This window comes from Cololabis saira, chromosome 22 (assembly GCF_033807715.1).
Source record: "Cololabis saira isolate AMF1-May2022 chromosome 22, fColSai1.1, whole genome shotgun sequence".
Classification (NCBI taxonomy): domain Eukaryota; kingdom Metazoa; phylum Chordata; class Actinopteri; order Beloniformes; family Belonidae; genus Cololabis; species Cololabis saira.
The window spans coordinates 3,687,545-3,806,763 of record NC_084608.1 but is presented as its reverse complement, the minus strand read 5'-3'; the positions used below and the strand labels follow the sequence as shown (position 1 = coordinate 3,806,763).

The following is a 119,219-nucleotide window of genomic DNA, read 5'->3' as shown; positions in this document are numbered from 1 at the left end:
TAGTGATCCCATCCAGCATGGACAGGTAACTCAGGTAAACTCGGTAAATGTCATGGATGCAAACTGGGATCCAGCAGCTGAATATCTGGGGTGCAGAGATGCTCCTTCACAGTCACATGACCATCCACCATTGATGGTGGGCAAGATTCCAGTGAGGCAACAAGGACAAGCTCGTAGCGGATGGGAGACGGCAGGAATATTGTGTTTTTGGAACTGTGGCTACAAGAGGACAAGAGGACCTTCTATTAGCGCTTCTACACTAGTACCTACTCAGCCCGACTCCCTGAAGCTGCTGTGACGTATTTGATTGTGTATCTAAATGAAGAAGACAACAACACCAAAGATGTAGAACCTGGAGGAGATGATAGATGTGCTGCTGCTGTGGCTTGTGTTGGATATCAAGTTAAAAAATGAGAGTGAAAGAAACTTCAATCGCCGACACTTTTTAATTTTTGTTTGTCTCTGCGCCAATGGCTCTCACATTCTTTTTAAGTGGTGAATCACTCCTCAAATGCCCCTATATTGCAACACTTACGGTAAAAAGACATTTAAATCATTCCCGCCTATTAGGTAAAACAAATAAGGCAAACATACAACAGGAAGAATGTTTACATTTTAATCCAATCAAAGAGCACCTCCGTCGGTTGAAAACTTTCCTTGTCTCAACAATGTCTGAGCGACGCCTAAATCCCCTCCTCTTCCTCCACATCCACAAAGACTTGACCGATGGCCTGGACCTCCAGAAAGTTCTCCACAGCTTCTGCTTTTCCAGTGAGCGAAGGGAGGTTTACTTTGGCAAAGTCTGAGGGGAAGATGAATAAACTTTATTAGTAACAGCTCAGCGTTTTCTTTCTTCACCATCTTCTTCATGAGAGGACCAGCTGACGTGCTGTGGCAACTTCATTTCTGAGTAGTGGTGTACTGGCCATCGGGCATATGGTCAAAAACCCGTTTTTACCGGCCCTCTCTCTCTGTGTGCTTGCCATTTGGGGGTAATGAGAGCATGTGTGTGCCGACCAATCACAAACCTACCGGGGCCTTTACACTCCTGTTTCTAGCTAGAGCAGACCCGGCGGGAGAAAGACATTCGTAAACATAAGAAAAATCATAATTCAGTAAAAAGCCATTCGTTTTTACTTTTTTGTTAGTGAAATTTCCTTACTTTACTAAGGATTTTTTTTAATAATAAAGGTTTATTATTATTTTATGCCCATTATTATTATTTAATTCCTTGTCAGTTCAGAAAATTGTTTTGCAAATATCTCGTTTAAATAGATTCATTTATTTGCAAAGCAAAATGCCTTAATGTTAATGAGGGTTTTGGTAACTAGCCTACTCTAAATGTTGTGTACTTTATTGTAAAGTGTTACCAGGGTTTCTCTGCAACAAGGTTCCCGTTCAGCACTGTTGCAGCACGGCGCTGTCCGCGGTGCTGAACTGGACGACGGCGGAGAGAAGACTGAAAAGTCATTAAGATCTGTTATACCGCCACCCCTGTGGTGCAAACAATCTATAGTTACTTCACAGAAGTTAAGTGAGGTCTATCTACCGACACACACACACACACACACACACACACACACACACACACACACACACACACACACACACACACACACACACACACACACACACACACACACACACACTTACACACTTTTGGCCCCCGCACTTATGAAATGATGGCCCTGCTCTGTGCTGGTGAAAAGTCATCTGGAGCCGTGAGCAGCTATGAAGAGACAGATCTCCTGGTGGATCTGATCGTTCCTTATCTCCGTCTAGATCCCTTTTTAATTCTCTCCTCAGCACCAGGTTTATGAACATCTGCACCTCAGAGTTGGATCACCAAACAGACTTCTGCTGTCGTTGCTGTTGAATAAAATGAACAAGAAGCCGTCAGAGTCTGATTTCCTCCTCCTGACTCAGACGTCTGACTCCAACCCCCCGACCAATTGGTGGTCTGTAGTGTGATGATGTCAGATACAGCCGACTCAGCAGCTTAGAACCTCGGCAGAATAGTTACAGAAAAGTATCTACCCGGCACGTTAGACCCCTAGTGGGAAAGAACCAAACCGAGTCGAGTCGGGCTGAGTAGGTACTAGTGGAAAATTGCCATATTTGGGTTTGGATGATGCAACAGACCACATCGGCAGTTCTGCAGAACTTATTAATATCAGATGGGCCAGCATGTGACAGCAGTTCTGCACCCCACATGTTCAAATGTTGGACGTAGGTGCTAGTCTGTGCTGTTTGCTGAGAGTTCACCTGAGTTACCTGTTAATGCATGACATGATGTCGTCCCTACAGATGTTGCCAAGAAACAAACACAACATCCAGTGAATTCTCTGGAGGTTTTAACACAGACTTAAACCTCTGGAGGTTGGGCCGAGTTTCTCCCTACGTTGTAGCCGCTATTCTTTAGCAGCTTGTTTTCTATGCCTGCTCAGTCGTGTGCAGTCCTGTAAACCACCATGCTGTGATGTTAAATGTCTTTTTTACTTTATCATACTTTTTCTAAGCAATTTACACTGCATCATACGGAAGAGTATTAGGGCCAGGCAGGAGAAAAATAAAAATAATATTTTAGAGGAGGAAGATTTTTTTTTTCATTATGCACTTCGAGAAAAAAAGTCGAAATGTCAAGAAAAAAGTTGAAATGTCGAGATTAATGTTGAAGTACAATTTCAAGAAAGAAGTCGAAATGTTGAGAAAAAAGTTGAAATTTCGTGAATAAAGTTGAAATTTCGACTTTATTCACAAAATTTCGACTTTATTCACAAAATTTATTTCAACATTAATCTCAGTATTTTACTAGTCTGTAATCTAGTCACATTACAGACTAGATTACTGTAATGTGTTATTAGCAGGATGTCCAAGTAATTTGCTGAATAGGCTCCAGCTGATCCAAAATGCAGCAGCACGAGTGCTGATAGGAATCAGCACGCGAGACCACGTCTCTCCAGTGTTAGCGTCGCTCCATTGGCTACCTGTAAAATTCAGAATTCAATTAAAAATTTTATTACTTGTGTATAAAGCCCAAAACGGCTTAGCTCCGCATTATTTGCTAGACCTGATAGTGCCTTATGTTCCTGGCAGAGCTCTCCGTTCTCGGAGTGCAGGTTTACTCGTAGTTCCTAAAGTATCCAAATGTAAATTTGGAGGGCGGGCGTTCTGCTATCAGGTACCATTACTTTGGAACCAACTTCAAATTTAGGTTAAGGAGGCTGACACCACCTCCACCTTTAAAACCAAACTTAAAACCTTTCTGTTTAGTAAAGCCTATAGTTATTTTGATTTGATTTGTTTATTTGCACAACATAAAAAACGGTACAAAAGTTTAAATAAACATAAAAAAACATGAAAATATGTGCAGGTGAGAAAGGAAGCCCTAAATGGGCTTATTCAAAGTTCTCACCAGGAAAAATAGATTGTATTGAACTAATAGCAAGAACAAAAAAACAAACAAAAAAAAAAAAAACAGCATTCAAAAAAGATGGATATAAACAGACAATTTCTCGGTGTGCACGTGCAGAAGTGAGTCCACATTAAGTGGAAGCACTTCTAGATGCTTGGTCAATAAGGCTAACTAACAATAAGTTAGTGTTTAGTAAACCTCTAGTTAGTGTTGGTAAATCTCTAATTAGTGTAAACTCTAGTGTGTTAGAGTCGCTCCTGTAGTTTCTTGTGCTGGCCCTTCTTTTCTTTTCTTTTTTTCTCTTTTGTACATGGTGCAGCATCCTCTGCCGGTGGCGAAGAGCATCTCTGAATGCACAACACCGGAACCTGCAGCGTGGGAGTGAGAGGGGCAGGGTAACGGCCCGGTTAGGCGGGGGAGAGGTTTGTCCGTCAAGACTCCTCTCCCTGGCCCTGCCCCTTCTCAACCTTCCCCGACCCTGAACCTAACCTGGGGCTTGCTGATTGGGCCGGAGCTTCGGGAGCTGCGTGCTGGCCTGCTGTCCCCACCCCCGGTCATCCCGTTGCTGCTTCCACCTGCCTTTTTCTCCTGCATAGCCCTAATACTCTTCCGCAGCATCAACATAATTTCCTTTCAGAAATTCATAAAGCTGACGAACGAAAGAAAGAATAACGAGAATAAATTAAAGCTGCAAGCAGCAATGAACGGGCCCTCGCGCATGCAATTTGCACCAATTGAGGTCAAGGACTCAAAACTAAGTCACTCTTTATGTCAAACCATTCAAAAGTTATGCCAGAAAATAGGGACTACTGACGGTTTCCTGTACTTGTGTTGCTGTGATGGACTGGTGGCCGGTCCAGGTGTAGAACCTGAACCTGGATTGAGCTGGTCTGGACTCCAGCCGACCCCCAGGACCATCACAGGACTCAACAGGTAGAGAAAATGGATGGATGGAATTCATCAAGTATCTTTCAGTCCATCCCACCTCCCACCGTCCTGACATAACATGATGACTGAGACAAAAAGATGGTCAACATCTTTTCTTTCCTGCTCTCCATCTTTGACCTCTCTTCAACGCGTCCTTATCTGAGAACTTTTTCTGATCATTAGCTGGTCAGTTTGTCTTTTGTACCATATCAATATATCCGTGTCCTTACTCTCTCTGTTCTTCATTCTCTCTGTCTGTTCTCTCTTTTCCTGCTCTGTCCAGCTGGTCTCCAGCAGGAGGATCCCCCCTTATGATCCAGGTCCTGGTCCAGGTTTCTACCCCCTTATGATCCAGGTCCTGGTCCAGGTTTCTACCCCCTTATGATCCAGGTCCTGGTCCAGGTTTCTACCCCCCTTATGATCCAGGTCCTGGTCCAGGTTTCTACCCCCTTATGATCCAGGTCCTGGTCCAGGTTTCTACCCCCCTTATGATCCAGGTCCTGGTCCAGGTTTCTTCCCTCCTAAAGGGGAGTTTTTCCTTGCCACTGTTTGGATTAAAGTGTTTTTCCCACTAGAAGATTTTTTTCCTTGCCAGTGTTAATGTAATAATTGATTGGGGGTCATATTCTTTGGAAAGAATCTAGAGACAAATTCTATTATAATAACGCTATATAAATAAAATAAAATTGAACTGAATTTAATTAGCAGGTTTCGCTGATCATTAGCAGGGCTTTCTGGTCAATACATGGTTATTCTGATCATTAGCAGATCTTTGGAAAGTTTAGTCTGCTGCTTCCACCTACAAACAACGTTCTGTTTCCATGGACACTCGTCCTATCCTTGAGAAAATCTCCACATTTGAAATATCAAAGTGTAAAACAATAAAAGGTAGTATATATAGACCACCCTCTTCTCCAGTGGACTCTTTCAAAAATTTGATTTCAACTATTACATCCATATCTGCCATGAATGAACTAATTTTACTGGGTGATTTCAATAGAAATTGGCTAGATAAGTCATCCGACACAATTAAAAGGAAATTCATTGGCATAAATCTTACCCAGCTAATAAATGAACCAACACGGGTCACCAAAAAAACAAATTCTCTACTGGACTGGATATTGGTCTCACATCCTGACAGGATTATTAAATCTGGAGTTATGTCAGACTGCTTTAGCGATCACTCGATCATTTACTGTATATGGAAAATTAAGCTCCCCAAATCACCACCAAAGCTGATCAAGATCAGGCAACACAGGAAAATGGATCCAGAATTATTTTGTAACGATTTAATTAATATAAATTGGGACCGTTTTCAGTTGATACCCAACGTTCAGGATGCCTGGGACTATTTTTTCACTGAATATAACGAAGTGCTGGATAAACATGCTCCGTGGAAGATGATCAAGGTCAGAGGTCAACATCTTCCCTGGATTACCCCAGAACTTATTAGTCTCTTCAGGCAGAGAGACAAAGCATGGTCGGTTTATCGGAAATCGAGAAATAATGCTGACTGGGAAGTGTACAGACAACTTAGAAATCAGAGTAAAATTAAAACTCGTAATGCCAAGTCTAATTATTATAATGAATGTTTGAACTCTGAATTCAAAAATCCAAAACAATTTTGGCGGAAGATGAAATCAATTACAAATGATAAAGAAAAGCATATAAGTAACAAACTAAGAATTGATGGTAATATTTTGCATGATGCTTTATCCGTTGCCCAAGCATTTAATCAGCATTTTTCTTCTGTCTGTTCTACTCTTCTTCCTGTCTCGAAAACCAATGAATGGTTTGGCAGCACTTCACCTGCTGTCAGTTCATCTTTTTCATTCAGAAAAATCATGCCAACCGAAGTACTGAATGCTATTAAAGAATCCAATGGTAATAGTAGCGCTGGACTTGATGGACTAGAAAATAGATATATTAAATTAGCTGCCAATGTTCTTATGTATCCTCTCGCGGATCTGTTCAATCTTTCATTTTCATCAAATGAATTACCTATCATCTGGAAACTGGCACGAATCACACCGCTCCACAAAGCTGGTGATATTCTTGACTGTAATAATTATAGACCCATATCTATTATTTGTTCAATTGCAAAAATCTTTGAAAAACTGGTCCATTCTCAACTCACAGATTATCTCAAGATTAATAATATTCTATCACCTGCTCAATCTGGCTTCAGATCCAATCATTCAACAACCACTGCATTGCTGAAAATAACAAATGACATCTTCACTGCTGCAGGCAATGGTGAAGTCACTGGTGCAATATTTATTGACCTAACCAAAGCGTTTGATTTTGTTGACCGGTATTTGTTATTAGATAAACTGTACAATATAGGTCTATCTAAAAATGCAATTCTGTGGTTTAGTGCGTTTCTTCACAATAGAAAACAATGTGTTGTTTTAGATGGCAAATTTTCTGATTGTCTGATCCAGGAAAGAGGAGTGCCACAAGGTTCCACCTTGGGACCCCTTCTGTTTTCTATATATGTTAATGATTTACCATGCATCTTCAATAATTCTTCCGTACAACTGTATGCTGATGACACGGTCATCTATACATCAAAATCTGACCCACTGGAAGTGCAGGCCATTCTTCAATCTGACTTTAATAGACTTGAAGACTGGCTCTCGTGCAACAAATTACTTCTTAACAAAAATAAATCTGTCACTATGATCTTTGGTTCCAACTTGAAATTGAAATCTATATCAAGTTCAATGTCTATATTCTGTAAAGATGGCACATTTCTGCAGAAGGTCGATAAATTTAAATATCTTGGTGTATGGATGGATCCCACCTTGTCATTTAAATCACATATTGAAAGTATTGTACGGAAAGTGAATTGTCGAAGGAACATGTTACATAGATCCAGAAAATGTTTCACAAATCGTGTTAGAAAGAGACTGGTTGTGCAACTGATCCTTCCGATATTTGATTATTGTGATGTTGTTTACTTTTCCTCTTCTAAATGTGTTTTAGCTCCTCTTAACAAAGTGTACAATAGAATCTGCAGATTTATACTGGACTGTCCTTATCATACTCACCATTGTTCAATGTACCAGTCTCTTCACTTCCCCTCTCTTCATACTCGACGACAGACACACTGGTTTCAATTTATATTTAAATGTATTCATTATGATTACCCGCCTTATTTAAAACAGTATTTTTTACAACTTACATCTAATTATCAAACCAGGCAATCTATTTATCCTTACTTTGCAGTGCCTCACAATAGGAAATCAGTGGGTACAAAAGCATTCAAGTTCAAAGGCCCAAACGACTGGAACCATCTACCTGTAGTTATCAGATCATCGCAATCATTAATCTGTTTTAATCAAGTCCTATCCACCTACCTTGAAACACCCTGCTCCTGCTTTCATTAACTCTGTCACCATATTTCTTTTCATATTTTTTTTAAAATATTTTTTTTATATTTTTTATTTTTTCTTATTTAATATTTGTTCAAACTCTGGTTGCAATCTTGTCGAAGTGATTTTTGTATATGTCTGTCTTGTTTTTTTTTTTTTTTTTTTTTTGTTTTTGTTTTTTTTTTTTTGTTTTTTTTTTTTTTTTTGTTTTGTTTGATTGTTTGTTTTTGTTTTGTTTCCCTGTCTGTATTGTATTGTATTGTCTTGTCTCCTTTCACTGTATTGTGCTGAATTGTGTTATGTCTTGATGTTTTTTGTGTAGGACCCCCTCGTAAACGAGTTGTTACAACTCAAGGGGCTTATCCTACTAGAAATAAACAACTTCAACTACTAAAAGCTCAGTAAAAAATATTAAGCAGATACAAAAAATCCCATTCAGTTCAGTTTTATTTAAACAACATCTATTACAACACAAGTTATCTCTAGGATTTTCCAGAGACCAGAACATGACCCCCGATCAATGATTACATAAGCAGGACCTGGATCATAAGGGGGGACCCGCTGGGTAGAGCAGGAAATGAGAGATAGGAAAGAGATGATGAAGAACAGGGAGAGACACATATATTGTCAAAGGTCCAAAAGAGCAGATATATTAGTATTAATGATCCATTAATTGGAAAACTAAGGGCCCAATTTAAAGAGTACTAGTACCAAAATAAAGAGTACTAAATTGCGTGTGCACTGAAAAAGTTTGCACGTGCTGTTGTTGTGTGTTTTGCGGGTGATCAACTAAGATTGCGTGCGCAATTGATAACAGGTGCAATCCTCAGTATTTAAATGAGGTGTTGCGTGTCTTACGGTTTGCGAGCGCAAACTTTGCGCCATGGAGAGTGGATGGAAAGCAGGATAGTCGCAAGCGCAAAATGAAATTTGACGAGTTGGAGTTAGAGACAGGGTCGGCGCCAGAGCAAATATTCAGAGGGGGCACGAGGCTTATTAGGGCGGGCACAAAATCAGTCCTGTAGGACAGCATTTTAAGGAAAAAAGTGCATTCTCACTGCTTTCCTATTAATAATCTGTCTAAAACATGTGGAGAAATCAAATCACTTAGATGTAAATAATGCAAGGAAGCGCACATTTTACTTTGACTGAAAACGTTTTACTCGTAACACACAACGAGGTCACATACATGTTTTCAATATATCAAGTTGATCCGTTCATGCCCCGGCAGAGCGGGGGAACGGAAGGCAGCAGAGCCGGCTGTCAGAGCAGCCGGCTCTGCTGCGCCGGGTGGGGCGTCGGGCGAAGGGCAAAGTGGGGCGCAGGTTTTTGTGCAGAGCGAAGCGACCGGTGTACAGAGCGAGATGGCAGAGTCTGGAAGTCAGGCTCTGTTGAAGGGGCTGACTGGACAGACTGCCACCGGGATGGCTGGTTTACTAAACACTAACTAGAGGTTTACTAAACACTAACTAGAGGTTTACTAACACTAACTAGAGGTTTACTAAACACTAACTAGAGGTTTACTAAACACTAACTAGAGGTTTACTAAACACTAACTAGAGGTTTACTAACACTAACTAGAGGTTTACTAAACACTAACTAGAGGTTTATTAAACACTAACTAACTAACTAGAGGTTTACTAAACACTAACTAGAGGTTTACTAAACACTAACTAGAGGTTTACTAACACTAGCTAGAGGTTTACTAAACACTAACTAGAGGTTTACTACCCACTAACTAGAGGTTTACTAACACTAACTAGAGGTTTACTAAACACTAACTAGAGGTTTACTAACACTAACTAGAGGTTTACTAACACTAACTAGAGGTTTACTAAACACTAACTAGAGGTTTACTTAACACTAACTAGAGGTTTACTAAACACTAACTAGAGGTTTACTAACACTAACTAGAGGTTTACTAAACACTAACTAGAGGTTTATTAAACACTAACTAACTAACTAGAGGTTTACTAAACACTAACTAGAGGTTTACTAAACACTAACTAGAGGTTTACTAAACACTAACTAGATGTTTACTAAACACTAACTAGAGGTTTACTAAACACTAACTAGAGGTTTACTAAACACTAACTAGAGGTTTACTAAACACTAACTAGAGGTTTACTAACACTAACTAGAGGTTTAAACACTAACTAGAGGTTTACTAACACTAACTAGAGGTTTACTACCCACTAACTAGAGGTTTACTAAACACTAACTAGAGGTTTACTAAACACTAACTAGAGGTTTAAACACTAACTAGAGGTTTACTAACACTAACTAGAGGTTTACTAAACAGAAAGGTTTTAAGTTTAGTTTTAAAGGTGGAGGTGGTGTCAGCCTCCTTAACCCAGATTGAAAGTTGGTTCCAAAGTAACGGTTCCTGATAGCAGAACGCTCGTTCTCCAAAGTAACATTTGGATACTTTAGGAACTACGTGTAAAACTGTCTTTATGAATCAACCAAAGCCAATTTATGAGACGTCCAAAAGATAAGTGTCTTCACAGGAAAATTGAAGAGATTTTATGAAATGTCCAGTAGCTTAGTGTCTTCGACGTCTATCGGAGGTTACTTTGAGGCATCCAACATCTTAGTGTCAATACTAGGATCCAGGATCTGGTGGTCAGAAAAAGAACAATACTACAAGGTCCTGGATCTCGTGGTCAGTAAAGGAACTTTACTTTTGGATCCAGGATCTGGTAGTCAATAGAAGAACTGCAGATCTGGATCTCAATACCAGGGGTCAGTACAAGAACTGTACTGTAGGATCCAGGATTTAGTGGTCAGTAAAAGAACTGGGGCCTCATTTATCAAGCTTGCGTGCACACAAAACAGGGCTTGAAAGATGCGCACGCCACCTTCTACGCAAAGGTTGGGATTTAAAAAAAAAAAAACGAATGGGAAAATGTACATATCTTTACGCAAACTTTGATCCCAGCGCACGAACATTTTGAAGATATGGGCAACTGGCAACGCAGGCGGTGAGGTGGTGAAATGAAGACAGATTCATGTAGCGCTGATCGTGTCCCTCTGTGTTTGAAGCAGCGTCAGTCAGGACCAGTGTTGGTCAAGTTACTTTGAAAAAGTAATTAGTTACTGATTACTGAACCAAAAAAGTAATCCCGTTACTTTACTGATTACTTATTTTCAAAAGTAATTAGTTACATTACTAGTTACTTTACTTAGTTACTTTTCAAAAACATGATGCACAACCTGAATACACTTTACTGGAACAATATAAAACAATAGAACTTTCAGTTTAATTCTATTCTTTGTGCATATTCTACCATATAAAATTAAATGACGATAAGTAAATGAAACGGTCTATTTTTAAAGTTGTTTTTATTATTTTCAGTCTTAAATTTATGCACATTGCGTCGGGCAAAATACAGCTCTCTCTGACTTGAACTACAATATAACCTGCGACAAGCTTCTTTAATTCAGCTGCACTAAGTCCCGTTGGTCTTCCATCTAGTTTCACCTGTTTAGCAGCAGAGGGGCCACCGGCAGTTCTCCCGCTGGAGTCTGATGAGGCAGCCGGCGCTGCAGCCCCAGTGGGGGAGGAGGAATCCGGGGGTCTCGCAACGAGCTTTCCTCCCACACAGACTTTACAGCGGACGAGAATGTTTTTATCACTTTTGACCGTGTCAAACTCAAAATAATGTCTGTAATTCCAGGCGTTAAACGCCGCAATGACGTGCTGCCACTCACTCGGTTTCTTTTTGTTAGTGATGCCACTACTGTGACCACCAAATAATGTGGTTTTCCTGGCCTTCACCTCATCCACAACATCTCGATCTCGTGAAATTTAGTGGCACGGGTGCTCGACACGTCTCATTCATCCTGACGCGCAGCAGAAACAGACTGCAGGTGGCGCTGCGCATGCTCAGCAGGCCCATTTATATGCAAATGCAGTCATCAAGTAGTTTGCTTTGCCCATTCATGGTATGAAGTGGGCGTATAGAGGGCAGGGTATGAGGCGAATTCACCTGCACAGCCTTCCAGCTGGAATGTCATTTATAAAGAGAACATTGCGTGCAAGTCAGGATGGTTTTCAGCACATGATTTTATAAATCCAGATTTTTTTTTGCGCCCGCCATTTTCGGCTTTTGGGTTTACGTGCACTTTTAGTATGAATCCTACACACTCTTTTATAAATGAGGCCCCTGGGCATTGCCATCCTCTACCAACCCCGGGAGTTCCTGCACTGAGCTCAGGTCTCCTCCTTAACCTGAGGAGTGAGCAGCTTCTTTTCACCAGACAGGGTGGGGTTTCTCCGGCCGGACGTTATGCGTGGAAGGATCACGTTATTCCGGCCGGATCCTCCCCACCCCATCTGGCCCCGGTTGGCCAAAGGGGGCAGTATAGCCCAGGACTGTGTGCATGTAGCTCACATTGCTACCTAAGGGGACACAGGGAGAACATGCAAACTCCACACAGAAAGATCCTTTCTCCAACCCCACCCAGGGTGTGGGAGCTGAAGTCATGGGTGAACTAACACGCACTTCAGCGCCCACAGCGTCCCCCGGCGGGAATTGTGTTTAGTAGAGGAACTGCAGATCTGGATCCACACTCTGGTGGTCTGTAGAGGAATCAAAGGTTTGGTTCTAAACCATGGTGGTCAGTATAGAAATCACGGTCTGGATCTTGACATCAGGGGTCAGAAGAGTAACTGTGGGTCTGAATACAGACCTTTCTGTTTCGGAGAAAAACGGACAATCTGGATCCAAACTTTAATGGTCAATAAAGGGGCCACTGGTCTTGATCCGATGCCTAGTCTTGTGTGTGTGTGTGTGTGGGGGGGGGGGGGTTACTGGTGAGAACTGCAGATTATATGCAAGATCAGGGTTTCTTTGAGTGTCATTAGAGTGTCAGTGGGAGGAGCCTGTCCTCCTGTCTGTGTGTGGGCGGGGCCTCAGGGCTCACTGCAGAAAGAGAAACAGAGAGGGATGGAGCAGGAGACGAGTGGAGAGACACTGCAGTAGCAGAGGAGGGAAAAGAGAAGAACAGAGAGGAGGAACATGAAGCAGCAACTTCATCAGTGAGATACGTGTGTGTGTGTGTGTGTATGTGTGTGTGTGTGTGTGTGTGTGTGTGTGTGTGTGTGTGTGTGTGTGTGTGTGTGTGTGTGTGTGTGTGTGTGCGTGTTTGATTGATCCGTCTCAGCTCATATTCCACCGTAGTGATTGATGTATTTGATGGAAACAGCTTCAAGCTGATCAGTTCTGTTCTGTTGTCTATCTGTTGTTTCTGATCATTACTCTAAACATTATTGATTAATTCTGAGCTGCAGCGACTTAGATTCATATAAGTGGCAATCAATCTGTACCTGCATGAACACAAGTTGATTGATTAGTATTTTGGCTTCAGAATGGTATTGATCTGTGTGTTAGTGATGACATTAATGATGATCTGGTGTGTCACTTACCAACTGTATTGATCACGTATTGATAAACATGTGTAACAGGAGGCAGGAGTGACAGGAAAATAGTTGTCATTGATCAGTATTTGTTATTGGTTCTGATCAAAATGGACCAGGTGTGCTCTGAGTCCATCCAGACACAATAACCCCTCTGCTGTGGAGCAGCAGCAGTGCATCCTGGGAGATGTAGTTCCTGCCTGTCAATATCTTTGCAGAGACACCTGATTTGGTTCCAGCTGATGATGTCATTTCCTGTGTGCAAGTCAATTAAAAACGGTCAACCACAGACCAGAGAACGACATGAGAACCAAAACTGTGGCTCACCTTTCCAGATTTAAGGTTTGGACGAGTCTTTCATGGAACCTGAACAAGTTACAAATAAATCAGTAATCCAAAAAAAGAAAACCCAACAAAAATCTGAAGTAAAAAGACAGTATCCCTCCTCCCCTGACCGTCCATCTGTTCTAGGTTCCAGGGTCTTCTAGAATATGAGTTGAATAAAAATAAATAAAAAAAATGGGTATGTATACATAGATAATGTATATATATTAATAAAATTAATATATGTGACATACTTTATATCAAAAATGCAATGCAATGCAAAAAAAAAAAAAAAAAAAATAAATAAAAAAAAAAAAAAAAAAAATATATATATATATATATATATATATATATATATATATATATATATATATATATATATATATATATATATATATATATATATATATATATATATATATATATATGCTTTAGGTTCTTACCAGCATGGTATTAACCATTAATATATATGCAGGCAAGGGGGAAAAAAAATATATAGAATATGAGTTGAGCTGTCAATCAAATCAAATCAAATCAAATCAAAGTTTATTTAGACGGGACATGCATTAATAAACACTACATTAAGCAGTGTAAATACACCGGATTTTAGCAGAAATGCTAGTTTCCACCCGCAGTCCCCACAGAAAACATTTATTATTCAATTCAGTCAAACAACACAATCAAACGAGGGAACAAACATAAAACATACATAGTAGCAAAGTAGATTTAGCAGCATTTAAAAGCAGTATAGATTGTATCTAAAGTGAGTTTAAAGTGACTTGAGCAACAAAATGCATATTACAATAGTGAAATACCAGCGATGGTAATATTATGGTACTGAGAGGATCTAAGTTGTGTGACATACAAAGTTGCATTGCACATTGACCTAGTACGTACAAATTAACATTAAGACAAACTACCCAAGTTTAAACCTGGTTGTGATAACAGTAACATATTATAATATAATATAATATAATATAATATAATATAATATAATATAATATAATATAATATGTTATTATATATTATTATATTATATTATATTATATATATATATATAGGGGCAGCACGGTGGCTTAGTGGTTAGCACTGTTGCCTCACAGCAAGAAGGTCCCCGGTTCGACTCCCAGGCCCAGCAGGGGCCTTTCTGTGTGGAGTTTGCATGTTCTCCCCGTGCTTGCGTGGGTTTTCTCCGGGTACTCCGGCTTCCTCCCACAGTCCAAAAACATGCATGTTAGGTTAATTGATGATTCTAAATTGCCCGTAGGTGTGAGCGTGAGTGTGGTTGTGAGCATGGTTTGTGTGTCTATATGTGGCCCTGTGATGGACTGGTGACCTGTCCAGGGTGTAACTCCTGCCTCTCACCTAAAATGAGCTGGGATAGGCTCCAGCAGACCCCCGTGACCCCGCAAGGGATAAAGCGGGTAAGATAATGAATGAATGAATATTATATTATATTATAAATTATAAATATTTATAATATATTTATTTATATATATAATATATATTTTTCCACTTTATTTTGATCTGCTCCGGTGTCCTGATGAAGCCGCTTCTGCCATCTCTTTCGCGTTTCTTGTTTTGCGCCCATCCATACATTTTAAAATGTTTAGCTCTTGTATTTGATGGAGCATGAACCGGGTTTCCTCGTCTGTCCAAAAGTGAGTTGAACTTGCTGAAGCCATGTTGGTGTTTAAACAACTATTTAACACTATTTCACTTCCGGGTGAATGTCCCAGAGGAAATTCTCCAGCATGTGCAGACTGCAATATCCGATGTCTCCGTATACATGGCGTTAACATTCCGACTCTGAACGAATTATCTAGGCGTTGCTATCCGATTATTAAATGTCCGATATAGGTCTGAAGTAGATCGGATTAAGGTGTTTAAGTGCAGTTTAAAAGTCCGAACGATGTCTTATATGATCAGAAATCCGATTGAACTGCTGCATGTAAACGTACTGAGTGTTGTTCCTCCAATAGCCATGATTTAAAATGTTTGGTGAAAGAGGTCAGAGTGGGAAACATTCCAGGTGTGAGCGGCACCAACCCAAAAAGTGGCTCGACTAAAAGCACTTTTTCTAAAAGTATCAACGATCAAAAGAAAAAGCTTGGCCCAGATGGTGGAACCACCTTCTTCATGAACACGGATCTCTCACGTTAGGCTCCAGTTTGTGCTCCATACCTGTCCAGTACTCCCAGGATCCTTCACCACAGCTCCGCTGTCCACTTGTACAAGTAGCACAAACCTCAGCGCAAACTCAAACTTCATTTGCAAAGAACTTTTCATACAAGTTGTTTTAATAATTAACAATAAAAACAAATAAAAACAAACAGCCCTCCAAAGTTTGGCCACAAGAAGACATTAACATGATCACACACATAAATACACAAAGACACACCTGGACGTACAGTATCAATGACAAGATCAATAACAGAGCAGTGCCTCATTTAAAATGGACTGCGTAGGATTCATACTAAAAGTGCATGTAAACCCAAAAGCCGAAAATGCCGGGTGCAAAAAAAAATCTGGATCAATAAAACCATGTGCACGCACACTTGCACGCAATGTTCGCTTTATAAATAACAGTCCAGCTGGAAGGCTGCGCAGCTGAATCCGCCTCATATCCCGCCCTCTACACGCCCACTTTTTACCTTAAAAGCGTAATGCAAAGTAGTATTTGCATATGGATGAGCCTGCTGAGCATGCGCAGCAGCTTCCTGCAGCCTGTTTGGCGTCAGAATGAAAGAGACGCATGATGAGACAGTTTAAAAACTAACGGTAGGCTCAACCTGTAATTGCAAATCATCAACACACCCTGTGCGAAGGCGATGCGAGAACAGCCCGGCAGCCCGAACGCTCCTCCCTCCCATCTCCCCTCAGAGCTGCTCAGGGCGGGTTTATGGTTCTGCGTCACACCAACGTAGAGCCTACGGCGTAGGTGCGCGTCGCCGTGTACCCTACGCCGTAGGCTCTGCGTCGTTTTAACGCGGAACCATAATTTAGGCTTACCTAAATGTTTCACGCGCGCGTAAAACTCATTATATATATAAAAAAATCTGTCTCCTTTAGGGAAGAAATGAGGGGCTCCTTGGAGCCCCTAAACGCTCTACGAAGCCCCTCATTTGTTCTGTCCTAAAGCGGTGGGTGAAGAGGAGGTTCCCGGCGTGTCCTGCACCGCAGCAGCAGCAGCAGAGTCCTGACTGACTGAGCTTCAAACACGGAGGGACACGATCGGTGCTATTTTATTATAAGTCTGATATATGTTGTGATATGTGAATTGAATGTCAAGGACAGAACATTACACAATTCAACGAAAATAATAATAATGATAAATAAATAACTGAAAATTATTTGAAGTAATAATTAAGTATTAAAGCTACCAGTATACATTAAAAAATAGATGAATAAAAATAAAAAAATAAAAAGGAAGAAGAAAGAGAGGAAGAAGAAAGAGAGAAAAGAGAGAGGGGGGGGTCCGTGAATCGGGGCAGGGACTGGAGAGAGTGGAAGAATGTAAGAAAGGGAAGCCACTTATTATAAAATTTGTTACAGCTATCTTTCACTGAATATCTGATCTTTTCCAGCTTCAGAAAAGACATGGTGTCATTGAGCCACTGAGTTCTAGAGGAGTCTTAGTCGACTTCCAGTGGAGAAAAAGGTGGCGTCTCGCCAGTAAGGAAGTAAAAGCCAAAATATCTAGTTGAGTTGAAGTAAACCGGCTCTGGTTCCTCTGGGAGCCTGAATATGGCAACATGGGGGGAGACCTTTTATAATCACTGAAAGTATTTTTGACATGGTGTCAAAATAATTCAACCAAAAGCGAGAAAGTAGTGGGCAAGAGTAGAACATATGGGTTAAATTGCAGGATGAAGCATCAAATATTTTATTTGGCCTGCCGAAAAGTCATGTTACTGCTCGTAGCTGCCTTGTAAAAAAAAACATGGCTGTCTTTCTCAGTGGAAAATACATTATTTTAAGGTAGTTTTGACATATAAAAGCGTTCTGATCATATTTCTAGCGAGAAATATACATTGAAATTTCATAATACTCGTTCAGTTGCTGTATATGATCTTTGGTTTGTTAGTTATTACGATGAATCTTTCAGGTCTCGTTGCTATGCTGGTTGCTAAGTGCGCACCTATGTATAAAACTAAGTGGCCTGTATGCTGTTTGAATTATTCTTTACATTATGTAGTTATACGAGCTCTTAAGATATTTGTGTTATTTTGTGTAACTTTTGATGATATTATTACAATATAGAACAACATAAAACAGATTTTAGTGCCCAGGGGATTACACATTTATTCTTCTTTGAATTTCACACCCCCATATTTTTGTGAGACAACCCGGAAATTATTGATCGCTCCAAAAAAGCAAATTAATCAATTTGATGGTGCTTGCAGCGTAAATGTAACCTATAAAGTACTATCCATACATATATGTTGTGCATGAGCAAGGCTTTAACCCTTATTGCTCCTGACATTGTTTCTGTAGTGAAACAAAATGTCTCTATTAATCTGATGCCAACCACAGACCTCATTTAAAAAAAAAACCCATTCAGGTATGATTCAAGTCAAGCAGAGGACAAATAATAATCTTGTCCGGGTGGACGTACATATATATGTAAGGGATAATGCCCGACGAGGTGTATATTATCATAAATATATGGACAACGCCGTGGGGGTGTGAACCGTCCAACACGAAGCCTATAAACCTATAAAGTCTACACTTTATAGGTTGAGTTACTCCCTGCTGTTACATGTGCAATTATTTGTTGGTAATTTATTTTTTGTATCACCCTGTTTTGATCGCACTTAGAAGAAGGGGATATTTTTTGAGCCTTTTATTTTCCTGCATATGAGGTTAGACATAATTACATGGAAAATTGAACTGACCAATGCACTTCTTAACGTTAACAGTGCTTTCTCTTATTTATAATTGTATTCTTCTGTATTGCCCTTCTTGGCTGGGAATGTGAAGAAATAATCTTTGTAACATAAAATAAAACTATTAATTCCCTGAGGGAAATGTTGGTGTCATAGCAATCTGAATGAAAATCACAGGAAGTATACAGGTAAAGAGTAGGAGTACAGAAGACAAGACAATAAGAATAAAATAAAATGGTGAACCATGAGTGCTTGCACCAGATACAGGGGCGGGGTTTCAGGGGGGGACTGGGGGGGCCGTACTCCCCCGGCCCAGGGCCCAATGGGGCCCGGGGCATAGGCCCCGCCGCCCGCGAGATTTTTTTTTTTTTTTTTTTGTGGCACCACTTGGTTCATATTAGGTATAAAGGCATTGTATAATATGTTGTGCTGAGATTTTCACACTCACAGTTAACATTCAAACAACAATTGCAAGTGAATCTCCAAATGTATTTTGAGTAAAATGGTTGGTCATCAACAGCCGTCTATCAACGTCATCATGGATCACTTGTCAACAGAGCGCAGTAATCCTACAGCCTAAACATGAGCGGGAGTTAGAAACACAGACATGGAGCGATAAAACGCAAAAAAAGAAAAAAGGGAGCAAGAAAAAGCCAAATTGCCCAAGATAGACGTATATTTTGTTGGCCCTAATCCTCCTCCTGTGAACCTGACATTGTTAGCAGAGATTCAGCCCCCGGGCGAGTTCACGGAGCGCAAAGCTCGCTGAGTACCTTCCAGTAGTGGTGAGTAGGCCACAACACTTCAAATTGAATTAGAACTTGCATGTGAATTCATGGGCCGCCGTGCCAGTTTTACTACACTACTGTGATTAGTTGAAGTGGATGTCAGACGGTGATTTCAGAGATCTGGAGGATATCTGTGCTGCTGAACTCCTACAAATGTGTTGAATTTGTGTCTGAAATGTATTCGTTTTATTAGGCTATGTTTTTGTTCTTGTGGTTTGTTGGACTTTGTCATGTTATATCATTACATGAAGTGGGTTTCCGCTATCTGTGTTGAGGTTTGGTTTGCTAGGACCCAAGTGCAGGAGACAGAGGGAGGCTGGAGGCAGGAGTTTTCAAAAAACAAGGGTTTTAATCCAAAAAGGCAAAAACAAAGCGCTGCAGAGCAGGATTAACCAAAAACCAGGAACAGGGAAAAACGACGAGGAGACATGGAAGAACCAGTACGGACCGACAGGGAACCAAGGAATGACAAGACAAGATATACTGAGGGGATAACGAGACATGACGAGACACAGGTGCAGACACAATCAGGGCAGATGGGACACAGGCGGGGCAAGACAAAAACTGAAAGTCACAAACTGGGGGGGGAAGTGTCAAACCCTGACAGTGGTCGGTCCGTTCTGTTGAGGTTTGGTTTGCTAGGACCCAAATGCAGGAGAGAGAGGGAGGCCAGAGGCAGGAGTTCTCAAAAAACAAAGGATTTATTCCAACAAAAGGTAAAAACAAAGCGCTGCAGAGCAAGATAAAAAACACGAGGAACAGGGATCAAAAACTTGGAGCACATGGAGGAGGGAACAGTACGGACTGACAGGGGACCAAGGAATGACAAGACAAGATATACTGAAGGGATAACGAGACATGACGAGACACAGGTGCAGACACAATCAGGGCAGATGGGACACAGGCGGGGCAAGACAGAAACTGAAAGTTACAAACTGGGGGGAAGTGTCAAACCCTGACAATCTGTGGTGCTGATAAATACAATCAAACGCTTTGGATTGTGTGTCAAATACCCTGGTGGCTCCAAGTGGCTGCTGGCTCGTGTGGGATGAATAACTTGCTGGGATAGATGTATAAAGTCCGAAAAATATAATTTATTAAAAAAAAGGTCAACAAAGCAGGTTTCAAAATTCAAATTACCCTTTTTAGAAATGAAATCTTAAATATTTCACCTTTTCTCTTCTTTCAAACATTTTTTAAAGTGTGTTCCTGCAGCGAGAGACAACAGGTTCACACACCCGAGCCATAGGGGCGGACATTAAATTATATGTTACCCTGCTGCAAGTAAACATAATTATTCTGAAAAATTGTATTATTATTTTAACAAATTTGAGAATTATCTTTCACAATATCTGATAGGCTACGTTCTGCTCTTACATCTGGTAATGCTTGTAAGCCCCGTTGTTGGGCATGTGTAGGCTACAGTAGGTAAAATATGAATAAGTTAATTTTCACCTATTAAACAATTAGATATTTTAACTCTGAAAAACTCTGAACTCCGAACCAACTGAGTCCAAAAACGTCACAGTACTTAAAGGGACCGTAACACATTAAACACATAGACCAACACATAGTAACAACATAAAGTGCTTGATAACCTGAATAAATGCTGTATGGTAATGCTGTGACTAACATCTCTATGCAGGTGAATTATGTACACATCACTATGAATGATAAAGGCACTACAGTTGTTATTCAAAAAACAGTCTTAATTTCTGTCCATTCAACAATGGTCATTATGTGTATAAGATAAATAAAATAAAATAAAATAAAAAATCTATATCTTTAAATTTATATTTCAACAATGAACTAATAGAGTAGAGTGATTGATATTAGTCATTGATATAGCCCTTGGTTTCTAACATTCGTCCTGGCTGTGACTGGCATTAGTGTGGTGGATGGCAGAAGCCATGTAAGGCTCACCTGAAATCCTCCCACTAGTATTGTGCAAGGAATTAAACTGTTAACCTAGAAGTAGGCTAAATGACAAAAACTAATTTGATTTATTTACATAATTTATATCAAAGTGATTCAGTGCTTTGTCAATTTGGTTGTTAAAATCTTGGCTGTTTTGAATCCAAGGCTGATATTAACAAAAGTGTTCTTTATATTTTATTACAGTGGAAAGGCATGGCCTCTGCAGTGGGTGGAAAAGGAGAACACTAAGACAAAAAAGAAACACACACACACACACACACACACACACACACACACACACACACACATACACACACACACACACACACACACACACACACACACACACACACACACAATTAATGTAGCTATGGTGGGCATTGTTTGTCCCATCTCCGAAACCATCAACTGCCTTAGCAAAATACCAGTAGCAATGTTAGCGTATGACAACTTCTTCATAATGAAAAGTATTGTCAGCTTCATAGCTAAACGCCTCTTTGGCTGGGGAGAGCGATTGTAACCCAATCACAAATCAGGGAAAGGATTGTCCTTTGTTGGTTTTTTGTCAACAAAGTGATGCGAACAGACAAAAATGTTGCGGGGTGCTTTTTTTAGCTTCAATTCCTTCAGCCAGGTCCTTGATTCCGAGTCGGTATCAGGCTTGTGAATAAAAGTAAACAACGGAGTACATGGATATTGCCTCTTTGTAGCTGGTTTGTGGTCGTAGCACTCTCTATCTAACCACTCGTTCAGGTGCTTTCTCCAGTTCTTACAACCACCCACCGCACACGTCGTTCCCGAACCACTTTTCTTCTTTGAAATATCCATGTAGTTGCTATATCCTCTTTGTCAGTTCTATGTCGGCACTCGGCACAACGCCAGTGCTAGCTAGCAATACAGAACTAGTCTGCCAGAACGGAAGTGGATTGCATTGACGGGAGGACTTCAGGAAGTAAAGCGGAAACGGCTCAAAAACTTGTCTATATAAACAGGTGTAGACAGCAGACACTGAGGTGGCCAGAGATGGGGACTGCAGGGGAGGATGCTGCGCTGGAAGCTCTGGCAACTTTGACCTAGGAATATGTAAAAAGAGAAAAAGAGGAGGCAGACCAGCGCAACTACAAAAACAATGGAGCCCAATTCAATAATACATTACAGTAATCTAGTCCAGAAGATACAATCACTTGAATTAGTTTTTCCTCATCACTCTGGGAGAGGATGTTCTTTGATGATCTTTGTGATATTACGGAGATGGAAACTTGATGTCTTACAAACCTGATGCTGTTTAAATGACAAATCCTGATCAAAATAACTCCAAGGTTTCGCACACTTGCACTGGAGGCCATCACAACACCATCTAATCCCTTCCTAAGGATTAGATAGTGTTGTGTTTCCCCAAATCAAAAAAAGCTTGTCTGATCTGTGGAGAAGTGGAGACATTCCCTTCCTAAGGTGTTTGGAACCGAAAATAATAACCTCTGTTTTGTCAGAATTTAGAAGGAAAAGGTTAGATGACACCCAGTCCTTAATGTCCCTAAGACATGTCTGAAGTTTAGCTAATGGTTCTGTTTCATCTGGCTTTATAGACAAATACAGGTGCATATCATCAGCATAGCAATGAACATTGATGCCTTGGTTCTAGATAATACTTTCCAAGGGCTGGATCTATAAACTGATTGGCTGATAAACAAGATTAGCTCTCGCATTGAACCTGTTGGACACCGTAGCAGAAATCCAGCATTGGTTAGTTGTTCACTCTGGTGAACAGTTAGTGAAAGTTGGGTATATGTTGGAGCAGGATTGGACCAAGATTACTTGGCCTGAGTCAACAGCCAGGTCAGCAGTGAAAAAAACAAAGAAGAAATCAAAAAGGGTAAATTCCAGTAATTCCCAGGCTGGACCAGAGAGGAAGTCACCCTGTGACTTTAGCAGGAACCCTTTTAGCATTTTTCTAGATGTTTGAATTGTTATGAAAAGAGTTAAACATATGAGGCTTCCACACAGGGTTATAGGGATTTCATGCTATATAGAAAGAGGTATCTAACATGGTCCAGCTGTCGACGTCTGTGTGAAACCTGTCAACAAAGAATCTCAAACAACCCTCAACATATATAGTAGCTGCTCGGCATGCAAAGGAGAGATGAAGAAGAGCTTGATGGCATCACTGAAAGGCATATCATAATCTTACAGTTGTATTGTAGAACACTATTAGTCTGTCTGGGCTTCCCACTGGTGTTGGTTTTGCATAAACTACACAAAGCTAGATGTTAAAACCCCTCAATGTTTACCAAATGTCCATTATCCATGACATCGTAGAATCCTTACATGGGCTGGTGTTTTAGCTCCTCAGATCTGAGGTTCAGTTATTGAAAACTGGCTATGCATCCATGACAGCAGTCTTCACTCTCAGTGGCCTCTACGTCAGATCAATGCCTTTGGGACTTTAAAGTGCTGGGGATACCTTGCAGTACCTGATTGAAACAATTTTAGGAGAACTGCAGGGGAGAAGGATTTGTCTACACTGACTACGTTAACATGCAGTCAATAACCCTTTTCTAACCGGAATATTAGCAATAACCCGGTTGCGCACGGCCATGTAAACACCAATAACCCCTTTGAATAACCGGAATTTGCTCATATTGTTGGACCATTAAACCTCTTGAAGCAATAGGCAGTTGAGTAGTTGTTGAGAGAGGATTGTCAAAAAAAACAATCGGCACATACAGATGCCAGTGCCATGAAGTAAGAAGACTTAATAAGGCGAGAGTGTGATTGCCTTTGCCTCCAGATTACTTCATGGAGCAGAACACATTTCTCCAAATCAAAAAAGCTTGTCTGGGCTGTGGAGAAGTGGAGAGATTACATGGAAGGGAAGTCTGAAGTCTTCACTGACCATGGTGCCTTATCCTGGGCCTTCAACTGTCCTAAGACCAGATCCAGGCTGACCTGCTGGACACTCAGTATGTACTAATTCACCTCTGATGTCCAATATAGAAGGGCTGCATGAACACAGCACCAGCAGCTGAGTAAAACCAGTCATCAATAATGACTGGTTGTACTATGTCTCAGTCCACCCATCCACCTGCCCCTCTGATTTGCCTTCTTCTCTGGCATAAATTGCCCACGCCCAAATTCAAAAGAAAGAAGTTAGAGAGATGTAAGACAAACCAACTTCCACTGGTCAGCAAAGTCATTCAGAATTGAGAGGAGCCAGATGAGGATGTCCCCTGGACACCTCTCCGGTGAGGTTATCTTGGCCTGTCCCACTGGGATAGGAACCCGGGGAAGACCCAGGACATGCATAGGGACTATGTCTCGCTGCTGGCCTGGGAACAGATGAACTGGACAAAGTAGCTGGGGAGAGGAAAGTCTGGGTTACCCTGCTTAGGCTACTGCCTCCATGACCCAACCTCGGATAAGTGGAGGAAACTGGATGGATAGAAGACAACAGAATGAGCAGAGGTGCTTCATGGGAGGTCACCTAGCAGTCTAGGCCTATAGTAGCATCAGTAAGGGATGTTTCAGGTCACCTTAGCCATCCCTAACTATAGATTTTATCAATAAGGAAGGTTTGAAGTTTAACATTAAATGTAGAGAGGTTGTCTGCTTCCTGAACACAAACTGGCAGCTGGGTCCAGGAGAGGAACCTGATACCTGACAGGTGATCCGTTTCTTTGGTTCTTACAGAAGCCTGGTGACTCAGCCAGGGTGAGGTGTTGTTGGGCGGGATTTAATTCACTCACCAACTGTCTAATTGGTGGGGGGTGATGATTGCGACAGGCGGTTTGCTGAGGATCAATGCACGGCGCCAGGATTCGCTGAGGTCCAAACCACACAAGCCACATCCGCCAAAGAAGAAGAACAAAAGGTAACACACTCAGAAAGAACACGAACTAACCTACCAAACAGTGTCAGGGAGAATGTAGTGTATGACGACAGAATTATGTCACTTCCTGACATACTTCCTCACTTCCCCCAGACCAAGAGAGGTGGTGGTGGTGAAGGGGAAGTTGAAGCTGTGCTCAGTTCCGGGTTTCGTGGCCATACTCGGAATCTTGGTCCTGCTAGTGGGTGGTGTCATGGCTGCTTTGGGGTACTGGCCTCGTGACGGGCTTTTCCTCAGTGCTCTGCCACAGGGGGACACTGCTATGGCCTCAGTGTTGTCCAGCAGCTCCACACCAGCACTTGCTGATGCCCAGGTGAAACCACACCCACACCTGAGTAGAAGCCAACAGTCTGTAAAAGGAACATGTCTTAGGTCTGGTTCCTTGTCTGATTCTGCAGTTCTGAGTTGTTCTGTTGTGTCTTCCTCCAGCAAGAGTGGAGGGTGGAGGAGTCTAAAGGAGATGGAGGAAAAGGAGGTAGTAAAGGTTTTAACCAAACCAATACCATCAATGGGACAACGCCGAGGGCCCTGCCAGGCTTTTTGGAGGATTTTCTGGACAGGTAAATGAAACAGGACAGTCTAAATGGACCTTTAAAGCAGTTCCTTTTCGGGCTTCTGGAGGTCCTTCAGCAGGTTCTACTCAGAATGTTTGGGATCATGGTTATGTGTCCTGTTGGAGAACATAATGGTACAATAGATACATCAAATGGTATCCCCTTTTATTGTCCTTTCAGCAGTCCTGGTGGTCCCCTTGGTGGCTGTTCAGGAGGTAGTTCTTTTTGTAACAATTGTTGACTGGGCTCAAAAAACTTGACAAGGGGTGAGTAAAAGTGAAGGTTTTTATTAAAAGATGGACCAGCCTGATGAATGTGGTGTGGATTCAGTCAGTTGGAGAGTTCAGGTGCCAGGGGTTGATTCATACATATGCCTTCCAGAGGAATCTGAAGCAGGTTATGTTGGCTGAGATTCCAGGTACACTGAAATGGCAGTAAGGAATCTTGGGAAATGTAGTACTTGAATGAAAATCTGAAGAAACTTAAAGAAGAATCCACTTAACCAAAAATATTCTCATTGTTTGCAGACAGAATAAGGAATCCACATAATCTTGAACCAGCGCAGAATCTTCTTCCTGGAGAAGAATATACACACAGTGACCATCAGGCCAGCACGCAGCTCCCGAAGCTCCGGCCTGCAAACATGCACAAAAGAGAAAAAAGGGGGGCCGGCACAAGAAACTACAGGAATGATGAGCAAAAATTATGGCTAGGAGATACTTATAATGAATAAAAATGGAAAAGGAGAAGAGAGGAAGGGAAGAGGAGAGGAGAAGAAGGGTGAGAGGCACCGCCCAGCGGATCATGTCGGTGCCCCCTGCAGCATAGGCCTATAGCAGCATATCTACCACCAAGCTACTGTATGTTTGAGACTAACTATTATAGTCTTGTTCTATGCTATGACTACTGACTCTAACACACTAGAGTTAACACTAACTAGAGGTTTACTAAACACTAACTAGAGGTTTACTAAACACTATCTATAGGCTTTACTAAACAGAAAGGTTTTAACTTTAGTTTTAAAAGTGGAGGTGGTGTCAGCCTCCTTAACCCAGATTGGAAGTTGGTTCCATAGTAATGGTTCCTGATAGCAGAACACCCGCCCTCGAAATCTACATTTGGATACTCGAGGAACTACGAGTAAACCTGCACTCTGAGAAGACTTTTGGGGGGTCTGTTTTTTAACTAATACTTTTAAATATTTAAGGCACTTTGTACTACATTTTCATGTATTAAAAGTGATTTAGAAATATAGATTTATTATGGGCATGCCAGTAATGGCAAGCCCATATAAGCCTTTCCACTAGCCAAATAATAAGCCTTTCCACTAGCCAAGAACCTCCCTGAAAAAGAAAACGCCCCAAAAAACAACAAAAACCCAATTTTACAATGCAAAACCGTGTGGCACTAGCAAGCTAAAGTCGCAAAACTTTGGAAAAAAAAATCCTAAAAAAAAAAAATGCCTGAAAGAATAAGAAAAAAACAGTTTGCACAGGCGATATATTTGTGTACAGGATTGGCTTCCCTTTCCTTCTCCCACTTATTCCGCATCCTTTTTTGTATATGTGTCTCCTTCGTGCCTCAATGGTGTTTCCATGACAACGCGGAAAGGGGTAGGTAGCGGAAAAAGTGGGGAAAATTCAGACGCTTTTTGCCCGTCCATATTTCGGTTCGATGTGAACTACAACATAAAAAAATGTCATGAAGCTCTGATTTACAGAAAATGTATGTCAAAATGTCCGTCAAAATGGCGTTTCATAGGTCTGGTGTCGCTTACCATGGCGACACCAAACCTATTCATTCCTATGGGGGAACATATGAATGAATGCAATACAACCAGAACCACCTAAGACAGAACCAGAACAACCCTGAACACAACTGGAACCACACCCCCTGCTTCGTATGGGGTTGGATCATTAACAGCCTTACTCACACACAATACACTCAGAAATTTAATTTCTGAATGTATTGGAATTATTGGTACAAAACAATATTACTGAAAAATGTCCAACTCTGGCTCAAATAGCACAGTTGTTGTAGAAGTTGCTTCACTTCAGGCCGGTTACCATGTAAACACACCGCTCCAACTGCATTAACCAATGAGAGTACTGATCGTTGTCAAGGGGCTGTTGGCATTCGGACCAGAATGAAAACAACACTTATGATTGTGAAACCAAACTAACTGCATCAAGTAGTCAAGAGCAGCCCTTAAGCATCAAGACCGGCCCACGGAGCTCCAGTGCGTGTGAAAACAGCCTCAGATACAGACTGAGAAACATGGTTATCTGAAGACCCCACCTACTGAGTGACAACAGCAGACTACTGATCTGTTATTGGATGGCTGAATTGATACTGGTCATTTTTGAAAATACTTTTTAATGTCATTTATTTCATCAAGTAGAAACTAATAATGACAGTGATACATAGTATATTCTTCCTGCTCTCGGCGAAGGTGGATGTTTTTGTTCTCCCGCTCCCTCCCCATCTGCCCTGCTGCTGCTCTCTATCTTATGCTGTCTTGTCAATTTATTTTTGAGCCTTTCTTTTCATATCCTCCGAAACATTGTAAAATCATGGAATAGGTTAAGTGGTCTCTCAATGCAATTGACCAAATTTTCTCGACAGTCAGAGGGGAGACCTCTTGCCCCAATGGGACATTTGCTGCTGGACACACAATGGAGTCCTGGAAGACGTGGAGGGTCGTGTGTCTGTCCATACTGCCAGTCGGAAATGTCGAACATGTCTACATAATTGGATTTCTGATGACAGATTTCTGCTCTTTGGAGCTGGCGGTTACCTGGCATGTCGAGAAATTCGGTAAACGTCAATAGCTATTCTGGCCCTTTCATGGTTGCCTGGTGCGTCTGAAGAGATTAGCTGTGCGACCAACACTCAGACTGAAACGTTGTGTGAGCAAAATTGCCAACTGGATGTGATTCTTGAACAGAATCGCAGGCTAGCTGTGGTTTTTGAACTCATTGGCTGGATGGAAAAGACCTTGGAGAAGTTGGAAGCTCGGCTTGGCGGGAATTGACCACAAATTTGTCTGTTTGGAGTCGTCATGTAGATGAACCAGAGAGATTTAAAGGGGACCTATTATGGCATCCCTATTTTAAACAGGCCTTGAATGTCTTAAAAACAAGCTTTTGATCGTTTTTGCTGAATAAATTAGAAATTCAGCCTCTGAGTCATGTCTTTATCTTACCAGTTTCTAACCTTCTTCTCTATGGGGGATTCTGAGTGGGCGGGGCTATGATAATGAGGCACTGTGCTGATTGGCTGCCTGACGCAATGACGCGAATGACGCGATACACCGCTACGAAAAAATGGTGGAAGCTCCGGCCGGCGGAGTTACTGTGTCTTAACACCGTGTCATAACTGCAAAAGATGCGAGTGAACGTCAGCGACAAAATCAATTTCATTGCTTTATTTTCTATTGGACTGTCCTAACTGGCCGCAGCGACGCAGCACTGCGCAGCTCGACGCAGCACGCCGCTTTGAGCTGGCCGTTTCCTGCCGCTCGCGTTGAAAGCCGGTTGAAAGCGCTGTTGGAAACGGTCACGGATGAGGAATGGCTGATCCAGTTAGTTGAAATGAGAAGTTATCTCTATGATTCCTCCTCATTTCACTACAAAAACCTCAATAAAGTGGCAGCTGCTGGAGGGAGATGGACAGAGAGCGTCCGATGTCACGCAGTTACACGGTTTTATAGTTGTGGGCGTGGTTTGCATTTTGGTTACGTAACAAAAATGCACAAATCTCAACGGCTCGTAGAAGCCACATCAGACTGGACGGCTCTTCCGGGCGGCTGTACAGACACTGCAGAATTTGGTTGTTTCCTCCTTCTCTGAGTTGGCAGGCTGAGGGGAGACCACTTTATATATGTTAAAGCAAGAAAAAACCTGTTTTTCATAATAGGTCCCCTTTAAGGCAGACAGAAAATTACTGCAGATGGCCTGACCCAAATACAATTGATGATTCTACAACCTGACCTTGACACAGCAGCTTGGCAGGCCAGTCTGTTCACAATCTCCCTGGAGGAATGAAAACAAGACGCTCTGCTCCCACTAGCCAGGACACCTGTGGACCTGTATCAGAACTATACCGAGCTGATAACATCAAGGACAATGGGTGAGGAGTAGATCTGCGGTATAGTTCACAGAGTTACTTACTCACACAAACACACACACATGTACACAATGATAAATACACCTCCTCCATTATTCAACGCTTTCCCTGGCTCCCCCTGTATAACCCCTCCCAACACAGTAAACCAGGCTGAAACGCTGCGCCAGGAGGAAGTGGATATCACCCAGGTGACCTGTACTGGGGCCACCGTTGTGTGTTTTAGTGCAAATTAATTTTAGGTTCATATAATTATTAAATGTTTGTCTTAAGTGTTTTAACATCAGATATTTTATAATTGTATTTGTAAATGTATGATATATTGTGGATGATGTGATTGACTGTTTTATATTTTTGTTGTTGTTCTTTGTGGACCCCAGGAAGACTAGTTGGTTTCTACGGTACCAGCTAATGGGGATTCTTAATAAACTAATAAACTGTCAGGTCTGAGCTTCTCAAGAGTATCTGATGTACAGAAATGGTCCCTTCTGCTTCGTGGTTCTGGTGGTTCCATCCCTGACTTTTCCTTTTTGCAAGGGGGCAGAGTCTGTTGGGTTTCCTGTTTTTCTGGTGTTCTGATTGGTTGTCTCCCCTGTGTTTGCAGGTACCTGTACTCTGACAGGCTGAAGGTGTTTGGCCCGCTCGTCATGGGAATCGGGATCTTCCTTTTCATCTGTGCCAACGCTGTCCTGCACGAGAACCGTGACAGGAAGACGAAGGTGATCAACCTGCGGGACATCTATTCCACCGTCATCGACCACCACACCCACCAGAAACCTGCTTCCTCTGGCTCCACCCACTCCAACCCCCTTAATGGCCTTGTTAATTACGTCCAGTCAAAGAGCCTAGAGACCAAGACCAGGATGAACCTCCCCTCTCCCCTGACTCGGCAGGAGGCAGGGAGAGCTGCTGGGGCTGGAGATGGAGGAGGAGTCTTTAGTATCTACCAGGACCCGCTAGATGCTCTTCCTCCCTCGTCCTCCTATAGCCCGCCCAATATCTCCTGTTGGTTATCCCATCAGAAGGAGGTGCTTAGCTCCTTCACTTTACCCCTGCACCGGTCACGCCCCCTCAGTCCACCACGGAGGCACTCGATGTGGGGCGGGAGCAGGAGAGGCTGGGGTGGAGTCAATGGAGGAGAGGAGGAAGAGTGGAGGATGTGGGGAGATAGACAGGAGGAGAAAGTCTGTGTACGCCCACCACTTCCCGGTTGCAGCCCCATTCCACCCTCATGCAGACTCCTGCAGGAGCTGTCTTCAGGAGGCTCCCAAGCCCTGCTCCTCCTAAACCCTTCCCACCTGTCTCTCTCCTCCCTGTCCCACCTTCTCTCTTCCCCTTCCTCTCCACCAGCCCATCCACACAGAAGGCTGAGCCTTCCAACCTGCAGCACCAATGTAGGTTACAGCTCACTCAGTCCTAAGGAGGAGTCATGTGACTGGTCTTCCTCACTGGGCGGGGCTGGAATGTCACAGGCAGTGACATCCCAGGTGATAATCCCTGACTGGCAGGGCCTGCAGGTGAGGGGGGAGGAGGAGGAAGGCTGACAATGTGAAATGGGCAATCATGGCAGACTTCGAAAGCACAGATGTCATATAACTCAATGATGTATGTATGGAGGAAGTCATGTGACTTCTTGATCCACACTGATGATGATGAAGGACTGTAGCAACAGGGAGTCTTCCAGCAATGATCAATGTCCTGTTGCTGGTATCGATCAACCGTGAGCACACGTCTTATATTCATGAAACAAAAAGTGCGTAAGTGGAAAGGAATTGGTACACTTGTAAGTCTACAAACTCTTATCGTGAATGGAAAGATAGTCTAATACAGGGGTAGGCAATTCCGGTCCTCGAGGGCCGGTGTCCTGCATGTTTTAGATGTTTCCCTGCTTTAACACACCTGATTCTAATTAATCATCGTCATCAGCTTGTCATCCAGGGCTGCACAATTCTGTTAATGACACAGGTACTTTTATCACGGTGTGCTGAAGCAGGGTAACATCTAGGACACCGGCCCTCGAGGACCGGAATTGCCTACCCCTGGTCTAATAGTATATAAAAAAGACATTCCCAAAGCTAGAACAGTTTATTATTAATTGTTAATAGAGGATAACAAAAGTAACCCAAGTTTTCTGTTCAGCACTGTAGCCAGGCTGACAAAGAGTCACAACTCTGTGGAGCCGTGCATTCCTGCAGCTCTCAGTAGTGAGAACTTTATGAGCTTCTTTAACAGTAAAATCATCAGAATTAGAGAAGAAATCAACCAGCCGGTTGTGGGCGTTTCTTCAGCTTTAGCGACTTCCCTAGGCTCTGACTTATCTCTAGACTGTTTTGATCCTATAGACCTCCCTGAGCTGACCTCACTCGTTAATAGAGCTAAATCAACCTACTGTAAATCTATGTTAGACCCCATCCCGACTCCACTATTCAAACATGTTCTTTCTCTTATGGGCATGACAATACTGGACCAGGTAAACTTATCCCTAAACTTAGGATGTGTACCACAGGTTTTCAAAGTTGCAGTAATTAAACCTGTACTTGAAAAACCTTCTCTTAACCCAGACATTTGTGCCTAAATATAGACAAATTTCCAACCTTCCATTTTATGTGACCATTTGTATAGAAATGATCTATTTGAAGTTTTTCAGTCAGGATTCATAAAGCATCATAGCACAGAGACAGCGCTGGTTTGAGTCACAAATTCTTATGGCCTCAGATAAGGGATTAGTGTCCATACTGGTTCTACTGGACCTCAGATAAGGGATTAGTGTCCATACTGGTTCTACTGAACCTCAGATAAGGGATTAGTGTCCATACTGGTTCTACTGAACCTCAGATAAGGGATTAGTGTCCATACTGGTTCTACTGGACCTCAGATAAGGGATTAGTGTCCATATTGGTTCTACTGGACCTCAGATAAGGGATTAGTGTCCATACTGGTTCTACTGGACCTCAGTGCTGCTTTTCACACTGTAGATCAGCATTTTACTGCACAGGTTAGAGCATGTTGTTGGGATTAAAGGGACAGCTCTACATTGGTTTAAATCATATCTATCCAACCCCAAAAACTACAGAGCAAACATGCAGGTGAACAAGCCAGTGTGTATGTCTATGTGTGTGTATGCGTGTATGTATATGATCCTAACCAATCTAACCGATGGTTAGAACGCACTTTCCATTCGGAGAATCTCAAAGTGCTACAAGAGGAAAAAAAAAAAAAAAAAAGAAATCATTGATATGCTTTGTTAAAAAGGTGGGTTTTAAGCCCTCTCTTAAAAGAGTCAATTGTCTGTGGTTCTCTCAGGTGGGCGGGGAGGGCATTCCACAGTTTAGGGGCAACGGAGCAGAAGGCCCGGTCTCCCATTGTGACCAGTTTAGTTTTGATGGGTTTGAGGAGGTTGTTCTTGTTTGTTGAACGGGTGCAGGTGGGGGGCTGAGGATGAATCAGCTCCTTGAGGTAAGGGGGAGCGTTGCCGTGGTGATTGGTAGGTGAGTAGGGAGATCTTGTATTCAGTCCGGGAGGAGATGGGGAGCCAGTGCAGGGAGTGGAGGATGGGAGTGATGTTGTCATATTTGCGCACTCTCATCAGGATCCTAGCAGCACTGTTCTGGATGTATTGGAGCTTTTTAAGGCTCTTGCTTGGGATCCCGATGAGAAGTGCGTTGCAGTAATCGAGCCTGGAGGAGACGAAGGCGTGGACCAGTTTTTCGGCATCTTTCGGGGACAGGATGGGGCGGAGTTTGGCGATGTTTTTGAGGTGGAAGAAGGATGTTTGACAGAGGTGATTGATGTGATTGATTTTAATTTCCTGCTGACCTGAGACCATGACAGTGTGATTGGCTCATATTCAGCAGAGTGAAAAAGCCAGTGGAATTCGCATCCTTGATGACACCAAAATGTTTAATTCCAGCTGAGAAGTTACAGGATCAGGTGGTGAAGGTTATCATTTTCAGACAGAACATAAATATGATAAGAGGGGAGGGGGGTCTTGTTTTGAGGTAAATAACACCTCAGATGAACAACAATATAACCTTCTTAACTTTAGTATTGCCCTACTGCTTCAATAGTATTCAAGAGAGTAAAGAAGCAGCCAGGTCCTGCTAATCATTACCATTGAAGAGCTGATCACCATACCTCCAGGTGTTCAGACCTCTACAAAAGCAGATGTTTGGCAGTTTGCTGATCAGGACAATTCAGGTGTTTGTTATTACAATGCAAAGAGGGAAAGACAACAGTAGTGGTCTTAGAAGAGAAGCTGTTGCTGCTCACCAATCTGAAAAAAGTAAATAAGAAAAAAAAAACATTTCCAAACAATGTGGAGTACGTCATACAGTCAGAATCTTCTCAGTTTTCCCCCAAGATCAGAGCATGTTATACTCAAGACGTGTGTATTGGATACTTATATGTCAAACTTCATGACAGCACAAGTAGAAGAAGACAGAACCAGGACAGTTTGTTTGGAACAGTTTCCAGTAGAAAACCTCTTCTGTCTAACAAGAACATGGAAGCAGGACTGAGGTCCACAAACCTGCATCTGAAAAGACCAGGAGACGTCTGGAACAATGTCCTCTGACACATGAGACCAAAGTGGAGAGGTTTGGTCATGTACAGAACCATGGAGAAAACCAGCAGAGACACCTCAAACCCACTGTCAACCATGGTGGTGGAGGATGATGGACCTGGACACCTGTCAACTCTGCATACAGGACATCTGTCTGACAGCTAAAGCTCGGCTAAAACCGTGCTAGGGAATTATTACAAGCACAGCAGCAGATCTACATCAGGTATTATGTTTTTACATGCATGTACAAGTTTTGTCCGTAGCTGTGTGGAAAACCTTGTGAGCCTGTAGGACATGAACATGGCTCTACGAGCTGGTCATTGTTATAAAGAATAACTCCCAATGAAACCATTCCCAGCAGCAGGTCTACACTCACCTGCCACGTTATTAAGTACACCTGGCCAACTGCTCCTTAATGTAAATTTCTAATCAGCCAATCACATGGCAGCAACTCAATGCATGTAGGCATGTAGACGTGGTCAATACGACCTGCTGCAGTTCAAACCAGCATCAGAATGGGGAAGAAAGGTGATTTAAGTGACCTTGAACGTGGCATGGTTGTTGGTAACAGACTGGCTGGTCTATTTCAGAATCTGCCGATCTTCACACACAACCATCTCTAGGGTTTACAGAGAATGGTCGGAAAAAGAGAAAATATCCAGTAAGCAGCAGTTCTGTGGGCGCAAATGCCTTGTGGATGCCAGAGGTCAGAAGAGAATGGCCAGACTGGTTGTAGATAGAAAGGCAACAGTAACTCAAATAACCACTCGTTACAACCGAGGTATGCCGAAGAGCATCTCTGAATGCACAACACTGGAACGTTGAGGTGGATGGGCTACAGCAGCAGAACCACACTGGGTACCACTCCTGTCTAAGAACAGGAAACTGAGGCTACAATTCGCACAGGCTCAACAAAACTGGACAACAGAAGAAGGAAAAACGTTGCCTGGTCTGAGTCTCGATTTCTGCTGGGATATTCGGATGTTAGGGTCAGAATTTGGCGTCAACGACATGAAAGTTTGGATCCATCCTGCCTTGTACCAACGGTTCAGGCTGGTGGTGGTGGTGTCATGGTGTGGGGGGATATTTTCCTGGCACATTTTGGGCCCATCAATACCAATTTAGCATCATGCCAACTTCACAGCCAACCTGATTATTGTTGCTGACCATGTCCCTCCCTTTATGACCACGGTGTACCATTTTCTGATGCTACGTCCAGCAGGATAACGCGCCGTGTCATAAAGAATCATCTCAGACTGGTTTGTTGAACATGACAATGAGTTTACTGTCCTCAAATGGCCTCCACCGTCACAAGATATCCGTCCAATAGAGCACCTTTGAGATGTGGTGGGACGGGAGATTAGCATCATGGATGTGCAGCCGACAAATGTGCAGCAACTGCGTGATGCTGTCATGTAAATATGGACCAAACTCTCTGAGGAATGTTTCCAGTACCTTGTTGAATCTATGCCACAAAAGATTACGGCAGTTCTGAAGGCAAAAGGGGGTCCAACCCGGTACTAGTAGAATGTTCCTAATAAAGTGGCCGGTGAGTGTATGGTTCATGGTGTTTCTGTCCACACAGAAGACTAAAATCAACTGACATCTAAACTTAAAAACCAGAGGAATAGACAACAAACAAAGCAGGTCTTGCACGGCCGGAATAAAGTTTCGGCTTTCTGGAATGTGCTCCCATCGGCATGAATGAAATTGCTCCGACATGAATGTTGAACAGTTCGGTAGCTTCAGGATGTCTTCCACAGGAAAGTGAATGCTTTATTAAAACTGCACAAACCAGATAATGTTAACACGTTGATCACCAAACTTGAATAAAGCACATTCTTTTTCAGTTCATCTGTGTCTGAGTCTGACTGTCTGCGTCTTACTTTGTCTCACCACCTTACACTTTTTACCAGAGATTTCAGCGTTGCAGCCATGCTTCCACTGTTGAAGAGAACTATGAGTTCCAGTGCTGGTGAGATCTCAGGGGGCTGCTGTACAGTGATGAAATATCCTAAACAGTCTCTAGTCTGTTGGTCAACATGTGTTGTTCCATGATGCATTCAGTCTCAACAGCCAAATAACAAATAGTAGCACTGCTCTCACCTGTTGGTCTCACTTCCTGGTCTCTTGGTCTCTCTTTTTGTTGAACTCTGCTAAAAGCTAGATGGCTACCTCCATGCCCCCTGTAACTGACTTTCATGGAGCTTACCCACTGCTCAGGAAAGCAAATAAAACAATTACTGACCTGTTGAAGGGAAAATCGCCGGCTCTCCGATAAACTGAAGAGCAAAGAGGCTCTGCTGACCCAGTGCCTGGATGTGGCCCATGAGCAGGCGCTGCAGATCTCCTCCCTCTCTGCAGCCCTCCAGGACACGGCGCCTTGGGATCCTTCTGGACCGCGGCCGTCCTCCTGCTCAACTACGCACCACAGTAAAGCTGGATATATAAATAAATGAACCAAAAAAGGTGTAGACTGAACCCGTAGCTTATATAATGCCTACCATTTTTTACAATACATCACATCACAACAAATCAAAATAAAAAGTATTACAGAGATCAATTAAAACAAAAGCATGTGATATAGAGGATTTACAGGAGAAGCTGCTCTTGGTCATAGTTTATATTTATCAATTGCCCTAAGTTTAAACATTTTTTTGAAATTGCAGATAGAACTACACATTTTGAGCTCTAAAGTTTGTCCTTACCTTTATTTTTTTAAACATACAAGTTCCCCTGAGTTCATACCGACTTTCTCTGGTGAAAACATTTCCTGAATGCAGTAAGGAAGTAGGTTGTTGTGTGCCTTATACATTATAAGAGAAGTCCTTAGCTCAACTAGATCTACAATTTTTATTTTTTTATTTTTTTAAGGTATTCAATTCAATTCAATTCAATTTTATTTATATAGCGTCTAATACAACAAAAGTTGTCTCCAGACGCTTTCCAGAGATCCAGAACATGAACATAAACCCCCGAGCAATTATTACATAAACAATGGCAGGTAAAAACTCCCCTAGTGGGAGAAAAACCTTAAGCCAAACAGTGGCAAGAAAAACTCCCCTTTAGGAGGAAGAAACCTGGACCAGGACCTGGATCATAAGGGGGGACCCTCCTGCCGAGGGCCAGACTGGGGGTCGGGGACGTCAGCAGCACACAGCAGGCAGGTGGAAGCAGCAACTGGATGACCAGAGGGGAGGGGGGACCGCAGGCAGGTGGAAGCAGCAGCGGGATGACCGGGAAAGGTTGAGAAGGGGCAGGGCTAGGGAGAGGAGTCTTGACGGACAAATCTGTCCCCCGCCTGACCCGGCCGTTACCCTGCCCCTCTCACTCCCAATCAAGGTCTGAGGTGGTGGTCCGGGCCCGTACGAGGACCTCACTCGGAGTCTGAGCTGTCCCACCACCCCTCACGCTCTCCAACCGCTTCAAGGCTGGGCCAAAACCCAGCTGGTGAGGCTACTGTGGCCTCCTCCATGCTAGCGGCCAGTGGCAGGTCCGCAGCTACTACTCCGCTGTCGGACACTGAGGCGGCTGCGGCTCTCCACCCCGCCGGATCGATGTCCCCGGTGTCTCGGCGGGCCGCTCCACTGCGGCCTTGGACCAGCAGCTTCCATCCCAGACTACGACCTCTGCTTCACGTCAGAGGCTTCTGAAGGCGGTGGTGCTGAGGTGCTCTGGCGGTCTATACCCGACCGGGCTCAAGATCCCCCGCACAGAGCGGAGAACGCTCCCCGCTCCGGCAGTCCGCGCCACCCGGGACAAGCAGAGTTTCCGTCCTGCGGCGCGGATGCTGCTGGGAAGCCACGACGCCCGCCTCTGACACACACGTCGGAACCCGCTCTCTCCAACCATGGAGGCCCACGACCACTCTTCTCACCCTCCACTGTCATCATTGGTGACTCGTACACAGTACTGGAGTTGAGGGGGGATGAGGGGGATGGCATCCCCCCTGAAATAAAAACGGTCCAAATCATCCCCCCTGTAAAACTGCCATCCCTCCTTTCCATCCCTTATGTCATTTCATCAATGAATGTGGTTTTACTGCTATTTCAACATTTAGAGTCATCACCAGAAAAATAACACCAGAATAATAACTTATTTGACAATTTTCACCTGTTTCAAGTAAATTTTCACTTGAAATAAGTAGAAAAATCTGCCAGTGGGACAAGATTTATCTTCTTATTACAAGCAAAGAAATCTTGTTCCACTGGCAGATTTTTCTACTTATTTCAAGTGAAAATCTACTTGAAACAGGTGAAAATTGTTGTTTTTTCCAGTGATGAGTCTTGTTTTAAGTGTAATGAGATTTTTTTTACTAAAATGAGACATTTTAACTAGAAATAAGACAAATATTCTTGTTAAGATTGTGAGTTTTTGCAGTGATCCATTGTACTTATCCTGTGAAGGACAGAGTCATATTGATAAGTTTAGAAAAGTGTTTTTTATTGTTGTGTTTTGATGTATTTGATGTAAGCCCAGTGGATATTTAAAGCTTACAGAAGGCTGCATTTAACTGCTGCTATGTCATTCCTGCAGTATTTCTGCAGCTGTTTTTATAGGATTTTAATAGTCTTTTTAGTCTTTTAAAATATTTTAAAACAAAGTCCGTTTTTATCAGTGGCCCCCTCCCTGCACAGTCTCACGGAACTCAAAATCTTGAGTTTTTCACAAAACTTGGTCAGCCTGCCCCTCCTCCAACTACAAATCCCACAATCCCCTGCAGGGATCTGTCCAGCGGCCTCTGACTGACAGCTGTTTGGAGTGGGGGTGGAGGTTTAATCTGTGTGGGTGGAGCCTGATGTGACCGAGGAAAAAACAATAATCCATCAGAACAACAGACAGAGACAGAGGAGGAAAAGAGGACTGCACGGGAGCACTTTCACCATCACCATCTTCATCATCATCATCACTATCATCATCATCAGTGAGGCGTCTGAACACCTGCACAGGTAAATCACATGTCTACATCTGCTGGATGATGAATCCTCCATGTGTCTCAATCCCATCCTTCTGGTCTGACCTGCTAACATCACTCTCATCAACCAAACTGTTTGTACATGTATGTGTTTGTGTGTGTGTGTGTGTGTTTGTGGCCTAAAATCTCCCCCCCCCCCCCCCCCCCCCCACTCCAAACACACACACACACACACACACACACACGACTGGTCTCCAACCATGGTAACGGTTCTGACTCTAGTGGTTATGGTGATGACTTCAGCAGCTCAGAAGTGTTTTCTGCCTTACAGGACTGTCTCAGAAAATTAGAATACTGTTATTTTCTGTAATGCAATTACAAAAACAAAAATGTCATACATTCTGGATTCATTACAAATCAACTGAAATATTGCAAGCCTTTTATTATTTTAATATTGCTGATCATGGCTTACAGTTTAAGAAAACTCAAATATCCTATCTCAAAAAATTAGAATATTCTGGGAATCTTAATCTTAAACTGTAAGCCATGATCAGCAATATTAAAATAATAAAAGGCTTGCAATATTTCAGTTGATTTGTAATGAATCCAGAATGTATGACATTTTAGTTTTTTTAATTGCATTACAGAAAATAAAGAACTTTATCACAATATTCTAATTTCCTGAGACAGTCCTGTATATCAATTTACCTGGAACGTCAGCAGCAAACTATTTTTATTCCAAAAGAAGCAAGTGGAAACCCACGTGAAGTATTTGAATAAATGTACTTTTGTAAATGTAAAGGATGTGTTTCCAGTAAAAATATCCTTTATTTGTTTTTTCTACCATCTCATGGGGTGTGTACCTTCTAACAAACTGCGTCATTGTCATTTTCAGGAGTGGTTTATTCAGGTTTTGTAAGGTTTTGTTATGATAATATGAAGTCCTATAAACCTGTACTTGAACCAAGAGCCCAGAGCCTTAGCTGTTGTTTGCTGTCAGGGCCCTGAGCAGTACCCACTCATACCCCCTTTTCCACCAAACCGGTTCCAGAGCTGGTTCTGGTTCACACGGAGGTTTATAATCCAGGTGCCATAAAGTAAAAATCCAGTCCAGCCGTTGTTCCAACCATCACTAAACCAGCTCCTCTGCAGGTAGATGGTAGGTCTTTAGTGAAAACCCCTGTTCTAAATGTACAGGCTGATCCAGAAACATGGCAGGGTTTTTACTTTATGGCACCTGGATTATACACCTCTGGAATGTGCTTTAATGTTGTTGTTTTTTTACTAAATCAAAAATAGTTTTGAATCAATCTTAAATCAAGAACAATTTTGAAATGGGGTCAGTCTCAAAGCACCATTAGTCAAATAATTTTCTTTACATTAAGCTGATATTTGCTCATTAAAACATGTACCTGTGGATCAGCCAGTACATTTAAAACAGGTGTTTTCACTAACGACCATCTACCTGCAGAGGAGCTGTGTGGCAGGGTGGAGGAGCAGCAATCACTCAGGTGATGGGTCACAGCTGTGTCCCATCAACCTCTCCACCCTGCCGGCCTTGATAAGGCAGGGCTGCTCCGGGAGAGGGGGCTGCTTGTGCACGTGTGGCGGTGATTGCAAATAAAATGTTCTTGCACTGAAACTCCGTGTCCTCTCTATCCTGTCGGTCGGGCCCCCGTAGCTCTCGCCCTGTTACAAGCTGGTTTAGTGACCGGTTGGAACAACTTCTGGACTGGATTTTTACTTTATGGCACCTGGATTATACACCTCTGGATTCACAACTCGTTCAATTTGGGAACCAGCTGAGAACCGGTTTGTTTTTCCACAGCTCGGATGCTAAGGGGAGCCACGTCTTTACGTCGCTGCAAACATCAGTTACATCGCTGTGTTTGCATTTGGCCCGAAATCTGAAGCAACAACAACGTATTTGCTCTAATACGGCCTTGGTCCGCGTAGCACCTCCATGTGTGTGAAGCTGGGCCCCCACCCCACGCAAAACTCACTGAAAATATTCTCAATCGTTTGTGCTGAGTTAGTGCTGGTTTGTGCAGAAAGACATTTTCGTTGGTGCTGCTTTAGTTTTTAAGATATCACGTTATGTTTCAAAGGTCATTCTAAGTTCACGCAGCCCCCACGACTTTGTCCAAAACTCACGCAAGTTCCTGAACAGGTATTTTAAACTTGAGTTTAGAAACTTGATCATATTTTAACTACTGATTTTATCTATTGCACTTTGTTCTTTTTTCCTTTTTGTTTGAATTTTAAATCTGGCTTTTTATTTTCTGCTATGTAACGTTTTAATGTCTCTGTGAAGCACCTTGCCTTGCCTTACCGACCACTAGGGTCCGGATCCAACGGTGAGTTAAAGATCTAACAGAAAATAGTAGGAAACGGACATTTGATGTTGTGGTTTTATGAATGAACCACTGCCTGGCTGTGAAATATTAGCTCAGTAACAGCTGCTTGGCCAGAAACCTTTCCTCACTGGCTGATTGTTGTGTCCAAGCTTTCCTTCTCAGGTCAGTAACGGATACTTTCTCATTTCTCTTTGCATGGATCCTCCCTGTTTGCTCTGGTGAGTAACACACACACACACACACACACACACACACCTACACACACGCTCTAAAAAAAGCGGCTTCAATATTTGTACTTCATGGTTTTGTTTTGATCAGACAATTTGAGGTTTTAGAAAAGATGTTATGGCTGTGAACTCCAACTTTTTTCAAACCGTTGTAGTCGATATCTGCTAGTCTTGTAGTCGATATCTGATAATCTTGTGGTCGATATCTGATAATCTTGTGGTCGATATCTGATAATCTTGTGGTCGATATCTGATAATCTTGTGGTCGATATCTGATAATCTTGTGGTCGATATCTGATAATCTTGTGGTCGATATCTGATAATCTTGTGGTCGATATCTGATAATCTTGTAGTCGATATCTGATAATCTTGTGGTCGATATCTGCTAGTCTTGTAGTCGATATCTGATAATCTTGTAGTCGATATCTGATAGTCTTGGCAGCATTAGCAATGGCTTCAACAGTCCATGTTTTTACTGGGTCTGGGGCTTTTATAGCTGAGCTTTGCTCAACTTCATGTAAATGAGGGCGTCAACGTGAGGCACTCATACAATTAAAGTAGACGTCACTCTCTCCGTCATTGAAATGAGAAATTTCAGGGGTCCGTGGAACGTGAATGGGGGAGGGTATTTTCAGTCAACATTTTCTGTAACAGCTGTAAATGATATGATCAATAACAGAGAGGCATGTATCTAGTTAGGCAGCCCCCCCTCCCTCACTTCCCTCCTCTCTGCCATTCCCACACACACACTTAGGGTCGCCAACCGTCCCTTGAAAAACGGAATCGTCCTGTATTTATAAACTAAAGTTCGTCCTGTATGGAGCTGAAAAGGGACGCACTTTGTATTACTGTGAGAGTCAAAAAATAGTCATAAAATACCAATGGCATTGAGCTGTTGAGTTTATAAGTTATTTTCTGTTTTATTACAACTGTAGCTACAGTCATGGCCTTTGAGGCACAAATATGTTTACACGTTTTCTACAGACTTTCTGTTTGCACTTTTGTTATTGCACTAAAAATGTGCACTATTACAGGATGGATGCTCTTTCTTTCAATTGTTTTATATTAATTTATACAAGTTTAAGTTAAGCAGGACAGGTTTCTGTTTAAGAAAGATACTTATTTTATTCAGTTCATTTTGTTATTTTGTATTAAAGTGAATTGCTGGATAATAATTTGTTTTCCATGTGTTCATGACATTCAAAAATATGCATCTAATTCAATTCAAGTTCGAGTCAAATAGTTAAAAAATGGTTTCACTCACAAAAAAAGGGGCTAAAGAAAATCACCACGCCAGGAAGGGTGAAGGCACACACACACACACACACACACACACACACACACACACACACACACACACACACACACACACACACACACACACACACACACACACACACACACACATTCATTTTGAATCGTGTTGTTTAATGACAGACGGGGATTAGAGATGGAGCGGCAGAAACATCGCCCTCAGACCAGTTTATCTGTCAGAATAATCACTCAGCTGCACATTACTGACACAGACGGGGCGGCTTTTGGGATTCTGGATGAGTGTGAGGTTCGGGGGTACTGATCTTTTTTTTTTTTATTACTTTATTTAGCACAAAGAATGTACAGATCAAGGCAGGGTGAAAAATGGATCAAATTAGGAAATAATTACAGCAACAGGGACAAAAGCACAGGGACAGCAAGGTACAATAAAATCAAAAGAGCAAGGACTGAGTTATGGATGATACAGTTTCTTGGCAACCCCTTTCATATTATCAATCTTTTTCCATAGATTTAAAGTAGTTGGTAGTTGGTGGGGGTACTGGTCATTCTCCTTTCCGTTTTCACTTCAAACCAACTTGTAACTTTTTTTTCTTTTCTTTCAATTCTTTTATTTGTGTCAAAGGTTCATTATAAAACAAACATGGCAAATATACATTCCATATAAATACATTTGTAATCGAAACGAGGTTGATAAAGGGAACAGTAGATTGGACACTGTATGTAAACTTCAGAATAAAGTGTGTAGAGATTGAATGTCCCATGACAATTATACAGTATTATAATATGAAAATAAGGTACAAATAATAATAAATAAATTAAATACATGACATTTAAGTAAAATAACACAACAAGGTCCATCATACAAGGGGTAAGTAATGATATCAGTCTTCTAAACCAGTGGGAAAATATCTTAACACTTCATGCATATTTTGGGCTTTTGTTTCAGTTAATAGTTTTAAAGATTTTAAATATAATGCAAATTCATTTTAAAAAACAACACATTTGGGGGATGACTTTAAATATCTATTTTTACAAATAAAGAATGTGGCTAAACAGCTATACATTACAACAGAGCTGATTTCCTTTGTTTTGTAATAAGCACCACACCACACGAAAAAAAAATATGGTCCGTAGTCTCTGTGTCATTTTCACAGAATGAACAAATATTATCATCAAAACCAAAACCAAATCAAAACTTGGAACATCGCACAGCTCTAAAGGTTGATTTATGGTTCCGCGTTACACCAACGCAGGCCCTACGGCGTAGATTTAACGCAGAACCATAAATCAGGCTTAAAGGAGCTTGAGGCAGGATTGAGGCAGGATTTATGAAAAAAAATTGTATACGTTTTAAGTTTTCTAGTAATAATGTCAGATGAAGCGTTCCAAACCAAAAAGAATGATCCCTCTAGTGTATCTCTCCGTTGCCTTGAACAGGCTGTGTGCTGCAAAATGTGCTGCAATTCGGAGTCCGAATTTCCCGCGCTGTCCTGTGGATGTGACGTCACATGACGCTGCATGCACGTTCTCCCCGTTCTCCCGTGCCGGCTTCACTGTTGGCTGCAGTACCCCCAACGGCCGTCGTGGTGAAGGGTGACGCTAGAGAGTCTCATTTCTTAAAAGGAGCCTCATGCTCCTTTAAAGAGAACGTGCACGTCGACGCGCCAAATGAACGCAGGATACGCGTGACGTCATCGATGCGTACGCGCTCTGAACTGCAAGTATAACTGAGCCCTTAGGGCTCAGTTATACTTGCAATAACTGAAACAAAAGCACAAAATATGCATGAAGTGTTAAGACATTTTCCCACTGGTTTAGAAGACTGATATCATTACTTACCCCTTGTATGATGGACCTTGTTGTATTATTTTACTTAAATGTCATGTATTTATTTTATTTATTATTGTTTGTACCTTATTTTCATATTATATTACTGTATAATTGTCATGGGACATGACAATTGTCAATCTCTACACACTTTATTCTCAAGTTTACATACAGTGTCCAATCTACTGTTCCCTTTATCAACCTCGTTTCAATTACAAATAAAGCGTAAATAAATAAAGCGAAGGATTTTATCCTTCCCAACTTCAATTTCTAGAGATAATACAGGACTGTCTCAGAAAATTAGAATATTGTGATAAAGTCCTTTATTTTCTGTAATGCAAAAATGTCATACATTCTGGATTCATTACAAATCAACTGAAATGTTGCAAGCCTTTTATTATTTTAATATTGCTGATCATGGCTTACAGCTTAAGAAAACTCAAATATCCTATCTCAAAAAATTAGAATATTCTGGGAATCTTAATCTTAAACTGTAAACCATAATCAGCAATATTAAAATAATAAAAGGCTTGCAATATTTCAGTTGATTTGTAATGAATCCAGAATGTATAACATTTTTGTTTTTTGAATTGCATTACAGAAAATAAAGAACTTTATCACAATATTCTAATTTTCTGAGACAGTCCTGTGTAACATCTGGCATGTTTTTACAAAACAAAGGAAATCAGCTCTGTTGTAATGTATAGCTGTATAGCCACATTCTATATTTGTAAAAATAGATATTTAATGTCATCCCCCAAATGTGTTGTTTTTTTAAATGAATTTGCATTATATTTAAAATCTTTAAAACTAATAACTGAAACAAAAGCCTAAAATATGCATGAAGTGTTAAGATATTTTCCCACTGGTTTAGAAGACTGATATCATTACTTACCCCTTGTATGATGGACCTTGTTGTGTTATTTTACTTAAATGTCATGTATTTAATTTATTTATTATTGTTTGTACCTTATTTTCATATTATAATACTGTATAATTGTCATGGGACATTCAATCTCTACACACTTTATTCTCAAGTTTACATACAGTGTCCAATCTACTGTTCCCTTTATCAACCTTGTTTCGATTACAAATATATTTGTATGGAATGTATATTTGCCATGTTTGTTTTATAATGAACCTTTGACACAAATAAAAGAATTGAAAGAAAAGAAAAAAAAGTTACAAGTTGGTTTGAAATGAAAACGGAAAGGAGAATGACCAGTACCCCCTTCAAACATGATCAACCTGGTGATTATTTGGGGTAAATCTCATATTCACACTTGTAAGTGGAGTGGAAATACTCCCTCCTTTACTATATTCTTTTTTTTACCAACTACTTTAAATCTATGAAAATGCAACAGCTCCGACGCAGCGTGCGTCATGACGTCACCAACGCTGCCCCGCATTTTAGAAAGGAAAAGAGGAGGAGAGCCGACCGACCGACCGGCACCGGGACACTGGGACACTGGGAGACTGAGCGTCCTCCGCGAGGACAGGTAAGATGCAGATCTGCTCCTGATGGAGTTATCGATACCTGATCCCTGATCAGCTCGCTGATCACACCGGAACTATTGATCAGAGCATCATTGATCCCTGCAGCTCTGAGCGCGTGTGTTTGCGCGCGTCCTCCGCACACACAGGACACTCCCGACTGCAGTCCCGAGTCCCTGCGCGCGCGCGCGGGCGCGTGCATGTGTGTGATGGACCATCTCAGGCTCACGTGCGCGCGGACGTACTGTAGAAAGCCTGCGCGCGCGCGTGATCCCCGTCCGTTCCCGATGATGCTGAGTCAGCTGTTCAGGTGATGGAGGAGAGGAAGAGCAGCATCCTCTCCATCACCCCCACCCAGGGGCGCGGCCGCAGCTTCCGGCCCGGCCTGCGTCTGACCTGGGCACCACGTGACCTGAGCACCACGTGACCCGAGCAGGAGCAGGAGCCTCCTCATCACCTTCAGAGCTGCAGAATGCAGACCCATAGACATAATATACCTGTATGTCTGTGTGCAGACCTCCATCATGGACTGCACTGATCTGGCCCCTACAGAAGAGTATTAGGGCCAGGCAGGAGAAAAATAAAAAATAATGTTTTAGGGGAGGAAGATTTTTTTTTCATTATGCACTTTGAGAAAAAAGTCGAAATGTCGAGAAAAAATTTGAAATGTCGAGATTAATGTTGAAGTACAATTTCAAGAAAAAAGTCGAGATGTTGAGAAAAAAGTCGAAATGTCGAGATTAATGTTGAAGTACAATTTCAAGAAAAAAAACGAAATGTTGAGAAAAAAGTCAAAATTTTGTGAATAAAGTTGAAATGTTGAGAAAAAAGGCGAAATTTCGACTTTATAGGGCTTGGTCACCAAGGTGCATTCTTGGACGTGTTGGCAGCCTCGTAAGTGTAAACAAACCGCAGTGTAGTAGCAGTGTGGTAGCACCAAGTGAACAGACAGGACGCAAAAAAAGATGTTAAAATGCCGGAAAGCAACTGGAATTTACCGGGATACCTTAAACAAGGAAGCCAGGGAGCGGTATATGGAGAAAATAATGATTATTAACGGTCTGGATCCATATGAAATCCCTATCAAAGGAGCTCCGACGAGGACTTACTGCTGCAGTTCTGCACAACCGACGTCTTAGGCTAGTTTGTTTAGGAGTGTTTGGCAGTTGCTTTGGTAAATGTTTGACTCGCCATGTGTTTCAATAAATTAGTATAATAGTACAACATACAGTACATGTTTTGTATTACTCTTACTTCTCTTTTCTTTTTTTTTGACTGCTATATGATGCTGAAGAGGCTCCGAGGCGTGAGCAATATTCTTGTTTTCCTCGTGAGATTATTTTTTCCTCTGCAGCTACAAATAGACTTAATATCTTTTCCTCAACAAACTAGTTTTATCTGAAGATTGTGGTTAATCGCACCGCAGAGAGCTGGCCAGCGACTGCGTTTAGCTGGAGAAGTGGGAATAAAACCCGTGTTTTGATCCGACCCGGTCTGTGAGTGTTTGTTTGTGGTTTACTGTGGACGGTTATGTTTGGTCGTCTTACAGCCGTGATCCAACCGAGCCGATGACTCTTTTACTCTGTTATCTCAGATACTCGGCCTCCGTGGTTCTGCCTCCGAGCAGGAAAGCGGTGAAAAGTTAAACCATTAGCGAGCTTTTCCCCACATCTGTTACGTGTGGAGCTGCTGCAGCCACAACACAGCAACGGGTTACCATGGTTACAGAATAACGGAAAGTAACGATTACAAGTACCGGTAGGCTAGATAAAAAGAAGAGGGAGCACGTCTGTAAACAGTGCTCAGTGGTCCGAAGAGCAGCTCAGGTAGCTTCCAACAGGGCGGCTCCGCCAAGTGATGACGTCAAGACGACCAAGCCCTATTCACGAAATTTCTACTTTATTCCTGAAATTGTATTTCAACATTAAAGGGGACCTATTATGAAAAACAGGGTTTTGTTGCTTTAACATATATAAAGTGTCTCCCCTCACCCTGCCAACTCAGAGAAGGAGGAAAGCAACCAAATTCTGTAGTGTCTGTACAGCCGCCCGGATGAGCCGTCCAGTGTGATGTGACTTCTACGAGCCAATAAGATTCTGCTCAAGTCCTGAGTCACGACAGGAGCAGAGTTTGGCCTCCAATGCGTGAAACCACGGCCACAACTATAAAACCGTGTAACTGCATGAGCGTCCAACTATCGCGTAGCACTGCGTGACATCAGACGCTCTCTGTCCATCTCCCTCCAGCAGCTGCCACTTTATTGAGGTTTTTGTAGTGAAATGAGGAGGAATCATAGAGATAACTTCTCATTTCAACTAACTGGATCAGCCGTTCCTCATCCAGGACCGTTTCCTACAGCGCTTTCAACCGGCTTTCAACGCGAGCGGCAGGAAGAAAATGGAAGCAGGGCATCCGACAAATGTTCAGCTCAAAACACTGCGTCGCTGCGGCCAGTTAGGACAGTCCAATAGAAAATAAAGCAATGGAATTGATTTTGTCGCTGACGCTCGCTCGCATCGCATGCAGTTAGGACACGGTGTAAAGGCTGATTTATGGTTCCACGTTACACCAACGCAGAGCCTACGGCGTAGGGTACGCGTAAATTTAACGCAGAACCGTAATTCAGGCTTAATTGCGCCGGTCGGAGCTTCCGCCATTTTTTCATAGTGGTGTATGGTGTCTTTCAGGCAGCCAATCAGCACAGAGCCTCATTATCATAGCCCCGCCCACTCAGAACCACAGACATTCAAGGCCTGTTTAAAATAAACATTAAATGCCATAATAGGTCCCCTTTAATCTCGACATTTTGACTTTTTTCTCGAAGTGCACAATAAAAAAATCTTTCCCTCTCAAATATTTTTTCTCCTGCATGGCCCTAATACTCTTCCCCTGATGTTCATATGTGGATGATACGTTTAAAACTGTTAAAATGATCAGCTGTGTCAAAGAAACAGAACTGCAGTGTTCTGCTGTTACTGTACACTAAAGAAGTTGGTGTTCTACCACCTGCATATAAAATAACTGTAAACATGACTGAGCCGCATAGTTAACGTTACTAGAAATAAAGATGCACCTGTTTTGTAAATAGCAATAATACTACATTTACAGGGAGCATGTTCTTACTAAGAGATAATTGTGTCTCAATGTAGGGATCCGGGCCCTCATGTGTATATACACACACACATATTTATGTGTATATATATATATATATATATATATATATATATATATATATATATATATATATATATATATATATACACACACACAATTCTAGCTAATCACCAAGGACCAAAAGGTATAGACTGGCCTTCGGCAGGAGGTCCCCCCTTATGATCCTGGTCCAGGTTTCTTCCTCCTAAAGGGGAGTTTTTCTTGCCACTGTTTGGCTTAAGGCTTTTCTCCCACTAGGGGAGTTTTTTACCTGCCATTGTTTATGTAATAACTGCTCGGGGGTCATGTTTATGTTCATGTTCTGGATCTCTGGAAAGCGTCTAGAGACAACATCTGTTGTATTAGACGCTATATAAATAAAATTGAATTGAATTGAATAGACTGAAGCCTAAGCTTATGACGCCTACCCTTTTTACAATTTTTTTTTTTAGCTTTTATAAACTAGTACAGTGTCATTAATAAATATCATTCCATACAGTATTTGTATAATGTATATGTACAAAGATTGCGTGGATTTCATTGTAAATCCATGCATGGAAATCTTGCTTACGCAAAAGACAAGTTCACAAGTTCAAAACTGCGTACGCCCAAATCCACGAACATTTCTTTGAACATCACAACCAACGTGAAATTGAAAATAGATGCGGGAGCAAGACTCTCCTCCCTGACCCTCAAGTAGATCAATTTGAATATAATGGTGAGGATAAATATCCACGAAAAACCGCTCATCTTAACAAATAACTTGCAAAAAAAGGTGAAAAAATGAACTAAACATTGATATGCTCCTGTCAGAAGTTGAGGCTGGAAAATAATTTATTTGGGGGCATTTCCTCCGATATAAAATGTAAAAGAAAACAAGAGTAGCGTGCTGTAGTTGTGTTGACCGCATTGCATTATGGGTATCGTTGTTCCTTGCTTTGTGTTTGTGTTGTGGGTTTATTATGTTTGAACAGGTTTGGGAATTATTTATATTCACCGTTAGTGCATCATTACACTCTTTTTTTTTTCTTGTTTGTATTTAAGAATCGACACCAGAACTTAAGTTGGTAGACGAAAAACGTCTCCTTGTTCCATGTGATTTAGCTCAACGTATGTGTGTTTTGAGTCTTACAACTGGCAGAATACGTGTCCACGATCACCCCTCATACTGTAAGTAGAACGATGTGAACAGCATGAATTCATGTTTAATCCTTGAATTCAATTCAATTCAATTTTATTTATATAGTGTCTAATACAACAAAAGTTGTCTCTAGACGCTTTCCAGAGACCCGGAACATAAACCCCCAAGCAATTATTACATAAACAATGGCAGGTAAAAACTCCCCTAGTGGGAGAAAAACCTTAAGCCAAACAGTGGCAAGGAAAAACTCCCCTTTAGGAGGGAAGAAACCTTGAGCAGGACCTGGATCATAAGGGGGGACCCTCCTGCCGAAGGCCAGACTGGTGGGTCAGGGGCGGCAACAGCACAGCAGGCAGGAGGAAGCAGCAACGGGATGACCAGGGGTGGGGACCGCAGGCCAGCACGCAGCTCCCGAAGCTCCGGCCCAATCATCAAGTCCCAGGTTGGGGTGCAGGGTCGGGGAAAGGTTGAGAAGGGGCAGGGCCAGGGAGAGGAGTCTTGACGGACAAACCTCTCCCCCGCCTGACCGGGCCGTTACCCTGCCCCTCTCACTCCCACGCTGCAGGTTCATCACGATCTGATTCCTCCACTGCAGAAATAAAGACAACTTGTTCCAACGTGATTATTGAGGTTGCAAACGTGAGAAATAAGGAGAGACCGGTTTGGGTCCCGGCCTCCATCCCCAGAGAAACACTTTCTGGAGTTCTGCAGTGAACTCGATATCAGACTCTGAAAGTCGCCTAAACCTTCAATAAAAATGTATTCATATATTGCTGAGTCACATCAGTTCGTACCAACCAACTTTTCAGTGACGTGTTAGTTTTATTTTAAGAACTAAGAACTTTAGAGAACCGGTTCAGACACAGTTATGGGATATTTTAGGATCTCGCTTTTATCTTGAGTAGTCGTCCCATACAGTCGTCATGGCGACTGAGAGATGTCCGACCTGGCAGCAACTGGGGAAGCGATCCAGAAGGATCCTCTTGGTGACCTAAACCAGCTGATGATCCAGATCCTGGATCGGCAGGTCAGTGTGGTCCCTGAAGACTCGCTACTTATCCTGCATCAGCAGGTTCCTCAGAGCCAAAGCTGTCATTGGGATTGACAGATTCCATCGTTGTGATTGACAGATTCCATCGTTGTGATTGACAGATTCCATCGTTGTGATTGACAGGTTCCATCGTTGAGCTCCTGCCTTCATATGTTCATGTGGTTGATTGTGAGATTGTTGCAGCTCCACTCTTGTGTAATTTATCTGGTGATGTGGGGACTGTCGTGTCCTTCATGTGGTCGTGAAGTTATTGTTGACGTCATGTTTCCTCATATTCTGGACTTCACTGCATCACCAGTGAGTGTCATCAACGGACAAAACCTCAAAAAAGTGCATACACCAGACTTGATGTGTGTAGTGACCAACATTACCAAGTATGCAGTAGTGATCAGCAGTAACCAGTAGTGACCACCAGTAACCAGCATTAACCACTAGTACCCAGTAGTGATCAGCAGTAACCAGTAGTGACCACCAGTAACCAACAACAGTAAACAACAGTAACCAGTAGTGACGAATAGTATCCAGTAGTAACCAGTAGTGAAGAACAGTAACCAACAATATCCAGTAGTGATCAGCAGTAAACAGCAGTGACCACCAGTGACCAGCATTAACCACTAGTACCCAGTAGTGATCAGCAGTAACTGGTAGTGACCAACAGTAACAAACAGTATCCAGTAGTGATAAGCAGTATCCAGTAGTGACCAGCAGTAACCAGTAGTGATCAGCAGTAACCACCAACAGTAAACAACAGTAACCAGTAGGGACCAACACTAACCAGTAGTGACCAGCAGTAACAAACAGTATCCAGTAGTGATAAGCAGTAACCAGTAGTGGCCAGCAGTAACCAGTAGTGACCAGCAGTAACCACCAACAGTAAACAACAGTAACCAGTAGTGACCAGCAGTAACCACCAACAGTAAACCACAGTAACCAGTAGGGACCAACAGTGGCCAGCAGTAACCAGTAGGGACCAACAGTGGCCAGCAGTAACCAGTAGTGATCAGCAGTAAACAGTAGTGACCAACAGTGATCAGCAGTAACCACCAACAGTAAACAGCAGTAACTGGTAGTGACCAACAGTAACAAACAGTTACTTATTGTTGACGTCACGTTTCCTCATATTCTGGACTTCACTGCATCACCAGTGAGTGTCGCCAACGGACAAAACCTCAGAAAAGTGCGCACGCCAGCCTTGATGTGTGTAGTGACCAACATTACCAACAGTATGCAGTAGTGATCAGCAGTAACCAGTAGTGACCACCAGTAACCAGCATTAACCACTAGTACCCAGTAGTGGTCAGCAGTAACTGGTAGTGACCACCAGTGATCAGCAGTAACCACCAACAGTAAACAGCAGTAACTGGTAGTGACCAACAGTGATCAGCAGTAACCACCAACAGTAAACAGCAGTAACTGGTAGTGACCAACAGTGATCAGCAGTAACCACCAACAGTAAACAGCAGTAACTGGTAGTGACCAACAGTGATCAGCAGTAACCACCAACAGTAAACAGCAGTAACTGGTAGTGACCAACAGTAACAAACCGTATCCAGTAGTGATAAGCAGTAACCAGTAGTGACCAGCAGTAACCAGTAGTGATCAGCAGTAACTGGTAGTGACCAACAGTAACAAACAGTATCCAGTAGTGACCAGCAGTAACCAGTAGTGACCAACAGTGATCAGCAGTAACCCCCAACAGTAAACAGCAGTAACTGGTAGTGACCAACAGTAACCAGTAGTGATCAGCAGTAACCAGTAGTGATCATCAGTAACTGGTAGTGACCAACAGTAACAAACAGTATCCAGTAGTGATCAGCAGTAACCAGTAGTGATCAGCAGTAACCACCAACATGGGAGTATTATGCTACTATAAGTACTATTGCTGGAACTGGAGACCCTCCAGTTGTTCCTGCTCTGTTTATGAATGGAAATGACATTACAGGATTTAGCTGAGCTATATTTTAACCTGGGACTCCATTATAAGGACATTACCACTTTGCTTGCAAGTAAACAACTTTACGTGCTCACTTAAAGGTTTCACGTGCGCGCGTAAAACTCATTATAAAAAATAAAAACATCTGTGTTCCTTTAGGGGCTCCGTAAAGTCGAGATGTCGAGAAAAAAGTCAAAATTTCATGAATACAAGAATTGGCTTTACGATATTGATTTGAAACACATATGACACATATGCAGTTATAACTTCAGAAACGTACCCTTAACGTTCCACTCCAAGGGTGTTAGTTAGTTAGTTAGTTAGTTAGTTAGTTACAGCTGCTGCTGCAGAGCTGTCAGTCGCTCTAACTGGATTTGATGGACCAGAGGAGACATTTACACTTTATTCACCAAATTTCGACTTTATTCTTGAAATTGTATTTCAACATTAATCTCGAACATTTTGACTTTTTTCCCGACATTTCGACTTTTTTCTCGAAGTGCACAATAAAAAAAAATCTTCCCCTCTCAAATATTTGTTCTCCTGCATGGCCCTAATACTCTTCCGTATTAATGTCATGAAAGCAGCAGAAGTGATTCAGGCTCACAGAGACTGCACACTTATTGATCAGGGATTTTAGCATTGAATAGAGTTTGTCGTATTGATGAGTTGCTGATAAAAGTGAAGGTTGATACGTAAGACAAAAAGTATCTGAGATTCTGCATTCTGGTTCTTTATTACCCTTTGGTTTACAATCTAGCTGTGATTTAGGGTCTGGGTCTGCCTCAGGTTCTGGTTCTGGTTCCATCTCAGGTTTATGCTCTGGTGTAGTTTTGAGTTTCCGGCTCAGGGTCAGATTTTGGCTGTGACTCAGGTTCTGGTTTTATGAGAGATGGAGATACCAGAGGCTTTAATTGAGAAAGTGTGTTTATTTACATGAAGAAATGCCAGACATTCTCCTGAACCAGAACCCACAACAGGCCATATGGATGTGGTTTTTGGTGTGTCATATCTAGATTCTGTAGGTCTGGATTTGACCTCAGCGTGACCCACTCACAAATGCTGAGAAGATTAGAGGTTCATTTTCAGTCCGAGGCTGAGCACTGACCTGAACCAGTTCCTGCAGAACTTCTGAGCTTTCACTCCATTAAGTTCTTCATCATCTTCATCTGCCTGAAATGAAATCAGATTACATCAGATTGACTCTCAGCTCTAATCCCTCTGCCCTCCGTTACTATGACAACCATTCACCTGACAGCTGGATGGGGTCGGCAGATGAAAACCATGGTTTTGAGTGTAGATAGATAGATAGATAGATAGATAGATAGATTAATTATATTGTATTTTATTATATTTATAGAAGTCCGGTATACAGGAGCCTTTTATTATTTTAATATTGCTGATCATGGCTTACAGCTTAAGAAAACTCATATATCCTATCTCAAAAAATTAGAATATTCTGGGAATCTTAATCTTAAGCTGTAAACCATAATCAGCAATATTACAATAATAAAAGGCTTGCAATATTTCAGTTGATTTGTAATGAATCCAGAATGTATGACCTTTTTGTTTTTTTAATTGCATTACAGAAAATAAAGAACTTTATCACAATATTCTAATATTTCTGAGACAGTCCTGTAAATACAATAAAATACAGTAGAGTTAAAAAAAAAAGAAAATGATATGTATTATATTGGGATGATTGCAGATGTCTGCAACTGTTTGCAGATACTTGCAGTTGTTTGCAGCTGTTTGGCGCTCTTCTGTAAATTCAACTCAAACACATGTGTCTCTTTTCTGCTGGGAGCTGGACTGTAAATGCCATGTTTCCCTCCATCTCTAACAACTGTTTTTTTTTTGGAACTTAATTTTTATTTAGTATTCAACAAAAATACACCACATACATTTTCTTCTTTCTTTTTCCCTTTTTCAGATGCATACACATTATACTTAAGTATTAAGCAAATAAAACAAGAGAAAACAACAACATAATTATTCACTCCAAAGTATACGTATATAATAACAAACCCATAAATTAAAAAAAATAATAGTAAAGTCAATAATAATAATTGTCCACTCCAAGGTACAACGGTGTGCATAGAAAAGCAGGCACCATATTTACTCTAGGAAAAATTGGCATGTGTATAAAATCTGTGTATAGAGGGAATACAGTAAGAATGAGGCAGGTGGGCCGAGCAACACTGGGTAATAGACCTCACTGTATTAATAAAGCTATGACAGGGCTCCACCGCTTAATACAGGTGGATTTTTGGAGCCTTAATGAGTAAGTGATTTGCTCCATTTGATAGAGATCCCATACTTTCTTACAACAGTTTTAACGGTAATCAAATGTATTCTAGGTGAATTACCATGACGAAAGAGCCCGGTGAAGTCCAGCCCACAGAGGCGGAGTCTCTCCCTGAAGCTGCTGCCCACTCCACCCCTAAACAGGCAAGAATACAATTGCACACTAAATCAACACTCTGTCCCACTGCTGCTGCAAGCACTGACACCGCTGCCTGTGCCCCCAGGCAGGGGCAGGCGGGCCGTGCCAGAGCCGAGCTCAAGGGTCGTTGGCCGAGGACTCCAGCAGCCAACTGTCTTCCAGCAGCCGCATCGCCCGCTCTCCTGCCAGGAACCCGCTGAGCTTCAGGACCATGCAGGCCAGGGTGACCCTTCTGGACGGGTCGCAGTTCACCTGCACCGTAGAGGTGAGGAACGGGGCGCGGATGGGGGTGGGGGGAGTTGATTGAAATCAAAACTGTAAGGGCACATCTGCGGAAGGTTGAAACTGCAGCTTCTCCAAAATTTTAAAATCACAAGTAGAGCTGGGTATCATCACTCACCTCCCGATACAATACCATTACGATACACTAGGTCCCAAGTCCATACGATTTCCGATATCAATATCAATATTGATATTGAATGAATGAATGAATTGAATGAATTGAATTTTTATTTCGAACATGTATATAAAATGAAAGTAAAAATAATAATAAAAAGATAAACATTTACATCTTCATATTCACATATGTTCTAAAAAAAGGAGTAGGAAGAAGTTTACACTTTTTCCTAGATCCTCCCCCTTTATAACTCTATGGATTTACATTATTGCTATTATTATATCTACACAATATCCATATAAATATAATCTATATAAATACTACGTAAACATGCCTATTATTACATCATTATCCATATAAGTATATAGACAATATAAATATTACACAAATATATCAATATCTAGAAAATATAACTTTTATATACATCTATATAAATACACACTATATAAACTACATAAATATCCCTATAAATATATATGTGCTACATACCCAATAAATATATAACATATATTACATCATTTTAACTATCCCTCTCAACAGATAATATATACTAAATAAATATCTAAACATATCTTAAGCAAGTATAATATACCATATTCTAGTTACAACACCAATTTTGCTTTGGCAATGGAAGGGATTCTCAAAAAAAAAAAAGATGCTGAGTTAGTTCCCTTATGACCTCAGCACCACACCCTGGGTGGGGTTGGTGAAAGGATCTTTCTGAGTGGAGTTTGCATGTTCTCCCCGTGTTCCCTTGGGTAGCTAATGTTCTCTTCCCTCACAAAAACATGCAACAGTCCTGGGCTCTACTGCCCCCTCTGGCCAACCGGGGAGCAGATGGGGTGGGAGGATCCGGCCGGAATAACGTGATCCTTCCACGCGCTAAAAAGAAAACAGAGCTCCTGGTAGATCTGGTCGTTCCTCATCTCTGTCTAGATCCCTTTTTAATTCTCTCGTCAGCACCAGGTTTATGAACATCTGCACCTCAGAGTTGGATCACCAAACAGACGTTTGCGCTTTATAATAAAACTGCGGCGAGCCGCCAGTCGTTCTCGCGCTGACTCCCTGACTCAAACGTCTGACGGCCCCGCCCCCCGACCAATCAGTGGCGTGGAGGGTGGTGACGTCAGATACAGCCGACTCAGCACGCTCAGAACCTCGGCAGAATAGGTAGAGAGAAAGTACTTACTCGGCCAGCCTTTACCTGTCTCAGCCCGTAGTGGAGGAGACGGGGGCGTGGCGAGTAGAAGTAGGTACGCAGAGTAGGTACTAGTGGAAAAGTGCCATTAGGTAGGAGCATTGGTTGATTAAAATGGGGAAAAAATCTGGATTAAAAAAAAAATCAATCGTTCCTACACATGTATATCGATAAAATATCGATATATCGATATTTTTAACCCACCCCTACGTACAAGCCTTCCAAACCAATCAGTAATGGTTCACATCTAGACAGTGGAGGCAGATGAAGCAGAACATTTTCTTATAACAGCCAGAAAAGCGTCCATGAAGCACCAGGAGACAGAGGAGACGGTAGAAAAACAGGAGGCTTTCGGGGAGGTGGTGACATTGGCTGATAGGGGGTAATAGTTTCTTCCTCCTCAGAAACGTTCGCGAGGTTTCCAGCTGCTTGAGAAGGTTTGTGAACACGTCAACCTGCTGGAGAAAGACTACTTCGGTTTGACCTTCAGAGATGCCGACAACAACAAGGTACCCGTTTGTCCTTCTACCTGTCTGTTCACCTGTCTATTTATGTAGCTTTTCCACCAGCACCTACTCAGCTCAGCTTGGCCTGGTTTCTTTTCCATAACAATCAGCAGCTGGATCAGAAGTAGGAGGTTGTAGAAGCTGCTGTGACGTATTTGATTGTGTATCTAAAGGAAGAAGACAACAACACTAAAGATGTAGAACCTGGAGGAGATGATAGATGTGCTGCTGGGTCTGTGGCTTGTGTTTGATATCAAGTTAAAAGATGAGAGTGAGAGAAGCTTCAAGCGCCAACACTATTTTCTGTTAGTTTGTCTCAGCGCTGCTGAAAAGTCAGCTGGAGCCGTGAGCAGCTATGAAGAGACAGAGATCCTGGTAGATCTGGTCGTTCCTTATCTCCGTCTAGATCCCTTTTTAATTCTCTCCTCAGCACCAGGTTTATGAACATCTGCACCTCAGAGTTGGATCATGAAACAGACTTCTGCTGCCATTGCTGTTGAATAAAATGAACAAGAATCCGTCAGAGTCTCTTTCTCTGATTTCCTCCTCCTGACTCAGACGTCTGACTCCAACCCCCCGACCAATCAGTGGCCTGTAGTGTGATGATGTCAGATACAGCCGACTCAGCAGCTTAGAACCTCGGCAGAATAGATACAGAAAAGTATCTACTCGGCACGTTAGACCCCTAGTGGAAAAGAACCAAACCGAGTGGAGTCGGGCTGAGTAGGTGCTAGTGGAAAAGCGGCAGATGTGTCCACTTATCAATCCACCTGTCTCACTGTCCATCCGCCTGTATCTCTGACTCTGGCCTCATGTTGTAGAACTGGCTGGATCCAGGGAAGGAGATGAAGAAGCAGGTCAGAGGTAAGTCAGATGGTTGGGTGTTGGTTACCTGTCACCAGCCCAGGTTGGACGGATGACTTGATTCTCTGCACCATCAGGTGTTGCCTGGAACTTCTCTTTCAATGTGAAGTTTTACCCCCCGGACCCGGCCCAGCTGTCCGAAGACATCACCAGGTAGGTAGACACCTGGGAACCAGATCTGTGTGAGGTTCCTGGTTCCCCAGGTGAGTGATGTCCTCCTGTCTGTCTGCAGGTACCTCCTCTGTCTCCAGCTCAGGCAGGACATCGCTTCGGGGCGACTTCCTTGTTCGTTTGCGACGCACACGGTTCTGGGCTCCTACACCATTCAGTCAGAGCTGGGAGACTATGATGCTGGTACTGAAATACCCCTGAAGTACCCCTCTGTCCTGAAGTACCCCTGAAATACCCCTCTGTCCTGAAATACCCCTCTGTCCTGAAATACCCCTCTGTCCTGAAATACCCCTGAAATACCCCTCTGTCCTGAAATACCCCTCTGTCCTGAAATACCCCTCTGTCCTGAAATACCCCTGAAATACCCCGCTGTCCTGAAGTACCCCTGAAATACCCCTCTGTCCTGAAATACCCCTGAAGTACCCCGCTGTCCTGAAATACCCCTGAAATACCCCTCTGTCCTGAAATACCCCTCTATCCTGAAGTACCCCTCTATCCTGAAGTACCCCTCTGTCCTGAAATACCCCTCTGTCCTGAAGTACCCCGCTGTCCTGAAGTACCCCTGAAATACCCCTCTGTCCTGAAATACCCCTCTGTCCTGAAATACCCCTCTGTCCTGAAATACCCCTGAAATACCCCTCTATCCTGAAGTACCCCTCTGTCCTGAAATACCCCTCTGTCCTGAAGTACCCCAGAAATACCCCTCTATCCTGAAGTACCCCTCTGTCCTGAAATACCCCTCTGTCCTGAAATACCCCTGAAATACCCCTCTGTCCTAAAGTACCCCTGAAATACCCCTCTGTCCTGAAGTACCCCTCTGTCCTGGAATACCCCTCTGTCCTGAAATACCCCTGAAATACCCCTCTGTCCTGAAGTACCCCTGAAATACCCCTCTGTCCTGAAGTACCCCTGAAATACCCCTCTGTCCTGAAGTACCCCTGAAATACCCCTCTGTCCTGAAGTACCCCTCTGTCCTGAAATACCCCTGAAATACCCCTCTGTCCTGAAATACCCCTCTGTCCTGAAATACCCCTCTGTCCTGAAATACCCCTGAAATACCCCGCTGTCCTGAAGTACCCCTGAAATACCCCTCTGTCCTGAAATACCCCTGAAGTACCCCTCTGTCCTGAAATACCCCTCTATCCTGAAGTACCCCTCTATCCTGAAGTACCCCTCTGTCCTGAAATACCCCTCTGTCCTGAAATACCCCTGAAATACCCCTCTGTCCTGAAGTACCCCGCTGTCCTGAAATACCCCTGAAATACCCCTCTGTCCTGAAACACCCCTCTGTCCTGAAGTACCCCTCTGTCCTGAAATACCCCTCTGTCCTAAAGTACCCCTGAAATACCCCTCTGTCCTGAAATACCCCTCTGTCCTGAAATACCCCTGAAATACCCCTCTGTCCTGAAGTACCCCTCTGTCCTGAAATACCCCTCTGTCCTAAAGTACCCCTGAAATACCCCTCTGTCCTGAAATACCCCTGAAATACCCCTCTATCCTGAAGTACCCCTCTGTCCTGAAATACCCCTCTGTCCTGAAGTACCCCAGAAATACCCCTCTGTCCTGAAATACCCCTCTATCCTGAAGTACCCCTCTGTCCTGGAATACCCCTCTGTCCTGAAATACCCCTGAAATACCCCTCTGTCCTGAAATACCCCTGAAATACCCCTCTGTCCTGAAATACCCCTCTGTCCTGAAGTACCCCTGAAATACCCCTCTGTCCTGAAATACCCCTCTATCCTGAAGTACCCCTCTGTCCTGAAATACCCCTCTGTCCTAAAGTACCCCTGAAATACCCCTCTGTCCTGAAATACCCCTGAAATACCCCTCTATCCTGAAGTACCCCTCTGTCCTGAAATACCCCTCTGTCCTGAAGTACCCCAGAAATACCCCTCTATCCTGAAGTACCCCTCTGTCCTGAAATACCCCTCTGTCCTGAAATACCCCTGAAATACCCCTCTGTCCTGAAGTACCCCTCTGTCCTGGAATACCCCTCTGTCCTGAAATACCCCTGAAATACCCCTCTATCCTGAAATACCCCTCTGTCCTGAAATACCCCTGAAATACCCCTCTGTCCTGAAATACCCCTGAAATACCCCTCTGTCCTGAAATACCCCTCTGTCCTGAAGTACCCCTGAAATACCCCTCTGTCCTAAAGTACCCCTGAAATACCCCTCTGTCCTGAAATACCCCTGAAATACCCCTCTGTCCTGAAATACCCCTGAAATACCCCTCTGTCCTGAAATACCCCTCTGTCCTGAAGTACCCCTGAAATACCCCTCTGTCCTGAAGTACCCCTGAAATACCCCTCTGTCCTGAAATACCCCTCTGTCCTAAAATACCCCTGAAGTACCCCTCTGTCCTGAAGTACCCCTGAAATACCCCTCTGTCCTGAAGTACCCCTGAAATACCCCTCTGTCCTGAAGTACCCCTCTGTCCTGAAATACCCCTGAAATACCCCTCTGTCCTGAAATACCCCTCTGTCCTGAAATACCCCTCTGTCCTGAAATACCCCTGAAATACCCCTCTGTCCTGAAATACCCCTCTGTCCTGAAATACCCCTGAAATACCCCGCTGTCCTGAAGTACCCCTGAAATACCCCTCTGTCCTGAAATACCCCTGAAATACCCCTCTGTCCTGAAATACCCCTCTATCCTGAAGTACCCCTCTATCCTGAAGTACCCCTCTGTCCTGAAATACCCCTCTGTCCTGAAATACCCCTGAAATACCCCTCTGTCCTGAAGTACCCCGCTGTCCTGAAATACCCCTCTGTCCTGAAATACCCCTGAAATACCCCTCTGTCCTGAAGTACCCCGCTGTCCTGAAATACCCCTGAAATACCCCTCTGTCCTGAAATACCCCTCTGTCCTGAAGTACCCCTCTGTCCTGAAATACCCCTCTGTCCTAAAGTACCCCTGAAATACCCCTCTGTCCTGAAATACCCCTCTGTCCTGAAATACCCCTCTGTCCTGAAGTACCCCAGAAATACCCCTCTATCCTGAAGTACCCCTCTGTCCTGAAATACCCCTCTGTCCTGAAATACCCCTGAAATACCCCTCTGTCCTAAAGTACCCCTGAAATACCCCTCTGTCCTGAAGTACCCCTCTGTCCTGGAATACCCCTCTGTCCTGAAATACCCCTGAAATACCCCTCTGTCCTGAAATACCCCTGAAATACCCCTCTGTCCTGAAATACCCCTGAAATACCCCTCTGTCCTGAAATACCCCTGAAATACCCCTCTGTCCTGAAATACCCCTCCGTCCTGAAATACCCCTGAAATACCCCTCTGTCCTAAAATACCCCTCTGTCCTAAAATACCCCTGAAGTACCCCTCTGTCCTGAAGTACCCCTGAAATACCCCTCTGTCCTGAAGTACCCCTCTGTCCTGAAATACCCCTCTGTCCTGAAATACCCCTGAAATACCCCTCTGTCCTAAAGTACCCCTGAAATACCCCTCTGTCCTGAAGTACCCCTGAAATACCCCTCTGTCCTGAAGTACCCCTCCGTCCTGGAATACCCCTCCGTCCTGAAATACCCCTCTGTCCTGGAATACCCCTGAAATACCCCTCTGTCCTAAAATACCCCTGAAATACCCCTCTATCCTGAAGTACCCCTCTGTCCTGGAATACCCCTCTGTCCTGGAATACCCCTGAAATACCCCTCTGTCCTAAAATACCCCTGAAGTACCCCTCTGTCCTGAAGTACCCCTCTGTCCTAAAATACCCCTCTGTCCTAAAATACCCCTGAAATACCCCTCTGTCCTGAAATACCCCTCTGTCCTGAAGTACCCCGCTGTCCTGAAGTACCCCTCTGTCCTGAAATACCCCTCTGTCCTGAAGTACCCCTCTATCCTGAAGTACCCCTCTGTCCTGGAATACCCCTCTGTCCTGAAGTACCCCTCTATCCTGAAGTACCCCTCCGTCCTGGAATACCCCTGAAATACCCCTCTGTCCTAAAATACCCCTCTGTCCTAAAATACCCCTGAAGTACCCCTCTGTCCTGAAGTACCCCGCTGTCCTGGAATACCCCTCTGTCCTGAAATACCCCTGAAGTACCCCTCTGTCCTGGAATACCCCGCTGTCCTTACTTTATTGAAATAGCCCCCTGTCTGTCTGACCACATGTCTGTCCATCTGTCTCTGGTGTGTTTCAGATGAATGTGGTCCAGACTACGCGAGTGAATTGTCTTTTGCTCCAAACCAAACTAAAGAGATGGAGGAGAAGATCGTGGAGATGCACAAGATTTACAGGTTTGATCTCGTGTTCTGTGTAAAGTGAAGCAGTGTTTAGATGAGCCACTGCAGCGGTAACTCATGTTCCTGTGTCTTTAGAGGAATGAGTCCAGCTGAAGCCGAGATGCACTTCCTGGATAACGTGAAGAAACTTTCTATGTATGGAGTGGACCTACACCATGCAAAGGTAAAGCACACAGCTGCAACCAGGGACAAGGCATGGTTAGTCATCTGTAGACGTGTCTATGACCACACGTGACACATTATCTCCCTATTTTGATCTGAACTCTTCTCCTCAAAGTAGTAATATATGGTTATACTTCAGGAAGAGAGTCACTCACCTTTTACTCTCTGTGACAATGACATGGTCAGAACACAGTCCAAAATGAAGCTGACAGATCTCTGCTGCAGACACAAAGAGACGGTTGGAGAGGAACAAGCTCAGGTGTTGTTTTACAGTATCAGTCAGGGTTTGGGTCAAGCTTTGGTTCCAACACGTCACTCGGAATGGTGGACACTCCTCATAGTTACTCACTGCTAGGTTTAAATCAACATCAAACCCAGCTCGTAACGAAGGAAGACACCAAAGACTGTTGGAAATGATTTTTAAAATGCGCTCCTGCAGGAGGGGAAGCAAAGTCAGAGCTTTCAGAGCAACGGAGGCTCTCTTGTGAATGCTGCTGACGCATGCTTATGTAGTTCCTCTGCTGCATTAGCTTTTTATTGAGGATTTTTAGACAGATACTTGATCGTTTGTACACAGTGTGTGTGGGAGGACAGACACTGGGGCTAAAAGGTGAACCATGACATTTTTAGTTAAAGAGGAACTGAGAATTTTCATATCTGGTGGACAGAAGCTTAAAGTTTTAAAAGGACAATGGGGCCCCCCAGACAAGTTTTGAACAGATGCATCAGGCTAACCTTTAGTTAACCTTACACTCACCCATTAAGGGTGTTTTCAGTGGGAGTGGGATTTGAAGCAAGGTCTCCCATATGAGAGTCCGTAGACTTAAGTTTAGGATTGAGGGAAGGGGTTGAGATTTGGGTGAGGTTTAGGTTGGGGTTGAGTAGGGGTGGGTAAAAATATCAAAAAATCGATGCATCGCAATTATCCCAGCCCTAATTCAATATGGATTAAGCAAAGCCTCTGAATCCATTCACCTCCTGGCCACTGGGGGGCGCTGTGCGCATCATTTTCTTATGATTGGCGTTTTGTGGACGGTGTCTGCACGCGACCAAACAACAATAAAATGGCGATGATGGCGAGCGGAAAATCTTTCAGATCAGACGTTTGGACTCATTTTGAATTCCCATTTAAAGAAGGAACATGAGAAGCGGACAAAAGTAGGGTGGTGTTTAAACCCCCTTTCACATAGAGTGCGCAAAGCGCAGACCACCGCCGACGATCCCTTTCGTTGTGTATGTGCTACCACGGCGCAAGAGCGGTCCACTCTATTGCCGAGCTCGGAGCGCGCAAGAGGGCGCCTGCCGCGGCGTTTGCGCCGCGCCTGCCTGCCCGAATTTAACATTTTTTAATTTCACCGTGCTGCGCAGAGACGACATCTCGTGCGTCCAATAGGAGAGAAGGGAGAAGAGAGAAAGTTGTGTCCAATAGGAGAGAGGGGTGTGGAGGCTGGGCCGACTCTGCGCCGACTCTGCTCCCTACCCGGCGGTGGGCGCGGCGCAAATCGCACTCTATGTGAAAGCAGCTTAAGTTGTGCCAGGCAGAACTAAAATACAACAGCAACAGGACAAACCTGCGGATCATGTTGACACAGAACTGTCATGGTTTTTTATTTTTTAAATTTTAACTTTTGTACTACAGTAAAATGCACAAGTGAGCCATTATGGTGCTGCTAAGTTTAATTGCTCAGTTCATTTCTATGTGAAGTAACATGCCACGTGTTATAGGCATGAAAATAAAAATACTGAAAAATTGACAACAGGTATTTGTGTATTTCTACGTCTTACTGAATCGATATCGAATCATTTAAATCAATATCGAATCGAATCGATATTGAATCGAATCGTGAGGTTCTTAACAATACCCAGCCCTAGGGTTGAGAGTGTGGGTCAATGTTAGTATTAGGAAATAATTCAAGAGTTAGGGTTGGGTTTAGGTTAAGGCGACACTGCCGTCTCAATGCGAATATCGGCCTGTCTTTCTGATATCTCTGCATGGATGAAGGAACGTCACCTTCAGCTAAATCTGTCCAAGACTGAGCTTATTGTCATCACCAGGTGAAATCATCAGCTCTCATGGCTTCTCCTACCACTGCTATGCTGATGACACTCAGCTCTTCCTTTCCTTCCCAGCTTGCGACACTGTCGTCTTAATGTGAATATCGGCCTGTCTTTCTGATATCTCTGCATGGATGAAAGCCACCTTCAGCTAAATCTGTCCAAGACTGAGCTTATTGTCTGTCCAGCCAGTCACTCCTTACCTCCTCAGATAAGCAGCTGGATTCCAAAACACTTGTGCCAACATCTTCTGCTAGGATCTCGGTGTCATGTTAAGGCTGAATTAGGGTTCTGCGTTAAACCAACGCAGAGAAAACGCTGTTGCCGTGACGCCGTTGCCGTGACGCCGTTGCCGTGACGCCGTTGCCGTGACGCCGTTGCCGTGACGCCGTTGCCGTGACGCCGTTGCCGTGACGCCGTTGCCGTGACGCCGTCGTGAATCCTTCAGACTTCTCCGTCACTCCATTTCGCCGCGGTGCAATACCCCCCCAGAGCGCTAGTTGATACTTTGTTTAGGTTCCGTTTTTTTCCGGTCAGAGTGAATCAAAGAGATAAGGACAACTATTGTGCAAAAAAACAAAACAACCAAAAAGTAAATAATCACACACACACGAAGAAAAGAGCGCTGAAAGTTCACTACTGCTTCACGAACCGGAACCGGTAATGCATTGCTACCAAGCAAACCAATCACAGCCCTCTCGGTCTGCGTTGGGTCTGCGTCGCCTCGACGTGCAGTTACAATTTTTGGGAGGTGTAGGTCAGGCTACGGCGTAGGCTACGGAGAGACTCCCGCGTAGCCGCGGACCCTACGGCGTAGCCCTCACCGTAGGGTGCGCGTCACTGCGTACTCTACGGTGTAGGCTCTGCGTCGATTTAACGCAGAAGCATAATTCAGGCTTTAGACTGCCAGCTGACTTATAAGGACCATGTTGCCTCGGTTTCCCGGTCTTGCCTTTTCGCTCTGTACAACATCAGGAAAATCAGACCCTACCTGACAGAACATACGACACAACTCTTGGTTCAGGTTCTGGTCATGTCACGCATTGACTACTGTAATTCCTTGTTGGTCGGCCTTCCTGTGTGCTCAGTTAAACCTCTGCAGATGATCCAGAATGCAGCAGCACGTCTGGTCTTCAACCAACCCAAGAGAGCTCATGTCACTCTGCTGCTAATCTCCAGAGCTGCACTCCCTCTACCTTCACTCCTTCATCCAGAGCTACACTCCCTCTCGACAGCTCTGCTCAGTCAGTCAGTGAAAGACGCCTGGTGCTTCTGTGAAATCAGTAACTAGTCTCTTCTCCTCCGTAGTTCCCCGATGGTGGAACGACCCACCAAACTCTGTCAGATCTGCAGGGTCTGTACCTTCTTTTAAGAGCAAGCTAAAGACTCAACTCTTTAAGGAGGACTTCTGCATCTAGTAGCTGCACGCACTTTTAGACGTAGCTTTATTCTAGCACTGGCTAGAACTCTGGCACTTGTGTCCAACTGGACTCTCACCAGTCTGACCAGCACTTATCCGGCTGGACCTCCTATGTGATTTTGTGCTTGTGTTGTTCTCTCAGATGTAAGTCGCTTTGGATAAAAGCGTCTGCTAAATCACAGTAGTAGTAGTAGTAGTAAGTTGTATAGAAATGTTAGTAGACATAAAGATTGGTTTCGGACCTTTGATAGCAACTGGTCTTGAACCCACATGTTCCCTACAATAATCTTAAAAACGTCACCACCTTATTACCATTACACATCAGCGGAGGAATTAAAATGTTCCCTTGGCCTCTAATGTCCTCCACAAGCCATTAAACATAGTACCTGCAGAGCAAAAATGTAAAATACATTGGTGTTTTAGGGAAATACAGACCCAAACCCTGATCCTAATTCAGATAAACCCTGTGAACTCATTCCCTGGGTTGGGTCTGTGTCAGATGTGAGGACTGCTCAATGACGTGTTACCTCCAGCTTTGAGAGGTCAGGCCTGAATCTGCTGCTTAAATTCTTTGGACTTCAGCAGATTTATTTCCAAGTCAAACTTTAAATTGAACAATAGCTCACCTGAACAATTTTTCTGTTTGAGTTTGGTTTGGTGATATATGGTCTGAAAAGACTTTTGTACAGAGTTCTGTTTAGTCCTTGAAGACTCTTGCTCTTTTTTTTATATCTCTTTGTCCATACTCAGGGTTACTGAATGAGGCGTTTCATAAATCACTTTTATTGATGGCAGCGGTGGAAGTTAAAGCATTTATAAATACCTGGACACAAGTTTCAGTCAGTTGGACCATTGAGTTCAACAGCCCTTGCAAGAGTCCAGAGCCCTGATTGTGACTGGTGGTTTATGTCTATACAGTAAAACTGCACTTAACTCAGAATCAGAATCAGAAAGAAGTTTATTGCCAAGTAGTTTAACACACACAAGGAATTTGTTGTGGTGATTGGTGCAATACAAAGTTGGCCGTGTCCTGAAATGATCAGGCTTTCAATGCTGCTGATGCTTCTGTTCCCAACTGAATAACCAATTCACGACCTACTTCCTGTGCACAATCAATATAATTTGTGTTATGCAAGATGGTACTGATTTTTCCATTACTGCTGTTCTGTATTGGTTCTGTCTTTTGGACAGAGTCAATATGAAGCAGTTTTATTCTAAATTATCTTCATCAGACTTCATCAGCTGTGCTGACAGACTCAACAGAAACTCTAATCACCGATCAATCACACATCAGCATGTTGGAGAGATTACGTATGTCAACAGTTTAAACTTTAAAAAAGCCCCCCAAATTTCAGAGTGAGCTTAAACAGGAGATATGGGTTTAAAAGGGGCAGGTTCAGGAGGAGCGTATTCATCAGGGTTGAATTCAAGGTGAGTGGTTTGTAGAGCGTTGGGTTCTGGTTTGGGTTTGGGTTTGGGTTCTGGTTTGCTGCAACTAGGAATAAGGTCATCAAGGCAGTTAAATAGCTCCATAGTGGCAGGGCTCCAGGGGTTCATAAAGTCTCCCCCGAGTTCCTCTAGGCTCTACGTGTTGCACTGATGTCTTGGTTAACACGTCCCTGTAAGATTGCATGGACATTAGGGGTACCCCTGACTAGGAGACTGGGAAAGTGGTTTTCCTTTTTAAGATGGACGACCGGAGGGTATGCCTCAGTTACAAACTAATACTCCCTGGTAAGGACCCGACATGCTCCACCGGGCGGGTTTGGCTCCCGCCGGCGTGGGCCAGACACATTTATTGTGGGAACATCCATGGTCAGATATGTCCAGACATAACCAGGTGCTGCACTTTCTGTTACCCAGCTGCGCTTGTCAATGACATCACCAACTCCACCCATGAGCTTTCAAAAGAAAACCCCTCTGTCACCACAATAGTAGTCCAAGCAGGCACAAACGACCTGAAATTGCAGCAATCACAGACCCTCAAGCAAGACTTCCTCACCCTTATCTACAGTATCAAACAGTTAAAGAAACAATTCATTATCTCCGGTCCACTTCCCTCGCCTCGGTTTGGGGACGTCAAATTCAGTCGCCTACAGCAGCTTCACGGCTAAAAGGAAATTGCAATTTCTGTTAGGAAATGGTGGTTGGTCGGACCCAGATGTAGGAGAGCAGGGCTTCCCAAAATCAGTGATTTATTTAACTAAACAAAAAGGGCTGCTTAGCAAGATGGCAATAACCCAGAACATGAATCAAAACTACAAAACCTGACATGGAAACACGGAGGGAGGAAACAGTACGTACCAGCAGGGAGGAAGGGAAAGACAAGACCAGATATACACAAGGGTTAACGAGACACAGGTGCAGACAATCAGGGCCGGGAGCAGGGAACAGGAAGATCAAACCAGAACTGAAACACAAAGACACGGGCTTCAAAATAAAACAGGAAACTACCAAAACCATAACAATTTCAACAACATTCCATATGTGGATAACTTCACAAACTTTTTATAATAGACCGCCCCTCTTCAAACATGCATGACGGCATACATCCAAATCATACAGGATCCAAACTTTTATCTATGAACATACATCTGACTCTACACTCCAATAAACTCTTTGCAGATTGACGCTATAACACCAACAACACATCCTCCCCGGTCATACCCTTATCTGCAGTATACTTTATACCAGTTCTCATCACCAATAGACATTACAAACACTTCCAGTCACTATCTCTAGATTTCTCTGCCCCAAACATCAACTACCTCTGAGAACAGTATCCCACAACTTTTAACATGGCCCCTTTTAAATGTTCGATCTCTGTTGAATAAGTCTTTTATCATAAATAATCAGATTTTAGACAACTAAATGGTCTCTTTTTAACTGAAACCTGACTTGATGTTAATGCACCAGCTATTCTCACTGAGGTTTCCCCTGCAAATTATTTTTTTTAATTTTATCAGGGGAGGCAAAAAAAGGCTGTGGAACTGCATCAATTACACAAAGCTCAATTTTAACTAAGGCAATTTCTTTAAACAATTATTCTTCATTTGAGCATCATTCATTTGTTTGTTGCAATCCACCTGTTTTATGTATCACAGTCTACAGGCCACCCAAGCCTCCTTCCTGTTCTACTCAAGAGTTTTCTGAATTTTTTACATCAATATTTTAATAACTGGTGATTTTAACCTGCCCAATGATGACAAGATGGTTTATTATGCAAATTAGTGTTTAAATCTTCTTAACAGTATGGATTTTAAACAACACGGCACACAGCCTACTCACAACAGAGGACACACCCTAGATTTGGTCATAACCTATGGCCTGTCGACTGGTGTGTCCTCTGTTGTTGACCAGGATGTGTCAGACCACTATTGTGTGTTTTTAAATATCACCAGTTTTATCCAACAGGACGCCCTAGTGAGAACTATGAGGAAATGGTATTTAACTTCTGAAGTAGCTGCAAATTTTAGTGACATTTTACATCACACCCCTGCGCAGTCTTTGCCTGTATCATGTGGTTTTATTGTTGACCATTTTAACAGCAAACTGGAGTCAGCCATTGATGCTGCAGTTCCATTTAAAACTAAAACATTAAAGCTAGAACTGTACCGCCATGGAGAAATGAGAGGATCAAACAATTGGAAAAGACCTACAGAAAAGCAGAAAGAAAATGGAAAAAAACAAAATTAACCATTCATTTGGATATTTTTACGGAACAACTACACATTTACAACAACGCAGTTAAAGTTCTCCATACCAGAATCTGATGCTGCATGCAAGGACTTTGCAGACAACTTCAGAAATAAGATCAATGCTATTAGATCCAGCCTTTTATCCCAACAAAATGTTGATTTTAACAGATCTGAAGTGTTGCTTTTACCTGAGGAAACACTGGAGAGTTTTGTCCTGGTTGATACAAAGATGCTTGGTTGAGTTTTCTCTCAACTGAACCCAACAACCTGCCTTTTAGATCCCATTCCCACAAAACCTTTAAAATTATTTTATGGTTTCTTTGAGTATGAGCTTTTAAACATAATAAATTGCTCTTTTCAAACGGGTTCCCTGCTGCCTGTAAAACTGAAGTGGTGAGGCGCCTTCTGAAGAAGAGCTATTCAGATCTCAACATCCTTGATAACTACCGACCTGTATTCAACTTACCATTCTTAGTAAAATAATAGAAAAAATTGTTTTTATCCAATTAAATAGCAGACGCTTTCATCCAAAGCGACTTACATTTGAGATAACACACCATTTTTTTTAAATAAATACAATATTTTAAATAAATACACTATTTTTGAGAAATATTAGTCCAGTTTTAGGACAAAACCACAGTACAGAGACAGCCCTTTTAAAGATTGTTAATGATCTCAGATCCAATATGGATTCACAGAAGCTTTCAATCCTAGTGCTACTGGATCTAAGCGCAGCTTTTGATACAGTAGATCATTACATTTTATTAAATAGACTTAGAAGTCTGATGGGCACTGTTTTGGAATGGTTTTACTCCTATCTCGCTGATCAACAATTTTTTTGTAAGTATGGATACATGCTCCTCAAGATTCCATAAAGTAAATTATGGGGTTCCCCAAGGATCAATTTTAGGCCCATTACTTTTTGATTTATAGATGCTGTCACATAGATGTTGGTGGAGATGTCATCAGGAGACATGGTGCTGACTTTCACTGCTATGCTGATGATACCCAACTTTACATCGCTCTGTCTCCTGATGACATAGAACCAATTAATGTTCTTTTAGACTGTATTTTAGAGATTAAGTCATTGATGGCAGATAACTTCTTACAGCTTAACCAGGACAAAACTGAAGTCTTAATTATGGGTCCTGAAAACAAAAGAGAGATCATTTTAACAAAACTGCAACATTTCAAATCTTCTAAGTGTGTGAGAAATCTGTGCATTCTTTTTGACTCTGAGCTGGATTTTGTTTCACATATTAGAAATGTAACAAAGACAGGATTTTTATCTTCTTAAAAACGTTGCCAGAGTCCGTCCCTTTCTCCTTTTTGCCAGCACGGAGGTGTTGATGCATGCTTTTATTTCTAATATAATAGAGTACTGTAATGCTCTGCCCTCTGGTCTTCCTAAAAATAGTATTTCAGGTCTACAACTACAACAGAATTCAGCCAGTCACTTCACTAGCCCTGTGCGTTTCAGGATTCATTTTAAGGTTCTTTTATTAGTTTATAAGTGTCTTAATGGCCTTCTTATTTATCTGATATTCTTTTAAATTATGAGCCCTCGCGGACCCTGAGGTCCTCTGGTACCGGCCTTTTAATTGTTGCTAAAGTTAGAACAAAAACCTTTGGCGAGATCTCGTTCCACTACTACGGTCGCCTGTGAAACGGCCCACTAGAGACTGTTGACATTTTAAAAAAGAGGCTCAAGACCTTCCTTTTTAGTTTAGCTTCTAACTGAATTTTATTTATTTTATTAGTGTGGTTTAGTTTATTGTTATCTAGTTATTTCTTATAATTTTAACTACTTATTTTCCAATTATTTTATTATGTACTTATTCTTATATATTAACTTTTTTGTTGTTCTTAGATTTATTTTAATGTTGTTTTTTACTTTTTGATATGTTAACTCCGGGGACTCTGCCTACACTGCAAAAACTCAAAATCTTAACAAGAATATTTGTCGTATTTATAGTTAAAATGTCAAATTTTTAGTCAAAACAATCTCATTACGCTTAAAACAACAACAATTTTCACCTGTTTCAAGTAGATTTTCACTTAAAATAAGCAGAAAAAAAATCTGCCAGTGGAACAAGATTTTTTTACTTGTAATGAGAAGATAAATCTTGTCCCACTGGCAGATTTTTCTACTTATTTCAAGTGAAAAATTACTTGAAACAGGTGAAAATGGTCAAATAAGTTATTTTTCTGGTGCTGACTCTTGTTTTAAGTGTAATTAGATTTTTTGACTAAGAATGAGACATTTTAACTAGAAATAAGACAAATATTCCTGGTAAGATTTTGAGTTTTTGCAGTGTACTTGCCCTGTGGGGTGGTTGCCGTGGCGATGGCCTTGGTCAGGGTTGCTGGGGAGTTCTGCTCTGCAGCCGGCCCTGATCTGGGCGGTTACCGTGGTGACGCCCTCAGTGGTCATTGGTGGAGTGGGTCCTGGTGTGGATAGATCCCCAAGATATCGTTCCTCATCTCAGCGTCAAGCCAGATATTTATTTATTTAGGTATTTATTTATTTATGATGTTTTTTTGATATGTTCGTGATTATGTTTTAACGTCTATGGGGGGGGGGGGGTGCACCCCGGGGGTGGGGGCCCGCAGGCAGGTGAAAGCAGCAGCGGGATGACCGGGGGTGGGGACCGCAGGCCAGCACGCAGCTCCCAAAGCTCCGGTCCAATCAGCAAGCCCCAGGTTAGGTTCAGGGTCGGGGAAAGGTTGAGAAGGGGCAGGGCCAGGGAGAGGAGTTGGTTCCATAGTAGTGGTGCCTGATAGCAGAACGCCCGCCAGGCTACATGAAGTTAGGGTAAAATCCAGGCTACATGAAATGACTGTAAAATCCAGGTTTTAATGACTACATGAAGGGTTTAATGGTTGCATTGAGTGACAGATTTGTGCGTCAGTTATCCAGATCAGCTGATATTATCCTCCTGTCCTCACCTGAGCCTATCTGTGTCTGACTTGTGTTCACTCCTTTGTGATCATTGGGAAACTTTTCTTAAATTATCATTTGAGTGATGTCTTACATTTAGATGGGTTCTTCTTTTCTGTCTTCTGTCTTCTCTGTCCGTCTGTCTGAATGGCGTAGATGGTAGGAAGCCGCTTTGATTGCTTGTCTGCAGCTAATTCAGAGGTAAGATGTTTCCTCTGTTTGCAGGTGTGTTTCATGTGTTTCATGATTATTTCATGGTGGCGGTGGGTTCTCACTAACAGCTCTCCATTCCCCACAACCATCATCTGTGCCATGACCCTGGCCTTCCAGGCTGTACTTTGTTTCATTAACCTGTCCCCAATGATTGTTTCACTTACTAAGAACACATCCACCAAAAATCACACAAACCATGAGTTCTATAAAGAGCATTTCCACCTTAACGTAACACAACCAAGCAGCAGTGTTGTGCAAGTTCATACTTCTCCTGAACTAGTTCAAAGTTCAGTTCACATAGTTTAAAAATGGACAGTTCACGGTCATAGTTCACCATTTTCACTTTGAACTAGTTCAAATTCAGTTCATTTCAATATTTTTAAGGTGAGAAGTACGAATTAAACGCCCCCCTATCCTAAAACTGTTCCCTGTATACAATCATGTATTGTTGTAGTGGCTTTTCAACTTTACTCAGAGGCTGTAAATCTCCAACAATGTAGTCCATTATCATCCATACTTTCTACAGTTACTGAATTCAGTCTTTGGTGTTTCATCATCAGAAATCAGATTCCAGTGGTAAACTGGATTAGATTCATAGACTCACAAGACTCTGGGACAAATCAGGATTGTTTTAGATCTCTCTAGACTTTAGCGGATCACATCATACACAAGAAGATATACTGTATCAGGTTGCGTTACTGAAGAAACATAAAACCTTTTTTTCCAGTGGGATCACTGAGTGGCAAGGCAAGTTTATTTGTATAGCACAATTCAACACAAGGTAATTCAAAGTGCTTTACATCAACATTAAAAGCGGCAAGACACAATTAACCAGTAAATAAAATGAGGGTTAGGGTTAGGGTTAACCCTGTAATATGGTCCAGTTTCCTGGTGTAATGTGGTCCAGTCTCATGGTGTAATATGGTCCAGTTTCCTGGTGTAATATGGTCCAGTTTCCTGGTGTAATATGGTCCAGTTTCCTGGTGTAATATGGTCCAGTTTCCTGGTGTAATATGGTCCAGTTTCCTGGTGTAATATGGTCCAGTTTCCTGGTGTAATGTGGTCCAGTTTCCTGGTGTAATATGGTCCAGTTTCCTGGTGTAATATGGTCCAGTTTCCTGGTGTAATATGACCCAGTTTTCTGGTGTAATATGACCCAGTTTCCTGGTCTATTATGGTCCAGTTTCCTGGTGTAATATGGTCCAGTTTCCTGGTGTAATGTGGTCCGGTTTCCTGGTGTAATGTGGTCCAGTTTCCTGGTGTAATATGGTCCAGTTTCCTGGTCTATTATGGTCCAGTTTCCTGGTGTAATATGGTCCAGTTTCCTGGTGTAATGTGGTCCGGTTTCCTGGTGTAATGTGGTCCAGTTTCCTGGTGTAATATGGTCCAGTTTCCTGGTGTAATATGGTCCAGTTTCCTGGTGTAATGTGGTCCGGTTTCCTGGTGTAATGTGGTCCAGTTTCCTGGTGTAATATGGTCCAGTTTCCTGGTGTAATGTGGTCCAGTTTCCTGGTGTAATATGGTCCAGTTTCCTGGTCTATTATGGTCCAGTTTCCTGGTGTAATGTGGTCCAGTTTCCTGGTGTAATGTGGTCCAGTTTCCTGGTGTAATGTGGTCCAGTTTCCTGGTGTAATACGGTCCAGTTTCCTGGTGTAATGTGGTCCAGTTTCCTGGTGTAATATGGTCCAGTTTCCTGGTGTAATATGGTCCGGTTTCCTGGTGTAATGTGGTCCGGTTTCCTGGTGTAATGTGGTCCAGTTTCCTGGTGTAATATGGTCCAGTTTCCTGGTGTAATATGGTCCAGTTTCCTGGTCTATTATGGTCCAGTTTCCTGGTGTAATGTGGTCCAGTTTCCTGGTGTAATATGGTCCAGTTTCCTGGTCTATTATGGTCCAGTTTCCTGGTGTAATGTGGTCCAGTTTCCTGGTGTAATGTGGTCCAGTTTCCTGGTGTAATATGGTCCAGTTTCCTGGTGTAATGTGGTCCAGTTTCCTGGTGTAATATGGTCCAGTTTCCTGGTGTAATATGGTCCAGTTTCCTGGTGTAATGTGGTCCAGTTTCCTGGTGTAATGTGGTCCAGTTTCCTGGTGTAATATGGTCCAGTTTCCTGGTGTAATATGGTCCAGTTTCCTGGTGTAATGTGGTCCAGTTTCCTGGTGTAATGTGGTCCAGTTTCCTGGTGTAATATGGTCCAATTTCCTGGTGTAATATGGTCCAGTTTCCTGGTCTATTATGGTCCAGTTTCCTGGTGTAATATGGTCCAGTTTCCTGGTGTAATATGGTCCAGTTTCCTGGTGTAATGTGGTCCAGTTTCCTGGTGTAATATGGTCAGTTTCCTGGTGTAATATGGTCCAGTTTCCTGGTGTAATATGGTCCAGTTTCCTGGTGTAATATGGTCCAGTTTCCTGGTGTAATATGGTCCAGTTTCCTGGTGTAATGTGGTCCAGTTTCCTGGTGTAATGTGGTCCAGTTTCCTGGTGTAATATGGTCCAGTTTCCTGGTGTAATGTGGTCCAGTTTCCTGGTGTAATATGGTCCAGTTTCCTGGTCTATTATGGTCCAGTTTCCTGGTGTAATGTGGTCCAGTTTCCTGGTGTAATATGGTCCAGTTTCCTGGTGTAATGTGGTCCGGTTTCCTGGTGTAATGTGGTCCAGTTTCCTGGTGTAATATGGTCCAGTTTCCTGGTGTAATGTGGTCCAGTTTCCTGGTGTAATATGGTCCAGTTTCCTGGTCTATTATGGTCCAGTTTCCTGGTGTAATGTGGTCCAGTTTCCTGGTGTAATGTGGTCCAGTTTCCTGGTGTAATACGGTCCAGTTTCCTGGTGTAATGTGGTCCAGTTTCCTGGTGTAATATGGTCCAGTTTCCTGGTGTAATATGGTCCAGTTTCCTGGTGTAATGTGGTCCGGTTTCCTGGTGTAATGTGGTCCAGTTTCCTGGTGTAATATGGTCCAGTTTCCTGGTGTAATGTGGTCCAGTTTCCTGGTGTAATATGGTCCAGTTTCCTGGTCTATTATGGTCCAGTTTCCTGGTGTAATGTGGTCCAGTTTCCTGGTGTAATATGGTCCAGTTTCCTGGTCTATTATGGTCCAGTTTCCTGGTGTAATGTGGTCCAGTTTCCTGGTGTAATGTGGTCCAGTTTCCTGGTGTAATATGGTCCAGTTTCCTGGTGTAATGTGGTCCAGTTTCCTGGTGTAATATGGTCCAATTTCCTGGTGTAATATGGTCCAGTTTCCTGGTGTAATATGGTCCAGTTTCCTGGTGTAATGTGGTCCAGTTTCCTGGTGTAATGTGGTCCAGTTTCCTGGTGTAACGTGGTCCAGTTTCCTGGTGTAATATGGTCCAGTTTCCTGGTGTAATATGGTCCAGTTTCCTGGTGTAATATGGTCCAGTTTCCTGGTGTAATGTGGTCCAGTTTCCTGGTGTAATATGGTCCAGTTTCCTGGTGTAATGTGGTCCAGTTTCCTGGTGTAATGTGGTCCAGTTTCCTGGTGTAATATGGTCCAGTTTCCTGGTGTAATATGGTCCAGTTTCCTGGTGTAATATGGTCCAGTTTCCTGGTGTAATGTGGTCCAGTTTCCTGGTGTAATATGGTCCAGTTTCCTGGTGTAATATGGTCAGTTTCCTGGTGTAATGTGGTCCAGTTTCCTGGTGTAATATGGTCCAGTTTCCTGGTGTAATGTGGTCCAGTTTCCTGGTGTAATGTGGTCCAGTTTCCTGGTGTAATGTGGTCCAGTTTCCTGGTGTAATAGGGTCCAGTTTCCTGGTGTAATATGGTCCAGTTTCCTGGTCTATTATGGTCCAGTTTCCTGGTGTAATGTGGTCCAGTTTCCTGGTGTAATATGGTCCAGTTTCCTGGTGTAATATGGTCCAGTTTCCTGGTGTAATGTGGTCCAGTTTCCTGGTGTAATGTGGTCCAGTTTCCTGGTGTAATGTGGTCCAGTTTCCTGGTGTAATATGGTCCAGTTTCCTGGTGTAATGTGGTCCAGTTTCCTGGTGTAATGTGGTCCAGTTTCCTGGTGTAATGTGGTCCAGTTTCCTGGTGTAATATGGTCCAGTTTCCTGGTGTAATATGGTCCAGTTTCCTGGTGTAATGTGGTCCAGTTTCCTGGTGTAATATGGTCCAGTTTCCTGGTGTAATGTGGTCCAGTTTGCTGGTGTAATGTGGTCCAGTTTCCTGGTGTAATATGGTCCAGTTTCCTGGTGTAATATGGTCCAGTTTCCTGGTGTAATATGGTCCAGTTTCCTGGTGTTTGTAAGGACTCTGTTAGGGTTCTGGATCAGCTGCAGCTGCCTGATAGATTTCTCGTTAAAGCCTATAAAGATGCCATTGCAATAATCCAACCTACTGAAAATGAATGCATGATTCATTGGATATGAATGTATCATGAACTGGTGTTCATGATACATCCCTTGGCGTGGATTTGTGAACTGTCCATTGATTCTGTTGGCTGTGAAGATTCCATAGAGGTGTCAATCATCCAAATCCATATTCGTTTCCAAGACATTTCCTTGAACAAACGCCCACAGCTCATACTCGAAGGCTTCATGTTTCAAACAGATTCTTTTTCATTACAAATCAACTGAAATATTGCAAGCCTTTTATTTTAATATTGCTGATTATGGGTTACAATTTAAGATTAAGATTCCCAGAATATTCTAATGAATCCAGAATGTATGACATTTTTGTTTTTGTAATTGCATTACAGAAAATCAAAATATTCTAATTTTCTGAGACAGTCCTGTACTTAATTTTAAACTTCTGTTGGAATCTCGTGTTCCCTTTAGATACCAGATTTATTCTCATGCGCTAGTTACTGAGACAAACTAATTTTAGATCAGACGTGTCATAAAGGAAAAAGAAAGAACCCGGTCTGTGTTGGACTGTGGGACATGATGACAGATGAACTCTGATCCTTCTGAACAGAGGTCTTTTGTGATGTCCAGGTTGTTGTTGTGCAGAGAAGCATCCAGGTGTGCACTCAGACTAACATATAAGTACAAGTGTTGGAGTTTGACCTTTTGGTCAGGTGACCAAAGCTGAGCTGTAATCAGAGATTCTTCTAGTGTCGGCCCTGAGTCTAACACTCGTACGTTTACATGCAGCAGTTCAATCGGATTTCTGATCGTATAAAACATCATTCAGACTTTTAAACTGCATGTAAACACCTCAATCCGATCTACTTCAGACCTATTTTGGACCTGTATCGGACATTTAATGATCTGGTAGCAACACCTAGATAATTCATTCACAGTCGGAATGTTAACGCCGTGTATACGGAGACATCGGATATTGCAGTCTGAGCAGCTGGAGAATTTCCTCTGGGGCATTCAAGCGGAAGTGAAAGGAGACGGCACGTGTTAAATAGTTGTTTAAACACCTTTTAAAAAGATCGCGAAAGAGATGGCAGAAGCTTCATCAGGAACCGGAGCAGATCAAAATAAAGTGGATAAATATACGGAAGGCGTAACAACCAAACAAAACAACCGTCAACTGGAAGTGGCTCTTTGTTGAAATGGTTGCCATGGTTACCATGGTTACAGCACCACATAGCGTCACGGAGTCAACCATGTCAAACATTTATCTGATTCTCTGAACAGCAGGTAAACTCAGACAAGTGATTGGGTCTTCTGGATGTTTATCTGATACCATCAGAAATCCCATCTCTTTGCTGCATGGAAACGTACTGACTGCTGACACAACAGTAGCTGTTTCAGAGCAGGGTTTGGACCTGTGTGGCCGTGTGTGTGGTCTGGTCCTACATCTGGCAGAACATCTAAAATACTGAACATCAGAATACTGAAAATACGTGTGGATTTGACTGGATCTGCTCATTCATAAATGTGTGTGTGTGTGTGTGTGTGTGTCTGTGTGTGCGTCTAGGACTCGGAAGGCGTGGCTATCATGTTGGGCGTGTGCAATAGTGGTCTTCTCGTCTACAGAGACAGACTGAGGATCAACAGATTCTCGTGGCCAAAGATCTTGAAGATTTCCTACAAGAGGAACAATTTTTACATCAAGATCCGACCAGGAGAGGTGAGAACAACTGAGCACCACAGAGGAAGAGATCCACACCACGCTTGTCGTACAACAAACTTCAGACACAGAAGTCATAGGCAGTATTAGCTGGACTCATATCCCTGGGAGACCTGAATATGTTTAGATATTGAGAAAACTGTAAAGCCTCAGATATACATGAGGGGGGCACTGCAGGTCAGCATGCAGCTCCTGAAGCTCCGGCCTGCAAACATACACAGAAGAGAAAAGGATGGGAGGGCGGGCATACCAGCACAACAAACTACAAAAACATTGGACAACAATGATGGTTATGAGATACGTATAATTAATAACTGAGAAAGAAAAGAGAAGGAGAGAAGGAGGGGTGATGGGCACCACTCAGTGGGTCATGTTGGTGTCCCTCTGCAGCGTAGGCCTGTAGCAGCATATCTACCACAAAGCTATGTTTGAGACTAACTATTATAGTCTTGTTCTATAGAGGGTAAGCATTGACATCACTTCCCCACTGGACCAGCCCCCTTACTCGCACTGAGTGGCAAAACATCAGCAAAAAATGGCTGCAATTAGTGGAGAAGACGGGATAACAGCTGATTATCGGCTTAAATTAAAGGCAGTTGGACTTGACAGTGACCCGTACAGTTACCAAGAACCAGTAATCCATGGACATTAATATTTGGTACAGTTACCAAGAACCAGTGGTCCATGGACATTAATATTTGGTACAGTTACCAAGAACCAGTGGTCCATGGACATTAATATTTGGTACAGTTACCAAGAACCAGTGGTCCATGGACATTAATATTTGGAACAGTTTCCCCAAGAACCAGTGGTCCATGGACATTAATATTTGGTACAGTTACCAAGAACCAGTGGTCCATGGACATTAATATTTGGTACAGTTACCAAGAACCAGTGGTCCATGGACATTCATATTTGGCCACCAATCCAGTTTCCTGATATTTATATGTACTTAATTTCTACGCCGGGGAAATACACGAAGCAAAGCTTGAAGGCTTACAAAAGTCTTGACGCTTGGTCCGACTTCAAGGCAGGATTTGTTGTAGAAATTAAAGTGATGAGGACACCGAACTTTATGATTTGACCGTTTAACGTTAGCTACCCAAAAATCCAACATTACCTGATACAAAATGGGAACCACAAATCCACGTTTCGGTGTCTGGAATCCAGTTGTTTCTGTGAATTGCAGCGATCCATTTGTCTCTCTTAAGCTTATTTTCAGCAATCTGTAAAACGATAACTCTGATTTCTTGCTAAATCTATAGAGTACAGTCGATCGCACAACAGCTCTTTCCCATTTTAGATGTTTTCCAGTTGCTCAAACTGAAAGTTTACGCTGACACTCAGTCTTTCTGACACTCAGTCTTTCTGTCACTCAGTCTTTCTGACACTCAGTCTTTCTGACACTCAGTCTTTCTGACACTCAGTGGGCGAAACCCACTGTGAAGTCTTATCTGTGACGTCATGCGCATTCCCTCTGTAGCTGCAGCTATGACTACTGACTCTAACGCATTAGAGTTTACACTAACTAGAGGTTTACTAAACACTAACTATAGGCTTTACTAAACTGAAAGGTTTTAGTTTGGTTTTAAAGGTGGAGGTGGTGTCAGCCGCTTGTCAGTCGCTCTCCTAACTGGATTTGATGGGCCAGAGGAGACATTTCCACTTTATTCACGCAATTGTATTTCAACTTTATTCACGAAATTTCGACTTTATTCTTGAAATAGTATTTCAACATTATTCTCAACATTTCGACTTTTTTCTCAAGATTTAGACTTTTTTTCTCGAAGTGCACAATAAAAAAAAATCTTCCCCTCTCAAATATTTTTTCTCCTGCATGGCCCTAATACTCTTCCGTATAAATAACCTGAAACTGACAAAAGTAATAAATAATAATTTATTGAAAATTGATTAATGAAAATCAGATATTGCTTTTGAATCGTAGTTCAAATTGTGGTACTCGGTACTAGCCCGTTTTAGGTTTCTGGGTTTGGCCTTTTCTGGATGTCCCCCTCTCTCTGCCCTCCATTCTGTCACTGTAAGAAAGACATCTCAGAAAAGCTTCTAAAATGGACAGTCTGTCTGTCTGTCCACAGTTTGACCAGTTTGAGTCCATTATTGGTTTTAAGCTGCTGAACCACAGAGCCGCAAAGAGACTTTGGAAGGTCTGCGTGGAGCATCACTCCTTCTTCAGGTCAGTGTGTGACAGACTATCCCATCACGCCGACCGTCATGTCCTCAGATGTTTGAAACCTGTTTTCTCATATGTCTTCTAGACTGATATCTCCAGAGGAACTGCCCAAGAAGTTTCTGTTTTTGGGTTCCAAGTTTCGCTACAGTGGTCGCACTCAGATCCAGAGTCGCAGAGCCAGCTCCCAAATCTCCAGACCTGCCCCTAATTTCCCACGATGCATCAGCAAGAGGAACATCCTTAGTCGCAGTCTGGATGGAGGTATTTGTACAGATTATACTGGTTTTGGTCCCAGTAGAACTCGGGAGTCCCCAGGACCGATAATTGGCCATCGGGGGGAAGTCGGGCGAGGTCGGTCGCTCGAGGCGGGTTGGTGTGTCCCGTGCAGTCGTCCGTCGGTGACGGCGTTCATTTTGACCGATTCAACATGTAGAATCAGCCACTAGTCGTCGGCCTCTATGACCAATCTGATTGGTGGAGGGCTGGCCCTTGACTAGCCAATCAGAGTTAACCAGAAATGACGATGGTAAACATACTAGATCAGGGGTCGGCAACCCAAAATGTTGAAAGAGCCGTATTGGACCAAAAACACAAAAAACAAATATGTCTGGAGCCGCAAAAAAATTAGAAGTCTTGTACAAGCCTTAGAATGAAGACGAATGGCGAAAGGCAAAATGTGGAGAAAAAAGTCGAAATGTTGAGAAAAAAGTCAAAATGTTGAGGAAAAAGTCGAAATGTTGAGAAAAAAGTCGAAATGTCGAGATTAAAAAGAAAAGGAAAAAGGAAGAAAAAAAGGAAAAAAGAAGAAAAAAGAAAAAAAGAAGAAAAAAAAGAGAAAGAAATTTAAAAAAAGAGAAAAAAAGGAAAAAAAAGGTCAAACATTTTTGAAAAAGCTCCAGGAGCCACTAGGGTGGCGCTGAAGAGGCTCTAGAGCCGTGGGTTGTCGACCCCTGTACTAGATAAACAGCGATGGCACAGATGCTACACTACAGTTAGACCCTCCAGAAAAACGCAGGCAAAAATCCTTGATTCCGCGGGCTAAAATCCTTGATTCCGCGGGCTAAAATCCTTGATTTTACGGGCTAAAATCATTGATTATGCGATTAAATGTGGGGTTTTTTAATGTGCTTTTATGCGGTGAAATTGCGGAATATGCTGGAAGTTGCGGAATATGCGGGAACTCGTGGAATATGCGGAAAGTTGCAAAATATGCGAAATATGCAGGCCGTTGCGGATTCGGCGCTGAGCTCTTCCCTCTTAAATTCAGCGGGTTGTCTCGTCTGATCTGAGGTCGTAAGAGAAAAAAAAAGGAGAGCGAGGGTGGAGAGGAGAGGGGCGGGGGCGGCCCGGGGGCCGGCCGTCTCTCTCCCTCCAGCCCGCGGCTCAGTGCTCGGGTGATTGCCGGGCGCACCGGCGCGACGAGGGGGACGAGACAGAGCTCCGTCACCCCGCCGCCAAGATCCCCCAAGTGGATGGGAGCTCCGCCTCCGCAGGCGCAGTTGTGCGCGGTCAGCGCGGAGACCTGAGTCCACCGGCAGCCCGCGGACATATGCAATATTAACCCCAGTAAAAGTGATTTTTCTGCACCAGACATTGAAATCCACGGAAGGTCTGTAAATCCACGGACAGCCGTGAAATCTGCGAAAAATTCCGCGATCACGGAATCGCGGATTCCTGGAGGGTCTATACAGTCTATCATCGTGTTGTTCTCCATTGTGTTTGACTGTGTTGTGAACGCCAGTATATGTACATTATTAGCATCGTATTTTCGATCCTTCTTAACTTCTAACAGAAGTGAAAACACTGACTGATAGCTCTGTTCAGAACTCTAGACTAGAGCGATCCGTCATGTTCTTCTTTCCTTTTGGTTTTGTGCGACATCAAAGATTAACATGCCTCGCGCACGCGCTGAACGTACGCTCTAGCTGGCGTCGGGTTAGTGTGTTCGGGAGTATGTTTTTGACCAACTTGGGGAGACGAGAGCCGACTTTCAGTCCGACTGCTTTTCTGCCGACGGTCGGCCGTCGGGTTGGTGTCAATGTAGCCAATGAAGCGGTCAGTCAAGCGGTCATAGAGCACAAGCTCTGGAGCGGTTCAGAGGCGCTGTGGAGGGGTTAAGAGCTGTCATGAAGCGGTTCAGAAATCTGCTGCAGGGTTTCATAGGGGTTTAGAATAATGCTGCAACGATTCGTCGACGTTGTCCACAAAAATCGATAATCAAAATTGTCGACAATGAATTCCATTGTCAACAATTATCGCCAGACGTGTTTTTCCAACGGAGTGAGGCGTCTCACTTCAATACAATCTCTGCCGACAGTCGCGCAGCACGATAGCGTCTTAGCAGCTGCAGCTAATAAAACTTCAAAAGTTTGGGAGCATTTTAGCCTCGATACGGCGAATAAAAAGATGACTTGCAAGGTTTGCAAAGCCGATGTTGCTTTTCACGGGAGCACGTCGGTAATGCGTTTGAAGAGAAAGCACATCGGAGTGTTGAACGAAACGGACTCGCATTGGTAAGATATTAAGCCTATTTTCATTTGTTAAATTAATTTGTTTCATTGGTTAACTTTGTTTATTTCATGTTATTTATTAGTGTTATTTGAGCCACTCACAGCTACTCTCGTTGATATAACCTCAATCACATAATTGATGCTGCGCGAAAGGCGAAAAAGCTTGTGTGATGATGACAATGAGGGATTTGCATCCAACTTTCTGTCAGGTGCCTATGAACTGTCAATTATCCATCAAGCTCCACAATGATCATGTTAACATTAAATCAGATAGATTTGTCTGGACATTTCTGTTGCGGGACGGGAGAAGACACAATCGTTTCAATAGTCGGTGACTAGTCGTTAGTTGCATCCCTAGTTCAGAAACATTGTTGAGGGGTTGAGAAATGTTGTGCATGCGTTCAGAGGTGGTGTGGAGTGGTTTAGAAAGGCCATGAAGGGGTTAAGAGGCATCATGGAGCAGTTTGAAGGCGTAGTGGAGAGATTCAGAAGCAACCATGTGTCCCTTTGTTGAAAATATACTTTGAGGCTATTTTGATGCTCGACTGCTGGTAAGCAATGTACACACAGCAGATCGTCAGGAAGTCCATCAAAAGAAATCTACAAGTTCAGAAAATAAAATGCTGACTCGCACAGGAACATGGCATGTTCTGTGGAGGCTGTGAGTAAACAATTATGATGGTTTTAGAAGAGATTTGAACCAGTAAGGAGACGTTGAAACGTTATTTTTATTTGACAGCACTCATCCTTTTTATCTGTAGAATTCTCAAATAGTAAAGTCATGGTCAGGTTTGTGTGTAAACTACCGCGGCATTATCCTGTGATCTCTTAAGCTGGGCAGACACTGTGCGATATTTTAAATGGTTTGATTCAGCCCCATCTCAAACTGCACGACTAGATCGCTGAGTTCAAAAGTTCACAGCCCACGATTTATGTTCTCACACTGTACGACCCGACGCTCTGATGCTCCGTCTGCTCACACTATACGATCATAATCCTCCCGTCTGCTCACACTATACGATCATAATCCTCACGTCTGCTCACACTATACGATCATAATCCTCCCGTCTGCTCACACTATACGATCATAATCCTCACGTCTGATCACACTATACGATCATAATCCTCACGTCGGACTTCTGTTACTAGAACTCGAGGCCGGTTTTGGGGCAGGGGTGAGCTGTGTCCACCCAAACGTGCGTCCTGCCCACCTGATCAAAGGTTATGGGGATCCTTTATTTTTTTATAATTTTAGTTTTTATATATATAAAAAAAATCACAAAATATCTGTACCGTTTCTGATTGGGTGGGCACTGCGCATCATTTTTAGACACAACAATGAACGCATACCGCAAAAGTTGTGTCTCGGCGGAGGGACCCGACGTCCCAGCAAAATGAGACAACAGAGAAGAGTTCAGAACAGCACACAGAGCACACACTGAAGGCTGATTTATGGTTCCGCATTAAATGGACGGCATAACCGTGCGGTGCGGGTCGCCGCGTACCCTACGCCGTAGGCTCTGCGTTGGTGTAACGCGGAACCATAAATCAGCCTTTAGCAATTTGTGCCATTCTGTGTGGCGAAAAATGAAAAAAGATGAGACAACGCCGTGATTGGACAAGGAATTGGCTGGGCAGACGTGGGGAATGCGGTCTTTTTTTGTGCTATTAAAACATGTAATGTAATGTGAATTTGCAACACTTTAAACTACAAATAATAGTTTTTGACGTGACATCAGAGATTGCGCATGCTCTCTGTGAAAGGATGAGTCCAATCGGGTCGTAGCGGCTTCAACTGTGCGATTCCTTCACGAGGAGCGACCAGGATTTCAAACGCGTTTGATTTTCTTGCAAGCACACGATTTGTGATCGGGAGCTCGTCGTGAGGTGTTACTCTCTCGTCGTGAGGTGTAAATCTCTCGTGAGGTGTTAAGCCCGAGTTATGGTTCTGCGTCAAACCAATGCAGAGCACACGCCGTCACCGTGACGCCGTCGTGAACCTTCGGACTTCTCCGTCACTCCATTTCTCCGCGGTGCAGTACCCCCCGTGACCGCTAATTTGCGATCTTTTCCTGAATGGTTTATCCAACTTTTTCCAGTCACAGTGAATCAAAGAGATAAGGACAACTATTGTGCAAAAACCCAAAACAAAAAAAATCACACATACACGAAGAAAAGAGCGCTGAAAGTTCACGACTGCTTCAAACCGGAAACCGGAAATGCGTTGCTACCAAGAGAACCAATCACAGCCCTCTCTGTCTGCGTGTGGTCTGCGTCGCCTCGACGCGTAGTTACAATTTTTGGGAGGTGCACGTCCGTGACGGCGTCAGTGACGGCGTCAGTGACGGCGTCAGTGACGGCGTGTGGTACGCGTCGACGCGTACCACACGCCGTAGGCACCGCATCGTTTTGACGCAGAACCATAACTCAAGCTTTACTCTCTCGTCGTGAGGTGTTACTCTCTGGTCGTGAGGTGTTACTCTCTCGTCGTGAGGTGTTAATCTCTCGTCGTGAGGTGTTAATCTCTCGTCTTTACCCCAAATTTACTGCACGAGGCACGACCAACGATTGGGTCAAAATCCGGCCCGATCCAAAAAATAGTCGAACGAGTGGAAAATCGGCTCAAAACGAGCCGATAATCGCACAGTGTCTGCCCGGCTTAAATAAACTTGTGTTCTCAAGAATCCAGAACCCGGCGCTTGTCACGGTTTCGCTTTAGAAATGCTCCCTGTGGGATTTGAGTCATCACGAAGGCGGATCAAAGCCACTGTAAAACGCGATCACTGCACTTTCTGCTCCATATGGGACCCTTTCTTTAGTAGTGATCCCGTTTTGTCCAAAGTGCTGATTTGAACACTAGACATTCTGTTCCTTGAGGTCCAAGCCTTGAACCTTTTCTGGTCTCTGGATCATCGCCAACAGGATTAATAGAAATGTTGATGGTTGCACCAGTTCAGGTCGTACTGGAATCACTGATCCTGGTAGCCATCATTCTGACACCGTGGTACTTCTGGTCTAAAATACTGGATGTAATACCAATCTCCTGTACCAAGTTTAAAATATTTTCAGGACTGGTTTCAGGGGTAGTTGCAGGGAAGTCTGTGATTCAATTCAATTTTATTTGTATAGCGTCTAATACAACAGATGTTGTCTCTAGACGCTTTCCAGAGACCCAGACCATGAACATAAACCCCCAAGCAATTATTACATAAACAATGGGAGGCACTGTAAAAACTCCCCTAGGGGGAGAAAAGCCTTAAGCCAAACAGTGGCAAGAAAAACTCCCCTTTAGGAGGAAGAAACATGGACCAGGACCTGGATCATAAGGGGGGACCCTCCTGCTGAAGGCCAGACTGGGGGGTTGGGGACGTCAGCAGCACACAGCAGGCAGGTGGAAGCAGCAGCGGGGTGACCAGAGGTGGGTGGGGGACCGCAGGCAGGTGGAAGCAGCAGCAGGATGCCCAGAGGGGGGTGGGGAACTGCAGGCAGGTGGAAGCAGCAGCAGGATGCCCAGAGGGGGGTGGGGGACTGCAGGCAGGTGGAGGCAGCAGCGGGATGCCCATTGATGATTGGTGTGTTTACATTCACACTTGTTGATGACCCATTTGTGATTGGTCCTCAGCCTCCAGGGCCACAGCCACTTCTTCTCTGAATGGCTCTCCAGCTATCACAGCGTCGCTCAGAGCCAACGGTGATGCACTTTCAGGTAGTAGTCAGTGATGCAGTTACCTTACTGCTCGTTGTAAGAGTTCTGCAGTGCTACTGCGATACTACTGTGGTACTAATTAAGTACCTACAAACTACTGCTACGGTACTGCTGCAGTAGTTTGGTTGTATTTCTGCTCTGTGGCTGCTCACAGCTTCACTCGGCTTGATGGAGAATGCTGCATCCTGATTGGCTGTATCTTGTTCACGCCCCTTTCTTCTTCCCTGCCAGCCGTGATCTGCTCTGATGTCACATGTCAGATGTGCGTTCTGTCATCAACAGGTTAAAGTATTTACATGTGACGGGGTCACACATTATGGAGTTTGTGGTGGCAGGTGGCGTCACGGTGAACAAAAACGAACTGTTAACTTTAAACAGAACTGAAGTTTTCTGACATGCACATGAAGTGAAACTGCTGAAGGAGAGAAGATGCAGGTTTGATGGCAAAATAGAAAACCACCATTTCAATAAAGGTCATAATTTTGATACAATCTTAGATCAAAGTTTTTTGAGAATTTTTTCCATTTTCTGTAAATTCTCTTTCGGAGACAAAATTAACTCATTTCATTTATTAATATAAATATTAATATAAATCTGTTTTTTAATCTAAGATTGCTCACAGTTTGAACAGTAAACATTTGCTCATATTTAAGTCATTCTGATTCATTTTCTTATCTATTAATGTCACTAAACTAACTCATCTATTAATGTTAATAAACTAACTCATCTATTGACGTCACTAAACTAACTCATCTATTAGTGCAACTACTCCAACTCATCTATTAATGTCAATAAACAAACTAATCTATTAACGTCACTAAAACTAACTCATCAATTAATGTAAATAAACTAACATCTATTAATTTTAATAAACTAACGCGTCTATTAATGTCACTAAACTAACTCATCTATTAATGTTACTAAACTAACACATTTATTTATTTATTTTTTTCTTTCTTCTTCCTTAATACTCAGAGGTACCAGCAATAACAGGCCAGAAGCCTATGAGCCAGTTTTCTCAGCATTGTGTGAAGTTTTTTTTTTTTTTTAAACATATATATGAGGGGGATCGTCGGAGGAGAAGGAGGGGGGGTGTCGTATCCACTGCAAGTCTGAAATGAGAGAAAAACAGGAAAACACACAACGGGCACACAAGACTTTGGAATCTGCAAGAGAGAAAAAACAAGCAAACAGGAACAGGCAGAGACACAAACAGCAACCAGTCCAGGTCTCTAAAACTACATCAGTACTAGGCTACTGCAATTATCTGTCCAAAATGTGTTTGTCTGTGTAACTGTGTGCGTGCAAAGTGAAAACAAGGCTTTACCTGAACTGTAACTACAGTGGAGGAGGGAAGGCACAACCACGCCACCTGAGAGACCAGAAGCCAACAAGGAAGGAACCCAAACCCAGGCCACCCACAGCCCCACGGAGGACCAGAAGAGGGCGGGAGGAAACCCAAACCCAGGCCAGCAGCATCCTCACGGAGGACGAGAAGGACGACAGGAGGAAACCCCCCGCCAACAAGCCCCAGCAGGCGACAGAGGGCAGCCCCAGGCGGAGCCCCCATGATCACACGAGGAGGCAGCCAGGAAACCCACGATGATGGACCAGGACCCAGATGAGCACCAGCCACCCGGCATGGGCCGGGCAAGAGGTCCACACCCTCCAGGCCCACAACCCCCACCCGGCGAGAGGCCAGCCTGCCCGGAGAGACGGGGTCCCACCGACAGTCAACGCCGGCGGGCCGGCCCCTGCCCCGATGAAAGCGAGAACCCCACCCTGCCTCCCTTTAGCCCCGCTTCCCCTGCAGCGAGGGGGAGCGGAGACGGGTACGGAGCGCGAGTACCCCCCAACAAGGAGCCACCCAGACAAACCCAACAGCAAAGAGCCCCAAACCCAGGCTACACAACGGACACCCATTCATCCATCCATCCATCCATTTTCTATACCCGCTTTATCCTTTGCAGGATCACGGGGGTCTGCCGGAGCCTATCTCAGCTCATTACAGGTGAGAGGCAGGGGGTCCACCCTGGACAGGCCCCCAGTCCATCGCAGAACACCCACCCCACAGACACCAACATACACTCACTGACAAAGACATGGACAATCATTCTCTCACCACTCCCATCTCAGCAGCATGGTGACCCCATACCCGGGTCCGGCTATCAGTTCCTCCCAATGGTCCCCCCGCCCCAGGCCGAATGCGGGAAACATGGGTGGAGGAAGACCTCACTCCCATCCCTGGTGATGAGTGTGTGTGGGTGCGACTAATGCGCTTAAAACAGGGAGGGGGAGGTCAGGCCACCATGTGGCTATACCAGTAGACACATTTGACAGTGTACCCCCTCCGAAGACCCCTATGTGCAAGTGTCCTTGTGAAGTGTACATCTGTTGAGTGTAGAGATGTCTAAGAGTTATTAAAAACTGAGGAGCAGGCAGTCCTGGGGTATGTGAGACAGCGTCCCCCACGCCCTGGACCCCCCACACCCCGGACCTCCCAACCCCTCGGACCTCCCAACCCCCCGGACCTCCCAACCCCCCGGACTTCCCAACCCCCCGGACCCCCCACGCCCCGGACCTCCCAACCCCCGGACCCCCCAACCCCTCGGACCCCCCAACCCCTCGGACATCCCAACCCCCCGGACCTCCCAACCCCCCGGACCTCCCAACCCCCCGGACCCCCCAACCCCTCGGACCTCCCAACCCCCCGGACTTCCCAACCCCCTGGACCTCCCAACCCCCCGGACTTCCCAACCCCCAGACCCCCCACGCCCCGGACCCCCCAACCCCCCGGACCTCCCAACCCCCCGGACCCCCCAACCCCTCGGACCTCCCAACCCCCCGGACTTCCCAACCCCCGGACCCCCCACGCCCCGGAGCTCCCAACCCCCGGACCCCCTAACCCCCAGTACCTCCCAACCCCTCGAACCTCCCAACCCCCCGGACCTCCCAACCCCCGGACCCCCCAACCCCTCGGACCCCCCAACCCCTCGGACCCCCCAACCCCTCGGACCCCCCAACCCCTCGGACCTCCCAACCCCCCGGACCTCCCAACCCCCCGGACCTCCCAACCCCCCGGACCCCCCAACCCCTCGGACCTCCCAACCCCCCGGACTTCCCAACCCCCCGGACCTCCCAACCCCCCGGACTTCCCAACCCCCGGACCCCCCACGCCCCGGACCCCCCAACCCCCCGGACCTCCCAACCCCCCGGACCTCCCAACCCCTCGGACCTCCCAACCCCCCGGACTTCCCAACCCCCGGACCCCCCACGCCCCGGAGCTCCCAACCCCCGGACCCCCTAACCCCCCGTACCTCCCAACCCCTCGAACCTCCCAACCCCCCGGACCTCCCAACCCCCCGGACCTCCCAACCCCTCGGACCTCCCACGCCCCGGACCTCCCAACCCCTCTGACCCCCCAACCCCTCGGACCTCCCAACCCCTCTGACCCCCCAACCCCTCGGACCTCCCAACCCCCGGACCTCTGTTAACATCACTAAACTTACTTGTATATTAATGTCACTAAACTAACTCGTCTATAAATGGTACTAAATAAACTTGTCTATTAACGTCACAAATGTATCTTAGTTCTTACCATTACTAATACTCATTAATGCTGTCACTAATACTAATAAATCCTGTAACCAAACTGAGTCCTTTCAGCATCGTCGGTTTCAGCAGGTGTTTTAGCACAGCTCGTGGTCTGGCCAACACCAAGTATTCATGATTTAGAAGAGGTTCTGACGGTTGATTTGCCATTAAGTCCTATCTGCAGTGCATGTGCTCCAACCTCTGATTGGCTGGGAGTTCTGCTTTCTTGGCAAAAAGCTTTTCTATTTTTGTTACTGCTAAATTTTGGTGCTTCGCTGCTCTTGAGGACATAGTGGCTGAGCATCATTGCTGTCACTATGGCAAATGCTTCTGCATTTACTATCTGTACGAGTGTTACTGCGGTTATAATCCAGATGATATGGTGTGTGTGTGTGTGTGTGTGTGTGTGTGTGTGTGTGTGTGTGTGTGTGTGTGTGTGTGTGTGTGTGTGTGTGTGTGTGTGTGTGTGTGTGTGTGTGTGTGTGTGTGTGTGTGTGTGTGTGTGTGTGTGTGTGTAGATATGGGCTCAGGGCTGTATCTAGGGGGAGCATCTAAGGGCATCGCCGTCAGTGACCTCATCACCACCGTAACGCCTGAGAGGAGGATGGACGAGAAGAGGGAAGAGCAAGGTAAGAGTCAGAAGAGAAGTGAACCAGCTGCAGTCGGCGACTAAAGCTGACTTGTACAGTTACCCCTGCTGTTCTCTCCTAGTGGAGGTGGTGCAGCAGGCATACCAAGAGGAAGAAGAGGTGCTGCCAATGGAAGAGGAGGAGGAGCTCAAAGCCACAGACGTTTCTCAGCAGAGTCCTCCAACTCTTCAAAAACAAGACACCAAAGTAACTGTCAGACTTGTTGGATGTACCTTCTTGTTCCACCTGTCTCACCTGTCCCCCAGTTTCAGCTGTCTCATCTGTCTGTTATGGTGTTCCGCAGGGTTCAGTGCTAGGGCCAATCTTGTTCAGTTTATACATGCAGCCGTTGGGAAGTATAATCTAGAATCACGGCATACATTTTCATTGTTATGCTGATGATACACAGCTCTATTTGTCTATGAAGCCGGATGAGACCACCTCAGTGTCTACTGTCTCCGTAGTCCACCAACTAACCACTAACCAACTAACCAACCACTAACTCTTAGTTCTCCAGTAACTGATCATTAATACTAATATATCTGCTCTTTTGTACCTTTGAAAATAAATCTGTCTCTTTGCTCTCTTCTTCATCCTCTCTTTCCTATACGTTTACACATAGCCGAGTATTTACAAAAACGTAAACGTGAAAAATACCATCATTTACACGAACCCACATAAATAGCTGTTAAGGTGCTATGAGCAGCCAAACCTACAGGGGGCAGTGTAACGAGAAGATAAAGTCATGCTAGCCAATCAGAATCCTGGAAAAAAACATCAACAAATGACAGGAGTAACTTCCAGTTACTTCCAAGATGAACGAGAGTCTTTGGTTTGGAGTGACAGAGTCACTCCAAAGTTACTTTTAAGTGTGACTGTAGAATATAAAACAGGTAAAATACAAGAAAATATTGACGGTGGCCAAACATATTGTAAACACAGGTCGCACACATGACGCTACACTGCAAAAACTCAAAATCTTACCAGGAATAGTTGTCTTATTTCTAGTTAAAATGTCTAATTTTTAGACAAGAAATCTCATTGGGGCCCGAGCACCTTCAGTGCGAAGGCCCTATTGTATCTGTAGGAATTGTTCTTTCTTTCTTTCTTTTTTCTTTCTTTTTTCTTCTGACGAAAGGAGGGCCTCTTTGCCCCCCTAAACGTGCCCAAAAAGTCACCAAATTTTGCATGCAAGTCAGGCCTGGCGAAAAATTTTATATTTAATGGTTTACATTAATGGGCGTGGCAAAATGGCTCAACAGCGCCCCCTGGAAAACTTTGTGCCTCAAGCCCCACAATACGGTTTAACGTACATGCACAAAAATCGCTACACACCTGTATCAGTACACAACTTAAAGAAAAGTCTCTTGGCGACATGGCCGAAACCGAACAGGAAGTCAGCCATTTTGAATTAATCGTGTCACTTTGGCGCAATTTATGCCATTCCTTCGGCAGTTAATACGGCCCGAACCGTAACGTGCACCCAGGTGTGTTATACATCAAAATGTGCGTCTCCATCCTGCGACCACGCGCATTACTTTTCTCTTTCAAAAGTGTTACCGTGGCGACGCTAGACGCCAAAAAGCGCGCCCACCCGTCATCTGGTTGGTTCAGACAGAAAAAACTTTGCGCCTCAAGCCCCATAATACGGTTTGACGTACATGAACGAAAATCGGTACACACCTGTATCATGTCGCAACTTAAAGAAAAGTCTCTTGGCACCATGGCCAAAACCGAACAGGAAGTCGGCCATTTTGAACATTCTGAATTAATCGCGTAATTTTGGAGCAATATGAGCCATTCCTTCGAGAATTAATACGGCCCGAACCGTAACATGCACCCAGGTGTGTTATACATCAAAATGTGCGTCTCCATCCTGCGACTACGCGCATTACTTTTCTCTTTCAAAAGTGTTACCGTGGCGACGCTAGACGCCAACAAGCGCACCCCCCCTTCATCTGATTGGTCCATATTTGATAGTTCCCCAAAAGTCACCAAATTTTGCATGCAAGCCAGGCCTGGCGATAAATTTGATATTTCATGGTTTGTATTAATGGCTAACGGCTCAACAGCGCCCCCTAGAAAACTTTGTGCCTCAAGCCCCACAATACGGTTTGACATACATGCACGAAAATCGGTACACACCTGTATCATGTCGCAACTTAAAGAAAAGTCTCTTGGCGCCATGGCCAAAACCGAACAGGAAGTCGGCCATTTTGAATTAATTGTGTAATTTTGGTGCAATTTATGCCATTCTTTCGGCAATTAATACGGCCCGAAACCGTAACGTGCACCCAGGTGTGTTATACATCAAAATGTGCGTCTTCATCTTGCAACTACACGCATTACTTTTCTCTTTCAAAAGTGTTACCGTGGCGACGCTAGACGTCAAAAAGCGTGCCCCCCTTCATCTGATTGGTCCATATTTGATAGTTCTCCAAAAGTCACCAAATTTTGCACGCAAGCCAGGCCTGGTGATAAATTTGATATTTCATGGTTTGCATTAATGGGCGTGGCCTAACGGCTCAACAGCGCCCCCTAGAATAATTTTCTCTGCCATAACTTTTGAAAGGTTTGACATAAAGAGTCGTGGGTGGTGTCATGGGACTCGGTATTGAGTCCTTGACCATAATTGGTGAAAATTAGCCCCGCCCCTTCTTCGGATTGGTTGTCCCGATTTTCTGCTATAACTTTTGAATGGTTTGACATAGAGAGTCGTGGGTGTTGTCATTTCTGATATGCTTATGGGGGGCGGTGGCCGTGAGTGCGAGGGCCCGTTCATCGCTGCTTGCAGCTTTAATTACACTTAAAACAAGAGTCATTACCAGATAAATAACTTGTTATTTGACAGTTTTCACTTTTTTCAAGTAAATTTTCACTTTTTTCCAGTGATGAGTCTTGTTTTAAGTCGAACCCTAACCCTAAAAATGAAACATTTTAACTAGAAATAAGACAAATATTCTTGTTAAGATTTTGAGTTTTTGCAGTATGGTGACGTTTCTGTGGCATAATGTGACGTTCTGAAGCCAGAAATTATCGTTTTTGGTGACTGAGCTTCGTTTTCGTATAAACAAACGGCCAAAACGCATGAAAACGCCACCGTTTTTGCTACGTGTAAATGGGGCCTTTAAGGGGAGTTTTTACCTGCAGTTGTTCATGTAATAATTGCTCGGGGGTTTATTTTCTGGGTCTCTGGAAAGATCCTAGAGACAACTTGTATTGTAATAGACATTATATAAATGAAATTGAATTCAACTGAATTCTGATGAACCTGTCCATCTTTCTCACCTGTCCACCTGTCTGACCTGTCTGTCCATCTTTCTCACCTGTCTGACCTGTCTGTCCATCTGTCCCACAGACAATTGCACTCATCGGTCCGTGTTCTTGTGTAAAGCATCAAATAAGGCCAAATGTGTGTTTTCAGTCAGACTTCTTCCCTGTTTGTTTGTGTGTTCAGACTGAGCTGACCGACACTGCTGTGGACGGAGACCTGACGGCCACCGAGGTGCAGACACTACCCCCTCACAGATAACATCTCCTCTATACCATGGTTGTTTCGCTTTAACCCACCTGTGTGTTTCCCTGCCCTACCTGTCTGTGCCCTAACTCTTCTTCCTGCGCTATGTGCATGTTGGACAGTCTGATCAGGATGAAGACTTGAAAACTCAGGTAAATGCCATGCCTACTGTCCTGCTCGTCCTCCTGCATTGCAGGCTGAGATTTCTTTGTCCTGCATGTTTGAAGGCGGAAGGGTAATGCGCAGAGCTCTTCAGTCACTTCTGACTGGTTGCCCATATGGCTCCTGTTCAAGCATCAAGTGGCCAGTTTCATTTGCTGATATTGATAGTTACTTCCTAATTACGCGCCTCACTCAATAATCGTCTTTTTGCGCATGTATACTTGGATTTCTCTGAACCTCTAGTTCAATCCTTAGCTATATTGTTGCCATTAGTTTGATTTAAATGTGCATGTAACTGAGTGTTTGTGTGTTGTAGTGTTTTTTCTTGTGGTTACCGTATTTTCCGTTATAAGGCGCACCTAAAAGCCTTTAATTTTCTCAAAAACCGGCAGTGCGTCTTATAATGGAGTGCGCCTTATATATGATCATTACGGTAATTTCTGTTACTGTAGTCAGGGGGATTGTGGGTAATGTAGTCAGGGGGATTGTGGGTAATGTAGTTGGTGTCGCCAAAGTAACTGCGCTAAAAACGTCAGGAATCGTCACAGACGTTCAACAGCAGCGTACTTTTCTTGTTGTTTTTTTTTGCATTTGCTGTAGGATTTTGTAGCATTTCCTGTAGCAGCTCCATCAGGTAGATACGTAACTCAACCCCAGCCACTATAGTACGGGATTTTACCATATGTTTAGTGCGCCTTATATGTGAAAGGTGTTTTAAAAGAGGCCATTTATTGAAGGTGCGCCTTATAATACGGTGCACCTTATGGTGCGGAAAATACGGTACTCTCCAAAGTGCTTCCATGATCTGTGTCTTCTCAGGAGACGATGGGGAGTCCTGAAGAGCTTCAAAAACCTCAAAGCACCATCAGCGTGCTCCGACGCTCCTTCTTAGAGGGAGGAGAGCCAGGAGGAGGAATGACAGAGTGGGACAGGCGTTTAGCGTCCTCCCCACTCCACCGAGTTGATGATTATCCCATGATCGAACCTCTTGAGCTGGACCAGGTGAGTTATCAGAGAACTGTCAGCCACATGTTCCAGAGTGCTGGCCCAGATCTCCCCAGGTGTGCCTAGGTGACTCCTGTAACAGGAAGTGTCCTCCTCAGAGGAACATCATAATATTGTCACCTGCAGTCTTCTGTGTATCAGTGGTCATTTATCCTGCAGGTGTGTAGAGGTGTTAAACAGGCATGCACAGAGAAATATTTCATATTGCATTCTGCTCAAACCAATATCCATCAGTGTTATGAGTGACTGAAACACTGAATTGGTCATTTTGTACGTAGATCAATTGTAAAACCTCAACAGAACCTTAGTAGACATTTAAAAATGTCTCAATGGAACCTAATTGAAATTATGGTAAAACCTGAGGTTTGGTAGAAGCTCGGTAGAATCCAGATAGAAGGTCAACAGAACTTCAGTATAACCATGAAAGAACTTCCAAACGTTTCTGAAAGACCTTCAGTAGAATTTCAGGAGAACCTCATTCAAACCTATCTGGATCCTATATATACAGGACTGTCTCAGAAAATTACAATATTGTGATAAAGTTCTTTATTTTCTGTAATGCAATTAAAAAAACAAAAATGTCATACATTCTGGATTCATTACAAATCAACTGAAATATTGCAAGCCTTTTATTATTTTAATATTGCTGATTATGGGTTACAGTTTAAGATTAAGATTCCCAGAATATTCAAATTTTTTGAGAAAGCATATTTGAGTTTTCTTAAGCTGTAAGCCATAATCAGCAACATTAAAATAATAAAAGGCTTGCAATATTTCAGTTGATTTGTAATGAATCCAGAATGTATGACATTTTTGTTTTTTTAATTGCATTACAGAAAATCACAATATTCTAATTTTCTGAGACAGTCCTCAACAGAACTTCAGTATAAAATTGAAAGAACTTCCAAAAATTTCTGAAAGACCTTCAGTAGAATTTCAGGAGAACCTCATTCAAACCTTTCTGGATCATATATATATATATATATATATATATATATATATATATATATATACTTCTGTAGAATCACAACAGAATTACAGTGGAACTTCAAGTGGCCATTTCTATAGCCTCAGTAGAACCTTGATAGAAATTCATAGAGGTTTGGCTGTGCAGAACATCCATAGGACCTGAGTAGAATAGCAGCAGGCCCCAATTGAACCTTAATAGAACCTATGTGTGACCTTGTTGAGCTTCAGTAGAGTCTCAGCAGTAGGATTCAGAACCACAGTTGGACTCAATTAGAACTTTAGTAGAACCTCAGGAGAAGAGAAGAGGCTCAGTACCAGGCTACCACCCTGTCCTTGTCCTCCAGGCTGAGGTCTTGCCATGCCTCTTATAATGCACTTCACCAAATGAGAGCATGTTCACACAGGGTTGCACACTAGAACAGGGGTCGGCAACCCGCCGCTCTAGAGCCGCATGCGGCTCTTTAACGTCGCCCTAGTGGCTCCTGGAGCTTTTTCAAACAAGACCTTTTTTTCCTTCTTTTCCTTTTTTTCTTCTTTTTTTCTTTTTTTCTCTTTTTTCCTTTTTCTTCTCTTTTTTTCTTCTTTTTTTCTTTTTTTTCTTCTTTTTTCTATTTTTCCTTTTTTCTCTTTTTTTCTTCTTTTTTCTTTTTTTTCTTCTTTTTTTCCTTTTTTTCTCTTTTTTTTCTTCTTTTTTTTCTTTCAATTCAATTCAATTCAATTTTATTTATATAGCGTCTAATACAACAGATGTTGTCTCTAGACGCTTTCCAGAGATCCAGAACATGAACATAAACATAAACATAAACATAAACATAAACATAAACATAAACATAAACCCCCGAGCAATTATTATATAAACAATGGCAGGTAAAAACTCCCTTAGTGGGAGAAAAGCCTTAAGCCAAACAGTGGCAAGGAAAAACTCCCCTTTAGGAGGGAAGAAACCTTGAGCAGGACCAGGCTCATAAGGGGGCTTCTTTTTTTCTTTTCTTCTTTTTTCCTTTTTTTCTCTTTTTTTCTTCCCTTTTACTTTCCTTTTTAATCTCGACTTTTTTCTCGACATTTCGACTTTTCTCAACATTTCAACTTTTTTCTCGACATTTCGACTTTTTTCTCGAGATTGTACTTCAACATTAATCTTGACATTTCGACTTTTTTCTCGACATTTCGACTTTTTTCTCAACATTTCGACTTTTTTCTCGAACTGCATAATGAAAAAAATAAATCTTCCCCCAGTTATAACTAATATAGAAACATGCAGCATGTGTTGCCTTCATTCTAAGGCTTATACAAGACTTTTCATTTTTTGCAGCTCGTCCAGACATTTTTGTTTTTTGTGTTTTTGGTCCAATATGGCTGTAAAACATTTTGGGTTGACGACCCCTGCACTAGATGGACAAAAAAAGAGTAAAAGAGACCCAGTAAAAGTTAGTTCCCTGGAAATGTAGTCACTTGTCCCTCTCCTCAGCTGTCTCCTGATTGGTTAACTGCCAAGTTGTGTGTGTTTGTGTGAGTCTTATGTTAACCAACTGTGTGCTCCAGGAGGGCGCTGCTTTGAATAACCAGGCTCTTCCTGAGCCAATCGGAGAAGAGCACCATACCATCGAGCAGAGCTTTGAAACATCCCCTGGCGGGGCCTTCCCCATGATGACCGGGGACAATGTTACCATGGTGATGACAGACATGATGGTGGGCCAGCAGACCCAAAAAAGCCCAGTATCCACCACTGATGATGTTATGCCAGGAGCACCACTGATCACCATTGGTGAGGTGAGAACTCTGGCCTCGCCATTGGAGCAGCCAACTGCTGAAGACAACTGTGATGAAAGCAGCAAAGACAAAGCCAGGACTTTGGACCTTTTTGGGGGTGGAGTCTCTGTGATATCATCTTTGTCTTCCCTCTGCCTTCCAAAATCCCCTTTGGATGACTTAAGCCCCGCTTCTGGCAGGACATCACCTTCCATGGCTAGAGTGGTACGCTGGTCAGCTGGTTGGCATGGAAATGAGCGTGAGGAGCAAACATCATGACCTGTAAATGATGCTTGATGTATGGCATCACTGAAACAGGAAGGTAGAGGTTTAAACTGAACACCCCAGCTAAGGAAAACTGCAAGACCTTAACGGACCAGACAGCAGCGAGGGGATTGAAATCTTTATTGGACAGCAGAGACTTGATTGGTGTCTTAACTGGAAAGACATAATTTAACTGACTGGTCTCCTATGGATTCATGGATAGGCATAACTGACAGTCATGTGCAGTGCATGAAAGGTTTATGCCATCCTGCTTGATGATAGCATCAAATGAATCATGTATAGAGTGAATAGTACTGGTCTGAGACCAGAACATTGTGGAACACCATGACCAAGTCTGGTGTATCAGAAATACTCCTCATTCACATGTAAAAAATGAAGCAGCTTCATCAAACTGAAATCTCTTGAGTCAAACATGCAAGGATCATGCTGTAACACCAATTCTGCTTCATCAAATCATTGGTCCATCAGGTCTCCTGATGTTGTATCCCCACAGAGACCCATCAGGTCTCATGGCTTCATAACTCCACAGAGGTACAACAAGTCTCCCACTGGTCTGTTGTGTCTCCAGCAGGTTGCAGTGTAAGGCTGCAGTGTTCAGGTTAAGCTGTCCTTTACCAGAGGCCATTTTGGTTTTTCTCCTCTGATCAAAATGGAGCATCAGCTGCTTTCTTTTTTCTCCCCCTCCAGTTTATTTTTCTTTATTAACTGTGCTCTGTGGGTTTTGATTGGCTGCTGGGAAGGCAGGGCATATTTAATTTTACTCCTCTCCAGTTTGGTTACTTTAACTGTTAAAAGCTTCATTCAGCGTAACACCACATGTACGCACAGTGACAATGGAGAGATGGAACCGCCACATATAGACAGAATGAAAGAGTCTGTATCCTGAAGGCCGGGACACACCCACCCGACGGACGACCGTTGGCAGAAAAGCAGTCGGACTGAAAGTCGGCTCTCGTCTCCCCAAGTTGGTCAAAAAAATACTCCCGAAGGCACCAACCCGACGCCGACTGTAGCATACGTTCAGCGCGTGTGCGAGTTGTAATACATCCCCATAACTACAAGCGGCACTAATCTGTGATATCGCACGCAAAAAGAAAAGGCAAAAAAGAACAACCTGAAATGCAGGATCGCTCGAGGTTCAAGTTCTGAACGGTTGTTTTCACGTCTGAAAGAAGTCATGAAGGATAGAAAATAAGATGGCTAATAATGAAAATATAATACAATCAAACACAAGCCAAATTCAAACCAACGCAGTGATAGAGTGTAGTGTAGCGTTTGTACCATTGCTGTTTAGCTAGTAAGTTTACCATCGTAATTTCCGGTTAAACTCTTGATTCGCTAGTCAAGGGCTAACACTCCACCAATCAGATAGTGGCCGATTTTACATGTCGAATCGGCCGTAATGAGCGCCAACCTCAACGCCGACGGATGACTGCACGGGACACACCTACCCAACTCGAGACACTGCCCTCGCCCAACGGTGTCCGATGGCCGTTTATCGGGTTGGTGTGTCGCAGCCTTAAGAAATATAGTATACAGCCAATAGAGGGGGCCTCAGAGACACAACCTTTTGGAGGGCAAATAGGAAACAACGGATGAGACACAAGGGGGTGTTTTAGGGGTTTGTTGCCCTAGACGCAAAGCATCACAGAGCTAACTTCAGCTGATGCATGATGGCCTCGAAACAATGCAGGTTTCTAAATCTTTTCTTGTTCACTGTTGCCTGAGAACATTACTGTAACATGACATCAAACTCTAGCTGGATGTCCAGGCAACACAGGTAAACTGCTCTGCTCTGATTGGCTTAAAGACTTGTTGACATTACATAACATTACATACGTGTAGTTTTTGTGGAAGCTCATTTCCTAGACATACTCACCAAACACCTGCCTTTTAGAAGATTTGGGAGCTCTAAGGTGTAGGTCTGTTCTTCTGGTTGGGAAAAAGCTGAATGTGAGTCCAGAAGGGTAGTTATGAAGTGGAGCAGATCCAAAAGGGTGTTTGAGTGTAGAATTAAAAGACAAAGACACAAATAAACACTCTTCCCTGAAGATGGTAGTAAAACCCACATGCCCCCTCTGCAGCTGAGTCAAAATTTCACTGTGCCCTCACAGCAGATCGCACGTCACTATTGTTGCTACCTTGTTGCTACCTTACCATATGGGTTATGGTCACAGCTGGTACCTTCACTAACACCCACCTTCATCCGCTGCATGGCAACAGCCTCTGCTGAGTTTTTCTTCTCTTTGGCCTTTTTCCTCCGGCTGCCTTACTATGTCCCTGTACACTCACTTGCACACTGCTGTACACTCATATACTCACCTGTACGCTCCACTGTACCCTCACCTCCACACCCCTCTACACAACCACCTGTACGCTCACCTCCACACCCCTCTACACAACCACCTGTATGCTCACCTGTACCCTCACCTCTACACCCCTCTACACAACCACTTGTACCCTCACCTCTACACTCTTCTACACAATCACCTGTACCTTCACCCCTACACCCCTGTACACAACCACCTGTATGCTCACCTGTACATTCACCTGTACACCCCTCTACACAACCACCTGTACACTCACCTGTACACCCCTCTACACAACCACCTGTACACTCACCTGTACAGCCCTCTACACAACCACCTGTACCCTCACCTCTACACCCCTCTACACAACCACCTGTACCCTCACCTCTACACCCCTCTACACAACCACCTGTACCCTCACCTATACACCTCTGTACGAAATCACCTGTACTTACTCACCTGTACATTCACCTGTACAATCTACACAACCACCTGTACGCTCACCTCTACACTCCTCTACACAACCACCTATACACTCACCTCTACACCCCTCTACACAACCACCTGTACCCTCACCTCTACACCCCTCTAAACAACCACCTGTACACTCACCTATACACCTCTGTACGACATCACCTGTACATACTCACCTGTACATTCACCTGTACACTCTACACAACAACCTGTACCCTCATCTCTACACCCCTCTACACAACCACCTGTACGCTCACCTCTACAATCCTCTACACAACCACCTGTAAGCTCACTTGTACACTAACCTGTACACTCTACACCCTCACCTGTACACTCTACACAACCACCTGTCCGCTCACCTCTACACCCCTCTACACAACCACCTGTACCCTCACCTCTACACTCTTCTACACAACCACCTTTATACAACCACCTGTATAATCACCTGCACACATTCACCTGTACACTCCTCTACACAACCACCTGTATGCTCACCTGTACACACTCACCTGTACATTCACATGTTTACTGACTTGCAGTTTCATCTGTATGTCCACCTACATGCTCACCCGTACATTCATCTGTATGCTGTTCTACATCCTCACCTGTATGTTCACCTGTACTTTCCTTTGGATGTTCACCTGTTAGTTGGTTTGTTTCTTCTGTGCAGCCCAAACCCAGTTTTGAGGAGATGTCTCCTGAACTGACAGCTCTGCTGAAGTCAGCTGGACACCAGAAGACCTTCAAGGAGCACAATCTGCTCAAGGTACTTGTCCATCCCCTGTCTACCTGTCCACCACCTGTCTAAATGTCCATCAAATGTCTGTCTACCTGTCCACCACCTGTCTAAATGTCCATCAAATGTCTGTCTACCTGTACATCACCTGTCTGACAACATGTTCATCACCTGTCTATCTACATTGTCATTACCTGTCTGTTGTCTACCTGTCCATCACCAGTCTAACTTTCCAACACTTGTGTGCCTCCATGTCCATCACCTGTCTCTGTACCTTTCTACTTCATAAGGTTAGGATGTGGCTAATTAGCTCCAGTACTTGGTACTACTTGAACCAGAACATTTCAAGTTTACCCTGCAGCTGAGCTCCCATTTAAATGTGATTTTACTGTTCAGCTGAGTAGAGTTAAACTATAATAAATAAAGGAATCTTCTAAATTCTGCTGCCATTCAATTGTTGACGAGACGATTCCATCTGACATACCTGATCGTATTCTTCTCAGTGGGAATACAATCTGTCACATGATGCTGGAAATCTTGTAGCATAATTTTTGGTCTCGTTTTTATGGGTCCAAGAGTCCAGAAAAACCACAATATAATTGCTATGTAAATATCAGTTGCAGTGTGACTGTCAGTATACTATATATATGCAATCTTTAAATGTGCACCACACAGATGCCGTCAGCATTTTCTCTCTCTGAAACACTGAGCAAAGAAACTGAATTTAATAACGAATATGTCATTCATGTTGAGTTGGAACTGTCCAGCTGACCGTACTGTATCCACATGCCCTCACACCTCTTCCCTTCATGCTCTTGTCTTTCTATTTCAGACTTCAGAGAAAGTAGAGACTGTCTTCCTGCTGACAGATTCAGGTGACCAGGATCAGCCAGTGGGAGAGCAGTCTCAGGTAGCAGCAAGTCTAGTTGGCCGACCCCCTACCAATCCCCCGCCCCCTCCACCAGGAGACAGCAAAATGCAGACTGATGATGTCATAAAGCCATGGGCCAGTGATGATGATAGTAACAATGCTAATTATGCTAATGTTGCTAATTATGCTAACGTTGTTAAGAGTCCAGCTGGTAAGCATGAGGTCAGCGACGATGATGATGTCAGCGACAATGACCTCGGTAATCAAGCTAGCAGTGATAGCGATGATGCTAGTGAGGCTAGTGAGGATGCTATTAGCGTGTTAGCACAGACGGCAGTGGAGGAGGTAATGGAGGTTGCAGTCAGACAGGCCGAGGCTAAAAGCCCCACCTGCTTGGTCCTGACCGCGAGACATCAACCTTACCATGACAGCGAAGACTCGGACGACTCCCAGGATGAAGGAGGGTGGAGGTTTGAGGACTCCCCTCCCCCGGCCTCACACCACCTTACAAGCAGACACTCAACCAGTGCTACTCCACCATCCACCCCCAGCAAAAATGAAGAAGCTGAACCCCTACAGGAGGTAACACATAAGACCGCTGTAGCCTCTCCCAAAACCTGCTGATCCAGTTACACCTGCCCTCCAGTAACACCTGCCCTCCAGTAACACCTGCCCTCCAGTAACACCTGCCCTCCAGTAACACCTGCCCTCCAGTAACACCTGCCCTCCAGAAACACCTGCCTTCCAGAAACACCTGCCTTCCAGAAACACCTGCCCTCCAGAAACACCTGCCCTCCAGAAACACCTGCCCTAGAACTACCTGTTCCAGAGCCTCCAGCCCCATTTAGACACTGCAAAAACTCAAAATCTTAACAAGAATATCTCTCTTATTTCTAGTTAAAATGTCTCATTTTTAGTAAAAGAAAATCTCATTACACTTAAAACAAGACTCATCACTGGAGAAAACAACAATTTTCACCTGTTTCAAGTAGATTTTCACTTAAAATAATTTTTTTTTTGCTTGTAATGAGAAGATAAATCTTGTCCCACTGGCAGATTTTTCTACTTATTTCAAGTGAAAATTTACTTGAAACAGGTGAAAATTGTCAAATAACAAGTTATTTTCCTGGTAATGAGTCTTGTTTTAAGTGTAATGAGACTTTTTGACTAAAACTGAGACATTTTAACTAGAAATAAGACAAATATTCCTGGTAAGATTTTGAGTTTTTGCAGGGCATCTACCCCAGCAACAACTGCCATGTGCACTACAGCCACCTGGCATTGCTTCCTGGTTGCATTTACCCCAGTAAATGACACCTTTCCAGACCGTTCTGCCCCAGAACCACCTGTCCTAGAGCCTCCTGCCTCAGTTATATCCAACCCAGTTCCACCATCCTGTGTTTGCCTCCAGTGGCTCCAGTCCCTGGAGATGCCTCTGGGGGCTTCAGCACTGTTTGTCCAGTCAAGTTTAACACTGTGACTGTTATGTCTTGGACATTTCTATTCAAGACATGAGCCAGTAAATGCCGTTAACGTTTGTGTGTTTCTGCTTCAGGAGGTTCCAGTCATGAGGAAGACTCTCACATATGAAGCTCCTGGGGTGAGGAAGCCTCTTTGATTCATCTTAAACTGAATCCCTATAAAGTTATCATAGACTTCAGTCAGCAGTTCTGTACATTTTCTGACCTCCATCTTTCCACATTGAGTGCATTTACATGGGAAGATGAATTCCTCTTTAATTCAGAATTAAAATTAAATCCAATTTAAAATGAGTAAAAATGACCATGTAAACACCTAATTCCGAATGAAAATGGCCATTCTGAATTAAACTTAATTCCGAAGTAAGTGTCTGGTTTATTCCGATTTTAAATCCGAATAGAATAATTCCAGATCATGTAAACACTCATTCCACTTTAAATTAATCCCGGTCTTTCTTTCTGCTCGTTCCCTCACCCGTCTGTCTCCAAGACGCTTATATTCCACTGGGCTGGTTTTCCAAACAAAGTTTCAAGATGCAGCACGCAGTAAACGCTGGTCAAGAGCAGAGACCATTTATTTAATAAATAGAAATCATTAAAAGAACACATGGAAACAGGAAACATAAAACTAGAGAGCTTTTCAAAGTTGTAGCGGCTAAGTTAGTTTTTCTTCCGGTAGACGTAACTTCCGGTCCCCCCCCTATCCAATCAGAACCTTCCCAACCCCCAGACCTTAAGCGGAATTGGATAAAGCCGATCAGACGTGTTTTCCATGTAAACCTCAATTTGGATTTACTTTTTCCATGTAAACTGGAAGGAAAATAGTTTAATTCTGAATTCCGAATTAAAAAACATCATGTAACCGTGGCCATTCAACATTGACTACGTTTACATGCAGTCAAAATTCGGGTTATTGCTAATATTCCGGTTACTGAAACATTCGGAATATTCCGTTTAAATGGTAATAAATCATTCAGGATATCTGGATCAAACCAGCGACACACGGAGAACATCATGACGCAATTACCGTCATTTACGCTTCTTCTTCCTGTATCCAAATTCAAAACAAATGCTGCTTCGTGCAACTTTTCGCTCACCTTCTTTTAAATCTTCTATCCCGGTACCTTGTACCGTCTACAAATGCAGAAATGTTCACATCCTTCATTACATTTATGAAGTGATTAGTCTCCTCCTGGTCTTGGTTTCTCCGTGTTTAGAAGAACTTCCTGGACTCAAAAGACCAGGATTCCTTTCGAACAGAAAGCAGAAAACAAATTCCTGTTCAGTTTGATGGGGATATTCCATTTGGCGTTTACATGACCGAATATTCAGGTTTTAAAAGGAGTAACCCAGGGGTCATATTCGGGTTTTTAAAAACCTGAATATGAGCAAATTCTGGTTATTCAAAGGGGTTATTGGTGTTTACATGGCCGGGCAAATTCGGGTTATTGCCAATATTCGGGTTTTAAAAGTGTTATTGATGCATGGAAACACAGTCATTGTGAGTTCTGTTCTTATTAAACCAACACTTCTTGAAGAGGGTTAGCTAGAGGTCATGACTGGTTGTCTCAAAAAGGGATATTACAAATGTATTTGTGTTCCAGATCCGGGTGGATCCTCCTGCAGGCCTGCTGCTGAGCTCCCAGGTCTTTACTGCAGAGACGTCCAACACCACCACCACCACACACATCACCAAGGTATTAAACACCACACACATCACCAAGGTATTACTGCAAACACACACACATCACCAAGGTATTACTGCAAACACACACATCACCAAGGTATTACTGCAAACACACACACATCACCAAGGTATTACTGCAAACACACACACATCACCAAGGTATTAAACACCACACACATCACAAAGGTATTACTGCAAACACCACACACATCACCAAGGTATTACTGCAAACACACACATCACCAGGGTATTACTGCAAACACCACACACACATCAACAAGGTGTTACTGCAAACACCACACACATCACCAAGGTATTAAACACCACACACATCACCAAGGTATTAAACACCACACACATCACCAAGGTATTAAACACCACACACATCACCAAGGTATTAAACACCACACACATCACAAAGGTATTACTGCAAACACCACACACATCACCAAGGTATTACTGCAAACACCACACACACATCAACAAGGTGTTACTGCAAACACCACACACATCACCAAGGTATTAAACACCACACACATCACCAAGGTATTAAACACCACACACATCACCAAGGTATTAAACACCACACACATCACCAAGGTATTAAACACCACACACATCACCAAGGTATTACTGCAAACACACACATCACCAAGGTATTACTGCAAACACACACATCACCAAGGTATTACTGCAAACACCACACATCATCAAGGTATTACTGCAAACACACACATCACCAAGGTATTACTGCAAACAGACACATCACCAAGGTGTTACTGCAAACAGACACATCACCAAGGTATCACTGCAAACACCACACACATCACCAAGGTATTACTGCAAACACCACACACATCACCAGGGTATTACTGCAAACACCACACACACATCAACAAGGTGTTACTGCAAACACCACACACATCACCAAGGTATTACTGCAAACACCACACACATCACCAAGGTATTACTGCAAACACCACACACATCACCAAGGTATTAAACACCACACACATCACCAAGGTATTACTGCAAACACCACACACATCACCCAGGTATTACTGCAAACACCACACACATCACCCAGGTGTTACTGCAAACAGCACACACATCTGTGTGTGCACATCACCAAGGTATCACTGCAAACACCACACACATCACCAAGGTATCACTGCAAACACCACACACATCACCAAGGTATCACTGCAAACACCACACACATCACCAAGGTATTACTGCAAACACACACATCACCAAGGTATTACTGCAAACACACACATCAGCAAGGCATTACTGCAAACACCACACACATCACCAAGGCATTACTGCAAACACCACACACATCACCAAGGTATTACTGCAAACACACACATCACCAAGGTATTACTGCAAACACACACATCACCAAGGTATCACTGCAAACACCACACACATCACCAAGGCATTACTGCAAACACCACACACATCACCAAGGTATTACTGCAAACACACACATCACCAAGGTATTACTGCAAACACACACATCACCAAGGTGTTACTGCAAACACCACACACATCACCAAGGCATTACTGCAAACACCACACACATCACCAAGGTATTACTGCAAACACACACATCACCAAGGTATTACTGCAAACACACACATCACCATGGTATTACTGCAAACACACACATCACCAAGGTGTTACTGCAAACACCACACACACACAACCTTCCATCCAGTTGCAGGAGTTTGATGTCTGTTTCTTATTCTGGACATCTTCAGATGCTGAAAGGAGGAATTTCAGAAACCAGAATTGAGAAGAGAATTGTGATTTCTGGAGATACAGAAATCGACCATGACCAGGTAAAGTTCTAATAAACTTTTTTTAAATCTGAAATAGGGTTTATACTAGGACAGGCCTGCACTGATCCGAGCAGACCTGGACACACTTGGACTAACTTAGACCTGGACAGACGTGGATTTATCTGGACTAACCTGGAGCTACCTGATCATACCTGAACTGACCTGAACTGACCTGAACTGACCTGGACTAATCTGGACTAATCTGGACTAAACTGAACTAAACTGAACTGATCTGGACAGACCTGGACTGACCTGGACTAATCTGGACTGACCTGGACTAATCTGGACTAATCTGGACTGATCTGGACAGACGTGGACAGACCTGAACAGACGTGGACAGACCTGGACAGACGTGGACAGACCTGAACAGACCTGGACAGACCCCCGTCCCCCGTCCCCCTGCAGGGCTCTGACCCTTGTGTCTGTGTTGAAGGCTCTGGCAGCAGCGCTCAGCGAGGCCCAGCGCCAGCACCCTGAGCTGTCTGTCACCCGGGTTGTTGTCCATAAAGAGACCGAGGTGTCTTCTGATCATGTGATTGATTAATGACAGGTAACGAGGAGGACCGGGCCCCGCCCGCACCTCTATGCTAGCGGCTGATTGCCTGAGTGGGGCATGACAGCTTTGATAACATTACGCTTGCATGTCTTCCTTCCAACCAATAAAGTTTCCTGATCAGTTGAAAGGGGAATCCCTGGGAGAGGTGAGACGATCTGGTTGGATGAGAGGACAGATGGGCTGAAAGTCTCTGGTTTGTGAAAGCTCATTATCAGTAAATCAGACCAAGATGCTCATTGGTCCTGTGGTTCAGCTTACATGCTAACATGCAGTGCTAACCTTGTTCAAGCATGACGTAGTCCCCCTCCCCCCCCGATTCAGGTGTTCGTCACCTGCATGACTTCAGAATCCGGGTGTCCACTGAGAGCATGGTGGTGAGCATGCTGCTGGCATGCCAGGCTGGATCTCAAAGCCACACCCCTCGGAGTGTGTCGCCCTCTGCTGGTCACTGCTGGTTTTACTCTATTCACGTATCCAACTTGAGCATCATTCAATTCAATTCAATTTTATTTGTATAGTGTCTAATACAACAAAAGTTGTCTCCAGATGCTTTCAAGAGACCCAGAACATGAACCCCAGCAATTATTACATAAACAATGGCAGGTAAAAAACTCCCCTAGTGGGAGAAAAACCTTAAGCCAAACAGTGGCAAGAAAAACTCCCCTTTAGGAGGGAAGAAACCTTGAGCAGGACCAGGCTCATAAGGGGGGACCCTCCTGCCGAGGGCCAGACTGGAGGGTCGGGGACGTCAGCAGCACAGCAGGCAGGTGGAAGCAGCAACGTGATGATCAGAGGGGGGGGGCGTTAGCAGCACAGCAAGCAGGTGGAAGCAGCAACGGGATGATCGGGCGTGGGGGCCGCAGGCCAGCACGCAGCTCCCGAAGCTCCGGCCCAATCAGCAAGCCCCAGGTTAGGTTCAGGGTCGGGGAAAGGTTGAGAAGGGGCAGGGCCAGGGAGAGGAGTCTTGATGGACAAATCTCTCCCCCGCCTGACCGGGCCGTTACCCTGCCCCTCTCACTCCCACGCTGCAGGTTCCGGTGTTGTGCATTCAGAGATGCTCTTCGCCACCAGCAGAGGATGCTGCACCATCTACAAAAGAGAAAAAAGAGAAGAAAAGGGGGGGCCAGCACAAGAAACTACAGGACTCTAACACACTAGAGTTTACACTACCTAGAGATTTACCAACACCAGCTAGAGGTTTACTAAACACTAACTATAGGCTTTACTAAACAGAAAGGTTTTAGTTTAGTTTTAAAGGTGGAGGTGGTGTCAGCCTCCTTAACCCAGATTGGAAGTTGGTTCCAAAGTAATGGTGCCTGATAGCAGAACGCCCGCCCTCCAAATCTACATTTGGAACTACGAGTAAACCTGCACTCTGAGAACGGAGAGCTCTGACAGGAACATAAGGCACTATCAGGTCTTGCAAATAATGCGGAGCTAAGCCGTTTTGGGCTTTATACGCAGGTAATAAAATTTTAAATTGGATTCTGAATTTTACGGGTAGCCAATGGAGCGACGCTAACACTGGAGAGCGTCGCATCATAATTTCCTTGTGTCCTTGCTTCCTTCATCCTTTTGTCCCCCAAAAATAATATCTTCAAAATTAAGACTTTGACCACGTTTACATGCAGTCAATAACCCTTTTCTAACCGGAATATTAGCAATACTCCAGTTGCGCACGGCCATGTACACTGCAAAAACTCAAAATCAAGAATATTTGTCTTATTTCTAGTTAAAATGACTCATTTTTAGTCATAAAATCTCATTACACTTAAAACAAGAGTCATTACCAGAAAAATAACTTGTTATTTGACAATTTTCACCTGTTTCAAGTAAATTTTCACTTGAAATAAGTAGAAAAATCTGCCAGTGGGACAAGATTTATCTTCTCATTACAAGCAAAAAAATCTTGTTCCACTGGCAGATTTTCTACTTATTTCAAGTGAAAATCTACTTGAAACAGGTGAAAATTTTTGCTTTTTCCAGTGATGAGTCTTGTTTTAAGTGTAATGAGATTTTTTTTGACTAAAAATGAGACATTTTAACTAGAAATAAGATAAATATTCTTGTTAAGATTTTGAGTTTTTGCAGTGTAGAGGTCCACTCCTCGGTATTGACGCCCAAAACATTGTTCAGCAGATGAATAAAATGGTCTTTCAAGATTTCTCATTCCAATTCAATTTTAATTGTATAGCATCTAGTGTTCTTTAGGCGCTTTCCAGAGACCCAGAACATGACCCCCGAGCAATTATTACATAAACAGTGGCAGGTAAAGAACTCCCCTAGTGGGAGAAAAACTTTAATCCAAACAGTGGCAAGAAAAACTCCCCTTTAGGAGGGAAGAAACCTGGACCAGGACCTGGATCATAAGGGGGGACCCTCCTGCCGGAGGCCAGACTGGACAGAGCAGGAAAAGAGAGAACAGACAGAGAGAATGAAGAACAGAGAAAGGAGAGACACAGACACAATGGCTAAGGGAGGACCGCAGGTCGCACGCATCTCCTGAAGTTCCGGCCTGCAAACATACACAAAAGATAAAAAAAAGGGGGGGAGGGGCACAACAAACTACAAGAACGATGGACGAAAAAGATTGGCTAAGCATAGGGATACATTGATCTGGTCCAGTATTGTCGTGCCAATAAGAGAAAAGAACATTTTTGAATAGTCGAGTCGGGATGGGGTCTAACATACATGTGGTTGATTTAGCTCTATTGACGAGTGAGGTCAGCTCAGGGAGGTCTATAGGATCAAAACAGTCTAGAGTCAAGTCAGAGCCCAGGGAAGTCGCTAAAGCTGAAGAAACACCTACAACCGGCTGGTTGATTTCTTCTCTAATTTTTGTGATTTTACTGTTGAAGAAGCTCATAAAGTCCTCACTACTGAGAGCTGCAGGAATGCACGGCTCAACAGAGTTGTGACTCTTTTGTTATCCTCTATCAACGTTGAATAATAAGCTGTTCTGGCTTTGCGAATGGCTTTTTTATATACTATTAGAATATCTTTCCATTCAAGAGTCTACAGAATTACAAGAGTACCACTTCCTTTCAATTTTATGCACTTTTCGTTTCAACATCTGAATTATACCAGGGAGTTAAGCTCCTATGGTTGGAAACGCTTCTTCTCAAAGGAGCAACTTCATCTAAAGCTGAATGCAACAAATCAGCAGTGTTACTAGCAAGGAAATCAACATCTGCACAGGTAGAACCCAGGTCACTGGCCTATACTATTCTCCACTGTCGTAAGATGAGCAATGGCCTCCCTAAATATAGCAATAGCTTCATCAGACAAACAACGTTGACAATGTTTTAATTGAGTTTTTGAGGGTTTTTTTGAGTTTTTTATTTCGGTCCATTTGGATACAACATAATACAACATAAAAATAGTCCAATATTTTAAAGGCTTATTATGCCTACCCTTTTATGAACCTCGACTCAGGAGGTTTTATACAAAACAAAACTAATAATTTGGATTCAAACATTGAAAAATAATGGATATATTGGACAAGTAAAGGAGGTATCTAGACAAGAAGCAAAGACAAAAAAACAAAACAAAAAACATACTATTTATTGCATATAATTCAAACGTTATTAAATAGTGGTCGGATAGGAGGGAGTTAACAGGCGACACTAACATATTATCGACAACGTTATACTGGATCACTGTTCGACACCGTAGGTGAGAATGAGATCGAGAATATGATTAAAACAGTGCATCAGTTTGTCCACTTTTTTTGAGATACCCATCGATTCTAGAAGAGAATCCAAAACCAATTTAAGATTATCACTTTCAACATCCATATGAATATTAAAGTCACCCACTATGATGAATTTATCTGTACTGATCAATAATCCAGATAGGAAATCTGAAAATTCAGACAGAAACGCTAGATAAGCACCAGCAGGGGGCCGGTACACTACCACTACCATTTTCCCCCATTGCTTTACCACATCAAGTGCTCATGTGTGTATGATGAGCTTTTGTACTGCTGGATGCTCATCAGCAATCATCAATATGTTCTCGGAAATATCAGACACCATGTTGTTGGTAAAACAGAGAACTTTGGTGTTTTTCTTGCTGCAAAACCATTTGACATCATTTCAAGCTCCGTCCCCCACCATCAGGGTTCGAGGCCCAGTGGCCGGTTCTGGTTTCTGATCTGGTATGATACCTTTCTCTGCTGTTCGTAGATGACCTTTCTTCAGGGAGTCAAGGTCTTGTAGAAGTGGAGCAAACCTGTTTTGTAGGGGGATTCCTGTGTTGTCTATCATTAGTCATCATCAAGTTTGCTGTCGTAGTGTCCTTGGGCAAGACACCTTACCCACCTTGCCCCGTGTGAATGTGTATGAATGTGTATGAATGTTGGTGGTGGTCGGAGGGGCCGTTAGGCGCGATATGGCAGCCACGCTTCCGTCAGTCTGCAGGGCAGCTGTGGCTACAAACGTAGCTACCACCACCAGAGAGAATGTGTATGGATGAATAATGATTTCTGTAAAGCGCTCTGGGTGCCTAGAAGGGCGCTATATAAATCCAAGTCATTATTATTATTATTATTAGCTGTAGCCACAGTCCACTGCTGATTCCTAATGGAGCTTTTCCACTAGCACCTACTCAGGGGTCTAACGTGCCGAGTAGATACTTTTCTGTAACTATTCTGCTGAGGTTCCAAGTGGCTGAATCGGCTGTATCTGACATCATCACACTACAGGCCACCGATTGGTCGGGGGGTTGGAGTCAGACGTCTGAGTCAGGAGGAGGAAATCAGAGAAAGAGACTCTGACGGATTCTGGTTCATTTTATTCAACCAGCAATGGCAGCAGAAGTCTGTTTGGTGATCCAACTCTGAGGTGCAGATGTTCATAAACCTGGTGCTGAGGAGAGAATTAAAAAGGGATCTAGACGGGCGATAAGGAACGACCAGGGGGCCTCATTTATAAAAGAGTGCGTAGGATCCATATTAAAAGTGCCGAGCGCCCAAAAGCCGAAAATGGCGTGCGCACAAAAAAATCCAGATTTATAAAACCGTGTGCACGCACATCTGCACGCAATGTTCGCTTTATAAATCAAAGTCCAGCTGGAAGGTTGCACACGTGAATTCGCCTCATATCCCGCCCTCTACACGCCCACTTCATACCATAAATGGTCAATGCAAACTACATGATAACTGTATTTGCATATGAATGCCGGCGGCCAAGAGCATCTCTGAATGCACAACACCGGATCCTGCAGCGTGGGAGTGAGAGGGGCAGGGTAACGGCCCGGGCAGGCGGGGGAGAGGTTTGTCCGTCAAGACTCCTCTCCCTGGCCCTGCCCCTTTTCAACCTTTCCCCGACCCTGAACCTAACCTGGGGCTTGCTGATTGGGCTGGAGCTTCGGGAGCTACGTGCTGGCCTGCGGTCCCCACCCCCGGTCATCGTGTTGCTGCTTCCACCTGCCTGCGGTCCCCACCCCCGGTCATCCTGTTGCTGCTTCCACCTGCCTGCGGTCCCCACCCCGGTCATCCCGTTGCTGCTTTCACCTGCCTGCTGTGCTGTTGACGTCCCCGACCCCCAGTCTGGCCCTCGGCAGGAGGGTCCCCCCTTATGAGCCTGGTCCTGCTCAAGGTTTCTTCCCTCCCCCTCCTAAAGGGGAGTTTTTCCTGCCACTTTTTGGCTTAAGGCTTTTCTCCCACTAGGGGAGTTTTTACCTGCCATTGTTTATGTAATAATTGCTCGGGGGTTTATGTTCTGGATCTCTGGAAAGCGTCTAGAGACAACTTTTGTTGTATTAGACGCTATATAAATAAAATTGAATTTAATTGAATTTAATTGAATTGAATGAGCCTGCAGAGCATGCGCAGTGGCTTCCTGCAGTCTGTTACTGCTGCACGTCAGGATGAATGAGACGTGTCGAGCCACCGTGACACTAACTTTCATGGAGACTGAGATGGAGATGTTGTTGATGAGGTGGAGGCAGGAAAACCACATTATTTAGTGGTCACAGTAAAAGTATAAATAGTATATAAATAGTATAAAATAAAGCGAGTGAGTGGCAGCACGTCGTTGCTGCGCTAAACGCCGCGAGTGCCATGGACAGATCTGGTGCAGAAAAAAAAAGAAGTGGTGTGATTTGAAGGTGGAGTCCAAGAGGTACGGAGCCCTAAAGGGACACAGATTTTTTTATATTTATAATGAGTTTTACGTGCGCGTGTGAAACCTTTAAGGCTGATTTATGGTTCCGCGTTACACCAACGCAGAGCCTACGGCGTAGGTGCGCGTGGCCGCGTACCCTACGGCGTAGGCTCTGCGTCGTTTTAACGCGGGACCATAATTTAGGCTTTACGCGCGCGCAGAACTCAGTATATATATTAAAAAATCCGTGTCCATTTAGGGGCCCGGCACTCATTTGTTCTGTCCTCAGTCACTCTACGGTTGTCGCGGTGGGTGACGAGGAGGTTCCCGGCGTGTCCTGCACCGTGGCTGCAACAGCACCAGAGTCCTGACTGACGCTGTGCTTCAAACACAGAGGGACACGATCAGCGCTATTATATTATAAGTCTGATATGTGATGACATTAAGAGTATGACATGAATCTGGCTTCATTTCACCACCTCACCGTCTGCGTCACCAGTTCCCCATATCTTCAAAATGTTCCTACGGGAGGGTCAGGGTTGGTGTAAAGATACGCACATTTTTCGGTTAGTTTTTTTTTTTTTAAATCCCAACCTTTGCGTAGAAGGTGGCTTGCGCATCTTTCAAGCCCTGTTTTGTGCGCACGTAAGCTTTATAAATGAGGCCCCTGGTCTACCAGGAGCTCTGTCTCTTCATAGCTGCTCACGGCTCCAGCTGACTTTTCAGCAGCGTCGAGACAAACAAAAAAAAAAACGTCGCTGCTTGAAGTTTCTCTCACTCTCATCTTTTAACTTGATATCAAACACAAGCCACAGACCCAGCAGCACATCTATCATCTCCTCCAGGTTCTACATCTTTAGTGTTGTTGTCTTCTTCATTTAGATACACAATCAAATACGGCAGCAGCTTCTCCAACCTCCTACTTCTGATCCAGGTGCTGGATTGTTATGGAAAAGAAACCAGGCCAAGCTGAGATGAGCCGAGTAGGTTCTAGTGGAAAAGCGCCATAATTGGTGCTGGGGTTGAAGAAAGGTTCTATCTACAGTGCTGGCCAAGCTGTTTCATCCAGAGTTCTTCCTGTCAGCCGTCTTCCCAGGTCTGAAGGAAGCGATTTATCCTTAGGCTTTGCTCCGAGAGTTTCAGGGAGGACTAGTGTTCGCCTGCTCTTCGTTGTGGCTCATCAGTAGAGCCGTTTCATCCAGGTGCTGCGTTCTTCCCGTCAGACCTCAATATTCTTGCACATTAATAAATTGTTGGAATGAAAGGGACTGCATGTTTGTCCGATTGTTAACATATGAAGAGACATGATGATATGCAAAAGAATGTCAAAGATGTCACCATTGTTGGATTTTCATATAAAGAAAGGAAGGCTAGTGTTTAGTTGTTTTCTACGGAAGAGTATCAGGGCCATGCAGGAGAAAAAATATTTCAGAGGGGAAGATTTTTTTTTATTGTGCACTTCGAGAAAAAAGTCGAAATGTCGAGAAAAAAGTTAAAATGTCAAGATTAATGTTGAAATACAATTTCAAGAATAAAGTCGAAATTTCGCCTTTTTTCTCAACATTTCAACTTTTTTCTCGAAATTGTACTTCAACATTAATCTCGACATTTTGACTTTTTTCTCAACATTTCAACTTTTTTCTCAACATTTCAACTTTTTTCTCAAAGTGCACAATTAAAAAAAATCTTCCTCCTCTAAAATATTATTTTTATTTTTCTCCTCAGATTGTGACCAGTTAAAGTTTAAGTAAAAGTGTAATAGTAAACTGTGACCACCAGAGGGGGCCACCATCACCTGCCGTACGATCACCATCTGTAAAACTGGATTTCTTTCTTTGAACCCCTGTCATTTGTTGATGCTCGCATCATTGTCCTTTATCTGAATGTTGCTCGGTTGACCGATGAGGGTAGCAGGTGTTCTGCAGCTCAGTGTTTCCTCTTGCTTACAGCTGCATCTCTCTGACTTTCAGGACTGAGTCTGCTGCATTGTGGGAGAAGAAGTCCACACCTCTAACCCCACAAAGATGCTCACTGATTCAACACCAGTGGACTTTCATGGAAATGTCTGGAACAATACCGAAAATAAGGATTCACACACATGCATGCAAGCTTAGACACACACACACACAAACGTATAAACACACATGCGCACACACATACAGGACTGTCTCAGAAAATTAGAATATTGTGATTTTCTGTAATGCAATTACAAAAACAAAAATGTCATACATTCTGGATTCATTACAAATCAACTGAAATATTGCAAGCCTTTTATTATTTTAATATTGCTGATCATGGCTTACAGCTTAAGAAAACTAAAATATCCTATCTAAAAAAATTTGAATATTCTGGGAATCTTAATGTTAAACTGTAAGCCATAATCAGCAATATTAAAATAATAAAAGGCTTGCAATATTTCAGTTTATTTGTAATGAATCCAGAATGTATGACATTTCTGTTTTTTTAATTGCATTACAGAAAATAAAGAACTTTATCACAATATTCTAATTTTCTGAGACAGTCCTGTACAAGAGGGAGAGTTCAATTAAGAGTAAGAAGTGGCACCCTGACACAAGTTAAATAGTTCTACAACAAAGGCAGACGAGACGGAAGGACCAACTGTGACCTCATCAACAAGTTCCCATAGTAACAGAAGTGCTTGACCTCAGATGAGCCTCTGATGTATTCAACTTCTTTCCAACAAAACACAAACATTCCTGGTAACATTTCAGATTTTCCAGAGATTATTCAACCCCTTTCACTCATACAAATCATGAGACTATATCCAAACAAAGAAGAAACATCTCAGCTTTGAAATGATGACCAACCACCGACACGTCTGAAGAAGCCGAGGATGCTGCAGAAAACCATCTAGTTACGAGCTGCTACTAACACCAGGCCGTTAGGCGTCATCCCAC

At 43.5% G+C, this 119,219-nt stretch overlaps 2 protein-coding genes across 8 annotated transcripts; both read left to right on the top strand.

The window, feature by feature from the left end:
- Positions 1–24,821: 24,821 nt before the first annotated feature.
- tmem200ca (transmembrane protein 200C, genome duplicate a) lies at positions 24,822–31,168 on the top strand. Its single transcript, XM_061714047.1, has 4 exons — positions 24,822–24,927; positions 25,039–25,258; positions 25,375–25,505; positions 30,229–31,168. The coding sequence occupies exons 1-4, from the start codon at positions 24,827–24,829 to the stop codon at positions 31,166–31,168; spliced, it is 1,392 nt and encodes a 463-aa protein (XP_061570031.1). The 5' UTR covers positions 24,822–24,826.
- A 10,459-nt stretch (positions 31,169–41,627) lies between these two features.
- Positions 41,628–118,532, top strand: epb41l3a (erythrocyte membrane protein band 4.1-like 3a). Of its 7 annotated transcripts, none has more exons than XM_061712988.1 (26): positions 41,628–41,675; positions 55,919–56,009; positions 56,090–56,269; positions 58,004–58,108; positions 58,927–58,969; positions 59,047–59,122; positions 59,202–59,323; positions 63,293–63,389; positions 63,471–63,558; positions 73,828–73,872; positions 79,767–79,919; positions 82,016–82,113; positions 82,196–82,371; positions 92,439–92,549; positions 92,632–92,756; positions 96,007–96,054; positions 96,189–96,218; positions 97,048–97,230; positions 99,745–100,176; positions 103,690–103,785; positions 104,588–105,208; positions 106,182–106,226; positions 107,709–107,801; positions 109,558–109,638; positions 110,072–110,188; positions 118,272–118,532. In XM_061712988.1, exons 2-25 carry the CDS (start codon positions 55,929–55,931, stop codon positions 110,180–110,182), a joined length of 3,240 nt encoding a protein of 1,079 aa, XP_061568972.1. In that variant the 5' UTR covers positions 41,628–41,675; positions 55,919–55,928; the 3' UTR covers positions 110,183–110,188; positions 118,272–118,532. The 7 variants fall into 7 exon arrangements, with proteins under 7 accessions (XP_061568972.1, XP_061568975.1, XP_061568977.1 ...); XM_061712991.1 differs by lacking the exon at positions 41,628–41,675 and adding an exon at positions 46,204–46,285 and having other exon boundaries at positions 99,745–99,972; XM_061712993.1 differs by lacking the exon at positions 41,628–41,675 and adding an exon at positions 46,204–46,285 and having other exon boundaries at positions 104,588–104,665.
- Positions 118,533–119,219: the final 687 nt, after the last annotated feature.

Coding starts and splice junctions, on each gene's coding strand:
- epb41l3a (XM_061712988.1), top strand. CDS start 55,929: ATGACGAAAGAGCCCGGTGAAGTCCAGCCCACAGAGGCGGAGTCTCTC. Junction 79,920..82,015: donor TCAAGATCCGACCAGGAGAG/GTGAGAACAACT, acceptor GTCTGTCCACAG/TTTGACCAGTTTGAGTCCAT. Junction 96,219..97,047: donor ATGAAGACTTGAAAACTCAG/GTAAATGCCATG, acceptor GTGTCTTCTCAG/GAGACGATGGGGAGTCCTGA.
- tmem200ca (XM_061714047.1), top strand. CDS start 24,827: ATGATTGCGACAGGCGGTTTGCTGAGGATCAATGCACGGCGCCAGGAT. Junction 25,259..25,374: donor CAGCACTTGCTGATGCCCAG/GTGAAACCACAC, acceptor GTCTTCCTCCAG/CAAGAGTGGAGGGTGGAGGA. Junction 25,506..30,228: donor TTGGAGGATTTTCTGGACAG/GTAAATGAAACA, acceptor CTGTGTTTGCAG/GTACCTGTACTCTGACAGGC.